The sequence below is a fragment of the Amphiprion ocellaris genome, chromosome 18 (genome assembly GCF_022539595.1).
Source record: "Amphiprion ocellaris isolate individual 3 ecotype Okinawa chromosome 18, ASM2253959v1, whole genome shotgun sequence".
Classification (NCBI taxonomy): Eukaryota; Metazoa; Chordata; class Actinopteri; family Pomacentridae; genus Amphiprion; species Amphiprion ocellaris.
The window spans coordinates 22,182,759-22,305,417 of NC_072783.1; the positions used below are offsets into that span (position 1 = coordinate 22,182,759).

The following is a 122,659-nucleotide window of genomic DNA, read 5'->3' on the forward strand; positions in this document are numbered from 1 at the left end:
AAAAATCTCTCCTACGTCCTCCTTAGCGTTTGTTAAATAGAGAGGCTATGCATTAAACCATTGCATAGCCAATAATTCATCATTCTGCACATGCGAAGATCTATGCAAACTCACACCAATGCAGAACTATAAATCCACCTTGAGTCCATAGCCGGCTTTCCACCGCAGATGCAAAGTGGTGCAAAAGTTTAAAGGAACATCTCCCTGATTGGCCCCTTTCTGCCTTCCTGTTTCCATTGCACTGTGGGATCCGACAGCTTTGACCGTGATGTGAACTCTAAGTGCACCACAACAACAACGACAAATAGCAATTACTGGAGATAAGTGGAGCAGCTAGGAATGAGAACAATGGCATGTTTGTTATGTTTTCCTACATATACGGTGGACTTTCCAGTGTAGATGGTGATGTTACAAAGGAGAAGACTCGACAGGGACAGCAAGAAAAAAGTTGGTGTTAAGTCTCTCTAGCAGTTTATTAGGGTGGCTCAGATGTACCTTGCATCGAGCAGGTTCTTATTATTGTTCAAAAACAGCCTAGAAACAATTCTACAGGGCGGTTTATGTGGTTGGAACATACATAAAGGTTCAAGGGTTCCCTAAAGTGGCCCGCACGCTCTTGCACTTGGACTGCAAAATGGCTTGATGTCCCCGCCTGATGCAAGTTGTTGCCCAGTTTATGACACCCAAACATATACTTCAAATGGATTAAGTTCACTGCTGATCTCAGTACAGGAAACCTGGAGAAACACTGAATGAGATAATAAAGATGAGTATCGGAAATTGCAGCGTTGAAACGTAAATCCCAAACACCCCCAAACTCCTGAAGCTGTAAACGTGTGACCTGCACCCTAGGGCCTGGCTGTCACCATGACATTCATCACAGTACTCAGTGCCAGCCGCTACTTCCTGTCTCTCCAGGAGAGGTGAACCTTTACTGACTGTATCGGTCCACTGGCCTGCGTTGCTCTGTCTGTCCTAAGCCAGTGTTGAGTCTCAGTCATCATGTTGCATTCAAATCTGTCACATACTTTCATTTGATTGCATCATCCAAGTGATGTCTGTTTATTTGATGTTGTAATTTAAATTGTAGCTTCTACGGATATACTGGTCAAACTTTTTTTCAATCTCTTATATTCCAGTATTCCAGAAGTACACAAGAAGTTTACATACACAGACTACACATATTAGGTAATCTGCTCTGTTGACAGCCTCAGTGTTTCCCAGCTCAGTCTGTTGTTGTGAGTCACGTATGCCATTTTGCGCCATTTTACCACAACCGTTGATGCTCGCACGTGTGCATCTCACACAACGAGGCAACTCACAGTCGCCACCAGTAAGTCAGTGTGATCGACATTGCTGCCTAATCACAGAATGTATTTGAATTGAATTGAAAGAACGTAAGAACTTCTGGAATTTGTTGATAGTCTGATCATATAATTAACCAAATTAATAGCCTTTATTACAGTGAACCACAAACTGCAGCTGGAAAATATCTTGCATTTATCACCAACAAATGAAGGCAAATTAAACGTCGTATCGCTGCTGGTTTCAACGGTGTGCATGCAGCTCCAGTTTTCTTGCGCCATCACTAAATACCTTGTGAGAAAGTTATTCTAAATGTGAGATGTGATCGCTTGCGTGAACATGTGCTTTCGGGAGTGAGCCCATGTGTGTGTGTTTTTGTGCAAACACTTCTCGTATTTCTGTCTCGTGCCTCGACTCGTGTCACAGGCAGATGCCCAAAAGAATCCAGAGTCATGTTCCTCATGTCTGCTCAATGCTGGAAATCTCGTGTGGCTTTACACTCAGGTGTTGACATCCTCTGAGGTCATGCACAAAGCCGGACAGTCCTGACCTTTTTACACCACAACAACGTGTGTGTTTTTGTGTGTATCTGCTTATGTGCCTGTGTGTGTGATAAAAAAGCTGGCATCACTTCATACGAGGACTCCTTCCCCCCTCCTCTGTACATGCTGATGAGTGGCTGGGATAGCCCCCTTCTGACTCCGGCCCTTTCATGCAGTCCTCACTTTGAAGAAACACCTGCTCCCCCTCCACCTCCACACTCTGCACGCATCCTTTCCTGTTTCGTCAGTCTCACCACACACGTACACAACTCTCTGCACTGGCTCCTGATAAGGAATATTGCTGTTAGATGACAAGTGTGACGTGATTGCACGTGCACACACACACACAAAAAAAGTTTTAATTACCGGGAGTGGAGGATGCTGGAGATACCGGGAAGAAGTGAGGATCTGAGGATGGGAGTGGAACAGCTGTTAATGTAATAGGGTCTTGACTCAGGGGAGCAGCTTTGTTTTCAACTGGTGGAAAAAGCTGAAAGAGGCTGTGTATGTCACTTTTTTCTCTCCTCAAAAATGTTGATCTGATCATTGTAACGCATTGATATTTACTCATCATTTATCACAAAATGGGTTTCTATTTAAATGTAACCACTGTAATAATTTACTTTTAAAATACAAACAAATTCTAACAGTAATGTGCTGTTTTTCCATCATATGTGGCTCCCATTCACGCCTGTCAATCATCATTAGGCAACGCAGACTAGCCCTACATGTGGTGAGACACAATGAAGCAGCTGGTCGAGTATTGTTATGGAAACCTGATACTATCAGAAGGGCTGACAGGTCTAGCACAACATTAAGGAAGGTGCTAGAAGAAGACACTGGTCCGGAGGACATAGAACTTTTGACTGCAATGCTGGATGAAGAACTTTATTCGTGTCACCATTCTGTCAGATGCTCCTGACTGACTGAGTTTGTCATTTTGACCTCATAAAATTTAATCAGATAATAATACAACATGTACACTAAGTTTGGGGTCACCCAGGCAATTTCATGTTTTCCCTGAAAACTCACACTTTTAGTCATGCAGTAACATAACTGACCAAGGGTTTTCTAATCATCAGTTAGCCTTTCAACAACATTAGCTAACACAATGATGCTACATTGTGATGATGGTTGCTGGATGTAGATATTCCATTAAAAATCAGCTTTTTCCAGCTAAAATAGTCATTTACCTCACTAACAATGTCTAGACTGTATTTCTGATTAATTTAATGTTATCTCAATTGAAAAAAAAATCCTTTTCTTTCAAAAATAAGGACATTTCTAAGTGACCCCAAACTTTTGAACAGTAGTGTAGGTATTTTAGATTACTATGCAAAGTAGTTATTAACTAAGGTTGTCAGTAAATGTAGTGGGAATCAAAAGTGACACATTTGACACCTCTGGCTTGTGGGTCAGTAGAAATATAAAGCCGCTCAAAGTAGCTTAAGGGTGAGCTAAAAGGTTAATCTACACACCGTTGGTCAAACAGTCTAACACGTTTTTTTTTTTTTTTTTTTTTTTTTGTTTTTTAGTCATATAAGTACTCTTTTCATGGCAGACGCCTTTCATCCAGTTCTGCTGCATTCTCCTGCATGATATTCACGTGATGCTCGACCATCCCGAGCCGCCGCTGGACACGCCTCGGGATGTTTGCATCCACCCGCCGCCTGACTCCGCCTCCTCCTCCCGGTATAAATGAAGAGCGGCGGCGCAGCGGAGGCAGGTGAACACCGACCGAAGGTCAGTGCGGCAGCTCGTTCTCCATCCTACCGGCTGAGACACTCGGGAGCGCAAACATGACGGCAGAGCAGCGACATGTGATCAGCGTCCGCATTATCGGAGGAGTCCACAGGGACGCACCGAAACTCAAGGTGGGGCACGAGAACTTTATTTTTCCCCCCTTTATTTATCTCCAGCATTGTGATTGTTTCACTTGCTTGTTTGAGAATAGTTCTAATTCTGACTGTTTTCTCACCCCACAGATGTTCATGGTGTCTGTGCTGTGGTCTGATGGGGCTGAAGTGATCATCTACAGGTCCTTCCAGGATTTCAAGAAATTCCATGTAAGTCAAGTTTTAAAAAAAATAATAAATAAACAGATAAGTTAAATGTCAGAACTTCTGTGTGACAATAGTTGGATGAACCTTTAACCTGTGCCTATTCAGACTAATATTGTATATCTTTGTTTTTCAAAAGGCGCAGCTGAAGAAGAGGTTCCCTCACATGAATCCTTTTAAGAAAAACGACAGGATGATCCCCAAGTTTAGAGGTGAGACTATTTTCGCTCTGTGTTCCCAATGTGCGTCAGATTAAATAAAAGCAACTGTAAAGCCCTGTTGCAAACTAGAGGAATTAAATTGTTTTTTATCTTCAGGAATACATTTTATTCTGCTGCGTATCCTCCCTAAATTCAATAATTCTACCTAAATGACTTTGATTTTGCATTGGAAACGTTGCTGAGCTGCTCTTTGAAAAGAAAATAAATGCACTCATCTTCTGTTGTGCTAATGTGTCTAAATCCTTTCTAGGAAAGGCCCGGAGGAGCAGCATGCAGCAGAAAGGCTCCAAGAAGTCTGTGAGGCGAATGAAGTTCCTGGAGAGCTACTGCGACAAGCTGATGAAGTGCGAACAGACTGTGACCCAGAGCTCAGAGGTCACCCGATTCTTCACGCCTAAAGACCACGACCTGCAGCCAGACTTCACTAAGAACAGGTGGGCTCTCAGTTCTTTTAGGAATCTAGTGAATTTGATGAGACTTCCTGGCGATGAATTAAATATCAATTTCTCTGCTTACACAGTGTCATGATCCTGAGGCCTGATGATCTGTCGGATGGCTCTGGTGGGGGAGGAGGTAGCGTCCACCAGCCAGCAGGCAACGTCACTCACCCGTTTGTCACCCAGACTTACCGCTGTGTGGCCGCTTACGAAACCAAAGACACCAAGAATCGTCCATTTAAGGTGGCCGTGGACGAGAAGCTGGACGTCCTGATCAAAGACCCTGCAGGTCAGTACTTCAGCTTTCGTTCAATATGTAAAGCACACAATTTTTTGTCCTTTGTGCTCATTTCTGTCTTTTCTTCTCCAGGTTGGTGGCTGGTGGAGAATGAGGATAAGCGCCTGGCCTGGTTTCCTGCTCCCTACCTGGAGCTACTGGAAGGAGAGGATGATGACGAGGCTGGATTTCCGCCAGGAGGTGAGATATTTACTTGTCAGTTAAACTGTAAATTGAAAAGCGGCAGTTGTAAACATATTTATGACACAGATAAGCTCCTATTAAGCATTATATGTATGCCACATTTGCACTGATAACACTGCTGTAAAGTCTAGTTGTTAGAGCAGCCGACACCCATCCACTATTTTCCACTTACTTGATCTGAAGAAGTTTTTAGCTGTAAAAAAAAGTGCTGCTTTGTTGTTAAAGCTTCTTCTCTCGGCTGTTTCCTGTAGGTGCTCTGTACTGTGCCGTGAAGAGCTACTCGACTAAGAAGGATGACGAGGTGTCTGTGTCCATCGGCACTGTGGTCGAGGTGCTGAGGAAGTCTGACAACGGCTGGTGGCTCATCAGGTATCACAATCTTGTCTGTCTACAAGAAGAGAATAACGAAATTTGAAACCTTTATCAGTGCTTCATCATCACAAAGTACCATTGTCTAGAGAGAGAGCTGAAATACAGTCTACATCTGCCTCAAATATTTCTCAGCATGTCAAATTCATGATCTCTATTCTGAGTATTTTAGCTTGCTTGCTGATTAATTATGTTCAAAAGGTTTTTAATGACTTGTTTGTCCTTCTAATGTTCCCTTTAGGGTTAATAATAAGGCAGGTTACATCCCCTCCATGTACCTGCAGCCCTACAACAACCCACGTGCAGGTATTTACAGTTTGAACAGGAAGCTGCATAGCTCCACTCTAAACCTGACAACCAGCAGGGATCCTCAGACTGCTCATCCAGCAGGCATCGGTGAAGAAGCCAGCCCACGACAGGAACCTGCAGGTCCATCCAGACCTCAACTCAGCGGCCCCAGTCTCCACAAGGCCCAGTCCCTGGATGTTCTCTCTGAGTCCTGGCAGCAGACACAAACAGGGCCGGACGCCTCGACCTCGGAGATCCGTGAACGCAGCATGAGCAACGTCAGCCTCGAGTCCAGCTTCTCTGACTTCTCAAGCCAAGGCTCATCCTCAAGTCTTAAAGATGAGAACCAGAGCGGCTCAGAGCGTCGTGCACAGCAGTCCGATGAAAGCGGCAGTTCACGCAGCAGCCCTGATGTCAGCCACAGCCCCAACACCAGCTTCAACAGCTCAATCAGGTCCGATGAGTCGGCCACTCCCAGGGTGCCGCCTCGACCCAAGACTGAGGAGATCCTGAGCCGCTGCACCACCATGACACGTAAGGCAGCCATGGCCACCAAGGCCCGGCTTCAGATCCAACCAGAGACCATCCACAGCCGCCTGTGAACCCAAAGATCCAGTGCTACATGTTACATACCCTGGACTGTTCATAATCACACTCTTTTTTTATTCATTATATGCACATATAAAATATTTAACCTCTTCAACACCACAGTCGAATGTGTTTTGTGCAGCATTGTTCATCCTTTAGAAACCTGGACAAGACAAATTTTTGTTGAATTCCATGACATTTCCATTTCATCAAATGGAACATGGCATCTTAAGTTTGAATATTTTACTCATAAGAAAAATGTAGCTTCAGTGAAGCATTAAAGGGAGCAGGTGCAAGGAAATGTATGTGACGTACAGTCATGCAGAGGTACAAAGAAATACTTTTTTTTATTAAGCTTGCCTAGGAGGAAATTGAAATAGATTGTTGGAGTTGAAGAGGTTAGAAATTTACTCTTAGCTTTATTTTATATTTCCCTGTTTCAGTTTTGGGGGCTGTTTTTAACATAGAAATCAGTGGATGTGGTAAATTCTGAACTGTCTAAAATATGATACATATTTGATTACATGATATAATATCTTTTTGTGCTTCATCATTCACTGCTGTATTTGTACTGTTTAGTATAATTTCCTAGTGTATATGTAAATACTGTCTCCAAATGCAAATGAAGTTATGACCTCCAGCAGGTTAGAATGTTGTGAAGTAGCAGCAGCAAAGAACAAGTCAGTGAACGCACTGACTGCCAACATGAAGGCCTTTTGATCGACTGCCAGAATCAGAGCACTGAAACATGACATACTCAGTAAACAAGCCCAAATAGATGACTTTATGAGTGTCCTGCCAGAACATGTTCTTTATCAGTGATAACCTCCTTTTTTGTTTGTCTTTTTGCATGGATGTTGTTCCTTTATGTACATTATACACTGCATATTAACCTGTGTGAGCTCACAGTGTAACTTTACAAGATCTTAGCGTGGCAGTGAAATCAATAAAATGCTATTTAACAAGACGTCTGTCACGGATCAGTGCTTTGTGAACAGAATGGGTGTGTGTTTGGGTGCTCGTGGGTTTTCAGGTATTTCTACATCCAGTAAGAAAGACAAACACGGAGAGAACATCACCAACATATTCCCATAAATGCTCACTTTTTGGAGGTGATCGTTTTTCTCAATCTTTATTGCTTTAAGTGACTCTGCACCGCAAATATCAAGTAAAAGCACAAGTATGAATGAGTAAAACGGCTGACAAATAACACAACCATATAAATGCAAAACACGAGGACAGGAATGCACTCTGCATATCTTTCAGTAACAGTTTCTTAGAGGGTGCGTGCATGAGACTGACACTGTCACAACCATGATATGATACCTGTCGTCATCTCATGTCAAGTAGCCTTTATAAATGACACTTAGATCATTGATAGTCCAAAATGGACAAAGATCCATTTGTTATGGCAACTTGACATGAACCAGTACAACATATCATTTTCTGTTATGACAACAAGCATTAACCATGAATGTTTGTGAGGACATTCATCCATTAGGTATGTGATTAATGTCAAGTGTCTGTCAACACCTTAGTGGATGCGTAGAGCATGAGCGTAAAAGAGAAATTTAACGCAGATCCGGATGACTTTCTTTAAAACTGTAAAATAGGACATTGGTAATAGCATCCCTGACTTTGGCATGGGAGATCTTTGGTTCAAATCCTGGTCAGAAAAAATTATAAATTGTAATGGCCTCATGGAGCATTTAGTTGGGATTTTGCATTCTCTAGCTGTTGCTCTAACCTTACCTATCAAGACTTAACCTAACCCTAAACTCTACCCAAATATTTTGGTTAAATTTGATAATTATGCCTCATATGTCATGTTTCTGACAGGTTACATTATCTGGTTGACTTTCATATACAAGTTATTCCAAACCCTGGTGCCATTATAGGCCTTATGCTAGAGCAAGTAAACAGGGAAACGTGATGTAATATGGAGCACAACCATCCAAAACCTTATAAATTAAAAGACTTCTCAGTGTGTTGATTAAACTCGTACAAATTCATCTCTGTACATGTATTTTTAGGAGAGTTTTCCATGAACATAGTCCATTTGTACCTTAAACATGGCTTAGATGTAACTTTATATAATTGGGTCAGACAATATCAATTCAGGTAATAAGTTGCTGCACCATCTTAGATTTGGTTCACTGTTGACTTAGTTACTGTTTGGGACCAAATCTAAATTCTGTGAAATATTTTCACAAATTTTAAGGAATTCCATTTTTTGGAACTAAGAATTTTAGCATTTCCCCCCTGAAGAAAGACAGTATTACCTGTTTAGACATTTTAAGGGTTTAATAATAACAGAAATATGACTCCCATAGCCATTAATTTATCTGAGGTCACAGATACAGTTGTTTACAGCACATGCACTTGATTGAATAACTTTAGCAGAGGTCATTATTTTAATTCCTGATCCTTTAAAAAAGGAGCATTCTTTCAAACCAACATAGCAAAGTGTCTGTAAGTATACATATTTATGAATGTATGCACATTTCCTACTAGAAATGCAGTCTTTGGTCAACATTTCACCAACTTTTATGGCCTCTAGCATCAGTAGAGTTTGATATTTGGCACGTATAGCAAGGCAGCATTTCAGTTTTTGTTATTTCGACATGCCAAAATGGTGATGTGAACTTATTTGCACGACCACAAAAGCTGGTGTGTACAGGGGTCTATATATTGTCTTTAAATGTGCAAAGTTACAAGTTGCTTTCATATTGACCTCATGTTGAAATTTACCAAAGTATGAGGCTTATTTATGCTTTACTGAATGTTTAGTCCCCCAGTTTGAGTGCACCAGTTTACAGCATTGTAAAAACTAATCTAGAGTACACAGTAGAAAGCCATAAACCAGTTCTGAGGAATAATAAAGAAACTGAAAATCTGACCCTGAGTGGAGAAAAGGTTGGTTTCTTAGGTTTGCTTTGTATGAAACCCTAGAAGTCTGAGTCTGCCATTTTCAGACTGTCATTGGTACACTAACGTTTCAAAGTGGAAATTCTCAGCCACAGAGGTAACTTCTTATTTTGCTCCTGATATGTCTTCCAGCACAGAAAAAACACCACACTGACTGATTAACAATGTTAAAAGAACTTGACTCTCACCAGAGGGGCCTTTAACATTTAATAGAACTAATCAAAAGCATATCCATATATCCTAGATATGACGAAATCTGTGCCGCTACACTTTATAATACTATGCTGTGTGGTACTTCAGCTATGAATATAATACATTGCAATAATACACAGGATTGGGGGATTTAATACTATCCAGGCATCCTTTAAAGGAATTATCTTGACTCTTTTCCTGAATTAGCCATAGATAGAGAAAATTCTAGTTTTACTAATACCTTTTATTTTTCTACTGAGAATCAAGTATGTACCAAAAACATATGATATAGGTATTTTACAATCATTTACTTACATAATAATAGAAACTCAGACAGTTATATCAATCAGAGCAGATTAATAAACTGACAACATTAAGCCTTGAGTTATTTGTCATGAGGTGTGAGCATTGTTAAGACAGATTTGTGTTATAAAAGCAACTTCTGTGTTTCATATCAGTCATTCAAATTCCAGAAGAACGAGAGCTTCCTGTCAAACCTGCTATCATCTGAATAACTGTCTCAGAGGAGGCTTAGACAAAGAGTCTCTATTAAAGAATAGAAAAATGACTAACTTACTTGACAATGCGATCATGAAATGTTAATGAGAGCAAATACGTGGAGAAGTACAAAAGGAAATAATTGGTGGTTACAGAGAGGAAGTGACAGATGTACAAAAACTCTGATTGCCTCATTTGGGAAGAGTGAGTTCTGCCAAGGAAACCAAACTACAAACACGAAGAGACCAAAGCTGCATTGAAAAGACAAAGGCCTAAAGGTCATTGTTGTTGCGATGACATAGTCCTCATGAGGTCATGGCTGTTTTCTTAAGGGCTGTCATCATTGTCAGTCCAGTACAGTGAATGTATACCAATCAGCCACCACATTAAAGTCAACTTGTATTCAACAGTATATTGTCAACAAGTCTTTGAAAATCCAGATATAATGCGTATGACATCAGAGATACTGACACATTCATTTAAATAAAAAGTGAACAATACAAACCACCTGTCTAATTTATAGACCCCACTTACATAAACTGTTCTGACCCTTCGGGGCATGGAGGTTGCACCTGTTGGGTGTTCTTTGGTGTCTGGATGTTAACAGTGGATCCTGTGGGTCCTTTGGGTTGTGGGGTGGTTCAGACTTGTTCCACCCTACAGATGCTTGATCAGATTGGGATTTATGAAGGTGGGTGACACATTAAGGCTGTTTTTAACACTGCTGCCTCACTGCAAGAAGGTTCTGGGTTTAAACCTGCTGATGTTCACTGCTGGTTTTCTATAAACTCCTCTGGCAACCTCAACAGTAATAACAATAACTTTATTTCTGTAGCACCTTTCAAAAACAAAACTACAAATTGAAGATAATAGAAAACAGATATTGCAAGGAAACACGGTCCAAAATGGGTAAGTTACGAATAAACTACACAATAGGAGTAAGTCAGAAGAAGGGATTTGACAGAGGACACTGAGTTTGTCTGCCCATATTCAGTGACAAGTCGAGACTTTGGAGTCATTGGTATGGCCCTGGTGAAGGATCTCAGGCAGTGCTCAGGCTCATAGGGAGCTACCAGATCACAGATACAGACAGGAGGCTGACTATTCAATGCTTTAAAAGCAAGAAGTCAAATATCCAAAGCAAATCTAAAACCTGTGGCAACCACTTAGGAGCAGCTATGATTGGTGTAATATGGTTGCTATGGAATGTGTTTAAAGTGTTGTTTCAGCATTTACTGCAGTCTTGGGATGTTTCGCACGCTGACGCCAGAACAAAGTACTTTACAATAGTCAAGTTGGAGAGAAGATGAAACTGCTGTTGACCTTTTCTAAGTCTGCAGGCAAGAGGAATGATCTGATCTTAATCAGCTGTCTCAGTTACTCCACTTTGGTTACCTGAGCATCATTGGACAACTCAGAGTAAAAAAAAACATCAAAGGAGTAGTCTGTATCTGAAAATTACTTTGTAAAGGACTCAAACTAGATTGCAGATTTGAAATCTTTTGGCAATTTATAATTGAGAAAGGGTGGATGTCATGTAAGAAACAATAATGGCACTAGGCCTTAACGGAACATACAGTTGGGTGTCATCTGAGTAGCAGTGTAAATTAATGCAAAGTCTATGTCTGATTCAGCCCAGGGTTAACATGTGCATAGTGAACAGGAGGCGACCCAAAGTAGACCCCTGTGGGACCCCTCAGAAATGAGGAGCACAAGACAAAACAAAAAACAAATATGAGCAATGACACCGGTTACACAATAAGCTCATAAACTTCAAGAAAAGGTGTGGACTGCCTGTCCCTCTCAAGTTGTAAGGTATTTCTAAATTGGCTGAAGGTGCAATGGAAACTTGTCCAGTATGTTCCCCGCCTCTTGCCATCAGCCAGCGTAGGCCGCAGTCAATAGTGACACTCTAAATGGAAAAATCAGGTATAGGTGATGGATGGAGTTCAGAGGTCAATCCATGCCTTGAGCTCTATGTAGTTTTCCTCCAGTGTCAAAGAAACATCCACATGTAGCCAGGACTCAAGGTTTTACTGCAGAACATTGCATTCCAGTGAGATAATCCATGTTACATGCTTCACCTGTCAGTGGTTTTAGTGATGTTTGCTGAATTCAAATACAACTATAATCTGTAAAATGACCAAGATGCTGATAAATAAAATCCATATATTTCTTTGAAATACTGGAGGATGATGTTAGAAGAAACCAGAAATGGGTGTCTGGATGGACTCTGTTGGTTCATCTGCTATCCTGATCTCCAAAATATGTTTCCTGTGAACATGATAAAGGCATCAATTGCATTTTTCAGTGCAACATAACTGGGAGAATAAAAATTAATGAAATGTAAACAGAACTTTTTGCAGATTGCTAAAGAAGAATCCAAACAAAATATTACTGACATTCTGGAGGGTTTTGCTTAATTACAAATGATTTTAACACCTTCCATGAATGATCTATTTGTTGAATTTTAATAAATTACAGAAAGAGAAAACCAAAACTGACATCTTCATGACTCATTGTTCTAATTATAATTGAGCAGACAAATCAGCATACTGTACATAGTGTCCAAGTTAGGATTTAATTATTTTGCACTTAAATTGATGATAATTGATGCCTCACTGAACCTGGGAAATTCCTTCAGAGTAAGGCCAGACATCACCCACTTTATCACCTCACTGCTGATTGTCTCTTGCTGCCCTGAATAACCTGCTAATGATGAACATGTTACATAACAAGTGGGGAGCACTGCATTCTCTTGTTACACTTTAATCAGTGGGCATATCAGCACATTCAGTAAATTTTTTAATTCCTCCTTGTTTTCTACTTTCACAAACCATTACTGCTGATGGCTGAGAATAGGGAGTTTTTGTTCATTCTTATTGGTAATTAACAGCTCAAGAGAACATTTTCATGATAAAGAGGCAGTTAAGCAGTTAAACTGAGATGATAATGCAGCAGCACTCTGAGGTTTGACTGTGTCACTCAGGGCATATGTATCCAATAATGCAGACATTTTTAAAGGGAGACAGAGGTAAATATGACAGAGAAATGTAGGATTTCTGAGACTTGTTCAAACCTTTTGTTCAGTTTATTGAGAAAGGCTAGACATGTGGCTTTTTGGACAGTAAAGCTTGTTCACCACTTTTGCCCAGACTGAAATATTCCAACAACTATTTGATGAACTGCAATAAAAGTTTGCAAAGGACAATGACTCTCAAAGACTTTGGTGACCTCTGACTTTTTTAGTGCCACAAAACAGGAAACTGATCCAGTGAAGTATCTTGATATAAACACAACCAATGTGCACAACATTTTGATATACTTCCCAGAAGATGCATCCTAAAGCAACCCATTCTCATTCTCAGGGCGTCAAATTTTGCCGCTTCGTCAAAGCCACTTGCAGGTGAGAAATATGCAGACGTTTTTCCAGTTTCTACCTTCAGATCCTCATTAAGGCCAATATATGGTTTCTACATTTGCAAAGAAATGCTTAAGATAAATTGTCATCTATCCAATCTGGTGGGTTTGTGTGGATCCTTCTGCGGACATCTGCATTCAACCAAAATGTTTGGCGACACAGACTGTCCAGACTGCAGGCGTGGCATCTGCTCGTGTGACATTAGAAAACAAGTAGTCTTGAATGCTTGCTATGAGAAGAGAGTGTTTGAGGAGATTCTTTATAATTCATCATTAATAGAGTGGTAATTGAAATAATTGCTGCCACACGATGGAAGTGCTTTGATTTGTTCATGCTTTCCATTGATGGAACCCAAACACATTGGAAAGTTCTAAAATCTCCAGGAATCCTGTGCTATATCTGCCCACTGTGCTAGAGCACCTCAGGAATAATCACTGACACGGTGCCAAAGCCCATCCTGTAAGCAGCTGCTATATCCGGGTAAAAGTGCAAAATCACAGCTTTTCAGAAACACCATATGAGCCCCATATGTTTTCTGTCTTCACATAAGAGGAAATACGACTGTCACAGTGACATGTACCTGCTGTAATATGAATAGAACCACATGTGCATCTGCACTGGATTGTGCACACAAAGCATGAATTGGCCCTCGGGGTGTAGGAGTGGTTGGAGGAGTAGATGAAGTGCAAGGATCAGGACTTTGACCAAAAGACAGTCTTGTGTCAGATGTTAATTTTTCTATGTTGTTCTATTTTGTGAATTTCAGATGTATGTCACTTTGGATAAAAGCATCTGCTAAATGAAATTGTAGAATTGTAGGATTGTGGCCTGATTAAGTTCGAGTGCCGAAACTACTTGTTTAAGTTCAAAAGAAAAAAAAATCAGTTTTGGTTAAAATACATGGTTTTACAACATTAAGCACATACAACAATGCAAACTTCTCATTACCCTTAAAGGAGAAACAGTCACAACACCAGCATTTGGTTACAGACTCATGGTGTGTATTTGGGACATTTACGGATTTTCATAGGTTTATTGCATCAGCTAAAAAATGCCAAGTGTTTTCAAATGTGATACCAAGAAGTTGTTGAAAAAACTTCCTTATGTGAATTTCCCCTGGCGTGGGCAACAATAAAGGATTGTCTTATCTTGTCTTATGTGAAAAATTGAAAGCGAGATTGGGGCTCTGCATTACAGTGTTGTGTAGAGATTTTACAGAGGATACTGAGCTTACCTGCATATGTTTAGTGAAAAGAGATTTTGGAGTCATTAGTGTGGCCCTGTTAAAGGATCTCATTCAGTGTTTAGCCTAACTGTGAGATAACAGATCACATGCGCAGACAGTAGTCTGACCATTCAAGGCTTTAATCCCTTAATGCTGATTGTGGCGAATTAGCATCATATCGCTTATCGACTGCAGCCGAGATAGCGTATGCATTCCCCCAATGCTGGATTGTGCATATTCAATCCATCCCTTGGAGCCTTTTGTAAGCACTGGTTTCTTGTAGGACCAGTTGGAGTGGGACCTGAATTATTATGTATCTGTTATATATCAATTTTTACGTTCTACAGACAAATTAATAACCTCCATTTATTTCAGCATCAGCTGGAAAGCAAAAACACAAATAATTACTTTTTAATACAATTGAAAATAAATTCAGGCGTCATGGGGTTAACAAAGCAATCAAATGTCAAAATCAATTCTAACGCCTGCAGTAAGCAGCAAAGGACAGCCAGAATTGTTTCTCTTGGCATGTGTTTAAAGAGTCATAGCAGCATTTACTGCAGTCTTGGGATGTTTCGCACACTGACGCCAGAATAAAGTACTTTACAATAGTCAAGTTGGAGAGAAGATGAAACTGCTGTTGACCTTTTCTAGGTCTGCAGGCAAGAGGAATGACCTGATCTTAATCAGCTGTCTCAGTTACTCCACTGAGCTCCACCTGAGCTTCATTAGACAACTCAGAGTAAAAATGACATCAAAAGAGTGACTTGTGTCTGAAAATTACTTTGTAAAGGACTCGGATTAGATTTACGATTTGAAATCTTTTGGCAATTTAGAATTTCAGAAAGGGTGGAAATTATATGGGAGACAGTAATTGTACCAGGCCTTAACGGAACATACAGTTGGGTGTCATCTGCGAAGCAGTGTAAATTAATGCAAAATTTATGTCTGATTCAGCCCGGGGCTAACATGTGCATAGTGAACAGGAGGTGACCCAAAGTAGACCCCTGTGGGACCCCTCAGAAGTGAGGAGCACAAGACAAAACAAAAAACAAATATGAGCAATGACACTGGTTACACAATAAGCTCATAAACTTCAAGAAAAGGCATGGACTGCCTGTCCCTCTCAAGTTGTAAGGTATTTCTAAATTGGCTGAAGGTGCAATGGAAACTTGTCCAGTATGTTCCCCGCCTCTTGCCATCAGCCAGTGTAGGCCGCAGTCAATAGTGACACTCTAAATGGAAAAATCAGGTATAGGTGATGGATGGAGTTCAGAGGTCAATCCATGCCTTGAGCTCTATGTAGTTTTCCTCCAGTGTCAAAGAAACATCCACATGTAGCTGGGACTCAAGGTTTTACTGCAGAACATTGCATTCCAGTGAGATAATCCATGTTACATGCTTCATCTGTCAGAGGTTTTAATGATGTTTGCTGAATTCAAATACAACTACAATCTGTAAAACGACCAAGATGCTGATGAATAAAATCCATATATTTCTTTGAAATACTGGAGGATGATGTTTAAAGAAACCAGAAATGGGTGTCTGGATGGACTCTGTTGGTTCATCTGCTATCCTGATCTCCAAAATGTTTCCTGTGAACATGATAAAGGCATCAATTGCATTTTTCAGTGCAACACAACTGGGATAACAAAAATAAGTAAAATGTAAACAGAACTTTTTGGAGACTGCAAAGGAAGAAACCAAACAAAATAATATTACTGACACTCTGGAGGGTTTTGCTTAATTACAAATTATTTAACACCTTCCATAACTGATCTATTTGTTGGATTTTGATAAATTACAGAAGTAGTAATTGAAACTGACATCTTCATGACTCATTGTCATAATTGAGCAAGAAATCAGCATACTGTACATAGTGGCCAAGATGAGGACATTGGGACTGAATTAATAATGATGATAACTGATGCCTCACTGAACCTGAGAAATTCCTTCAGAGTAACGTCAGACATCACTCACTTTATTACCTCACTGCTGATTGTCTCTTGCTGCCCTGAATAACCTGCTAATGATGAACATGTTACATAACAAGTGAGGAGCACATAAGAGGAAATCGACCATCAGAGTGACATGTACCTACTGTGACATGAATAGAACCACATGTGCATCTGCACTGGATTGTGCACACGAAACATGAATTGGTCCTCAGGTTGTAGGAGCAGTTGGAGGAGTACATGAAGTGTAAGTATCAGGACTTTCACCAAAAGACAGTCTTGTGTCAGACCATAATTTTTTTGTGTTGTTTCATTTTGTGAAGTAAGATTTGTTTTCCCTCATATGTTTCCATTTTCACTTATTTTTTGGTTAAGTTCAAGCACCAAAACTGAGAGAAAAACACCACAGTTTGGGTTAAAATACATGGTTTTACAACATTAAGCACATGACACACAGCAAAAAAGAAGCAACAGTAACAACACTGGCATTTGGCTACAAGCTCATGGTTCGCATTTGGGACATTTCCTGATTTTCATAGGTTTATTGCATCAGCTAAAAGGTGACAAGTGTGTTCAAATTAGATGCCAAGAAGCTGTTAAAAAACTCCCTGATGTGACAAGTTGAGAGTGAGATAGGGCTTCTGCACTGTGGCGTTGTGTAGAACCTGCTCACACACAAACCTTCGGACATGGTAAACATTATTGTAAGAATTCAGCTTAACTCACTGATGCAGTATTTCAAAGTTTCTGCAACCTTTACACATTTCAGAATTGTGGTATTTTCATGTAAGTTTGTAACCACAGTATTCAAATGCAGAGTTCACAAAATCCCTGGACAGAAACACAATAGCGTCAGCTGCTCGGTGAGTCACATGCAGGCCGTAAACATTCGGCTGTTTCCCAACTTTGTGCGATGATATACAATTGAGCAATGAAAACCTATGTGCAGATACTTTTGTTCTCTTGAAAGGCAGATAATGATTGATGCCTTTTTCAAACAGCAGTAGTTTGCATTTGAAAAATGATTCAGTGAGCGATTTTAGGTTGGACACTGTTCCCTGCTTTCATCAGCGATAAGCAGCAAGTACACATATCGAGTCATTTCTTTTGTGCTTATCATCTAAAGGGATGGACAAGCAAATCATATTTCTGGAACTATTGCAACAAAGATTATATCAGTTACTAGTTATGTGACTAGTTATTTTTTAGGTCTCACTTTTGCAGTGACATGATAAAATTCTATTCTTTTATTTCAATGGCACATGACCTGACATCATGTTTTCAGTGCATGCAAAAGCAACTAGGGCATTTTTCTTATCAGGGATGATTGTAACTCCTACTTTCACTTTAGTTTAGCGGTTTCAAAGGATCTATTGTATTTAATGACAAAGACAAGGAAGCCTGTGTGTTTGTGTGTGTGCGTGTGTGTCATTTACCGTTGCCAGAAACTCTAAGGAAGTACTGTGAATTTGCTCAGTAATTAGTCAGTTATGTTGGAGAAGGAGCAATAAACCCTCCATTACAAAGAAATCACACTGCACGCTTACATCACAGTAATGTGTAATCATATTTAATCTTTTAGAAAACAAGCACACTCACTATTTATGTTTGGTGATTACCTGGTATGACATTGTTCTTAAAATAATGAATTTGTTATCAAGCTGTTGGATAAACACACAAAAGGAAAAATACGTCTGATAGTGCAAAATATCCACTTCCTCATAGCACAAAATTAAACCGCAAACCAGCAAGAGCTCTGCAGAACATGCATGTGTGCGCAGATTATCTAATAAAGATATGTTTTTGTCAGGGCACCCACCTGATCTCCCTCACTCCCTCATCCTCCCCCTCTCCCTCCTTTCTGTTAAATTCCCCTGGTTGTCTCCCTTTCTGTTCTATCTGTCTCCCTCTCCCTGCTCTCCCACTGAAGCCTGGCTGAGCTGCTCTGCACAGCTGTCCCTAATCACTAATCAGTCTCATCCACAGAACTCCAGGCAGCTGTGGCACAGCACACCTGTTACTCATCTCCTCCATAAAAGCCGGTCTCACACTCCATACCCTGCCAGATAGTAAACTCTGCTCCAGCAGTCAGTTCTGTCTAGCTGCCTGCACATTTCTGCTCTAGTAGAAATACGCTCCTTCTAACTCTATTCTCTTGCCTGCTGTCCCAGCTGCCCATTTCTGCCAGTCCTGCTTTCTGAAACCAGCCTTGGGATTTCCCTGATCAGACCCTCCGGACTCTCCCCTCTCCTGCTCCTGGATCCCCAACCTGCCCCTGGATTTCCATGCCTGCTGAGCTCCCCAGCTCTTTGGAACATCCTCTCTGCTTTCCCCCCTGGAACGGGGCACTTCTGCCCGCTCTCGGCCGCCGACCAGCACCCGAGCAGAGGTCGCCTGCTGGGCCACCGGTTCCCGGTACAGTTGCCCCCCCGCCCTCCCCTTTAGTGAGTTCTCCTTAGTTTAATCCCTGGTCACTTAGTTTCCCCACTTGTTTCCTGGTTTACCCTGCTTCTCTGTTAAATAAATCACCTTTTGTTCCTGCATCAGTTCCTCGTCTGTGTGCCCTCTGCTCGGGTTTACCCGACAGTTTTATATGCTTCCTTAAAGGAATGACACTCACTTCTTAAAAGGAAAAACTTTTTGTTAACAGGAGGCTTAATAATAGCTCTAGGAATCTGACTGGCAAAACTGCAGTCTGTTGATTAAACTGTGACTGAACAAAATCTCTGGATTCTGTTGAATAAGTCTTTTCTGTTGTAGATCCGTGAACAGTCATTTAAAGGAAGCAAGGTTTCAAGTTCTCATGATTCATTCCCCTTAATGAGAAACTGTTCTGGTGATAAAATGTAGAAATTCATCTGCTGTAGCGTACTAAGGAGCAGAATATTCCAGAGCAACACACAAAGATCCAAAGCTGTAAATTTGGTAAGACCCCATTTCAGGAGACCGCTAATCAAAAATTCTCCTCCAAATGGAATATCTGCTGATGGGATGTTTACTACTAAAGGACCACTAACTGCTCTCTTGGAGACAACAGGATACCTCCTACCTCCACTAGAATCTGATGAAGGTCATAAAGTGTCAACTGTGAGGAAAACCACACCTCTGCACAATTAGCATTCTGACCTTCTGATCTCCCTAACTAACACCCAGAACTTGGTATGCAAGAATGGATTCAACAGTTTAAATCAGAACATTTAAGAAATGCAGCATCACTGGAGTGACGATCTGGACTCAGTTTCTGATACCAGGTTGATCAGGACCAGTATGGAAGAAGAACACATGGAATCTGAAGTGTTTGTGGAAGATGCACACATGATACACAAACATCCTCCTCTGTCTGTCACAGACCACAGCCATAAAAGACACACAGAGACTTTTTACTCTGCGAATATTTACTCCCTTTATCTTTTTTTCTTAGTATTAGTGACTGTATATGCTGTTATGTTTAACCATGTTATAATTTTACCTTCATGTAGCCTAAAGTCTACAATTTCTAAGTTTATTCTTATGTTTACAGATTTTATTATTATCTCAGGAACTATATGAGAAAAACATATTGTTTGGTGTCATTTTAATCATGTATTCGGTGTTATTTCAGATCTGTGATAACCATAAACATTAAACAATTGGAATTCTACATTTAAGAAATGGACTAAGAGTAAGTTATAAAGGTATTTGGCCTCTGACCTCTCCTGGACAGTGAAGCTCAACACCACCCACTGGGAGGAACACTTCCATGATTGGTTAGATGCTGATTTGCATTTGGCTCCAAAGCTTTCTGTATAGAGGGAAGTAACTGGAATGCAACTTGGTTTTTAGTTGTTTTAAGTTTAGTTTTTTTGGGTTTAGTTTTTGTTTAAGTTCGGACTTTGTTTTTGACCTTTTTGACTCTAACCTGGGCTTTTAGAAAAATCAACTTGGGCTTGTAACTGAGCTTGTAAGAATGGGGATCTCAGAAAAATGCAACTCTTAGAAGGATGCAATCGAACTTAAGAATTACTTAAGAACTACAACAGAGCAAATATTTCCTTGATAACTACCTTTGGCTCTTAGTGTTTTTACTTTGGCACACTTTTGCAATCCACACCTGCCAAGGTTCCTTCTGCGTTCCTGAACCAACTCATCCAGCAGATCATGACAACTCCACATTTCATTTCCCCACAGGGATAAATCAAGTTTCTTATCATTTTAATATAACATTATAACTTATTCTATGTCGATCATCTGATATATTGTATTTTTAAACTAAATCTACAAAGTAAGCAGTGAATAAAGTTAAAAAAAACACAATATTTGCATCTAAACTGTAGTGCAGTGAAGTATAAAGCAGCAGAAAATGGAAGTGTTCAAGTAAAGTAACTCAAAATTGAAGTACAATAGTTGAATCAATGTACTTTCCACATTTGTTTCAAAATACAAAATATTCTCCTTCATGGTAAATTTTTTCACAAATGAATTTTGTGCAAGACACTTAATTTTATCAAAATTTCACATCTAAATGAAAATATTTGACTGCACATTCCAATTATGTGCTTAGGTTTATTTGATTTGATTAGACTTTTTCCAAAGGGTGGAGATGGACTGCACTACAATCAGGAGCTTTGTCTTCATATCTGTGCATCATTTCATAGCACACCCTTCCAAACACCGGGCCAAACCAGTTGTCGAGAACATTTGTTAAAAGAAAGAAGGCGTCATTTCTGTGACTTACACAATAACTTGACTGGATCAGGTTTTCCCGTTTCCAGGAACGCACAATTTACCATAATGTGCCGTCCAGCTCAAAAAAGATCATATCATGATCTAACAAGCACACAACTGTTATTACACACTGTTACAGAATAAAGTCATATTTGATCATCAAAGTTTACAAAGGGAATGTAGAGATTAGTCATTGGTGAGGGATTCATTTTTTCTACCTGTTGAAACTGAGCAGGAGCAGCTGAAGAAAACACACACAAGGAAAGATCTTCCAAACTCCACACAGAAAGTTCAAACCCAGGATGTTTTAGCTGCTATGGATGATGGAATTGATGCTTTAGCACATGAATGACCAGATCACGGTCAACACAAACCTGCCATTGTGCAATTTGCCTTTTTAATTCATTCAGTGGTGGAAGAAGTATCCAGATCCATTATTTAAGTAAAAGCTGCATTGTAAAAATGATTTATCTGCAGCAAAGTGTAGTTAAATTTCAAGTAAAACTACAGGTTTGGTCCTTCTGACTGATAAATGATGCAATGGGATTCAAATTACTAATAGTGAAGTATTAGTGTGTCAGCAGCTGATGCTGCTGTCGCTGCTGCAGGTGAAGCTACTTTCAACTACTTTATATACAATTTTATATACAGGGGCTGCAGATAAAATGGAGGAGCTGATTAATGGAAGAGGAAAGAAGAAAAAGGTTCTCATACACAAATCTGTTTTCAGTTTTTGGACATTTTATGTTGTGAGGGAGAACACTATGAAATGAGAGCCAGACAGCATGTTGCTTCTGGGAAGATGCCAAAAAGAAAGGAAGAAAAGGAAACTATTGGTTTAATCTTTAACAATGGACTACATTTTATAAGCGCGTCATACAATCCATTGTGTAAAATCTTTATATAAAAAGTAACAAAAGCTGGAAATGTAGACAAGGAGAAAGTAGAATAATTCCCTCTGAAATGTAGTGAAGTGGAACTAAAAGGTAGCATAAAATGGAAAAACACTAGTAAAGTGCAAGTGCCTCATAACTGTACTTACTTAGAAAATGTTTCCAGTGACTTTTTTACGACTGCATGCATGCATTGTATACATACTGCAGCACAGTGGATTAAAGTTTTACATTTTAAAGTTTGTCCTAAAACAATACTGTCATATCCAGATGTAAATAAAAGAGGCTATTTGTTTCTTCTGTCTAGACTGAACACTAGCAGGTCACTGTTTCAAAGTCGAGGCTTAAATCCAAGAGCAACCTGTGATTTTGCCATCGGGGCCCATTACTTTGGAATGACCTACCTGAGGAGATAAGGCTGGCAGAAAAAGTGTATCTCTTTTTTTGTTGTTTGTTTGTTTGAAAGATTACCTGCACAGTGTGGGTCAGGAGATATCCATTTTACACTGGATTTGGGTCACTTTTGACCCACGTTGTGCATCAAAGCGTTAATAGACTCGTAGCTTTTTTATATTTTGCTCCTTTCTTTCCATTTTGCCCAGGTTTTTGCAGTATTACTTTCCATTTTGTTGTTTATATTTATTCTTTTTTCTTTACTTTTATCCCCCATATATGCATATTTTATTTCCTTTAAGGTGTTATGAGGTTTTGGTGGTTTTATTGTCGTATTTCTATTAATTGTTTTTCTTGTTCTATTAGTTTATCATTTTCAAATTCTGCGTTTTACATTTCATTGTTTTTTAAAATTTTTTTTATCATGTTTAACTTCATTCTCTGCTTTTAGCTTCTCTGCTCTTTGCTTTTCCTTTCGGTTTGGCCTGACTGGCTGTCTGTTATAGTATTGGCTTCCTGATTGTCCTCATTTTTGGTTTGTCTCTCAAAGCAATTTGTAGACTCTATATTTAAAAGGTACCATATAAATAAAATTATCATTATGATGGCTTTTCGAAGCAGTTTCATTGTAAATGGTACATGAAGTAATTTAAGCCTCTTTTTGCCTTCACTGACAGTTTTCCTTGCTGAGCTGTGACTTCTGGACATATTTGGTTCTTTAGAGGAACTTTATAACTTTAGAAACCCTACGTTAATTCATCTTTGTCAGCTTTAAATGAAATTCATTTATTTCATGATGTATTTTTCAACAGAAACAGTGATTTGTTCCCCCATCACATCACTCTGAAATTCCTTTAAGCTGTGATATTTTCTTGAGAATATAGGGACAAAGGCACAATTACAACAACAGGGGATGTTCTAAAGGTACAAACAGGAAAGTGAGTGCTGTTTTGAGATCAAAAAATGTGAATCTATGCTTTAAGGATGAGAGAAAGATGGTAAGAAAGTCATGCTGGTGGCAAGTAGAACGAATGTCGCTGCGTTTAGCGCTCAATGATGAACAAATGCTGCCCTCTATTGCCTGTCTGACGGCAGGCAATGGATTTAAATCAAATCCCAGTGAAATGACTCATGCTCTCTTCCATTCTATATATGTTTCCAAGCATTAACCAAAGGAATCCGGCCATACTGTACAACCCGCTATGCTCCGAAAGCATTCATTGAAACCAGAACATTAGCATAGAGATGTGCCTGGACCCATCGGTTTTGATGTTTCAGGCCCAGTGGTTGTGCGTCTGTTACAAAATTTGATCTGGGTTCATTTAACTGAACATTAATCTGACCTAATTTGACGGTTATTTTATTTGTAACACTCTGAGGACCTGCTGTGTTCTGCAAATGTGATCCTGTTCAGTGTTCGTCATAGTTCCTATAAATGACTTCAGAATGTGGAATATTTCCACTGTGGAATAATTGCATTCACTGCAGCCATGAATCTGCATCTCATAACAGTTGTGAACACAGACCTGGGGCCTGTCTAATGAAGCATACTGCAAATAATTCAAGTGTCCCACGGAGTGACATGTGCACCCTCCCACACACTGTCACACTCCTCTCCCATGTGATTTCATTTCATGCGTCGGGTTTTTCCTGCCATTCCGTACAGGAAGATTTTTTCACCACATCTTCTTGTTATTTTGTTGAACAATTAATATGCATCGCACCCTCTAGACTTTTCACATCATTGTTCTGTTTTTCTTTCGTCACTTTCCTTCCACGCTAGAACTAATCTTGGCCTCATTAAACATTCTCTTTCAGGAGTTTTTCGGTTTCTAGGCCAGCTCAGGCAGATGCTAAATTTATCTCTTGTCCTTTTACTTTCAGAGGTTTATGTTTGGTTACATCCTGAGGTAAAAAGAGAGGTTTTCAGTTGGACGGCAGTGCAGAGCTACAAACTGCTTTTTAGAGGACGAAACTGCATTTTTTCCCATGACTCACAGCTCACCTTATCTCTGTTGTTAGAGTAAGATGAGATTGGAGATAATTTGAAATTTGGTCAGATTAAAAATAAATACTACAGGGTCATGTTCTTCTTTTGTGCACAAACCTTTGCGTCAGGATATTTTTGCAGTAAAAGTAGGGCAGTGAGGTCTAAGCTGTCTGTGATTTCACACTGCAGTCATGTTGTTGATCGCCTTTTCTCTCATGATGTGTCTTTCAGCATATTAAAAAACATCTTATGTACATCTAAACAATTTTACTTTTTTTTTTTTTTTACTAGATGGAGTCTATGTATGAGTTTTGCCATGTGACTTAATCTATAATATCTCTCTTACATATCTCTCCCTCTGAGTTTTTTCTGTGTTCACATGTGCTTTATGTGTCTCCACTCTGTGTGTAATTATGATTTGGCAGAATCTACAGACAAATTTTTATTTTGTAACGTCCATCATCTTAATATCCAAAGTGACATTGAGTTGTAAACATCAAATCATCAGTAAATAAATATATATATATATATATAATCTCATTGGGAACATTCACATGTAAACATTTGCAAAAGGTATCACTTGTAGTTGTTTCACAGCATTTACTCTGATGATACCAAATAATTATTCTCTTTTACACGGTACAAACAAACTCCATCTGAACACCTACAGCGCTGACTTTTAGAAACTCTCAGTTCAGATGTAAACACGATGGTTGGTAAGTCTGCTTAAGACTACTACTGAAGTCTGTAGAGGCAAATTTAACTTCATGTCATCTACTCCATTGATCTTCAGCTGTGAGGCACTAGTCAGATTCTGCCCCAGAGATCTCAGGTGGGATCCTCTCTATGGACTCTGTGGAGGAGCTCTGGGACCGCTGGGACTCGGAGGCTTGAGGACTGTCCACCCCAGAGTGCATCAGGGGTAAGTAGATGTCGTCCATGTTTGGCAGTACAAACACTTTCTGGAGAGGAAAAAAGAAGGAAGCTATAAAAGACAGAATTTGCGCTGTAGGCTAGAAGGTTGATTTTTTTTTCTTTCTTTACCTGGAACTCATCCTGCAGCTTCTTTTCTATCCACTCAGTCACATGGCAGAAAGTCACCTCCCTCTCCCCCAGTTTGGGACGAACATGTAGATCCAGCTTGGGAGGGACACAGAAGCTGTACCTGCAGACATATAGAAATGATCTAATGCATCATAATGAGATTGTTTCAGGCCTAATCAGCCATATTTTCAATCTCATGGCTGTCGTGTTGCTTGAAATACTCGACTAAATTTACTGAGTGAATAAATACATTTTCTTTTGGCAGGAGATTAACTGTGAAATGTGAGTCACACCACAGAAAGTCACAAACACAACATGCTGCTGATTTGTTTCTGAGCATTGTTTGTGAAAGGAAAGTGCACTTATGTCACGAAGAATTTCCTTTAAATCTGACAGTGAAAATTTCTGTTTCAGTAATTAGCTATGGAAGCAGAAACTAAACTGATCTCCAAAAGGCATAAATGAAACATGGTTTTCAACATTTTAAGTAGGATTGAGTATCATTTTAGTTTTCTAAAATTTTAGATTGAAAAATGGACAAGTACACCATGCAAAAGTGAAGGCACCCTAAGAGATTTGAGCTATCAGGTAACCTCTACTAAGTTCTCAGACCTTAGTTAGCTTGTTATGGTTGTGATTTGTTTATAATCGTGGTTAGAAAAGGAAAGATGATGCAGATTTTAAAGCTCCTAAAACTTTTCCCGAACAATTAGAAGTGATGAGCTCCTCTGAGCAGCTGTCCAGCACTCTGAAATGAAAATGAATGATGTCCTCCAAGTAGGAGAAGTCAATACGATAGCCAATAGGTAACCAATCTATCAGTCCATCCATCATCGTCATCCTGGGGAGGTTAGTGGGGACCTACAGTCCATCCTAGCCGACACTGGAAGAGAGATGTGGTACACCTAGAACAAGTCTCATGCTCATTGTAATTTAGGTCTGCCCTTGGGTCTCCTCCCAGGCAGATGTGTTTGGAAACCCTCCAAAGGAAGCCTCCCCAGAGGCATCTGAATCAGATGTCCAAACCACCCCAACTGTGATATTTCTCATGCTTTCTCCTTTTGACATGAAGGAGCAGTGACTCTACTCCAAGCTCCTTCCGGATGTCTGAGTTTCTCACCCTATCTGTAAGGCTGAGCCCAGCCACTCTGCGAAGGAAGCTCATTTCAGCCATGTGTACCCGTGATCTCATTCTTTCAGTCACTACCCACAGCTCATGACCATAGGTGAGGGCTGGAACATAAATGGACTGGTAAATTGAGAACTTCGCCTTGCAATTCAACTCCCACATCACCACGACGGTTCAGTACAACGCCCACATTACTGCTGATGCCGCACCAATCCACCTGTCTATCTCACGCTCCGTTTTCCCATTGCTCTTGAACATGATCCCGAGATCCTTAAACTTCTTCGCTTGGGCAAGCAACTGCCCCAACCCGGAGGGAGCAATCCACCAGTTTCCAGCAGAGAACCATGGCCTCAGACCTTGAGGTGCTGATCTGCATCCTCGTCACTTCACACTCCAAGCAAACCGCTCTAGTGCGTCCTGAAGGTCTCGGTCTGATGAAGCCAACAGAATCACATCATCTGCAAAAAGCAGAGATGCGATCCTGAGGTCCCCAAACCAGACACACTACTCATTCCGGCTGTGCTTTGAGATCCTGTCTATGAAATCATCACAAGAAAATCTTTCTTGCATCCTCACTACAAAATTCAGCCACAAACGTTAGTAAAAGAACATCTAAACCAGCCTGGCGAATGTTAGAAACAAGTCCTCAAGACTGATGAACCAATTTCGCCCACCGGCAATAATGATCAAGGTGGTCTAGCTTTTAAGTTCCACAATCACTAAGGAGTTGGAAACAGGTGCACCTGGCTGTAGCAGTAGCAATGAGCAAAGGTATGCTTGGAAAACCAAGATAATGAGTAGATAGGGGATACTTTTAAACAGCAGATAGTTCTGTAGGCAAAATCTCACATTATCTGTAAAATAGCAGAAAATGAAAAGAAGATGGTTTCTATCACATGATACGATCTTTAAACACACCTGAAGTCCTCAACAGACTACCTCCAGAGGCATGAGGTGACGGATTTGCCCTCAAAGCACAACATCATCTCAAGTCTGTGGAAGGACCTCAAAAGAGCAGTGCATGCAAAAGGGGCCAAAAATCTCACATAACTAGAAGCCTGTTGCAGAATGAATCCCATAAACAGGAACCAAAACACGTAGCTGCTACAAAAGGAGCTCCTTCCTCTGTGCTAAAATGCTAGCTCACAAGCTCGTCCAAGAGGAGGAGTCACTAAGTACTATCATGTAGGGCTGCCTTGGGCCCTTTTTCTTTTTTGGTATTTTGAAAATGTAAAACAAGGAAATCAAAAAAGTAATCTTGCTTAAAATGTTTGAAAATCTTTAACTTTTTAGAAATCAGGCCATCTTTTATTCACTTATATTCACAGTAACAGGAGTTTTGATCAGTGTTTTGATCAGACTTGTTTGTGAAGAATAAATTGCTCACTCCCTTAAAATCTTTAATCTGGTTGTGGAATAAGGTAAGGGCACTGGTCGTCTCACAAAGCCCAAACACTTCATGTTCTTGATGGGTTTCTGTTTTTCTGAAGGAGTGTTGCAGTAACATGTCATCTAACTATGTACACCACGTCAGTAGGTCTGTCCGTACCATATCCTGTCTGTAGGGGGCGGTGGGATGTTGACCACCAGAGTCCCTGACAACTCTTGGACCTCCACAGTGAGCAGCAGCGGCGTGTTGGACATCTCCTCAAACTTCTTCTTAATGAACTCATTCTCTGTGGCTTTCTGGAAGTACTTGGATTTAGCGATTTTGTCCACAAATCTCAAAATCTTCCTTCCAGTCTTTCCACCCCCTGTCCTGTAAGAGAAGATTAGAGGAGAGGAGAGCTTTAGTATGATCCTACACGTGTCAGTAGATTGAGTATTCAGATGTTGAAGTCAAAATTTGAGGGGAGATGAGCAACAGCCATCTGGGGTGTGATGTCACTTTATTTCCTACTGAGCAGTCACAGGACAGAATGATAGAAGTAGCACTTCATGGTGCTGCTTACAAGTTACATTTTCTCCTTTTACTTATGTTAATTTTCTCACAAATGTGAAAGTTGATGGTAATATATGTCATCCGCAATGAAATATCAATAATGCAACCATTGTTTTTGTTTTGGCATGTAATATGATATTATACAGCATTTAGAAGGCAGGATTTGATTAAAAAAAATGTTTTGCCTGTGGCCCGATCCGAGACATTTAATACTGTGTGTCTGCTGATTCCAAGTCCCAGTCAGATGCCCTTTTCCCTCATAATACACACATCAAGTACATTCAAGTTATTAAAATCAATCCAACGTATATGTTTGACAACTAAAGTCTAAAATGCAGTGTGGAGAGGGTCGGGTGTACCGTGGCTCCACAAGCTCCAAAGACAATATTCTCTACATGTCAGAAATGTATTGTAGATCAGCTGTAGTATCTGGTTACACCACCAGGTGGAGCCTCTTACTGTTTGTTACTGTGCTGCCCCTGGGAAACGTTACCTGAGCAGTTATGTGCTTGCAAGCTGAGAGCACTGCAGAGGTTTAGCTAGCAATGGACACCATGATAGGACTTTTGTGTTGCTTAATGACCTCCAACTCAAGCTCATGTGTTAGGGACAAGCTGGGATTGACAAGAACAGTGTTCATGTATGCCTGTGAGATATATAAGAAAGCCAAGTCTGGGTTCTGAATCATGTATCCATTGACTAAAACAGCAATATCAGCACAGGATAAGTGTCTACTGTGGTAAGTTTGTGTCGTCAATCGATCAGTTATTGATTGATAATACTGGCATTATTGAAATGACTCAAAATTTGCATCCCTGACATCATGTCACAAATTGTCTTCTCCCTATATGCCACCTGTGTGACAGTGGACATAAACAAAGGATCAGGCTTAACTTGTGCTGATACCGAACAGTTAAAAAATACTTTTAGTGGCCCCAATCGTGATCTTTGAGATCAACTCGGGCCATCCTGAGCATTAAAATCACCTGTCTAATATTGTGTAGGTCCCCCTTGTGCTGCAATACAGTCTATGGAGCATAGACAGGGGACCTCTGGGGGTTTCTCATGATGTTTGACCCTGATCCTGTGGGTTGTGGAGTGGGACCTCAGTGGATTGTGCTTACAATGCATCCCACAGATGCTCAATCAGATTGAGATCGGAGAATGTGGAGGTTGGGTCAGCACCTTGGGCTCTTTGTCAGGTTACTCAATCTGCTTATGAGCAGTTTTTGCCATGTGGTGGGGCACATTGTTGTAACAAGTTGATCAACGTTAGTCACTTCACCTGTCAGTGGTATTAATGTTCTAGCAGATCACTGTACACACATAGGTAGTATTTTCTTTGTATCTAATACATAAAGTCATGTCCTCAGTATTTACCCTTCGGTTGTCTGGGTGGATCCCTTCTCTCCCACCAGACCCTGAGGCTCAGAAAGAAGCAGGTCATCCTCATCAGATGAACCAGCGCTGGAGGATTCCTCATCACTGTCCGCCAACACACTGAGGACCGGCCGGCAGCTGGGAGGATACATACAGGGAGTGAAGGATGGACAGATTAAGCATTAATAGAATCACCAACATCACTGTTTTACAGGCATTTCCATCTCTGAAACCCTAACTTAGAGTATATAATATCAATGTATGTTGTTTGCAGAGTGCTATGTAAAATATCAGGGACTTGACTTGACTTAAACCTTCATGGACTTACGGACACTTTTAGAAAAGCAAATCTTGCAATTACTGTGAGTGAAAAAGTCTCTGTGGTAAGATAAGATTTACAAATTCAACTTTTCTATCTTGGTGCTCAGCTTTAGATGTGGCACAAAGACAGCTAATGTGAAGCTTTTCCTGGACTTTAATCCCCGCCACTGTGGGTTTATGACAAGCAGGTCTACGCTAATCAATGAAATGTGAAGCGCTGTACATCAGAGACTAGAGGGATCAGAGGAGAGAGGGAGATATGTGTAGGTGTGTGTGTGTGTGAGTGTGTGTGTGTGTGTGTGCGCGCTGCTGAACGGATTAGAATGAAAATCCCATGTTGTTATATTGGACATCCATCATGCTACTTGGGCTGGAAAATATGAAATATACATAATGGATGATAAAAAATACTTTTTTTTAAAGGGCCACTAGATTTTACATCAAAAAAGGCAGCTTACTTGCTGTGAAGAGTTATCTGCCTCTAAAAACAGCTGTATAATGCCTTTCCTTGGTTTCAGAGGAAGTTTTCGAGGGTCTGAAAAAAGGAAAATCTGAAGAGTCTGTTGTATTGCATTATGGGGAATATAGCCTGCTATCTTTTTGTAGCTTGACGTGGAGGTAAAAGTGAAGTATATCAGCCTGTGTTGTGTGATTTACTTGATTTTTATTAAATCTGTCTCTTACTTTCATAAAATCCCACAGCTTCTTAATCGCCAGAGCACATCTTTAATTTCTCTGATAATCTCCTTTCCACTACTGCAAACCAGATGCCAGTTCTGGGCCAATGCTGACTCAAAGTTGGTTCAACCTGCAAACCTTTGAAGAACCAATTTGTTTTTCCATGGGCTACCATAGAGCCACATCATTACATCGCTTTTATTTTATCACTTTTCATTTTTTACGCTCCCTGTAGTCTATTCTGAACTTCTGTCAAGGACCACAGTGTAAGGAGACAGTTTTTCTCTACCACTGCTGGAAAGCCAGTGAGTTAATATTTGTTTCATTTTCCTATCTGTTTGATTAAAGAGCTCATATTATAACGTTTTGGGGTTTTCCCCTTTCCTTTGGTGTGTTCTAGCTTTTTTGTGCATATAAAAGGTTTACAACTAACAATACCCTAGGTCCATGCCAAAGGGAGTTATAGTCTCTCACAGAAAACATCTAATCTGACTGAAACACCTTGTTTAAAGTCCAGGCTTTTCTTCTGTTACTTATATATGTCACCATGTAACACATTTGCATAATACTTGCCTAGTGGCTAGTTTGGCAACAAACAAAGAATAAGCAGCAGCCTCAAAATGCACTATTACTTCCCCACTAGATCCACTTCTGCATTAGAGCTATACTTCTCCACTCTACGGTAAATAACCAACTTTGCCTCACTTTGTCGGCCTAGCTGACGAATCAGAGCAGACTGGGTTTTTCAGCAGGGGGTCCTAAAATGGACTGTTTCAGAGAGCGATTTAAAAGAGATGCTGCAGCATTGTATAGTTTGATATAAAAAATGTGTTTCTTTAACATTAAAGCATGTGAAGATATTCTAGTAGTCCTCAAAAATAAAATATTTAATATTTAATTGTGAGCAATATGGGCTCTTTAATAACTAGCTGTCAGTTATACACATTCCTGCAAACAGCAGCTGGTGTTTGGGAATTCTGCTCTATGCACCATGATTTGCAATAGTATTTACATTTGCAAGGTGTTTGTATGTTCTGGCCAAATGCACCATCTATACTTCGGCACAATGCCTGTTAGACTATGCGTCCATACTTGTTTTTCTTCCTTGTTGGAGTGAGTGGCTTTGCATTTAGCACTGACCGTGGGCTTCCCGTTTCAGTCACACAGTGCATCGTATCCTGACCGCCCTCTTTACCCAGCTTGGACAGATTGAACTTGGTCTGCAGCGTCATCTGCAGGTTACCGGTGTAGACCAGCTGCAGCTCCACCCACAGGCCTGCAGGGGGCACCACAAAGAGGTCAACGCCAGACCACCGAAATTAAGACAAAGCTCATGAACACACAGCGTAATCTGGACACACACTGCTTAGTAGGCAGATTAAACAGCTTTCACTGTGATTATCAGGCCTTGAAATTAAATTCATAATAAATTACGGCGGATTAATAATCCCCTTTTGGAGCTGGCGCATGCGGGCCGACCGGGAAGAGCTGAAAACAGGATAATTTGTTGTGTAACAGCAAAGTGGGCGGAGAATTCGAGAAAGACTAAAAATCACGAGGTTGCACACCTACACCCACTGACATGCTAAAATTCCTGTCATGGTTAGGAGCTGCCAGAATGCCTGATTTTAAAGCACACACACATACACATGCCAATCTGCCCTAAATGTTGAAGGCCATGGCGTAATGGCTGCCCTGCTCCGTGAGATTACAACAGGATAACAGCGTCTGATCTGATGCTCTGCTCTGCTCTGCTGTAATCTAATGAGCAACAGGTCATGCTCTCGCTCATCTACTGCTGCCGCCAGGCTTGCATAGTGACATATTACATATACATGATCTATGGTGTTTAATCTCCAGTCTGAACTCGCCTCTGTGGTTAACCTCTGGTCTGGAGGTAGCGGTGATCTGCGGCATCGAGCAGCCCATATCCAGCTCAGTGAGAGTCAGTTCATTCATGAAGTAAGGCAGCTGTGGAGAAAATCACACATCAAAGTTTAAAATTATACAGATGTATTCATAGCTTCTGTGACTCAGTAGCTGTCACCCAAACTGCTCTCACTCTGATTTTGCTGAGCTTCTTCTGAATCTTGTGGGAGACTGCATCAGCCCAGTGCTTCTCTCGCAGGAAATCCCAGAAGATTCGACCAATTAGAGCATTAGCCCATGCAGTTTGGCTTCTCCCAGGGTAGTCTGCTAGATCACAGGTACACTGAAAATGAAACGAGAGCGAGAAAAGTGCGGATTTAGAGCAATTTAGACTCAAAAATTGAGGAAGAAGTGCAAAATAATTCCATTAGAAGAAATGTTTTGGTCAATATTCTGTAGTTTCCAGCTCTGGAATGTTCCTACAGCTTCACTGCATTAGTTTCATTTGATTTTATCTGCAAGCATGGCTTACATTCCCTCTGATGGTGGGGCTTGCCTCGGTGCTGCTGGCTCCAGGACTGCAGAGGGGCATCGGGTCCTCTGCAGCCAGGAGACGAGCCATGTAGCTGGGGTAGTCGAACACAGAAAGGCCCCTGGTGTTGCTGGACGGAGCAGCAGAGATGGAGGCCACTGGAGGTGTAGAGGGAGCGTCTTCGTCGCTGCTGCCCACTCTGCTGGAGCCTCTGCTGCTCGGCACATGAACCTGCGTAGTAACGCTCTGTGCTGGGTCACCTGGAAGAACGCAGGAAATAATCACCTGGTTGGTTGATCTTTCACACAATTATTATCTCACACACTCTTCAAAGTTGGTTTTAGAATCTTATCTTGTGCTCAAAAACCACAGGAGTGCTTTTTTTTTTTTTTTTTTAAAGACAAAATTTAGGAAATTAGGATTTCTTTATGTCTTGCTCAGGATTATAACTGCATTCTAACATTCTATTTCATCATTATTATTCAATTGGATGGGCCGATCGGCTCAGTTTTTCAGTTAGCCAAGCTGAAGGCAGATCTCTCTTGCCAAAAGACTTTGAAAGAGTTATTCATGCCTTCATTACTTCTCAGTTACACTGTGATCATTTTTTGTGCGTGGATTTAGAGGAGTTTCTTCTTTGGGGTCTGCAGTTTCTTCTAACAGGAAAAAGAAAGTCTCATCACATAACATTGGTTCTGGCCTCCTTTGTATCCATTTCTGGACTGATTTTAACCATTCATTGTTTATTTTTAAGGTTTTATTTAGCACAACTTCTACATCAGCATACCCTGGTTAGAGCATTGAGATCGACCAAGCAGATGCTCCTAGATGTTCTGAGATCCGGGTGCAAAAATAAAGGCAACTGAGCCCCTGCAGTTGCTGCTCCTAATCTCTGGAATAGTTTACTTGTTCATGTAAAAACTCCTGAGACTCAAAGAACTTTTAAGTTGCTACTTAAGACTTAATTCTTCTGGTTGGCATTCGATTCAACACCGCTTAAACTCATCAATCAACATGTTTGTTTTCTTTTAATCCATATGGAAAGTGTAAAACTAATACACTGTATTTTTCATTTTACCTATGAGGGCCATTAGCATGCTAATGTGTATGTTAAGTTGGCTGATCAGTATTTGCATTGCCAACTGTGGGTCTAATAATGTTGTATTATGAGTTTTTTGTCAGGAAATGTTTAGTTTTTACTGAAAATAAATTGAATATAAGAAAGGCTTTTTCATGCAGGACTTGTAAATGACTATTTTTACATTGTATTGGTGCTTTTATGTAAGTAAATAATCCAGATGCTTTTTCCATTTCTGAACAAAGATGCTGTTATTGTGTAGTATCACTTAATAATAAAAACTAATTAAAGTGTAGTATAAAGTGACAGATTAGAAATTAAAAACCCTACATCGTATTATTTATGTCTTCTTCCAGCTCAACAGTTTTCTCTAAAACAAGGCTGGTGTGTCCAACTGTTTTTTTTTCCCCCTGATGCTTCATCAGGTCACCAAACCAATGAGACAGTGTGTTCCCTTGTGAGGGATTGGCTTTGCAATGCAAAGAATTGGAGCATGTAATCCATAATCCACATCCACATATATAGCATTTGTATAGAGGCCTTCTCTTCTCTAATGCATTATTAACGTACCCGATCTGGACACACATCTGTCAGGCCTCTGTCTGTCCCTCTCTTCTCTCTCTGCATCCATGGATGCAAACAGGAAATGACGAAACCACTCTTCTTTCTCTCTTCCTGTGCGGCCAAAGAGGTAAAGAATAGTGGGATGTTTGGAGGAACTTGGTTTAGGACTCGTAGGTTCACCTCCCGGCTCCTCTCCACGGCTCTCCTCTGACATTGGTCCTTCATCCTCCTGGGATTTTGCCCCTTCGGCTAGCTGGATGCAGATGGGATACTTTGGGTTCCACACCCTCTTCCGAGCCAACACAGATGGCAGGAGGAATACCTTTGGGAAACAGCAGCAGAGCTTAGCTGTGTCAAAGCAAAATGCAACTGTTAGTTCAGACAAATCATATACGAGTTAATAATTACTGCTAAAGAGTTTATTAGCATTTTTTTTCCTGCCAATTAACCTTTATTTCAAATATGTATTCTTTCCTGGGTATTGCTAGTAATTTCAGGCACCATACTAAAAAGGTCACTCTAACATCCATGCATTAATTATTCACAATATACATTCATTAATTTCACACTGAACACATTTATACTTCACGCTATTTGACTATTTATCTTTTTTTCAGCCATGCTAGAAGAGGGGCTCTGAGGATTTCACAGGCACATTCATGGCGTCCAAACACCCTAGAATCCTGATTTTGCCAATCCACTTTATTTTGCTCTAGTTCTGCTGGCATTTGTGGTTCTGTGTGAAATGCTCATCACCTTGTTCATGTACCCTCATTAGATAAATTGCAAAAAAATGGGAGATTTTCTGTTTCTTTGACTGGACAGTACAACAACAACAACAAAAACCTCAGGGCTTCAAATCCCATTGAAAGATACAAATAAAAACAGTCCCTTAATACAATTACTTATGGAGTCGTCATACTTTGCTCTTTGCAAGCTGAAAGCAGCGTGAGTTGACAAAGGCAGCCTCGTGGACTTTCTCATCGTACGTGGCCCTGCGGCTTATGTTAGAACGAGGGGAGTCCAGACGGAGACAGGAGCCCTCCAGGGTGGCAAACACAGAGTGAGTCAGAACCGGATGGCTGGTTTCTGGGTCGTAATCATGTACCTCATTCATCCAGCCCTGAAAAGTCAGAGAGCAAGTGTTAATTTAAATCGACACTAATGTTGGTGCTTTCTCAAGTGAGAAATAAACACTTCATCCGGAATTGTTCCCATCCTGAAAATCACAACCGTGTTGGTAATCAGCCTGAAAGGAGACGTGAAGAGCAAAGTTCGTTTTCATTGAACATTTCTGTCACAAAGTTGATGGCACTAAACAATCAGTTATGTGCAAATTACTGTATATGCGACAGAAACTATTGGGGAATGAAATCTTGGCATCTTAGAGTTTCCACAGGCTGCCTGCTAACGTAATGGCAACAACAAGAATCCAGGAAGACACTGATTATAAAAGAAAGCACTTTCTGAAGATAAAACCCCCTAAAATCACATATTTACATTTCTATTTGTGTATGAATTCAAATAGCAAGTAATTATGTGCTAATTGTTGATCTTTAGAAGGGCTAGCAGGTGTATTTTTACTCCACCAAGGAGTTATGTAGCAAACTCTCCTTCTCAATGCTGAATCAACTGATTGACAAAGTCTCACACGTACTGAAATTTTATTTGGACTTTCCTAACAGCAGATTTTGCCTCAGCCAACACCTCAGATATGTGCCTGCAATCAGGGACTATAATTGTTCTCATTCTGTCATCGGATCGCCTCCAGCTCTGCCTTTCATTTTTAACAGCCTTCAGACTGAAACCAAACTGCTAATGACCAAACAAGGGAATTATCCCAAAACTGACACAGAGTTTCCACCATCCTGCCTAACTCCCTGACAAATTACAGCTTATTCCTGCCTGTATTCCTCACTAATTGCCTGTGGAACTGACAGTGTCTGGGTGGATGCTGTCCTCTCCAGTTGCTCTGTGTCAAACTCAGCCAGGAGCAGAACAGTAATTACCGCTGCAGCTCCAGCAGCTTTCGTTATTAAGGTTTTAATTGCGTTCTGGGCACCTCATGTACTGTAGCTGCAGACTTCCAGAAGCTTTTATCTGTGAAGAAAACAGTCGGCTGAGCTGCTGAAGTGACCCGATGACTCGACACTAGTCTGTTGGAGCAAATTAGCCCGAGTGAGAACTAATGACAAGTGCTCTTGTTACTGAAGTTTACTGGAACAGCTTTTAAGCGTGCCCTTTAAAGTGCATTAAGAAATGAGTCACTTTCAGTGGATTTTCATGTATATTTTTATCAAAGCTGATGGGCTTTATGTTTCGTGCCACAGTCGCCACATGATCTTTACATTATATGTGTTTGTTTGTCCACCAAAGTGGGGAAAAAATATCTTATTGGGAATAATGAGCAGGAACAATTTCTTGCAAGAACTTCAGAAAACTCCAGGCTATCTTTCCAAGTCTTCTTGCTAAGCTAAACAAACAGGTAGCTCATATTTGTGAGAGAAAGGGTCTGTGAGGGTCTAATATATCATAATGGCACCTATGAATGCTCTCTCTCAGATCTTTTTTAGAGAAACCATGCTGAGAATGTGTTAGTACGAGAGTGGGGGGCTGACAACAAGGTGGCATTTTCCGCCTTATTGGCTCTTCCATTTACCTTGAGAGTGTCAGGCTCAGTGATGACACTTCCACCTGTCAGAATCCTTTCTCCCAACATTGTCTGTGCTGGTCTGTATGTAGGGGCTGAACAGTTAGACCTGGAGGTGCCCATCCTGATGAGGAACAGCCCTAGCAAGAAGCCCAATGCTAACCCCAGTGCCAGGCCGGAGAAATATGGACTGAGAGGCAGAATGAAGTAGCCATAGGACAGCACCGCCACACAGAACAAACTCATTCGTGGCAGAGGGTGAGGGGGTTGAGGAACAGAAGAGCTCCGAACCAAAGGTGCTGCTTGAGGTGACATCCTCGCCTGCCTTTGAGTGGCGATGGCTAAGACTTGCATCATGTCAGCATCTGTACATATTTCCAGGTCCTCGTCTCCGTGATGTTGTCTGTGATGATGCACAGGGCAGGGGTGGCCTTGAACTCTCCCCAGATGTCTAACAGAAGGCCACTCAAACACAGAAAAAACTTCAGCATCTGTTTTCTTAGAATTTCTCACAGGAGAGTCCGATAGTACCGTGTCTGTGCTCCCTTCCCGTCCCAAACCCCTGGAGCTGATCTGATGAGCCCCCTGAGTCTTGCACTGGTGCTTGGGGCTGCCCCCGCTTTCCTCCCTCATGATCTTACTGAACATGCTGCTGAGAGGTTCATGCACCGCCTCCGAGAGCTTCCTCTTGGTGTCCTCCAGCTCCATTTTAAAGAAGCCTCCTTTCAGACCCTCTCCACTAGGGGAAAGTGAGCTGGGGGATGGGGGAGCAGTCCGAGAGTCCCCATTACTGCGGGTTTTTGGTTGAGTCAGCTGCTTCCACAGGTGGAGGTTGAGGCGGGAGTCTGATTTGGACTGTGACACCTCTGGTTCTGAGCGGGAGATCTCTGTGGAGATTGACTTCACGAGGCTGAGGAAAGGTTTGGGTCTGAGAGTGGAACTTTCTTTCAGCTCCAGCTCTGTGGAAAGAGACTTGACAAGGCTTGCCAGGGGCCGGTGGGTGGGTGAGGAAGGGCCAGGGGAGAGGAAGCTGGGGCCCGTGGAAGAGATGTTCGCCAATGAGCCAGGAGACGAGGGGGAAAGAGGAACATGGAAGGCTTGGGACTGCTGTCCTCCATAATCCTCGACGGAGAGCTGCCTCTCCTTAGGGAGTGATATGGAGGGGTAGTCCTCATCGTGGTCGATAGAGAAGATGAGCTCACTGTCGTCTAAGCTGTCCCACTCTCCCTCTGTCCCAGTCAGCTGGATCACAATCCCTCGGGGGAGATGCCTCTTTGTCCCAGTGGAGGTGGCACCGACTGGTGAGAGGCTGTCCGGCTTCTGGAGAGGAGCACCACCACCTCTTCCTTTATCCTCGCTTCCTCTTTCCCCATTTTTTCCACACTGCCATTTCTTGACTTTACATCTCCGAGCCAAGGCACCTATGTGTCACTGTAAGAGAATAAATAAAGAACATGGTCAGCTACATTATTAAACCCTGGAGGCTGAACAAATAAAAGAGTGAGTCGTAGATAGTGAGAGGAATGGCATCTTTTCTCTGCTTGTGGCTCATTTTCACAGAAACTGCTTACTGGTGCCAACTGCGCATTAATGTGTGAATGTCATGTCGTTCCGCTCTGAAGAGTTGTGGAAATCTACAGTAATCTGAAGACTAGTGAGCCTGAATCACAGCCAAGTAAGCACCTCTCCCATAGCTGTCGCTCCACATACTGAGTGAGCTTTAGAGGCGTGCACAAATAGACGAGGAAGACTTTCTCCCCCAAATGTTGCACAAACTAGGGCAGCTCAGGCTTGGATCTAATGGGGCCAAGTGAATTTCTATAGAAAATTCAGGAACAATCTGTGCACAGTCACAAAACCAAAAAGCTCTAATTAAATCTAGTCTTTTAGTATCATATATGTGACATTTCTTTCACGTTTTCAACACTGTAACCTACAAACAAATACTTCAGTGAAAAAAGGCCTTACCACACTCACTTTCTGAAGTAGTGTTCAGTGTGTCATCTCCCACAGGAAACAAGTACAGTGTCTTCCATCCTCATCCCCTAAAGATCCGACTGTCAGCCGCAAAAATCCTGAGCCACAACTCTCCCTCTGATGTCTTCTCGAGCTGCTTAAAGAGTTACTTATGTAACCCTGAGTTGAATAGCGAGGGGAGTTCAAAGATGCTCTCTGTCATCCCCCTACACCCCCCATGTGGCTTTTGTGTGTCAGCAGCGTTGCGTGTTTCCACATTACACATAAAACAGCCACCACCTACTGACTTGTCAAAATGATACGAGCAAATCCCAACACAGAACCCACAGTTGATGTACTGTAGGCTCATTTCGTGACAGAAAAGAGCAGTTCCGCATCACTGGACACGGACTGGAAACCAGCACAAAGGCCCAGTGGCAAACCTTTTATTTGCCGTCTCTCAGGGTCAAGTTCCCCTGCTCTTTATGGGAGTTAAACCCTACCTCTGACTGGTCAGATTTACGTAAGTGTATTACAGCGCTGTGTGGCACAATTTCAACCAGTTCCACAGCAGCTGGTGGATTCTGACTAATCTGCTCTTGCCCAAAATGGACGGTGGGGAGATAAACCTAACAGACACACATGCAGCCAGGCGGCATTAGACCTTCCTCACAGCTTTTCGCAGGGTAGGATGAGGGACCACAAGCTGCAAGGTGCCAAATGCCCTCAAACACAGACTGGACAAGCTACTGTTAATGCTAACTATGCTTTGTTCAAGCTGATTGTGTAACACGAGCAGGACAGCGCTGTCTTATTGTCATGTGAGTTTGGAAACTGCTATATGTGGAGTCCAGATGTTGCTGTTTTTTTTTTCTTTTTGCACTAATCCAAATGTTCTTATATCACTGCAACCATAAGTCAGCTTTTTCTATAAAAGGGATATGAAACAAACATTTTCTGATAGTGAAAGGATCAAACCAAAGTTTAGGAACATTTTTAGTTGAATAATACAGTATTAACTATGGAGAAGTTAAGCCAAAATATGTGGGTTGTGTATCAGATAAAACAGTGATGTGCAAGCTACTTGGAAACTGTAGTGAGCCAAATTACTATACATTAACCCTGGGAGCATCAGGCCATTTTTAGGACACTTTCTCTGCCTTTACTTTAAAGCTTTTTGTTTTTTTATTTCTCATTATAAGAGCTTGCCATGCATGCTGCATCTAGTTTTTGATTTTTGAGGGGGTTGATCTGATTGAGAATTTATTGACAACGCATGTCGATATGATGGTGACCTGTCAATCACAATGTGCCCACGCCCTAAAAACATATGCTGCTTTATCATCAAATTTACTGCGAGCTGGACCATAATTAATAAAGAGAATGCCATGCTGCATTCATAAGGTCCTGAAATTAGCAAATGAGACCTCAAACCCATTAGTAAAGTGTTTTCCAAGGGAACAAATCAAGTGCAAAGTAGGATCATTTTTCCATTGACTTCTATGTGAAGATATGTATATGGTCACAAACCAAACTCATTGGTGATGGAGGAAAAGTAGTTATGTCACTAAAGTCAGAGAGGTTCATCCTCTGAGTGCCATGGATGTTTGAACAAATTTTTATGGTGACTGGTTTTATAGTTTCTGAAATAACTTTATCTGAACTAACTGGTATTTGACTAATGCAGCTTAAAGCTCAGTCTCAGTGAAGTTTCTTAGGGATGAATGAGTCATATAATCTCACTTTATTGATAGCAGTCAGTGTGCATGTGTACATTACCAATCCTTCATCTCACAGACTTCCCTTTAAAAGAATCCCTAATATGTCTGAACAAGTTGCATGATCTCGGCTGACTCCCTCGACTTTGTCAGTTGGGTTTTCAGTTTAACTGTGTTGTTAGACATATGTGACAAACCCAAAAGTGACAGAAAGCTGGTTAAAATATATGTTTTAAATAAGGACAAGCAAGGAAAGGCAATAACAGAAGGAAGGTCGGGGTGATTATTTTAAATCAATATCTGTATTGTTTTAGCACTCAAAAAAGGAGGTCCTTTATTAAAGCTCCTATTTGTGGGCAAAGCCGTCATTTCAAGTTCCCAGCAGCATGTAATACTCAACCATAAGCTCCTGTAAGACAAATACTGAAGAGCTGGTAAGACTTTCATATGGCTGCGTGTGAAAAACTAAAGGATCGTGCGACAACTGTAGCACGAGACATGCAACACATCTGCTCTGGGTGCACAGCAGAGTGTTAAATCAGTTCTTTACATTCGCCCTCAGTGATAGTTTAAACCTGACTGTGTTTCTGAGGGTGTTGGGGGTTTGTGGGTTTGTGTGCCACCCTCCGATCAGAACACCAACAGTAACAATCTCAGATTAACATTAATGCAGGGTTTAACTGCAAAATCTGACAAATCACACAGCCGGATTAGGGGCTAAACCAACATTTGGTGCAATGTGTTTCCAACCTAGCTCATCTCCTTGACCCAGAGTTGATTGTAGTTATTAGTATCCTGCAGATTCCCTTTGCTATCAGTGATCTTAGTATTCTTAGGCTTCAAGTCAAACACAGAGGCGTGACAAAGAGTGGAGGGCAGAAGGTTGTAGGAGTCCTGTGCTGCCTCCAGACTGAAGACCTTTAGGAGATTCCAGTGTGGCATGAAGACGTTCTGGAGGCTTGTGGTGACTCAAAACCACACTAAGATTGTCTACATGTACTTTGTATTTCACATTTCACCCACAACAATGAAAGCTGCTCAATCAAGACACTTTGTGAATCCTGCAAGGTAAAATATTCCCTACAGTATCTGAATTGTTGGAGCAGTTTTCCAAATGTGAAAGCCCTGATCAGCGCTGTATGGAGAAATTCTGCACATCTAATGTACATCTAAAGCTTAAATTACTTGTCATTTCATTGGTTAGTTGTTTCACCCTTTTGTGGATGAATGTTTCAAGCACACAGGTCATCATTTGCACATTCCTACTTCTCTGCTTTTCTTTACTGAGACTGTGAGATTTGGACTGTTGTTACGAAAAAACGTGCAACTTCTTACATTGGGTGAATTTTTGCTACTTTCCTGCAATTTGTAAACAAAATAACGAATCTGTTCATAATAATAATGCCACGAAGCTTTTTTTATGATAGAATCTGTGACTGATGTGAGAGAAGTCTGATGCCTGTTAATGTTAAATCCAACAGTACTGCATGCACTGCAAAAACAGCCCTACTAGAAATAAGCCAAATATTCTTAAATCTGGTCAAATTTTCTTGTTTTGAGCAAAAAAATCTGCCAATGGGGTAAGCAAAATTTACTTGGCTAGAATTCTTAAAACTAGACTATAAATCTAGTCACTTTAAGACCATATTGTGTCTTAAAACTAGAAAAAATTGTCCAAAATGTAAAAAAAATTTGCTTGTAACAAGCAAATAAACTCTATTATGTAGGATATATTTACTTAAAATAAGTGTTGTGCTGTCTTGATGAAGCTGACTTTAAGAATGTTTTACTTAACTTAAGAATTTATACCTTAATTAAGATTTTCAGTTAATAAAAAAAGCTTACAATAGGACAAATTTTCTTGAAACAGAACATTTTCATTCTTGATTGAACTGATTTTGAGAAATTATACCTCAACAATAAGAATAATAATTAGCTAAAAGTAGCTTAGTATAAGACACAATTTCTTCCAAAAGGATACGACAAACAAGCTACTTTTTCTTAAATTAAGTCACCAGAAGCATTCTTCATTTATTCATTTTTTACTAAAGCAAATCAGGACAGCTGAGTTTGACATCACTCAAGTCCAACAACTGCATAATAAATCCAACTGCCACTCTCAAGAAGTGCATTTTCCAACTACTTTAACATAGTACTATACAGTACAACGTTGTCAGTCACAAGTACTTATTCCAGATATTTTAACAGGATACAACACTGCAACTGTCAAAAAGTGTGTATTCCATTATTCTAGCAACATAACAATTATGTAACATTCTAGCTGCCAGTGTCAAAAAGGATTCCAGCACCATATGTATGTTAAAAGAAAAGACATTCCCACTGCTGGTTTGCAAAGTATCTCAGAAGAACTAATTTAAAATGACACCAACAAACATGTGGCTAACATTTGACTAACTTTTTTTGAAACACCTTCATGGCATAGAGAAGGAAAAAACAAGAAAAGACAAACTCACTCAATGAATGACTTCCACTCAGCAAGAGCTTTTTTGTAGGAGGGGGTTGAATCTCGGTCATGGATGGAATCTTGAAGAATTTCAGTTTGCAGTACAGACAGTAGTGTGGAAATACACTTTGGGTACGTGAGGTGGAGGGCATAATAATATGCCATGACATAGAGCAGTCCCTCATAAAGATCCTCCCGGTCGAACGTAGTCACTGGTGTGCTTCCCACGGCGATCATGCAGTTGTCTTCAGAGACAAGCACAAATGGACAAGACAGAGGTCGCTGGCGCAGGAAACAATCAGGGTCTTCTGAAGTCTACATGACAGAAGACAAAGAAAAAAAATTAGAAAAAGACCACAAGAAATGCACCTGACTAGAACACTGAATAATAAGATGATTATCAAAAAAAAAAAACCTAGCCACATGAATCCATCTAAGGAAAATGAATGTGAATGTCGATTGCAAATACTAAACACACCACAGCAAGCTCCAATGAAGCTACACAACACATTTGTAAAAATCACCATAACAAAACAACAATGCATACAGCAGCCTCACCGTAAGGACATGGAAAAGAGCCTCACTGCTGGCACCCAACTTCTTAGGAGGCACAGTGCTGGATGGGAAGAGCTGTGGCAGGGCTCTGAATACAGCTGTGGCATGCTCCACTGGTTTGAGAAGAGTTTTGAGTTTAGAAGAAACAAGACAAGATGTCACCATAAATAACTGCTTATTATGCAATCTCAAAAACTAAAGAGATCAAAGTACTGTGACCATACCTCCATTCAATGTGTTTGGAGGCTTCACGAGTTTTTTCATCACACCATAGAACTGCACCTTTGAGTAGAAGTTTTCCCATCTTTCCTTCATCTCAGAGATGTACCGGGAATTGGATGGTTGAATAATTCTCCGCAATTCATCCAAAACCTGAAAAATACATTAAAATACAGAACGAAAAAAGAAAAAGAAATATGAAAACCATGCCAAGATGCCCCCAAATGTATAATGGGACAGCTAAAATGTGACGACTGTTGAAACAGGGAAAGCAATAACTTACATGATCCACTTCTCTGAAACATGGGTAAGCTTCGAGAATCTTTGTTGGTCTGTCTTGTTCCTTTACAGCATCGGAGTCTATGAAGAGTCTTCTAGACTGAAACTCCAGGTCCATTAGTTGGGTCACTGCAGCTTTGTTCGGCTTCTTGGTCTTGTACAATTGTTGGAGAGTCTTGTAGTGTCTTGCCTGGGTTTTCTGGCTGCTGTAGAAGTCAGTTGAAGGAGCTGAAAGCATAAAGCAGGGGTGAAGATGTCAGAAACAAAATCATGATTTATTGCCAAGTAGGTCTTTACATATTTGCTGTGGTACATCGGTGCATAAATAATACACAGAATGTAAGCAAACAACATCAAAAACATAACAGAAAATACATATAAAAGAAAATGTGTAAAATATGACTGTAGGGAAACATTAGATTTCCAAGTTAACAGTTAGGAGGAACTTGAGAAGGACCAGATTTATTACTTTATGTGTGTAACTCGTCACAATATGGAATGGAATACAAACATCCCTTGAGAAAAAGTGATGCAGTTATGTTCATTTGGTAGTGTTTCAAAATGTTTTGTCTACCCCCAAACCCACAGATGCTTACAGGATGTATTAATGCAATACATACATGCTTCATCACTGCTACCCTGTTGTTCCACTGGGGTGCTGGCTCGAACAGGTGATAAAATAATAGTTGATCCACTGGAATCTCCATCGTAGTCAGTTGTTGCAGCATCTGCATCCCCATCCTGTCGTGGCTTCTTGGAAGGAGGGCCCTTAGCCTTTCTTGGACTTTTGACATTTGAGAGTCTCTTCATGAGCTTTTTAGCAACGTGCTCCTGTCAGGTACAGATAATGAAAAATTGATGATGATTTTTATCATCTTAAAAATATGATAAAACACCCAAGCTAACACCATGAACATAAACCAAAGTATTAGTGTGCCAATGACTACTTACCCATTCACCACACCTTCCTGTTATCATCGGGTAGTACTCCACCAATCGCTTCGCCATAGCATTCACCTCATGTTTGCTGGGGTATCTGAAGTCCTCAGTGGCTCTTGCTATTGAAATCATGTTAGTCATTGTGTTTCTGATGAGTCGGCAGAAGAGGTCCTTTGATAAAGGCTCAACGTGGTCTGTCCCCAGTCGTTTCTGCTCAAAGTAGTAGCGCCGTGCTTGTTCAAGCTCACTGTCTGTGAAGACTATATATTCTGGGTTGGATATCGTCACAAACTTCGAAGTGTTGGGCTCCTCTTGGGAGAGGTCACTGGCTCTAGTGGTTGATGGTGGTACTTTCTCAGCATGAGTCTCTTCCTAAAATACATTTACATTACACGAACAACTTTAAAGAATTTGAAGAAAACTGCATAAACCAGGAGAGAGTATGGTCCTGTGCAGTGCCAGGAAAAATGTTAAATAAGTACAAATGCTGTACATTTAATACATTATTTGTTTCAAGCCAAAGCACAAGAAGATCACATTCACTCCTCTTAGGCATCTGCTGAAATTTATTTATTTTGTTGAAATAATTACAAATTAATTACTTTTAATTGTAATAATGAAATGTTTTGTCATACTGCAATAGACAAGGAACCGACCTCTTGTTTATTTACCACAAGCCATAGAGCCCGACGCCTGAGGAAATTTTGAGGACCAGGAAACAGATCTTTGATGTCATCTCTGGAGAGTGAAGGCAGTATGTCTTCTCCAATATTTGCATCTGCAACATAGAAGTTCCAAATTATCACTAGATTAATTCAGCCAAATGTAAATAACAGGTGAGGATCTATTTTAGACTGATTTCTACATTGTGACACTTTCTGTACAACTAGCATAGAGTTCTGATATTTCACTGATTACATGCATAAATGTTGCACTCTTAAAACAGGGGAGATAGTAACTGGAGAAGATGGATGAAATGCACACGCAGCTTCATCTTCACTCCTCTATAATGGGTGTAAAACATCTCTTATCTGTTTGTTTTCTGAAACAGAGAGCTTACCTCTGACTATACTGTGCAGTCTAAACAGAGAAGAGATGTACGTTGGAATAAAACCCCAAAGTGAGAATTAAAAATAACTTCAGAAAAGGAAAATAATTCAAATTCTTACTTTGAAAACTCCATGTACTTCAAAACAATAATTCACATAATGTACCCACACATTATTGTACATCACATGATGAAAAATAGTTTTAGGTTCTTTACAGAAACTAGTTTTAACCAGTGCTTTTAAATGGTCTCATTTACTCACTTAAATGCAACTTAAAACAATGAAACAATGACAGTAGATGGAGTTAGCTTACACGGTGACCAAGCTAGACTAATATGTTTTACTCCACACTACTCCACGTTAATCATGAACTCTATGTAAAAAAGATTCACTAAAAGTGTTTAAAGATGAAACAAAGACGGTTACAATCCTGTAACCGTCCCCCACCTCCCCTCCCCCCAACTATGGCGGGCGACGAGCGGCACATGAAGGCCAATGCCATGTCTACCAAACAACTTCTATGCATTACAACGCCTCTTTTTACATCATGAAAAATAGCTAAAAGCAGTAAAAATAAATGATAGAACAACACCCTGCAACAAAATACAATATAAGTATCGAAAGTCACTATATTCGACAATCGCCCCCAACCTGCCAAGTTGGTTTAGCTACATACAAGATAGCAGAATGTAAAGACATAACGACTTACCTTTAAGTGTGGCGGTTGTAATTTCATCCAGTGTATCCATAGCTTGACTTCACTTGAATCCACAAACTGGAACTCACCAAACAATCCTGAAAACAGCAGCAGTTTGCGTTGCTTGCCCATATGCATGTTCCACTCGGCGCTCTTCTCGTTTTTTTCGGTAACGGTCTTCTCCTCCGGGCGCGCAGTACATTGGACTATACCATCTTCTCCAGAAAGGCGGGTGGGGGGGGGATGTCATCAGCCGAAAAAAATACTTTGCATTTCCCCAAGTAAATTTTAATGAGTAAGACTGTTTAATTAGATTACAGTCAATATTTATCTACGTACACATGTCATGTAGGGTATGATTATTTATCGCAGGCACACAATTATGATAAGAAGCCCGTCTTACCCCCTAATGGACTAAACCATATAATCTTGGGTTCACGGGAAAAAACGCGGTTCATCATGGGACAAAAAGCCGGGCAGCTTAGTTCAGACAAGGGTACAGAAAATGATTTGGCGCTGTGTTATTTGCTTTGTTTTTGTGGGTCTAACCCTCAAATCTTTACTGAGTCATATTAATTCTGCACATAGCCGTAGTCCAGATTTTCGTGTCATTTGCGGGATTGATGGTTGTGTCAAAGAGTATCGAGTTTACAACTCTCTTTGGTATCACATTCGAAGAAGCCACTCTGAACACCTTGACAATGGAAGCAGCAGCAGATCACGGAGCGGGAGGACACTGACATCAAAACGGTAAGGCTGTTACTGTTACTATTATTATTTTATTCATCTGTCAAATATTCTTAAAACATGTGGAAAAATATAAAATATGTATGTGAATATTACAATACTACATATGATAATATCTAAAAAACAGAGTAAATCATTTATTGCTTATTCATCCTAGCCTTGAATTGTTAGATACTTTTTCGGATTTAGTAGCAGACTAGCATGTGTCTGTATGGGATTGGATAGTAAGACAACAAATCACAAACAGCTAAGGAGGACTTTTAGCTCACGTTAGTTTAGAAATCATACGTTCAACCCCAACCAGCAGTAAAACTGTGACTTCAGTTTACATTTACTATAATTTATTTTCCCCCATGTCACACACATATTTCCTGTGAACAAAAGCCGTGCGAGCAGCTGTTTGTCCTTCTAAAAATACAATATAGAGCGTCCAGTTCGTTCATTTCCGTTCTGATGGCGGCTGCCATATTTGTTTACAAAGATGCTTCAGTGGTGCTGCCCTGTCAATCACCACATAAAGCCCGCCTCATTTCAAATAAACGACTGTCATTTGCTACTGGGCAAATACACAAAACTCAGGAAAAAAAAACAGGATCACTTAAAAGATTGTTTTTTAACTGTTTCACTCAAAATCAAATCTGACAAATGTATTTCACAATAATTAAATATCTAAATGTTGTAGACATGACTTGACTGTCTATTACAAAAACACATAATATTTATTTCTTACTTGAATCTTTACAAATCCTGTCCAAAAATATTTGAATGTTAGGTTAAAGTGATGGAATTTTGCAAATGTGGATCTTACAGGGTAAATGAACTGAAACCTGATAATATTGACATTTTTTCCTTGAAAAATGAAAATACGCAAAATACTTTACAGTTAATTTTCTTTTTCTCATCTAATCAATTATTCAATTCATCCTAATTGCAGTTCTACAAGAAGGGAGCCCCCATCAGTGGCAGACAGAAACACCAGCAACATTTGGACATGCAGGCCTGCTGATTCAGTGGTGGAAAACAGACACCAACTAACAGAGTGTACAACATTGGAGAACAGAGGCCAACCAATGACGGATGCAGCGGTGGACAACAGAGTACAGTCAGTGGAAGATGCAACGATGGAGGATAACAGAGTGCAACCCTATCCGGAATGTGACGATCCTGAACATTTTGGAACTTTTGATAGTAATGTGTCATTGTACTCCGGTTTCGACAATGGTCTCCATACATCTCCAAAGCACCCTGCACTGTCCCAGACCAATGACGATATTCTGAACATCCCGGCGGCTTGTCCAAGTGAGCTTGCAGATGGCTACCCATCTGGCCAACCTAAGGCAAGTCTACTGATAGTTTTCTTCAATGCACAATAACATGCAATTAAGTAAGTACATACCTATATTTATTTCCCCCTTTTTCCCTGAAGGATGTCCAATGCTGCAATGTTCTGACAAGACAAGCTACTGCTATTGTGCTGACTGCCAGAGAAAAACACCATCTTTCACAGGTTTGTCTTCATGCAAAATTATTATTATTATTATTATTATTATTATTATTGTTATTATTATTTTTATTAAATTTTTTTCAACAAATGGTGATAGTTATGTTTTTAATCCAAATATAGAAACATATAGGTGACAATAGTTACTTCTGTTGCATACCATGCATTGCATGCATGTGCTTTCAGTTTTACTGTCTGCTTGTGTAACTTATTCTCTTTGTCCCAGCCTGCATGGACATAAAGGCCACATGTAGCCCTCCTATCTCGTTTTTTTTTTTTTTTTTTTTTTTTTTTTAACTACACATACCCTCTGTATTTGCTTTCTTTTTCTGTTACACCACTGATATATATATCAGAGATATAATATTTTAATGGGTATTTTCTTTTCTTGCTCAACACAATCTAGATACACATTTTATAATATTTATTTCCCCATCATTCAGATTATAAGTTGAGGTTACCTGGTTGTTTATCATAGAGTTACTCATACTATCATTAATCCTTATAAAATGGGGTACCTAGTCTATTGGGGGGCACACTACAAAATATTTTTTTATCGTCAAATACTGTGATCTAATTTATTGTCATTTCTGGTTTGTTTTTCAGAGTGGTGTAAATGATGTCTTAGTGGCAATGCAGCAGTACCAAGCTCTCTTGGTGAAAAATCTGAGAAGTCAGCTGCAAACAGTCTTCCAGCAACATCAAGGAAGTGGACTTGAAAAGGAAGCTATGGAAGTATTTGACCAGATCGAGGACCCATTTGCCTCTGTTTCAACAACGTACAGGCAGGATAGTGTGATTAAGGAGAATTTCAATTTTGTTGAGTCACAGGAGATTTCTGTTGGGTATAAAGCTTGCATGGTGAAAAAAGGGAGAAAAAGACACCTTGCTACAGTGCCCAAATGTTTTCATTATATACCCCTTATCAGAAGTTTGGAACAGTTACTATCCCATCCAAAGGTTTTGGCAATGATAGATGAGCCACAGAAATACAGTGGTGCGTATTTGTATGACATCAGTGATGGCGATCTCATGAAGTCACATTCTTTATTTTCTGTTCGACCTTCTGCTTTACAGATAATCCTTTACTCTGATGAAATTGAAATTTGCAATCCACTTGGGTCTCATGCCTCCAAAAATAAGTTGCTAATGTTTTATTATACTTTGGGGAATATTAATCCTAAATATCGATCAAAACTAGCTGCCATTCGCCTACTTGCCATTGCCAAAAAGAGTGAGCTCTCTGAATGTGGTGTAGATGGAATCTTGGGAAGGTTGCATGAGGATTTAGTAATGCTATATGATGGAGTTACAATTCAAACAGGGAATGGTGAACGTGAAATATTTGGAGCATTGGTTTCAATATGTGGTGACACTTTGGCTCAGCATGAGGTTTGTGGATTTAAAGAGGGTGTTGGTTTTGCTTATAGTAAATGCCGGCAGTGTGAATGTTCATTTGAGGACATGCAAATCCATTTCGATGAGGATAACTTTGAGGGAAGGACAATAGAGAGACATGTCCGGCAGTGTAGCAACATTGAGAAGGCCAGCACAGAATATCTCAGAAACAGCTTAAAAACAACATATGGTATCAATAGAAGAAGCAAGCTGGTAGATTTCCCAGCCTTTAACTTGATCCAGCAAACACCCCAAGACATGATGCATATCATTCTTGAAGGGATTGCCCCATTAGAAATAAAATGTGTGATGAAACAGTTAATTCTTTTGGGACAACTAGACTTGGATGTCTTCAATACTGCATTAACTGGGTTTCCCTACTCTCCACTTGATATTAGAGATAAACCAAGCCCTATCGCTTACAGCACATTGGCCTCCAGTGATAATAAGTTGAAGCAGTCCTCAGGGCAAATGATTGTACTCCTAAAGATACTGCCATTTCTGATTAATACAGTCAAAGATACTGAATACTATGCAGTTATTGTTGAACTCATAGAGATTGTTCAAATATTGTTTGCTCCTATTATTGGTCTACAGACAGTTAACAAGTTGAAAATACTTATTGAACAGCACTTAAAACATGTGAAGAACATTTTTCCACATAACAACATCACACCAAAACAACATTATTTGATTCATGCTCCATCACAAATTAAACTGCTGGGACCAATGGTTCGTCACATGTGCATGAGATTTGAATCAAAACACTGCTTTTTCAAACAATGGGCTTCAAAAGTCAATTTTAAAAATGTCTGTAAGTCATTAATAAGGCATAATCAAATGTATGAATGTTGTCAGAATGTAAGTAGTTTTGACCACCCCATTTTTTCAAATGAGTGTGCATTGGGACCAACATCAGAAATAAGCAATATGTCATACTTAAAAGAAAAAGTGAAGACCTTTCTTGGAAATGATGAAATAAAACATGCAGTATCTGTTAAATGGATAATTCTAAATGGCAACAAATACATGCAGGAGAAGTCATTAATTGTGAGTGCTGTTAATTCTAATGATTTACCAGAATTTGGACTTGTGAGAAATATCTACATAATAAATTCATCACTGTATTGTTTTGAATTTCAGCAGCACGATACTATTTGTTTTGACAGAGATTTCATGGCATATAAAATAGAGATTCCAAACATGGCACAAGCAACACAACTGATATCTGCTGATAACCTTGTAGACTTCACTCCATTTTACAGTTTTTCTCACAAAGATATGACATATGTCACTACAAAATATTACCTGGGTGATGTCATTGGACTACACAAAGCCTCTCTCTCTCAACCCTATAGTGCCTAAGTGGCACATAGGGCTCATTCCACTTCTACAGATTGCCACAGTGTTACCACTCTTGGCAGTTGGTTGTTTGGCATCTTTGTCATCCTCCAGCATTCACTTCCATGGAGTTACAATCTTTGTTTTCAGACTTGCTTTTAAAAGTTCAGATTTTGGTTGTGACTTTCAGATGAGTGTAGATCAGTGTATGGTTCTGTTAATGTGAAATGTGAAGCTTGTTGTCAGTGTTGACAGTGAATAAAAACAGATGAATTCAAACTTCTTAAATTGAGAACATGTGCGATTTGTCTTACTCTTAAAATAAGAAAAACAATCTTGTTCCTCTGCTGGGATTAAATGTATACCGTTGTTGTAGCTTATTACTAGTAATTCTAGCTCAATATTAGCTGTAATATCTTATTGAGAAAAAGCTAGATATATTTTCTTAAAATTAGACTCATTTTCTAGAACAAAACTTGCTTGTCAAGATTATTTTACTTTTTAGACAAAAAATAAGAACAATTTTCCAGAAACAAGACTTTTTTACTTTCTTAAAAATCCTTTTTTGCAGTGTGTGCTGTGGATATGCACAATATGCAGCTAATAACCAGGTCAACACCTTCACTACACCCAGATTTCTGAGTCACGCATGTCAAAACAGGTGTCAGAAGAAGGCATTGCAGAAGAAGTAGAAGTTAATGGCACAGTAAAAAGGATGGAGAGTGCGCATTTGTCTGGTAAAGTGCCAGAATATTCTCCACAGACGCAAAACTGCAAATGTCTGCGGCGTTGATGATGTTTTGCAAGAAGAAACAAAACAAACACGTGCACGGGAATGGAAATAATACGTGTTTACTTACGTGAAAATGCGTAATGCGTAATTGCGTCTGGAAAGGTGAGTAAACCCGCTGGTTAGTGTTGTCTCCTGCTGGCTCGCTCTCCATTTGTGCGCGCAAAGGACCGCGAAATGAGAAGTCTCTCTCCCTCCTTCACGCTCTCTCTCTCCTCTTTCTCTCTCTCTCTCTCTCTGTCTCCCTCAGTCACACGCACACACCTCCCCTCAGCCCGACTGCCCGCATCCAGATGTGTCATGCGCTGCCGAGAATCACAGCTCACCAAAACTGAATGTGAAAAGCATGGCCGCGCTGCACGGTAATCCAGCTTAAGAGTCCTGCAGCCCCAGCAGACGCGCACACAAACTCACCCACACAAACATTCAAAGCGTGGTGTAAATGCTGTCTAATTGTAGCAAACAGAACGGCAGATGAAGGGTTTGATAGTACTGTTCTCCTGCACTAGTATAAAAGTGCCAAAATGTATCATTAAATGCAGCAGCATCCTGAGAACTATGGTGAAAGTTGTGCCAACATGTTTTCTATAGTGGCTTCACTAGTGTGTCCAGTGGCAAAGAGGTCGCGGGTGAATTTTTCTTGCGATAATGAAGTGTAAAATAGGAAGACATAAGAATGAATTACTCTGCTTTCTCCCCTCCCTCCACCTTGGCCTATATAAAACACACTGGAAGCCCTAGAAATGACAATATGAGGGACGGGGCAGAGCTGCTGCTGAGGTGAGAGGCAGCAACCCTCATCCATCACTGACTGAGGAGGAGATTCACTCATATTTTAATCATTTCTGCGTCCATTTCACTCTATCATCCCCTTTTGCTCTTAAGATTTATGTGTTCCTTGCTGTGGATATGCACAATATGCAGCTAATAACCAGGTCAACACCTTCACTACACCCAGATTTCTGAGTCACGCATGTCAAAACAGGTGTCAGAAGAAGGTGCTGCAGAAGAAGTAGAAGTTAATGGCACAGTAAAAAGGATGGAGAGTGCGCATTTGTCTGGTAAAGTGCCAGAATATTCTCCACAGACGCAAAACTGCAAATGTCTGCGGCGTTGATGATGTTTTGCAAGAAGAAACAAAACAAACACGTGCACGGGAATGGAAATAATACGTGTTTACTTACCTGAAAATGCGTAATGCGTAATTGCGTCTGGAAAGGTGAGTAAACCCGCTGGTTAGTGTTGTCTCCTGCTGGCTCGCTCTCCATTTGTGCGCACAAAGGACCGCGAAATGAGAAGTCTCTCTCTCCCTCCTTCACGCTCTCTCTCTCTTCTTTCTCTCTCTCTCTCTCTCTGTCTCTCGCAGTCACACGCACGCACACCTCCCCTCAGCCCGACTGCCCGCATCCAGATGTGTCATGCGCTGCCGAGAATCACAGCTCACCAAAACTGAATGTGAAAAGCATGGCCGCGCTGCACGGTAATCCAGCTTAAGAGTCCTGCAGCCCCAGCAGACGCGCACACAAACTCACCCACACAAACATTCAAAGCGGGGTGTAAATGCTGTCTAATTGTAGCAAACAGAACGGCAGATGAAGGGTTTGATAGTACTGTTCTCCTGCACTAGTATAAAAGTGCCAAAATGTATCATTAAATGCAGCAGCATCCTGAGAACTATGGTGAAAGTTGTGCCAACATGTTTTCTATAGTGGCTTCACTAGTGTGTCCAGTGGCAAAGAGGTCGCGGGTGAATTTTTCTTGCGATAATGAAGTGTAAAATAGGAAGACATAAGAATGAATTACTCTGCTTTCTCCCCTCCCTCCACCTTGGCCTATATAAAACACACTGGAAGCCCTAGAAATGACAATATGAGGGACGGGGCAGAGCTGCTGCTGAGGTGAGAGGCAGCAACCCTCATCCATCACTGACTGAGGAGGAGATTCACTCATATTTTAATCATTTCTGCGTCCATTTCATTCTATCATCCCCTTTTGCTCTTAAGATTTATGTGTTCCTTTGTTTTATGTTGATTGGCTTCATGCATTCTGTGCACTTTTTATATTTATTCCTCTTTTACATGACTTTTTTATGTTTGTTGTAAAGCCTGGTTTTGAAAAGTGAACACTTGGGGGATTGAGGAGAATGGTGGGACAACTGATATAACATGACCCTAAAAAGCTTGTTTGTAACTGCACTGAAGATTTTGCATGTTCATAAGGCGGCTTCATAAAATGATTACAGTATATTGAGGAGAAAGACTGAAATGTGTTGACACATTTCACATTGCTACACAAAAGAGACTTCCTTGCTACATAATAATTCTACTAATGACAATGCATTTATTAAAAGGTGAAAGGGCTTCACATGTAAGGCCCAGATTTTTTGTGCTAAACCACTACTTAAAGGCCAGGACTGTATAGTTTCTGGCTTTGAAAAGTGAAGACAATACAGAAGTGACTTAAACCTGCATTCTTTCCAATGGCCAGCAGGTGGCGACTCCACTCGTTGCAAACAGAAGTCAGATTGCATAGAAGTGAATGAGAAAACTTCCCTACTTTTCAGCTGATTTGTTACCTCAGCAAACTTTTTCTTAATGAGTCTCCTTTAATACTGCACAATGTTCATTTAGTAAATAATGCTCCCATTCATCGCATAATAGATGATAAAGCAGGAAGTGCTTTAGGGTGGAGCTACTTTGTGACTGATAGGTCACGACTTTTTGGTGTCCTCTAGTTCTCAGTCAGATCCATCTGTCTCTCGTCAAAAAAGCAAGATGGTGCCAAAATGCTAAACTTGAAGCTTCAAAATCCACAAACTAATGCTTGACATGTCAGTAGCTATGTTCATTTTTTTTACATACGGTCCAGGCTTTTCATTCTAATATCTTCATGCCACTCTAAAAAGTGTAAAGTGGGCACTTGTGCGCTATTACACAATGTCTCCTCAGAGTGAAACTTGCACGCTAGCAGAGCAGCTGCATCATGAGTGTAGGTCACCCAGGTTTCAGTCCAACACGTAATCAGAGTAGATGTGAGAGTAAAGCACCTCGACGGGCCGCTTAGACCACAGCAGGGGAGGAAGGTGAGCACAGGTGAGCTGTGAGCTAATGAGAAAACTTCCTCTCATAGCAGGAACTTTTGAAGGAGTCCGGAAACTTGTATCAGCTAAAAGAAATGAACTCAAACGTAAGGATGCCTTTAAATAGATGTTGATATCAAACATTCAGCTAACTGTAATATGGTGTATTATGGTTCTGAGGTGCTTTACTTGAGTATTTCTTTTTTCTGCTACTTTATACACTGAATTCACAGCATTTCAGTGGCAAATGATATTCACTCCACTACATCATTCTGACAGTTAGATATAGTGGTTAGTGTGCAGATTAAGATCTAACAAAACATGCACAATGGTGAGTTTAATACTGCAGCATATAATCTTACACAAGAATACAGGTGTATCAACTCATCTTTTCTAGTTTACTTAAAGTAATCATACAAGTTTTATTAATTTGTCGGTAATTTAATGTTAAGCGCTTAATTTTTGTTTTCAGGACACTTAATATTTTTGAGTTAGTTAAGTTGTTCTAGCTTAAAATGAGGAGTTGAATGAATGAATAACTGAAAGTTTTTCAGCACATTAAAATTGATTTTTGAAGAGGCAAAGCCAGCATTTTAGCAGACTTCTAGAGGATTTTTTTAATGTAACGTGAAGAAAACAGACATAATGGAAACTTCCTGTGCCGTTTATACATGTAAAATGAAGTCATAGTTGTTTCTGTATATATAAATGAAAGCACTTCTAACCATGATGACGGTCAATATCTTATTCAGTCAGTAGTTTATATCATTGTTTTTGCTTCACATGTGATCTTAGCAGTGGCTTTGGTACAAAATGACTTCAGCTGTGAACTCTCCATGTTAACTATGTTGAAATATAGAAGAAAAGTAAAAATTGTCCATGTGACTAAACAACTGAATCAGCTTGAATCTTAAATTTATTCAATGTGTATTCAGCAGTTTCACAACAAATAAAATGACCTTCAACTAATTAATCACCTTAATCCCTATTCACACAGGACTAGTATTACCTGGGGATTTCTAGTAATTAGTAATAAGTATGGAGGTTGTCTGTGGTCTTTGTCCCTTGTGAATACTTAAAATGATACCCAGTGCCCAACAAAAACAATTATATACAATGAAACTGTTAAAAAATCCCTTTTTTGAACAGTGGCAACATTGCATTGGTGCAAAAAAAAAGGAAAATGGAGAGAAATGCTATTCTCTCTTATTTTACTCACAAACTTTATAAAGTTATACAACTTTTTGATGTAGAGCCTCTTTTGATAATATTATTTTCAGAGATTCCCAAATCTCAGAGAAAGATCCACTGAACTAAAAGAAAAAAAGCATTGTTCTAGTGGTATTATGTAAAATATTTACAGTGTAATAGTACTCTTTATTACAGTTAGCAGATCTATTTTTAGGATCTATTTCTAAAATAAATAACATAATGAGCAACATAGAATATATGTAGCATTTGCAAATGTCAGTCACTCATGCTCCTAGACATACCAAACCAAAACCCAATCTATGACAGTCCATTATTTTCCTATGAATTTAACATTTTATCTGTATTGAAATATTCTTATTTCTTATTTAAGGTCATAACTGATCAGCAATCTCTGTCGCAAATTGTCTAATAAAATGATCTCTTCTGCCAACATGACAAATTACTTTAAATTAAACCTGTTATACAACTACTAATAGGAGCTACTGTTACCTGGATCTGACCTGATGGAAATACCTGCTATCTTTACACTGAAATGATACGTATTGTAAATCAAACTGTCGCCCAAAACAGGAGTCTTAATGCTTATTTGGACATAATGAACATCATTATATATAAAAGTATCAGCCAATACTAATACCATTTCTCTTCATATTCCTGTGATATAATTCCATTTTCATCATAAATCTCCACAGATCTCTCTATCTTGGCATATTACTTTAATTGCTGCTTTACATAAGAATGAGATCCAGTCTGTATTTGCCTGGACTATATTTAGAGTGCAGCTATGAAAGGTCTGCAGTTTAACATATCTCCCTGGCATATGGTATTATGATAATTACACAGCTATTACTCCAGCACACGGGTTTGTGAAATTAAATGAGTGCCGGCGGCCTGGGGAGCTTCACTGCTCCCACTAACCCAACTTGTTCTCTGTGTGTGAGTGACTGTAGGCATATGGGTGATCAGCCCCCTCAGAACACCCACCCACATACCTTGCCATCTGTTGACATATGCAGCTGTTCAAAAATAGCCTCTACCAGAAGGTTCCGTAAGCGGCCGACAGATAGGCAGAGCAGGGCTCCTGTCGTGTGCAAGTTGTTGTGTCTTTGCAATGACCACGTGTTGGCCGGAAATCTTCCAAAACCACCACACTCTACTTGACTGGAGAGTTTCCGTAGTTCTTTTTATAGCTATCCACCGGGGGATTTCTTGTTCATTCTGTTCCCTGCACCGAAGTGACTTCTCGAACTGGTGCGAGCAAAACTGCAAATGGAGCCGTTTTCCGACCAGTTCCTGGAGTTCCACCCGATCCACGGGACAAACGTTAGATTGGATTACTCAGGGACTCAGGCCACTCGGGTGGAGAGCTTTGCCAATGGAGTTTGTTTCAGCAAACAGCCCCTGAAGCCTGGAGAGATTTTTCTCATCGAGATTGAGGATAAAGAGCTGGGCTGGTGTGGCCACCTCCGGGTCGGACTGACATCCCAGGACCCTAGGAGCTTAGAGGTGGTGCCGGAATATTCTATCCCAGACTTGACAGACTTGGGGAACAGCTGGGTGTTTGCCATCACTCGCAACCATAACAAGATCATAGAGGATGCTGAGGTCTTAGAGGCCGGGGAGGAAGGACTGGATGGGGGGCAGAGGCTTGGAAGAGGAGAGGCAGAAGACGGACATCAGGAAGAAGCTGCCCCAAAGGTGAAAACAAAGACTTTCTTTACTGACACTCACTTGTACATTGACAGTGTTCGAATCCCCAGAGACAAGCTGGTCGGCCGGAGTCGACCCGGACGCTTCAGCCACATTTTGGATGACTTGTACAAGACCAACGCTCTGCCTCCCACAGCCAGACGCAGCAGGATAGGAGTTCTGTATGTGCCTAAAGGCCAAGACCTGGCTGATATGCACATTGTCATCAATGGTGAGGACATGGGAGCTTCTGCAAAGGGAATCCCCACCATCGAGCCTCTCTACGCTGTGGTGGACGTATTTGCTGCTACCAAGTGTGTCCGAATTGTCCAGGTGGAGTACGGATGTAAGTGTGACAAGGATATTTTTAATGATAGATGGGTTGTGTGATATCCTAAGCACAGACATGTTACTGTCTGAAAGAGATGCAAACCAACTGCAAGTGATGTGTCAAATAACGTCTTTATCAGTAGCATTTTGCAGGTGAAGCAGAACTAAGACATTAAAAACATCACTGTCAGTGTGTTTGTGGTTAAGTTTTATCTCTGTAACTATTTGCATGCATCTGTTGCCTCTTTTAAGTCATTTTGTGTTCCTTTGTTGTTATTTTATGTCGCTTCGTAGTCAGTTGGTGTTGTTTTGCGGTTGTTTTGCATCTCTCCATGGTTGTTTTGTGTCTCCTTGTGGTTGTTTTGCATCTCTTTGTGATTACTTTGTGTCCCCTTTGGTAATTTTGAGCCCTGTTGAAGTTGTTTTGTGCTAAAGCTTTTCTGATGTCCTCATGGCCTTATTTGGTCACTTTGTGTCTCTTTGTAGGTTGTTTTGCATCTCTTCAAGATCGCTTTGAGTCATTTTGAGTGTCTTTGTAGTCGTTTTGTGTTTCTTTGTTGTTACTAGTCATTTTGAACCCTTTGTCTTTGTAGTTGCAAATTGCTTTTCTGTTGTCCTTGTGGCCTTGTTTGGCAGCTTTGTGTCTGTACTTTTTTTCCCATATATTTGTTTTCATTTTGTGTCCCTTTGTAGTTGTTTCGTCTCTTATAGTCATTTTGTGTCTCTTTGTGATTGTGTTGCATGTCTATATGTTCACTTTGTGTCTTTTTGTGGTTGTTTTGCAGCTCTATGCAGTCACTTTGAGTCATTTTGAGTGTCTTTGTAGTTTTTTTTGTCTCTGTGGAGTAGTTTTGTGCCTTTTTGTAGGTACTTGATGACTTTTTGGAGTTGCTATGTGTCTATTTGTTGTTGTCTTTTCTCTTTGTAATTGTTTGATGTGTTTTTGTAATCATTTTGAGTCTCTTTGTGGTTGTTTTGCTTTTAATTTTATGCATTTTGTGTCTTTTTTTGGACATTTTGAGTCTCTTTAAAGTATTTTGTGTGTCTCTGTGGCCACTTTGTCACTCTGTGATTGTTTTGTGCTTCTGAGAGACTGTGTTGTGCCTCTTTGCAATAATTTGATGGAATTTCCAACAGGAAATACTAACCGCTGCTGCTCTGGCTCAGGGGCCACTCTGTCTGTTGGAACTTTACATGTTCAGTAATCCATTCATTCTTTTCATGCATCTTTTTGCTAAAAATCTCAATGATTTATTTCATTACTGCCTTTATTCTGTCAATCCACAGTTTTATTGTCTTGTCTTTTCTGTCTCTCCAGTCTCGTCCTTGCAGACATTGTGTAGAAAGACTATACAGAAGCACATCGTCCACAGGATGGCCCTGGACTGGCTGGAGCTGCCAGAGGCTCTCAAGCACTACTGCAAATATGAATAAAGGATGTAGGCCTACAGTGGAAAGAAACATCATCTCTGAATTCTCTCACAGTTTGTACCAAGGAAATATATTCATTTTTATGATGTGTTTCATTTATAAAACAAAGCAGAGTGTGTTATGCTCTTGATACCTATTAAAGCTGACATCATGTGTTTGAAATGGCAACGGCAAACGAAAATAAATTCAGTGATTGTTAGGTGATTGATTTTAATAGTACCACCCTAGTGACTCATGTCTTGTCTATGTCTGTTTCATTTAATTAGCGGATAATTAGAGTTGTAAGAACAGGCATCACATCAGATCACACCTCAGTGTCAACGCTTACATGCAGCTGCGAGAGCAATCTGCAAATCCGGTGACACTGATTGGTGTGATAGAGCTTAGACAAGCACATTAATGTTTTATGTCTGCTGAGACCCTTGAATTTGTTGAAACAATTCCTTGGTTTGGATTTTTACTCCATAGTCTCTACATGCTGTGCCATAACCATTGGACAGAATGTAATATGGGCAGGTTACTGAAATAGACTAAAGAAAACTTTCCTGATTTTCTGAGTTATTTTTACATATCTAATTTAAAAAATATTCAAAAATGAAGCTTTGCACAAAACAGATTCTTTTGAAAACAAAAATAAACTGAACTCCTCTGCACAACCGACAAGCCATGATGGATTAATTTAACACCAACAGCCACATGACTAAAATTCAGAAAGTTTTACGGTGAACTGCAGGCTGTGTTTGTAGAGAGCCAAGAGGAGACAAGTATGTAAACAAATCTGAAATGTAATAGTTAAAATCTACAGTATGCAGAACCATCATTTTTGTCCAATGTTGGTGACACCTCTGGAGATTTGGGTGTGGATTCCATTTTTGTTCCCAATTCCTGTAAAATAAAATCATGCAAGAAATGTTATTTTTTTTATTTTTAAGCATTGTAACCATGCTATACTGCATGAAGGCACTTTTGAGTGTGAGTCTCTACTTTTATCCATGGTTGTACTGTTTCCATAGAGGTGCAGGACTTTACATTACAGTGGAAAATGAGCGCAGTGAAAAATATTGTCACAGGAACAAAAAAGCCACCAACTGCTGGGGGTTTAAAAGGTTTAGAGCCTGAAGATAAACATTTTTTGTTCAAATTCACATCCTGTTATTATCAGTTGAATTGTTCTGCAAGTGTTTCCAATGCAAATGCATAACTTGACCTTTAACCTCTTGACCCTAGTTGCTTGCCTTTACAATAAAGTGCTGGCAAGAACAATTACCTTGAATTTCCATCATATTTAATCACAGTTACAACCTGCATGCAGCTGTGTGAGCATCTCCATGCCTCTTTTTTTAAAATTACTCTTGTATGACACATTTGCCTCTTCTGCAAGCAGGTTAAGCACAGATTCCTATCAGATTCCAGGCATCCCCTTCTACACAATTAAAATCTTTTCTGCCAGAATTTTATAGTGACATTCAAGCAAAAACGTCCCAATTTCATAAAACAAGTATTTCCACTCTTATTAAAAGGCTACTATAAAAAAAATCCACAAGTGTTATCATATAAAATGACTGAAGATCCGGGTAGACACAAGACACAAAATGTTTAGCTCCATTGAAATCACCTTGACAATAGAGTAGGGATCATATGGTTATTTTTTAAGTATTGCAAGCCTGTTCTTCAGGACAAAATGAGACATACTGTGGTGAGGATGTGATAAAAATAAACGAATAAATAAAACTCTGGGATGCTCCCAACAAAATCAAATTTTAAAATGGTTCATTTACAGTTAAGGGTGGGTCTAAATAAACCTAAACTTAACTGCATGTAAAACAGTTTAACTGTAGCCTGATGATAATTCAAATGTTACTGCTCTGAATCCAACACATTGTTGTCTGTGTGAATTTAACATAGTCAATCTGCTCTAACTGGGCCAGTGTGACTGACCTCAGGGGTCTTTGGTCCCTGAAAGCCTCTTCAGAGCCTCTTCTGCTGCCCAACACTGACATCTCGCGGTGGTTGGTGGTAACTGCAGGAGGCGGAGCTCCTCTTTAAATCTCCAACCAGGATCACTTCACACGATCAGGACAGAAAGCTCAGCTGTTCACCGTTTACAGAGAGATTGAGCCGGATTTGGTATTTATTTTTCCTCCAGCTCACCTGCGACCTCACCGCGATGTCTTTCTGTCAGTTTTTCGGCGGTGAGATCTACAAGGATCATTTTAAACCAGGTGAGCAGCAGGACGGAGGTGTTCAGTAAACAGTGATGTAACCTGCTGTTAGTCTGGATTAGGAGGGGATAACATTCGTGTTTTGATTTTATTCTTGTACTTTATTTATTAAAAGATTTGTTTACAGCTCATTTTTCACTATAAAATGAAGTATTTCATTAATAGTAAATAGGGACATAAATACCGTGCAGCATCATACTAAGGGTGTACAGGTGAAGGGCATGTGAAATAGGAAAATCTATGGAGATAATTACCTGATGAAGGACAGTTTACCTTTATTTTTATTCTATTTTATTTCATACAAGGGAGGCTTCCAATATCACAAGTAAACAATTACAGCAGCAAGTAATAGGGAGTAATGTTAATGATATTAATAAACAGTGGTGAAAAGTAACTAAGTACTTTTACTGGTGAGTTTTGATTACAATTTTGAGGGACTTGCATTTCCATTTTAGGCTACTTTAGACCTTCATTCCACTGCATTTCACAGGAAAATGTACTTTCTACTCCTCTATATTTGTCTGACAACTTTAGTTACTTTTAAGATTTTACACGATAAATAACATAACATTTAAAATACAAAGCTTTGTTAAAAATTTTACATATGGTGTACAACATGTTTGGCCTCTTACAAAACGCAGTGTGTCGTCCGTGGTCATATTTCAGATGTCCACGAGTTGTTACCAACTCCATCACATTTTTTATCTCACTTGATTTCATTCAGGTAAATGTGCGATTTGTCTAGTATCTCATCAAAAATGTTTAAAAAAAAAAAAAAACAGTCAGACCAGTCACTAACCTTAGCAACTTCAGTTATTTTATTTTGACAGATCAATACAATACAGTGGCCAAACATCTTCAGTGTTGCAGTGGTTGGTTATTTAAGGATTCTGTACCTGAAAGAAATTCAACTTTGCCAATACATGCATGGCATGTCTAAAAAGAAAGAGAAGTGGGAAAAAATAGACTTGACTTTGTGTTTGTTTGTTTAGTTTTTTTTTTTTTTAATCTTTGACCAGTCTAATTTTTCTCCTACACATTGCTCTATGTTATTCTGTATTAGATTATTTGAGATAAGAGTCTTTTTCAGGCTGCAAATGAACACAGTTCCAACCTTTAACTGTCCCCTGCAGGAATGTATGTGTGCTCCAAGTGTAACCATCCCCTGTTCTCCAGTCGCTCAAAGTTCGCTCACTCGTCTCCCTGGCCGGCGTTCACGGACACCATCAGAGAGGACAGCGTCACCAAGATGATGGAGACGCTCACCGCCTTTAAGGTCTGACTCACAGCTAACATATGTAGAACTACACGGACAGAAATCACTTTAAAGATCAATAGTTCTTCATGTCAGGGCTACAAAGGGAGGTTTATGTGTTCTGGTGTTGTGTGTTTATAGGTCCTGTGTGGAAAGTGTGGCAACGGACTGGGACATGAGTTTGTGAATGATGGTCCAGAGGAAGGAGTGTCACGTTTTTGAATATTCAGCCACTCGCTCAAGTTTGTCCCCAGCAAAGGTACAATAACCACATATACAAATTAGGCTCTGTGGGCTCGCTGCTGTTTCATAACAGTTTAATTTTAAAATCCCAGGCATGCAGGCCCAGAGGGTCACTTCACCCAAGTCATAAAAGCTGCCTCTCCAGAACACAATGCTCTGGTTTACTCAGGACAACCCACAGGCCTCACTGTCAACAGTTTTAATTGGTAACTGTTTGTGCTAAAAGTAGAAAATAATAAGACGTGTCCACAGCGAAGGTCTGCTGGTTTTCTCAGGGAAGTGGGGCTTTGTTTTCCAGAGAGGGATGGTGGTTTTTAGGGTGGCATGTTTTTTTCCTTTGCAACAAGCGCAAGTTAACTTCCATCCGTTTATTACACTGTGGCTACAGCAAGAAAGTGCCTATAAACTTTTGTATATGCATCTGAATAGAGTGGATTTGAAAGGTTTGTCCTGCACTGGGAGATTTGTTTAATGTTTTATTAGAAAATTAACTTTAAGAATTCAAGTCTGGGACTGCACAGTGGCTTGGTGGTTAGCACCGTTGCTTTGCAGCTAGAAGGTTCCCGGTTTGCGTCCCAGTCTGGGATTTTTCTGCATGGACTTTCCATGTCCTGCCTGTGCATGTGTGGGTTTCCTCCAGGTATTCCGGCTTCCTCCCACGGTCCCAAAACATGTTGAAGTTTATTGATAATTCTAAATTGTCCATAGGTGTGAGTGTGATTGTTTGTCTCCATTTGTAGCTCTGTGATAGACTGGTGACCTGTCCAGGGTGTCCCCTGTCTTCACTCTAAGTCAGCTGGGATAGACTCCAGCCCCCCGCGGCCCTAATGAAAATTTAGCATGTATCGATAATGGATGGGTGGAATTCGTATCTGGACTGCGACTTATAGATAAACACTGCCCCCCCCCCCCCCCCCACGCGACCCTAATGAGGATTAAGCGGTGTATAGATAATGGATGGACTATAAATAAATACACTTTTGTGTGGTGTGACTGATATTGAGTCTCTCTGTAACTGTAAATCAGCATTTTTTTTTCACGCTCATGTTTCTCCTCTATCTCTGTCTCAGGAAAGGACAAGCAGTAAAGAGCGAGTTCCGGTCTTTCCTGAAGCTGCTCAGCTACAGGTGCAGCGATCAGGTCGGGTCAGTGGGTGACGTGGACAGGAGAAAGTCCTGAGAGGGACGTCCTGTCCACTGAGGAATCTTTGACCAGCTTGAGACACACATCTCTGCAGATATTCCTTTAAGAACATCTCTGGAACGCCGAACACATGAACTCTGATGTCACTCTTTGTAAAATGTATCAGCAGATGCATGTTAATGTAGCAAGAATTTAAACAAATAAAAGGTCTTCATTATAGGCAGTCACTTGCCTCTTATTGCTGCTATTTTTTTTTAATTTCACATGATGTAACTACTTTATTATTTAGTCTGCTGTACTGAAACTGGCAGAGCGAGTAACTTTCCCAAAGGTACTGTACATGTAACCATATAATCTATGCAGCAAAGTCCAGATAGTCAGTCTGCTGCTTTGCATGTTGATTTTAAGATCATGCAATAGCAAAGAAACTCTATGAATCTTTATTTTCTTCCTGTTTGTCACATACTGTAAGCTGGTTCACGATCATTGGCTTAATTTTTCGGCACCTTTTGCTTGCTCTTATAACAAGTTTATTGTCACTTAAAGTATACTTCCATGAATTTTGTTTTACCTTCCATTGTTTGTGTTTTGATGCTTGTATTAAAACAAAAACAATAAATTATATTTGATAGATTTTTCACTTGTTTGTTATGATTTTCTGCATCTATTTTGACCTGTCTCTTTGGCTCCCTCTGTCTGTCATCTCTTTCCCTCTTGTCTCTCTCATCCCTGTCTCTTGCTTTCCCTTCTCACCTGTCTACACTCACCTGATTACTACACCTGACTCTCATTGCAGTAATCAGCTCACCTGCCCACAATATCACCTGTTCACTATTTAAACCCTGCTCATTCATTCACTCCCTGCTGGATCATCGATCCACATGCCTTCGTGGACTCTGTTTTTGCACTCTGTTTTTCCCTCCACTGGATTTCCCTCACTTGGACTCAGTTCTTCTTTCAGATTCTCACTAGCCCTGTTTTTGTCTCCAGCTAGTAGCTCCAGTCTCATCTCTGTTCACCCCAGATTTCCTGAGCCTGCTCCTCTACCCCTTCTGTTCAGTTCCCCCGTTTTGTAAGTACCCCTCCTTTGCTTAGTTTTGTTAGTTCAGTTTTGTGATCTTCCGTTTTTGTATTCATAGTGTTTGTTAGTAGTAGTTCGGTTTAGCCTTGTTTCCTCCCAGTTCAGTTCTCCATTTATGTGTTGTTTTAGTTTTCTGTTTGAATAAAGTTCTTCCCAGAATTCACCAGTCTGCCAGTCTCTCTGTGTCTGCGCCTGGGTTCTCCAGCTCCCCACATAACACATAATTGCACAAGGGTTTTCTATTCATCAATGAGCCTTTCAACACCATTAGCTAACACAATGTAGCATTAGAACACAGGAGTGATGGTTGCTGGAAATGTTCCTCTGTACTCCTATGGAGATATTCCATTAAAAATCAGCTGTTTCCAGCTAGAATAGTCATTTACCACATTAATAATGTCTAAACTGCATTTCTGCTTAATGTTATCTTCATAGAAAAAAAATGCTGCTTTTCTTTCAAAAATAAGGACATTTCTAAACATTTGAGTGGTAGTGTACATACTCTAGTATACTCCAACACAACAGCGCTGCAGTAGCATCTGTTTTGGCAAAGCTTGTGGTAATGCATTTCTTGAAGTTCACTGCTGAGTTCATAGCTAAAAGTGATGTTGTACTGGAATACATTACACTGAACAATGATTCAGTTTTTGTCCCATTTACATATATGAGGTCTACAGAATACAATGCACAACACCACCACAAACTATAGCATCAGTGCTAAAACAGAGTTGACACACCTCTGACTGTTGACAGAAAGCTTAGCATTATGGGCATGATTAAACTAGTCTAGACTTCATAGCTGAGGAGTAGTAATTGCAGTTGTATTATACTGTACATTTGCAGCTGTCTACGTGGATATTGAAAACACAATGCATTCTGTTAAAACAAACTCAACTGTAAGCTCATAGGTCGTCATTCATTCTTGAAGATGTTAACCATCTATTAGTATAATCTGCTTCTTCTTGCGTTTGTATGTGCGTTACATAAGTAGGATCAAAAACTAGAAACCTCAGAGGCTACTCGTCTAAAGAAGACACAAAGTTTCTCATATTGTCGGAGCCAATGTGAACAAGCGCTTTATGTTCAGTCATATTATAAATAAGATGCCACTCTTCTATTATTTATTGGAGAGAAATGTTGGAAAATTGTGCTTTTCTCACTATTATAATAGAAATATTTGCCAAACAACCTGCCAGTGTTTGATCTTTCATTTTTAAAGTTTACTCCAAAGCAGTTCTTAAAGATATGTGTTGAGCAGCATGTAAAATAGTAAAAACTGCCAGCAATTGCAAAAACATAATGCTGCTTACATATGAATAAATTAGTAATAATATCCCAGTATCATAATTTTTTATACTTGTAATACATAATTCTACTCAAGACATAATTTTAACATAATATAAAACTTTATTAATCCCAAATGAAAGTCTTGTGCAAGATATGACTCGAGGGAAAAAAAAGACATAGGATAAGAAATACAGTGCCTAATTAGTAGAAAAGCAATGATATATAAGTATGATACATTACTGCAATAAAACAAGTAAGCTAAAATTCGGATAGAATAGATCAGTAAAAAGTAATGAAGGCAATTTTACTGGGGTAATAAATGATAGCATGCTTAATAATGAAATATTAATGCACTTAAGGAGCATTTTCAGTGTAGGACTTGCAGTCACATCTAAACACATTCTCACTTGCACATTTCTGTGTCACACTTGTATATTCTGTTAAATTGTTTTCTATATTATATTTTCTATATTTTTCATCTTATTTTATTGTATTTTACCTCCACCTTACACCCTTCCCTAATATTCTGTGTTGTCTTATTGTTTACCCTTTTATTGAACAGCCATGCTGCTGCAACAACTGCATTGCCCTCCAGGGATTAACAAAGTCTAAATCTAAGACTGATGTTCCCAAAACTGCCCTCTAGATGGAGATACCGTCCTGCTACATCACATTCACTGGGTCTGCACAGGTGAGGGTTCTCCACTTTTGCCACTGAGGTTCAGTAAACACTACATGACACTATCTGCTCTGCTCTACTACCTGCATGTTTCAACTAATGCATGCACAGAAACTCACTTGATATGAAGACAGATTTGTAAGCTGCCTGGCATTAATTATAGAGGCTGGTTGCTTTAGTAGCTAACAGGAGCTCCGTCTCTCTCTGTGGCCCAGCTGCAGGCCATATTCTCTGGGCTCTGGGGGTTGGCAGAGACCCTGAGGTTTAGAGGAGTAGCCTGGCCGCCTGGTGAGAGACTGAGGGCTATCATTACAAAGGAAGTAAACACACACACACACACACACACACACACTCATGCACACAAAGCTAGGAAAACATGTGTGCCAGTCATCGCACTCGTCTTTTGCAAGCATGCAGAACTGCTCCAGAGTGAGTCTCTCTCCACCTTATGTTATCACGTGCATTGATTGATTCCTTTATATGCGTTGTGCCAAAACACACACAGAGAAAAACACACACTGCAGCTCCGTTTTATTGGTCTCACCACAGACAAGTTAAGTTTGAAGCGTATTTTCTTTCAAAACATCACTTCTTGTAGTGTGCAATTACGAGGGGTCATCATAACATTGGTAGATGTCGTTGAACTCTCGGCATCAACGGTTTGAATACAGTGGAGCGCCACTCCATCCAGCTTCCCCTCTGCCAAAGACATTCAAATGAATCTCAGCCTTCAGCGTAGAGCACAAGTCTGACCTTGCATTGAGGTTGTTATGGCTGAGTAAATTTCCTCTTGTGTTGTCTTGGCAGGAAAACGCTCTGCAGCTTATTCTTTCAACATAGCTTAGTTTATTTCATGGATGTTTTTACCTAAGCTGCCTTACTGTACTGCATTTTTAGCATAGGTGGTCCCGCTAGTAATCAAAGCCACAACCTTGGCAGCGGTTTCGCTCTGCCCATCATACTGTACAGCAGCTGTGGCAGATAAGCACAAAGCAAATACAGGGAGAAGAGAATGTGATCGCTACATCAGATAACTGAGGTGAAGTCTGTAATTAAAGAGAAATGCACCCTGCAGATTGTCTTGCAGTGGCATATTCCATAAGTATTTAACTTCAGGTGTCTTTCAGTTGTAATTTACCGCTTCAATGTACTCATTGCACCTCGACTTGTCATTTATATTATACTGAACTTTGCTCATGGTTCCCACAATAGTTTTCCTCGAACTCCTTCCATTTTTCTCCTGGTCTTGTTTTTCTTTCTTTTCTCTCTTTCTATCTTTGTGGACTTTTTTCTTCCGCTGCTTAAGATGGGTGTCTTTATCCTTAAATAACAAGACTATGGTTGCGGTCGAATAGTCACAAAAAATTACATCTTGTGTTGTTTTCTAAATACATTTTCTTGGCCTCAACGGAGAATGATGAGTGAAATCAAGGAAAGATGTGAAGGACAAATCGTGAGGAATTACGAAAAGACAACCGTGGTGGTAAGAAAATCTGTAATGATGACAGCAGATGCTGTGAGGGCAGTGGGTCACTTTGGCCTAGTCCCAATCTCAACCTAAGACCAAAGGCACTAAAACCTCATGAGCCTAACTGATGTCACAGCTGTAGTGTTTAAGTCTGTGAGTTCACGAGGGCTTGAAATGGTGTAAAAATGAGGACTGGCACTGTCGTGACAGCAGACGTTGCTGGGAAACAACACATTAAACAAAGTGAATATGGACTCATGTTGCATTCGCAGTTTGATTTGCTGCTCAGTTGATCACTCCTTGTTTGAGACATTACAGTGTTTCTACATTTTACCAAACGACCAAAAATCAGGAAATCCATGAACATCTGTGAATCCTATGCAGACCTTTTCAAAATACAGTAAAAAAAAACAAAACAAAAAAACAAAACACAGGCAGCAGTTGTAGATCGCATTTCTCTGAGGGTTATGGGGCTAGTGTTAGTTAGGGGATTAGGGTTGGGGAGCAGGTTCAGGTGGTTAAAGGTGCCCCTTAGTAGGTGGCACAGTCATGTAAAATGAGGGCCCCAGACATTCAATCCCACAACTGTGGTACTGAAACTGCAGATATGCATGCTACTTGAAAATGCAAACAACTCTACAAATGTCCAACAAAATAACACCACAGCTTAGCACAAATGCTGCACCATTTACAAGTAAACCTTCTAGCGGATTCCTTACTCGCATTTTCTCTGGGGGAAGGATGAACTACATTTATACATGGCGAGTTTTACTTTGAACAATCGCCAAGTCTCTCAGGAAAGTCTGCAGATGTGCAGATCCACAAATAGGGCACATGATAGTTTTGAAAATTATGCATCAGAGCACTCACACACCCATTGTTCGGACAATGAAACAGCCCTGAGCCCTCATGCACTTAGCAGGAAGGATCTCAAAGTCTGTGAATCTGTGAACATGGAGCTTAGGATTGGATCTCTGAGTGTTTCGGTGTATCAAGGAACTGTAGGACTTCAGTTTGACCTTTCATAAAGGATGGACCAGTATATCCTATCCCAAAGGAGAAAATTAAGAATGCAATAAAGCACCTGTCTTTGTGATATAGTGAATTCAAGAAGCTCTTGTCATGACTACCACTTAGTTACTTCTAGGCAATTTCACTCAGTTAGGAACCTCCAAAGCAAAAAAAAAAAAACAAACAAACAAAAAACAAAACAAAGAGACCAAAAACAAAACAAAGAGACCACAACCTCAGAGTCTCTGTTAAGTTGTGCTGTAATCAAAGCACATCCTAACATCAGCATGGGGGCATACAGTGGCAGAGCTAACATGCTGTTGTGTGTCTTGTGTCTTGTGCTTAATATTGTGTACGTTTCCAAAACAGCTTTGACCCATCAGGTTGAGGATACGGCACATCTGAGGTTGGCATGTCTTGTCGGGTACTGGGAATTGGCAGCAGATCCTATGCGTACTGTGGCTGTGAAGTGACACCACCATGGATCAGGTTCTTGAAATCGGGTTCAACACCTTGAGCTCTTTGTCATGTTTCTGGAGCTGTTCTGGAGCAGTGTAATGGGACACATTGTCCTGGTGGAAGACGCTTCTGCCATCGGAAAGGACTGTTGCAGTGAAGGGGTTTCCTTGGTCAATGACCCCTACCGATGTGTCGGTAGGGGTCACATTTCAGAGTAACACTCACATGAATGCCAGGATCCAAAGTTTCCCAGTAAAACATTTTGTTGGAATAACATGATCATTGTCATGCTCTTCACCTGATGTTTGTACTTTAATGCAGTATTTTTCCACACTATTAGGTCTCTTTTCAACCATTTATATCTAGCGTTGCTTCAGTTGATAATTTCCTGTTTTCCAGAATTCTATCATATTTGATTGCCTTTGTTCATTTTCATTTTTCATTTAATTTTCCATTCATTCCTTCTTCGCATGGCGACTCATGTCTGTATTTTAATGACTTTACATTGCGCAATCTCGGCTCAGCCAATTATCCTCAGAAAACAGAAAATGCATCATGAAGAGCTGTGCTTACATGTTTTACAAGGATTTTTTCTTTCAAGGTCGGTTTGGGTAAATGATAGCAACCTTCTCGTCAGTGCTTCACAGTGCTGCTTCCCACGAAACCCAAATTCTAAGGCGTGTTTTGACAACAACCAACTGGCATCACTCTCGACCACAAATACGTTAACTAGCCTACCATACTGGTTTGAACAGCAAAGCGGTTCATAAAATTCTTCCTCTGGGCATTTTTTGCTCCACTATGAGACAGATAAATCAGCAATAATTTATCTTCTCATCACTGTCATTGCCATCTTTATGACTCACACGCATCAGTCAAGAGACTGGGTTTCACTTTGTGTTTTTCATTATTGAATTGAGAAGAAGTGCTTTCTCAATGCAGTGCGTGACCTCAGAACATCTTTTTCACCACTGATTCAGTGAGAGAAATATCTCTGTAAAGGCACAGAATAGTTCAATTATATCTTACCTGTGAAATATTCTAAAAGGAAAAAAGCATTCAGAGGGCTCCCACATCTTCTTTAAGGTCAACTAGCTTTTCCATTTGCTGTTCGATTCAGAGACCTGTACCTTCCGTCTTCCAGCATTACAGGTGAATCATCCGCTAAATATGAACAACATAGGTAGAAATCTGTACCACAACATGACTGAAAGGGTAAATGAAACTATTGTATTTTAAGAAAGAAAATGTTTTTGTCTATCAGACGAACACTTGTCAGAAAGTTATTTTAGAGAAACTGAGCGGAAAAACCTTTGTTATATTTTCCCAAAGTGCATAATTCCCCAGAGTGTTCTGGAATAGACGACTTTTCACATTTACAGTTTGTATTTTCTCTGGGTTTTAGCTCGTGAGCTCCAGATCAGATAAGATGATTATTCAAAATTGTCCCATCAGTCATTGCTGCCCCCGATCCAAAAAGCAGGTGGATGACATCATGGTTATTAGGGCACATTAGAGCCACTTGCTTTGCCAAAATACACACAAACACTGAGACACGCATGCAAACACAGATAATAGTTTCGCTGTGGGACAGTGAAGCACTATTGTCTCGATCTAGATGAACAGTTAGATTTACCATTCAGACAGAAATGCCTCGTATGATGGGGGCAGCTGCTACACACTGACAGACTTACCAGCATCAGGGTATGTTGTGGTATTCTGCCCAACAGGAGGGCATTCCAACGGTACTTTTTCAGAAGAATCAGCCTGATTTAACTTACCTGAATGGGATGTGGGATGATGAAATGGCAACTTTGAAAGTGTCTGAGTATTTTGCTTTTTGGAAAATACACTCATGCATGTAGTGACATTTTGGTGAATACCTGTCTTCTCAGAATAGTTATACATTTCATGGAATGCCCCAGAATCAGACCTTTCAGTCAAAGGCAGGTGATACGGCCTAACATTAGCTCAACCATGAATACCATCCTTCTAGAATCGAGCTCTGAGAAAAGACAGGAAGTGCTTCAGACTTGGCTCAAAAAGTGCAAAGGACTTTACATAAAGTTAGCTTCTATGGGTGGTGCTTTGTTTGCTCTTTGTCACAAAACTGCAAGGTGAAACTTTGCCAGGAAACATAAACATGCACAATGCTTCTTGCCAGGTGAAGATGGTGAACACATTGTTTGGTTAGATGAAACCAAGAAATCTTTGCTCAGCATGTTTGGCATGAACTTTACCAGGACTACCACAGTTTTTAAAAAAATATATTTTTTGGCCTTTTCACAGCTTTATTTACATATACATATACAGTTATAGTGAGAGGAAGACAGGAGAGTGGAGAGAAGAATGGGGAATGACCTGCAGCAAAGGGCCATGAGCAGGAATCAAACCCATGACCACTGCATGGGGACTATAACCTCAGTTTATGGGTCGCCCGCTAAACCTGTTGAGCTACCCAGGCGCCCCAGGACTACTCATATGGATATGCATCGACCCACCCTCCATGACAACAGCAGTCCTTGATGCCAGCTGCCACCCTCAGCAGGACAATTCACCCCGACACACCACAAAAACTGCTCAGGAGTTGCCCAGGGAACATGACAGAGCTAAAATGTTCACCTGGGTTCCACACTCCCCAGATCCAAATCTTAATGAGCATCTATGGGATGTTCCAGGATAAACCTGGTCTATGTAGGTCCCACTCTGAAACCCGCAGAACCTACAGAATTTATTGCCACCATCCCTTTGCCACAGGACATCCTCAGAGGTCCTGTGTTCATGCCCCACTGGGTCAGAGGAGTTTTAGCAGCATAAAGGGGACCAACATAATATTAGACAGGTGGTCATAATGTTTTGCCTGATCGGTATATATCTTTATATATATATATATATATATATATATATATATATATATATATATATATATATATATATATATATATATATATATATATATATATATATATATATATATATATATATATATGGTGCCATGGAACAAAATTCTGGCTTACAAAATGACTCCCAGTCTGCAGATGCTTGGTAGAAAAGGAACGCTCCAGCAAGATAACCATCCAAAGCACACTACCAAAATCACTTAAGAGTTTCTATAGAAGAACAAAGCGAAAGCTATCACCTGGCCATTATGTTGCCTGACTTGAATCCAATCAAACAACTCTGGAGGTACTTTAAAGAGAAATGTGGAGCAACACACCTCCTCCAGTAAAGAGCAAGTAGCAATAAAAAAGTCTTTGAATAGTGGCAAAACACCCAGAAATTTCAACAATGGTATCCTCCATACTAACTTCTTTTAATATAGTCTAAACAGGTGACAGTTCATTTTACATAACAAATATCCTATACTACTGTCCAGCTTAGAAGGGACGCAATTACTGTAAGGTAATACAATTTTGAACCATGTGACATTAAAGTGATGTTGCACAGGTGCGATCTTTGTTAAATACTGTGTTTGATGATAATATTGCTGCAAAACAGGAGGTGGAAAACACCAAAGAAAGGGTGTTCACTACATACATTTAGCAATCCTGTACAGTTTCTGATGGGTGCCAAGGTACATGGATGAAAGGGTTAATCCAACACTTCATTATTATGCTTCCATAACATTAGTGAACTCACAAGGAGCAGATGTTTAAAGAAATGGACCAAATCAAAGGCACAGAGGATGAGTCATCCTTTCAATTAGTTTTGAGTGTGGGTCTAGTTTTGAGTGTGGGTCTAACTCCAAGAACACCAAATCTTACAGTTCTTGTAGTGAAGCACCGTATCTCCTTGCACTTGGCATTATCTGACTGGTAAATGCTCAACTAATCCAAACTCCATGCCTAAAGTTTTTAACCCTGGATTTTTTGAAGATATTTGAAGTGTCAAGCCAAGTCTGTGATCAACATGATGACCAGACCAGATCTCCAGGGTTATTTTCTCAGACTTTAGAAAGCTCCTACGGACCTACATGTAACATTACATCTTAAAGCTGAATAGTACCAGCAAGTCTAAAATTTGTGGTGAGTCCCTTCAGACTTGTACTGGTGGATTTATGTTAACTTTGACTTTTCACATCTAAACCACTTATGCTATGAACAATATAAAACCTCTGACAACCATTTAATAAAGTAAATTAAGGCAAAGATGCTGAAGATCGAAAACAGTCCCTACACTTGTAAGATCTCTCACCACTAGCTGTTTATTTACAGTCTTCTGGCAGTAACATAGTTTATAAAAGCGGGCCTGTGGGCAAAAGCTGTAAATTTGTCTGAAAACAATCTGAGTGAAAATGGACAAAGCGTGTTCTACGACCCATTCCTGCTGGGTAAAGATTGTGTGGTGAGAAGTTAAATCAAACTCTGGATGCAGGCAGCCCAGCAGCCAGTCAGTGGAACACGAGTCACTCAGCATCTGGGCTAAATTATGTTCCATCCTTTGGACGGGGAGCAAATCTCCACCATCCATCTCGCCGTCCTGACGTGTAGTCCCTGTCGACTGCAGTTCCCGGCTCACCAGGCCTGCTGTGTGTCCCCCGATGTCAGCGGCATCTCTCAGATCCCTGTGGACCCCACACATGTATCCTCATGCATCATGCCAGAGCACCGAGCTGCCGTTCAATAAGTCAGCAGACAGGCAGCATAGACAGCTGGGTATCGACACCTTTCAGCTCCAGATGGGATTTGAGTTAAAAATGCAACAAGGGGCTTCACTGACTTGTAGCTTTTCTTCTGGCTCACAATGACGGTGAATCTGTAAAGACTGTTAATCCATATGTTAGATGTGTGTATACATGCACTGTCCTGGTATGAGGAACATAAATGTGACACAATTCTTCACAATTTCTATTAGAGAGAAGTATATTTTGCAGAAGGACTATTCAGTCCAGACAACTAAAGCAGTGTGAATGTATCGCTGACACAAACTACTTTGTGCAAAGTGTCACTCAGTGTTGTCTAAAAGCATAATTATGCCCATTTCAAATGGCCACACTCGAAGTTGGCATGAAAACCCTGCCATCACACTGAGGGCAAGAAACCATAATCGTTCAAACGGAGATAAAGGTGCACATTTTCAGACCATCATTCTTCAAAGGCTTTCATGCTTGATGCACTTGTTTGACGTAGTTGTTTGTAGACTGAAAAAAAAGAACCTGGCTTACTCTCTCGCCTTTGCACATTTGGCCAATCATTACACATGGACATGCTTGTCAGACTGTCCATTGCAAAGAGCAGGTTTCAGGTGCTGTAAGAGAGTCCAACAAGCACTTAACCTGAAGCATGCTGACACCTCAACACCCTCAGAGTAGCTGGCTTTGTCTACTTTTTTCCACTTTACTGCCTGTTACATACAAAAAAGAATAAAAACATAAACCAAAAACACTGAACAGATAAAAAAATTCCATCAGCTTTAAAAAGCACCTCCAATGAAAATCAAGGTTTTTAATTTGCTAGTGTAATTAACATGATGGGTTTTTGTTTTTACACCTTAGAGGACACATCATGCGTGAAATAAGCAGTTGACATCATGTGTGAACATTTCTACACGGAGCTATAGTGTACTGATGACAGTCTCAGATATACATTCCCATGAAACCAATCCTGTCAACCTTCAGGATGAAATGTTCTATATCCTGATTCCTCTTCAAAACTGGTGTCCAGTTCTAATGTGTATGGCTGAGTTACTGAGTATTGCAACTTGCAATTGTGTCATTGTGTCACTTTGAGTGGTTTTACAGTATTATTTTACTATTTATTATTATTACTCCGCCAAGGAATGCGGAGGAGTTATGTGACGATCGGCGTACGTTTGTCTGTCTGTTTCTCTGTGGGCAACATTACTCAAAAACGGAAAAACAGATTTGCTTGAAATTTTCAGGGAAGGTCAGAATTGACACGAGGACCAATTGATAAGATTTTGGCAGTGATGCAGCTTGGAGTGTGGATCCACAGATTTGTTAAAGATTTCTGTATCATGGCAAGATAGCGGCACAGTGACTATAACAACAAGTGAACACTACATCAGCTGCCTGCTGATGATCACATGATTGTGATCCTACTAAAAATCCACTGTTGCGGACTTATCAGGACTTATCCATTGGAAATGATACAAGGAACAGTTGATTAAATTGTGGGGGTGTTTCCGAGTCCCATCAATTCCTGCCACCAGCTACAGATTTAGGTCATGCGATTCGGTATCCGTATATAACAAACACATGCATAACACATGCCTGTGCTCAGTGCAAGGTCATTTTGTTTGTGGGTACATCTACATTAAATGGCCACATTCTATGTTGCCGGAATTTCTGCCATAAGCTTTTTCAAGATTTCAGCCATCGGAAATGAAACAATGACTGAGCAGCCTTGGCGGAGTACTGCATACTCTGAGTGCTTTTCAGGTTAAGTACTATTTGAGCAGAATCATGGGTGAGCTGGTGTGCTCGAGTGGCAGCAAGTGGATGTAGAGAGATGCAGGAACTTCAGAGAGACTGTAAATGTTTTTGACCAGTTTTTAATATTTTCAACAATTTACTTTATTACTTTACAGATTTCCTGGTCTTTGAATTACAGATTAAGTCTTGTAAAATCACAAAATTAAGTATTAATTTAAATGGTAACCATAAAAAACAGTCCATAGTTATAAATGATGTCTACATCTTTATGGCTATATGTCTGCATGACTGGAAAATTACACAGTTTTACTGCATCTGAATCAACAAAAGTCCGCTTAGAGCTACATAGGTGAGAAACACGTTTCTTCAATAAGAATCCAGTAAGAATAAACCCATAAATAGAAATAAACCAGTAATTTAGTGGATTTACCCTTTCACAGACATACAATGGCAAACAGGAGTAGATATGAGTTGGAGCAAAGTTTACATTGAGGTGCTTCAAAGCATTTCTGCAGCAGCAGGTAGAAGCACATCCAGGTTTCAAGCTCCATCTTCCCAATAATCACCATGTGATTTGCCTCCTGAGCTGTATTTCTGCCTCAGTGTGGATTCCTCTTGACAGCGCGGCTGACTGTGTGTAAACAGCGTCTATAGTTGCTGTCTAACTGTGTTATCTTCAGCCGAAGAGCAGATAACAGAGAAACACAGCGACTGGCTTCAAAGCAGCTGAGCTCCACGAACCGCAGCGACGCACACTTCAAAACTATTTAATCAGGCCCTTTTCTCCTGCCCTCTGCTGCAGACCTGGAACTGTGATATACTCGGCTGTTTGTGTGTGTGTGTGGTGGTTGTGGTGAAGGGGGTCGTGTTTGTTTAGGCTGTGAGTCTCTTTCAGTGGGTCAGACTTGGTCTTATAATGGCAGAATTCTGTGGTGAAGCTGCTGCAGCTCTTGCAAACTTTCCCTCTTGCTTCAGTTCATTGATTCCTGCAGCTCAAATAGTCCAGTAATCAAATAAAAGTCATGATGATCGAGCTGTAACTCTGAAAAAGCTTCTGTATTCCAAACTCATATGTCCACACAAATACCATGCTGAAGACCGATACCAGCATTTGTCATTTTTATTTTGTCCCTGGGTTCTTCTAGTACATATAAGATGCAGTTTATATTTACAACCGTGTCCAGCTTCTGATAAGTCATCCTCCTCTGTGGAATTTCATAGCAGGCAGAAGAAGTGACCAGAATGATTATAGGCCACTCTTTTATTGCATGAATGACATCATGACAGTAGATCATGGAATCGTATGGTTTTGGAAATCCTCTATGCACGGCGCAGTAAATCGCACAGTAGCTGTAGCGTGCAGTCCAACATTTTCGGCTAAATGTTTGGATTTGATGCAGAGGAAAGTGGAAGGTCAGCAAAGGGATGACTGCATGCGAGAACTCACAGACGCACATAAAAGGCACTAGAGCGACCTGCAAGAAGAGTGGAGCTGCACTAATCAGCACATTTTACAGGGTGGCCTTATTACTTTGCGTTACACATGTCAGATAACCTATCAGAGAAGCTGAGTGTTTACTGCTGTGAAGTGCAGCTCAGATCATCTGATCACGTTGTTATCATTAATCACCCCTGACGTCACCTGCAGCCTAGCTTCATTCCTGTATTTAGTTCTTGGTTGTTTTATGAGCTGTTTTTGTACAGCAAGTCGTTTTCGTGCTCAGAAGTTGATGAGATCAGTATCACTCTCATAGCTGTAGATAACATGAAACTACAGACACGAGTTGGTTTGCTTGGCTTAGTTTAGCTGGAAAGTACTAACGGAGACAGTCTGGTTGGTAGTTTATATTACTCTAATGATGGTAATTAACTCATATTGTTCTCTATTACTGTTATTACAATTTGACTAGTATAAAGCAGCCAACACCGTTGGTTCAGCAGTACTTTGTTCAGAAGACAGAAAACATCCACCACAGACAGGTTATAGTACAAAAACATTGAATCAATTATTTAAAATAAATCAGGACACTCCCTAGCAGCAGCTACTAATAAACAACACCAACAGGCAGTTAACCCGCAGTCCAAACCCACATCAGCGCAAATGAATTAACTCAGATCATAAAAACCACACTAATGACATGGCGCAGCTTCAAAGGCTTGGTAACCAACTGCACAGCTACCAGGAAGGACTGCTCCAAACCGAAGGTGAGTCAGAATCATTTGTATTACTAAGGGGCATGGGTTCTCCTGTAATTAAGTTTCTAAGAAAAAGAAGAGCTACTGGAAAGGCAGACAAAGACAAAAGGTGACATAAACCTATTTCGCATGAGGTAAACCAGACTTGTCTCATCACGTTCAAAGGATAAGAAACCCTGCTGGAGCCTAGCATGGGCTGAACAACGGAGCTCTGGACAGGAGGAAGTTTATTGGACACTCGACAACAAGGTCGACTGACAACAAGGAGTGATCCCCAGTCGTTCTGCCTAAAGGAGGCCTCCAGCCTCCCCTGTTCGACTGTCTTTACTGTCGGCAACATGATTAGTTGTGATCAGGGCCTTTCTCTTCAGTGCCACAGTCCCAAGAAAAGTGATTTCTTTATTGTCTGTCTCAACCCATGTTCGTAAATGGTCCTTTAATTCCCACCTTTTTTTCGACACATTCATCTCTGCCTCCTCATATAATAAGCTACTGGTGTCAGCAGCAGACTACTTCAGTTTTAGCAGGGAAACAGCTGACCCAGTTTTGTTGGTAACAGGGCTGTCATAATATCTGAATATCCCGCTCTCTTCTGTCTTTTCTTCTGTTATTATTTTACATTGCAATAGCCTAGCATCTTGACACTGTGGTTAGCTAGCTGCAAACACTGCCTAGCAATATAACAGCCAATCACAGCAGAGCGTCCCTCCAAAATGTCCTTAATGTGGATCCAATGTGGCCATCTGAAAGCTGAAGAAGAGGGACCATCAACCAGTTTGCAAAATTGTGAAAATGGCAGCCCAACAACCTGCAACTGTTGCTGTCGGTATGGTGAAAGCTGAACCAAAAACTGTCAGTTAAAAAAGTCTACACACAGAGCTTATTTTTCAAGCAAGTGTCACTGTTCAGTTGTAGAAGTCATCAGTCAGTCTGTAAATACTGGAGACCGCAAAAAGAAAACTGAGGTGGCAGATAATCATGCTCGAATGCAGAGATCGTCATTTCTGGTAACACAACTTGCCATGTCCAATTTGAGACAGCACTAATATGTAGAAAATTACACAAATAGGTACATAGTGTGTCCAACTTACAATGTGCCTGAAGTATTTGAAAAAAGACAACCAGCAGAACTAAATCTCACAAATTGACGTATTATTATTTGCAAACTGTTCAATGCATTCAAAAAGTATAAAATACATTTGGGGTTTAACAGAATTATGGATTTTTAAATTTTTTTTATTATAATTAGGAAGAGACAGACTGTTTCCAATTGTTTAAGGTCTTTATACTAAGCTAAGCTAAGCTAACTACCTGTTCTGGTATCAGTCTTCTTTTCAAAGTTGTGATAGCAAAATGTCTAAGAACCATTCCTTTAAAAATACCTTCAAAAATTAACTTGTGATGTTAATTCCTGTCAAATCACTGATGTAGTCAGCTAAAAACCCTGCAGCTCCACTTCTGATTTTTTATGTTTAAATGTGAGGTATCTGTGCTTTCATTGGAAACTGCCTAAAAAATGTACATTGCCAAAGGACGCTGATTTCTTTCCTGTTCCTGAAACATTTTGAAGGAACTCAACTCAGACATCAATTAGGAAAATTAGGAAATTAGTAAAGAAACACTGCTATTTAAACCTCTTTATATTAGAGGATAATGTGAGGTCCTGTCCCAGAAAATTGCATTGTAAAGCTTTTAAAACTGCAGGCGTAGCTCATTTCTGACTGGCTCTTCATATGCTGAATGTAACACTTTTTAGCCACTTTCTTCTCTCAGCCTTGTAGCAACAGCAATGTCAGATGTCAAGAGATAAGCTGATTTCTCTCCGTGTTGTTTTGCCTGAACCTCAGTACTGCGTGGCACACCTGAAGGCTTATCTCCTCCTGTATTGTTACTGTGCAGGCCTGTGAACGGGCCCTACATACTGGGAGCGTGTGATTGGTCAACATGCTGTCAACGCAGCTCAACAGATCATTATGGATCCCCCCCCCCCCCCCCCCCCCCCCCCCCCCCCCCAATCCTATTACACAGAGAGTTCATTTATAATGACTGGATGAGAGTCAAAATATTTGCCTTAGTGTAAAACCAGAATGTTTCCACTAAGCAGGAACCATCTGAAGTTCATTTGTTCCCCTTCAGTTTTTCTCTCAGACCCAGAGGCTTTTTTCCTTCTCAGCTTATACAATCAGAAAAAAAAAATCAAGAAATAATCACACAAGACATAAACACAAGTAGAATGCTGATATTGCTTGTTTAAAACAACACAGGATGTATTTTTTAAATTTTATTTCAGGTAATCATGGGTGTTAAATTCCACTGCAAAGCAAGAAAATAATAAAAAAGATAAGGCAGCAGGTATCATGCCTCTCTCACCTTTCCCCTCTCTAATGACTCAGCTGTAAACTCATAAACAGTTTTTATTATCGCCTCTGATTTGCTCATGTCACACAGTGAGACAGCTGTCATGTGCAGGCATGCCTGGCACTTTACGTGCCTTCTTTGCTCCTCTATTGAAAGCATTTTTCGAGCAGCAATCTTATAGCCACACCCATGTGATAATGTAGCGTGCTGCCGTGCCCTATACTTACCCAGCTAGCCGCAGAACTCTGCCCTGCAGTTATGACTGAGAATATGGCCCTGCCACTGGCTTTCACACAACACACAGACTCCCTGAGTACAGATGCTTAGACTCTGTCATTGGCTGGTGTCTGGGCTTTGTTTGTGTGCAAAGTTTTCTTGGTGGCATCATTGGTGCTGAGCCCAAATTCCTGCAGTGTTTTCTGTGCTGAATGAGAGCGGCCGTCAATCAGAGAGTTTGTCCTGTGTTTGTCGTAGCATTTTATTCTCCTCCCTTGGAGGTTTTATTGATGGGGTAAAGGGTGCGCCCGGACCAGTTTGTTTGTCAGGTGTGTCACGACATCAAACCGCAGCAGCAGGAAGTACAGCACAAATATATGAGGACAACAGGATACAACCAGAAAACCTGTTTGACTGTAAATTTGTCTCTGTGGCCAACCATGTAACTGCAACAACAAAGTTCTAAAGTGCAGAAAACATTTATTCCACAGATTCCCGAAACGACAGTAAGACAGATTACAGTGTTCATGGTTCCCAGAGGATGAATCCTGAATGAATCATTGTTCTTTCAAGTAAAATGTCTCAAAAAGTATATTATAAATGAATCTGACCTGATTTTCAGTGCCACAAAATCTGTTATAGATATTCATTCTTGCCTCTGGATGGATTGCAATGCTTTCAGTGATCCAAATCTAAGACAATCCTCTGGCCAAAGTTTGAATACTTTGTTGTATGAATGAATCTGTGTGTTAATGCAGACGTTATAGGCCCGGTAGCATGCCTAACAGTTAGCTTAGCACAACATCCATCCTCCCATTATTTATACACTGCTTAATCCTCATTTAGAGTCATGGGTGGGCTGGAGTCTGTCTTAGCTGACTCAGGGTGAAGGTAGGGGACACTCTGGACAGATCACCAGTCTGTCACAGAACTACACACAGAGACTAACAAGCACACTCACATACACACCTACGGACAATTTAGAATTATCAGTTAACCTCAGCATGTTTTTGGACTGTGGGAGGAAGCTGGAGAACCCGGAGAAAATCCACACATGCACAGGGAGAACATGCAAACTCCATCTAGAAAGATCCCAGGCCCAGGCCAGAATAGATCTTCTAGCTGTGAGGCAAATGTGCTAACCACTGAGCCACTGTGCAATATTAATGTTTGATTTATAGATATAGGTAGCTAATGTAAGACAAATTTCCATTTGTCCTGTGTAGCTGACAGTCAAGATAACAGAAGGCTTTCCCATTCGATATTATTCAATATTGACTTGCTAGTTTAAAAATATTAGATAAGGGGAAGAACAGATAATATCTCTTTAGTGGAGCTGCCAGCAGAACAACAGAAGCTAACACAGAGGTCAAAGAACTAACACGGCATGTCAAAGTTACCCCAAAGCTCCCTAAATATGCAGTTGGACATGTATGGACAGATGTGACATCTCAGGAACTGGTTGCACCAGCTGGTCTTTATAACTTTTATAACAGACTTTACATCAGCTGTATAAATCAAACTTAGGTCCAGCTTAAACTATGCTCTGTGTCATTGTTGTTGCCTAGCAGCATGCTTTCCTAGGATATATTATAACAATCTAACCCATTTTTCTAATTTCCCATTTCTGATTAGCCACAATTATCATTGAAAAGGAAAATGCAATTTCACTGACATTGAAAAGGGAGAATTAATAGAGCAGTAGGGTCAGCACAAGAACATGCTGAACAGCAAGCAGTCCAACCTGGTAACAAACAGGAAGACTTGAAGACACATAATGAAGGGCATTAATGATTGTTCCGACTCGGGCAGCCTTAATTTAGAAAACGATGTCAGAAAAAAGTGGTAAGACCAATCAAGTAGGGTGAAGAAAGATGTTCCTGGGGGAGGAAAATACATTTCCTCCTTGAAAGCAAAGCTATACGATCATATAATTGTTTCTGGAGAAGATTCACCTGTTTTTACTGGTTTGACTGGCATGAAAGGTAGAGACATATGCCATTCATACAAACAACTAGAGCACTAATGTGACTGTGAATAGTGAATGTGTATATTGCACATAAACTTTCCATTTATTTATTCATTAATAACTTTAACCTGCTCCTGAATAGGCGTAACATTCACACCTTGTCTTAGATGGTGCAACAGGTCTAACTATTAGATCGAACACCTAATAGTGAAACATTAAGAACATCAACTTAAGACCAGTTTAGCTTAAGCTCCGTGGTGTAATTGACCCCAGAGTTTTTGAGAGAGCTCCTCAGCTGAAGTGGCTCTGATTTGGAAAAGACTAGAATCTAGAAGATGCTGTTGTGCAAGTCATGTTACTGTTACTGACTGTAATATACACATTATTTTTTTAGTCTTCCTGTTTTTCTTCACAGAAACAGTGTCTTGAGGCCAAACTGTAAAACACAACAGTAAACACTACCTGTTACATGCAGCATACTGTGAAAAAAATGTAACACTGTTAAACAAATACACTGTTGTCGTGCAAATAGTTTGAGGAATACTAGGACGCTAAGTGTTTGATTATACTGAACAGGATGTAGTACAGCCGTAGGTCACTAAAGGCCTCAGGTATGCATTTAAGGATTAAACAAAAAGTGTAAAGCCTTTTCCAAACTTTTTTTTTTTCAAAAAAAAGGCATGTAACTCATCCTTTAAGCCACGCCAGCCTTTAATGATGATGTCTGGGGGTTTGGTAACACGTTTCTGTGTGAGTGTTTGTCCCAGGCTTAGAGCGAGACACATTCCATCCAGCTGAGTTAACAGGACATTTGAAGAGGAGCTCTCCAGCAGCTTGTCGCATGTATTGTGTCTTTAGCGAATCAGACAATACTGGTACAATGCTCTGTATTCTCCTGGGGGATAATGACTACAACGCCCTTCTGGACCGCTTGAGGAGTACGGTGTATTCACGTTGACCTGAAACACTAAAGGGATTAGCTATTGTGGCAAACACAAAACAGAAAGGCTTTTAAAAGGAACACAAAGCAGGAAGTCACAGCAAATGTAAGCTGTAGGTTAAAACACATTAGAATGTGACAGGGAAACCTCCATTAACCCAAAAAAAAAAAAACAATTTAAGAATACCAAACTGTCTCTTTTATGGAAGAGTTTATTAACATTCAGCAACACATCAGCTGCTCTGTGTGAACACAGAACGATCCTGAAAGTCTTAGGAGCAGAATGAACGTCTGAAACAGATCCTGTCTTTGAAGCAGCCGCCGCCGGTCATCATAGCTGTCAGAGGTGAGCAGGAATCCAACACAGAGGATGTCACTCAGACACAGGTGTGTGTAGGTGTGTATGACAGGCAGTGTGAATACCTCACTTCAGGTATTCCCCTGTCAAGTTTCAATGAGGACAAAGATCGCATACAATGCATTGTCCTTCAGGGTTAGATACTGTACTCAGGGCTTTTCTGTGTTATCACAAACACATTTTTGCTTTTCACATGTCATTTCCTGCCAAATAGCCTTGGTGAATCCTTGCTATGACATTAACCATTTATGTGTGTGATTGTAAAGACAAATGTAAACTTAAAATGACACCCAAAAAGCCTTAAATAAGAAGATTTGACACACAAAATGTGCCTGAAGTGCTTTTTATATATGAAGTATCACACTGAAAATGGTCCAGTTCAAATGAGACAAACACGTTTCAGAGTTTGCCCGCAAAGAAAAAATGCAACCTAACTATTTGGTTGAAATTAAGCTGTGACTTTCTAACATCTATTTAACATCAAAAAACAAATCACAATTTTAGACTGTAAGTCATAAAATCTAAGACTCAGTTCCTCCATTTTCTGCAGTGAGTAGTGTCTTAGTTTTCTCATCTAATGTCCTTTTTTTGTGCAGATGATGCTGCCGCCAGGTTGCAGTGCCAGGTATGTCAAAATACAGTGCAAAAGAGGAAAGAAGTCCACAAGTGAGATGTGTCCCAGCTAGTGCAGTGACTCTGCTACATCAAATTCTGTTTGAACATGAACACCTTATATAATGTCAGTGAAAACAAATGAAGCTAAAACCAAGTAAACCACAGTAACTAACTTCTTTCTCATGTGATGACATCTAAATTTTGCCAATACAGTCACGAGTAGCGGGCCAACAATATCAAGTGAGAGCTAGCTGCTGAGTCAATCATCGCTAGGTTCAGCTCAAGCTAAAACTACATTCACTTAACATCTGTGCCTCAATTCAGTGGTTGCATCCTTCGAAGAACACAGAATGCAAACCTTCAAAAGATGTGAAGGTCGAACAGCATGTTGCTAAATGAGACAAAGGACTTGCTACTGTTGTTTTTAGCTGTTCTTGCCTTTACCATTTACACTCCTGTTGCGTAGTTACCCTGACAGCCGAAGATGACAGCTGGAATATCAGGAAGGTTTTAGTCATTTTGAGAAGTTAGAGCCGGAAATATTGGCTATATTTTTGCTTTGACAAAATTGCAATTATCATACACTGGAGGAAATGGAGAAAAGTTCCACATTCTCAAAGATCCCAGCATTACCAACACTAAATGACCTATTTGGATAGGTTGGGCCGACAGATTGGATGTTTTGTAGCCCAGAAAAAGAAGGACGCATTTCTGTGCTGCGTGTTAAAATGAAACAGCGATCGGTTGCACCACCATGATGTGTCTGATCTTTGAATGCAACTATAGAAGGATGCAGCCTCTGAATTGGGACACAGATATTGTTGAGCTGAATCTCAGGACATGGGACCTAAATACTACACTTCCCAGAATGCACTGGTAGCAGCAAGGAGGTACCTGACGGGTGCTTGACACCTGATCAGTGATCACTGATTGGGACACCTGGGAAGGACTGGGGGAAACTCAGTCTGTCAGCCAAACAATCTTCAGAAGAGAAAGACACGAGGAAAGAACCAAGAAGATCCAAGTTCACTCATGGATTCAGTCCAAAGACGCCAATGGTTGGTGAAATGTTTATTTGCTTTCTTGGTGGTTTGAAATGTTTCTTGATATGGCCAAGTTTATGTTAACTGCTCACTGTGTGATTGGTTAAAAAAGCCTCCAGCATTTACTCCATTTTTATGTCAAATGAGTTTGAATTAAGATGTTTCATTTATACGTGGACTGTAATCATAGTAAAATTATATTTTACAACAAACTTGTCAAAATGGACAAAAAAGCTTAAAAAACACATTTTGTAGATTTCCTGTCAGTCTGTAAAGATTATTCAAACGCCGGGTGCTCTTTACCAAATTACCTTCCAGACAGTCAAGCAAACAAACATGATCTACTAATGATCAGAACCAGAGTATACCTTCAAAAATCCAAATTCTTTAAACCCAGAAACTAAACCAAGAGGATCACAGCTCTCACATTAAACAACACGAAGCAAATCCACATTATTGATCACTTTGACAACAGAGTGTCACGTCCCCGATTGTTTTTCAACATCACAGCAGATCAATGTGGAGGAGCGCTCCAGCAGTACAGAAGGTAAATGATGTCTTCTCTGTTTAGAGACTTGGGGAAATTGACATCCTGCCAGGTTGGAAGAGGCCTGGGTCGATAGATATTGCCATCCCCTTCGGATTTATCATCCGTATGGACGTGCTGCCATGTAGCACCTCACTTATATTTCAGCATATAAGGTGAAGGTGCCAATATTTTGTGATTTATACTGAAGTAGATAATGTCAAAAACTATTTTAGGAAAATGGGTTTAGTATCCAGGAGCATCCATTTCAGAACTGACTGACACCAGAGACTCATATTGGGTTTGATAAACTTGTTCTTAGCTCCACTACTTGTGCCGTTCTGAGTGTTACTGGAAACTATACTTAAGAACATGTATTATGTCAAACGCTGGAGGTTGTTTTTAAATTTAAAAAGCACACATTATAAAATTATGCCCTCTAATGTTGTTTAAATAGGCCTGTAAAAATTTAGTCTGGAGCCATTTTGCTACTGTATCTGGTTTCGAGGTTTTAGAGCTGGTCTGTCCATCTGTGATGGATCTTTCCCCAAATGAGTGTTAAGCTTTACAATTGAACAGATAAATAAACTCTTCTAAGACATTTTTTTGATTTTTTTGAAACCTAAACATGATTTGACACTAGTACACAATTCAGTCTTTTAAAACATGTTTTTTTTCATAACTCCTCGCTGAACATTGATTACACATAAACCTAAATGTTAAAAAAATCTAATGCTGGACAGTTATATATTTAGGATTTACATGAATTTGCAGAAAAAGCATTTTAAGTGTTTCTGAAGGAGAACTGGAATAACACTTGCACACTCTGAGCCAATCAAAATGTAACATCACCAGGTCTTTTTCATTAGTTTTATATTGCAGGATCCTGTGCTATACAAACACAGTTCAAACCAACTGAGGTATTCTTTTGAAAGCTTTATTAATTTTCAACTTGGCAGGCCCCCTTTAATTAATGTGCAGGAAAATGAAGTTGAAACTAGTTTTTGAAAAATGCCTGCATATGCACTGCAATAACATTTAGAGTTATTCTTCTAACAAAGTTTTTTACCTTCCTCTGAAAACACAACTTCTTCACCAAGTAATGTCTGGGTTTCCAATAAGAAATATACCAGTAGAGTCTTACAGTAGTTTTGAAGAGGTTGAAAATATGCATGATGGACCACAGGTTAATACTGATGAGCCTGCTGGGTGTTACAGAGACCAAGAATAGACAAAAATGATTAAAAATAACCATCATGGGGCGCCCGTATAGCTCAACGCGTTGAGTGGGTGACCCATGTACAGAGCTGGCCCCCCGACGCAGCTGGCTCGGGTTCGATTCCCGCTCGCGGCCCTTTGCTACATGTCTTCCCCCAACTCTTCTCCCCTGTTTCCTGTCTCTCTCTCTCACTGCGCCTATCTAACAAAAGGCCAAAAAAATAAAATAAAATAAATTAAAAAAATAACCATCATTAGCGAGAAATTGCCGAATCCCAAAAAGAACAAAGAGGTTGAATGTAAGTGGAGCTGAGGCCGCCATGCAAATGCATCTGGGCCTTGGACTGTCCTGTGATGGTACCAAACAGCCACCCTCTTAATTTTGCACAACACTGAGGCTTAATGCTGTTTAAACAGGACAGTAATATAGACATTTACCATCTGTACAGTTGTCATAAATGAGGAAACTAGCTCTGGAGACCAAAACTGTTTTTGTACCAGGCCTCTAAATGTGTATCTCTGCTGTACAGTTGGGCATCTAACATGGGTGTCTATGAGGAGTGACACGCCTCTGAAGCCAGCCTCCAGGGGTGATTTGAGGAACTGCAGCTTTTGGCACTTAGTGTTGGCTTCATTTTTCCGCCCTGACCCATCTGTCACCGTTGCTTCCCCAAAACCAGTACCACAAGCTGCTACTGATGGTGGGACTGTGTGCAGGAAGCGAACCAGCTGGACAATAGTCCTGACTGACACATCCTATCCAGAATCTCCAGAACCATAATCCGTCTGTCTAAAATGAGCACATCATGTAGCAGCATTTCCTTGCAGATGCAGCAGTGAAGTCTCTCCACCTAAACTAAACACACCCGAGCGCAAGGCTTAGCTTCATGTTTAGGAAAAGTGAGCTGACGTCTTGATAATTAGCAAAGAATGCTAGCTTTCCACTACAACTGCACAGAGCACTGAAGCAGAGATGACTCTTTTGTGATGAAATATGACATACTGTAGGGAGGGGGAAAGAATTTTTAACAGAAGCGCCCAAAATTCCTACATTCTCATCTGAATTTCTGCCTTTCTGTGTCATTAAACATCTAAAAGTGTTCATTATTTTTTCAGTCTTTTCAGAGAAGTTTTAATAATATATGTGTTTAGTGAAAAACCTTTAATAGAACATATGCATCTACTATGTAGCAAAAAAGTGAAGTCATCCAATGGCGCATTACATTGGCACCAAAGTCATCCTGGAGCTAAGACAAAATCTTGTCTGTGTTCCAGCTCTCTAGCTCTGGGAGACCCCTGGGAACCAAAATCATAATTTGGACTGAAAGTGCATATTGTGGTGGGGTGGGAGGAGTCGGGGCAATAGAGCCTAGAGCCAAAAAAAAAAAATGAATAGGGAAGTAAATAAGCTGGATGACTGAACAAACTTGCAGAACCATAATACTGAAGTTTCAACAGTGCAGCCACAAACTTCCATTCATTCAATGCATATACATTACCGTTCAAAGGTTTAGGGGTCACTTAGAAATGTTTTTTTCAATGGCAACATTAAATGAATCATAAATACAGTCTAGACATCGTTGATGTAGTAAGTGACTATTCTAGCTGGAAACAGCTGATTTTTAATGGAATATCTACAGAGGAACATTTCCAGCAACCATCACTCCATAAGATAAGATAAGATAAAGTTCTTTATTTCTCCCCACTCCAGGGGAAATTTACATTGTTACAGCAGTTTTATTTACAATATATACAAGGGTGGCAAAATTTTTAACAGAAAAAATAAAAATAAAGTTTAAAAGTGCAAAGATGTGCAGTGCAAGAATGTCTGTGCAAATTTTATGGTTTGGGGTGGTAATGATATAGTCCAGTTTATGTTAACATCAGCCAGTGATGCTGATGTTGTAAAGTCTTATAGCAGATGGGATGAAGGACCTGCGATAGCGCTCTTTCTTTCTTTCTTTCTTTCTCTTACTGTATCTGGTTTCGAGGTTTTGGAGCTGGTCTGTCCGTCTGTGATGGATCTTTCCCCAAATGAGTGTTAATCTTTACAATCGAACAGATAAATAAACTCTTCTAAGACATTTTTTTTATTTTTTGAAACCTAAACATGATTTGACACTAGTACGCAATTCAGTCTTTTAAAACATGTTTTTTTTCATAACTCCTCGCTGAACATTGATTACACATAAACCTAAATGTTAAAAAAATCTAATGCTGGATAGTTATATATTTAGGATTTACATGAATTTGCAGAAAAAGCATTTTAAGTGTTTCTGAAGGAGAACTGGAATAACACTTGCACACTCTGAGCCAATCAAAATGTAACATCACCAGGTCTTTTTCATTAGTTTTATATTGCAGGATCCTGTGCGAGACAAACACAGTTCAAACCAACTGAGGTATTCTTTTGAAAGTTTTATTAATTTTCAACTTGGCAGGCCCCCTTTAATTAATGTGCAGGAAAATGAAGTTGAAACTAGTTTTTGAAAAATGCCTGCATATGCACTGCAATAACATTTAGAGTTATTCTTGTAACAGAGCTTTTTACCTTCCTCTGAAAACACAACTTCTTCACCAAGTAATGTCTGGGTTTCCAATAAGAAATATACCAGTAGAGTCTTACAGTAGTTTTGAAGAGGTTGAAAATATGCATGATGGACCACAGGTTAATACTGATGAGCCTGCTGGGTGTTATAGAGACCAAGAATAGACAAAAATGATTAAAAATAACCACCATTAGCGAGAAATTGCTGAATCCCAAAAAGAACAAAGAGGTTGAATGTAAGTGGAGCTGAGGCAGCCATGCAAATGCATCTGGGCCTTGGACTGTCCTGTGATGGTACCAAACAGCCACCCTCTTAATTATGCACAACACTGAGGCTTAATGCTGTTTAAACAGGACAGTAATATAGACATTTACCATCTGTACAGTTGTCATAAATGAGGAAACTAGCTCTGGAGACCAAAACTGTTTTTGTACCAGGCCTCTAAACATGTGTATCTCTGCTGTACAGTTGGGCATCTAACATGGGTGTCTATGAGGAGTGACACGCCTCTGAAGCCAGCCTCCAGGGGCGATTTGAGGAACTGCAGCTTTTGGCACTTAGTGTTGGCTTCATTTTTCCGCCCTGACTCATCTGTCACCGTTGCTTCCCCAAAACCAGTACCACAAGCTTCTACTGATGGTGGGACTGTGTGCAGGAAGCGAACCAGCTGGACAATAGTCCTGACTGACACATCCTATCCAGAATCTCCAGAACCATAATCCGTCTGTCTAAAATGAGCTCTCCATGTAGCAGCATTTCCTTGCAGATGCAGCAGTGAAGTCTCTCCACCTAAACTAAACACACCCGAGCGCAAGGCTTAGCTTCATGTTTAGGAAAAGTGAGCTGACGTCTTGATAATTAGCAAAGAATGCTAGCTTTCCACTACAACTGCACAGAGCACTGAAGCAGAGATTACTCTCTTGTGATGAAATATGACATACTGTAGGGAGGGGGAAAGAATTTTTAACAGAAGCGCCCAAAATTCCTACATTCTCATCTGAATTTCTGCCTTTCTGTATCATTAAACATCTAAAATTGTTCATTATTTTTTCAGTCTTTTCAGAGAAGTTTTAATAATATGTGTTTAGTGAAAAACCTTTAATAGAACATATGCATCTACTATGTAGCAAAAAAGTGAAGTCATCCAATGGCGCATTACATTGGCACCAAAGTCATCCTGGAGCTAAGACAAAATCTTGTCTGTGTTTCAGCTCTCTAGCTCTGGGAGACCCCTGGGAACCGAAATCATAATTTGGACTGAAAGTGCATATTGTGGTGGGGTGGGAGGAGTGGGGGCAATAGAGCCTAGAGCCAAAAAAAAATGAATAGGGAAGTAAATAAGCTGGATGACTGAACAAACTTGCAGAACCATAATACTGAAGTTTCAACAGTGCAGCCACAAACTTCCATTCATTCAATGCATATACACTACCTTTCAAAGGTTTTGGGGTCACTTAGAAATGTTTTTTTCAATGAAGATAATATTAAATGAATCATAAACACAGTCTAGACATCGTTGATGTAGTAAGTGACTATTCTAGCTGGAAACAGCTGATTTTTAATGGAATATCTACAGAGGAACATTTCCAGCAACCATCACTCCTGTGTTCGATTTTGTTAGCACATGAATAGAAGTGTGAGTTTTCAAGGAAAATATGAAATTGCCTGGGTGACCCTAAACTTCTGAACAGTAGTGTATGTTTTTATGGTCTGATCTTTAATGAGCACTTTCAGGTGGAAGAAGTCACACATGGCTGTTCTGGGGCTTTTTAGTGTAACATTGGACCCTTGGTGTACATACATGACTATCAACGGGGTGTAGACATTTTATCCGTCTTTGAAAATATCATCTGTGTCCCATGGGAACAAATCTGAGGGACATGTGAATCCAAAATCCTGACCTGTACGTCTTTCTAATTATAATTTTGCATTTACCTTAGTGCAAAAGAGAAGCTCAATACTGTTACAAGCTGATGGTGGTCCGGATTACTGAATGTTTCCCACAGTTTACTACGTATGTGCAGACACCACAGAAGGAGAAAAGAAATGGAGAAAGCTGATGACACCTGTCTGCCCCGGTTGCCCCCCAGTGACAAGGTTAAATGTGTGTGTCATGTAAGGCTCCATGGGGTGTGTGGTCAGACTGGCTGCTCAGACAGCAGGTGGCCACACCAAGCTGCACTGAGGCAACCTGGAGCTGCTTCCAGGAAAGGTTCCAAATATACAGCAAGTTTAATGGTGGATGTGGTGATTTAAAGGGGAAATGAAGGGAAATTACATCCTGGGTCTACAATCAAAAACTAATATCCCCTCTTCATCATTTCCCAAATGTTTTCCCCTCCTTCAGTGCATTAAATTCAATTAAACTAACTACCATATTTCTCTGAAATTGCTCTCAAAATAATCTCATATTCTCCTTCTCCGTCAGCTCGAAGAGGCTGCGCTGCGCCTGTTAATTATTTTCGCTGTTGTTCCAGTGTGGCACGAGCTGAGGATGGAGGGGGCGTGTGTTTGATAAACAGGGCGTGGATTTGGCAGCGACACGGGAAGGGGGTGTTGAGGGTTTCCTATAGAGCCGCTGTCAGGGAGCCACGGGAGCGCACAGGAGGCACGGAGCGCAGCGCAACGCAAATTTACGGCCACAGCCAGAGTGGGGGACTTCGCTCAAGTTTATTCAAGGCAAAGCTGATGACTGAGGGCAGGTAGAAGAATCCGAGGAACATGTAGAGCATTTTTACGCGCCGTGGGCAGGTTTTGCGCCACTTGCTGCTGTGGCACAAACATGCTTTTTTAAAAGTGCTCTCTGTTTGAGTAACTTTTTCAAAGACGGTAGTATGAAGTCACCTGATTTGGCATGTTTCCTGCGTTGTGTCCTCATGCTCAGGATTGCGACCCATGGGATGTAGTAAATGGACAGTTGCGTTCAACTTTGGACACCTGAAGGCGCAGTCCAAGCTGTCCGTCTTCTTTACCATGATCATTCTCTTCACCTATCTCTTCTACTGCCTCAACGGATTCTGTGACTCCCTGCCCAGGCCTGTATACGACCGGCAAAGTAATCTTGCAAACAAAGTCGTCCTGAAGGATGGACAAGAAGCGGAGCAGCTCGGCGCGTATAACGCGTCCCCGGTGTCGGTTGTACGGGAGCAACTGTCGGACTTGTCGAACAGCGAGGCTCCTTCGAACAATATTTCTATAGCTAATAATTTTGGCAGCAAAAAGTTCCCCCAGGCCATCATCATCGGGGTGAAGAAAGGTGGCACTCGGGCTCTGCTGGAGTTCCTGCGCATCCATCCGGACGTGAGAGCCGTGGGCGCAGAGCCGCACTTCTTTGACCGCTTCTACGACAAGGGACTGGAATGGTACAGGTAAAGGCAATTTAAAATATATTTTGACACAAGAGTTGACTAAGTGTACCCCAGACTGGAAAATAACTAATATAGTAACGAGCTGTAAGAGTGTAAGTCAGAGTTAGATTTCATGAAATATAGAGTTGTAGCTGCTACTTCTTACTTTCAAATTTGGAAATTAGGTGCGTAAAATGCAGCTGGACCATTTTCCTTGTGTTAATAAAGTGGATCCGTGAAAAGCAAGGAGGCATTAATTTAATATAAATTGATAAAGCATAATTCAGTAAGTATTACTGTATTAAAGTACACAAGAGAAGTGTATCCATAGGAGGGGAATACGTACACAGGAATTAAAATATTGGCCCCACTTACGTCAAGGTCCACTGCCATCTGTGTGCTCCTCTGGATTAATTTTGGGTTCTTGTAAATTTGCTCTGTCATGGAAACTTTGCACGATATTGCTTTTTATCTTCAGTAGGTAGTGCAGCTTGTCTGACCAGTCTCATTGGGTGGATTCCTGATTAGGCAGATGTTGAATAAATAGACCTTGAGCCTATTTTGTGTATCTGGAGTCTGTCTGACTGTCAAACTGCAACTTGTTTTTAGAGATATACAATAAAAAAGTGACACAGTTTGAAGATTTTGAATTAAGTAGTAGTTAAATACTTTCTTCATCTTCCTTTTTTTCCCCTCTGACTGGAGTTGCATTAGAAATAAATGCTTTCAGTGGTATATTCCTGGGTTGTTATTAGTCCACAGAAAGTCTGTTTTGTAGGTGAACATATCATCCCACTCTGTGAGATCAATCCCTCTCCTCTCCCCTCCGCTCTCTTCATTAATATCTCTCAGCGCCAATAAGAAGCTCTGCTGATAGCTTCCAATGATGGCAGCGTATTCAGTCCCCTGCCAATAAATTGCTGTTTATTGAGCTGAAACGCTGCTTCCCTAAGTGTCCATGTTGGTCCCCTGAGAGCCTTCGTCACTACCAGCCTCTGATCACACACAGGGAGGATGGGGATGTTGGAGATGATGGCGGTGCGGTTGACCCTTTGTAGTCAAGTGGCCAAGGTTGATGGAGATAACTCTTTAGGGCACAAATACACTACCGTTCAAAAGCTTGGGGTCACTTATTTTTGAAAGAAAAGCATTTTTTTCAATGAAGATAACATTAAATTAATCAGAAATACAGTCTAGACATTGTTAATGTGGTAAATGACAATTCTAGCTGGAAACGGCTGATTTTTAGTGGAATATCTCCATAGAGGTACAGAGGAACATTTCCAGTAACCATCACTCCTGTGTTCTAATGCTACATTGTGTTAGCTAATGGTGTTGAAAGGCTAACAGATGATTAGAAAACTCTTGTGCAGTTAGCATGTGAAGAAAAGTGAGTTTTCATGGAAAACATGAGATTGCCTGGGTGGCCCCAACTTTTGAAAGGTAGTGTACACTTTATGTTTTTTCACTGAAACCTGAACAAATTCAGTCATTTTTGGGATGGTAGCATGCAGAGAAAGACATTAAAAGTGACAACTGAATAAATTAATAAAACATATGTGTGTTAGTCTGAGTAAGCTTCATGTTTTGATGGATTTAACCTCCTCGTGTCTGGTGATGAGTGAAAAAGAGACAGTGTGGCAGGGACAGAAACTGTTAGAGAGGAGGGCTGCAGGGGAAATGACGGTTTGATAAAGAGATGTAGAGGAGATAGAGGAGAACACGGCGGTGTGGCAGGAAAATGTAAAGCGAGAGAAGAACATGCAGAGAGTGATCAATAGAGCTGGGTAATGATCAGTTCAGGCTCAGGTGGAACAGCAATAAGAGACAGCAGAGATCAAAGTGTGTGTGCACAAGTGTTGCTTGGTTTTGTTATTACTCAGGTTTCAGGAAGAGGAAGAGGTCGGGGTTTTCCTGCAACATACAGACTGCAGTAAAATGACTGATTCATTCAGAGCTCATTTAAATTGATGCCCTAAAACAGTTGAAGCACAGACAAGTTTTATTTAAGTAGTGTAAAGTATTTGTTTTTGGCCAGTTTTTAAAGATGGGTAATGCAAAAATCGCTAATTAATTAAAGATCAATTAGTTTTGTTAACAAAATTGCAGAAATTAGTGAAAATGCTGCTGATAGTTCCCTGGAATCCAAACTGGCATCTTTAGATTGATCATTTTATCCAACCATCGCCCCATAATCTATTAGATATTCATTTTAGTGTCAGGTATGATGAAGAAAATCAGCGTAGAATATTTTACTTTTTTTATCAACTTAGTTGCAGAATAATTTTCTTTTGATTCATTAATTGATAATTTTTTTCAGTTTCAAAAAGTGGGCCCTAGGTGTTGGAATTGGGGAAATGTGCATTAAATGATGCGAAACTTTTCATTTTGATTTAAAGATAAAAAAGACAAAAGCTTTATCTTGCGTCTTTTTTTACTTCTTTCATTTTATTTTTTTTATATATCACTGCTGTATAATTCATATCAGATGTTAACATATGACAGAGATCACAGGTGTTCAAGAGTGTAGGTGAGACTTTAAGAGAGGTTTTGCACACTTAAACAAACCATCTGCTGCTTCAGATCCATTGAAACCTTGCAGTGTCAGAGCTGACATGGAGTCAGCGGGTGAATGTTAACACCCATCCTCAGTGCCACCCTTGAAAAAGAATCTGTAAAGACTCATCATTCACAGCAGTTTTTTAAAATAATTTTTATATTGTTGTAAACTCTCTACTTTTAAACTTATATTTTGATTTTGGTGAAATGGTTCAAACTTGTGCTTTTGACGGTTGTAGAAGCAGCACCAGACTGCATTCTTTCCCTTCAGATCATCATTCCACCCTCCTTCTAACTCACGTCATGTTACCACTCAGACACTGCTGCCATATTTTCTTACATTTTGCCTTAACTCTGAGCTTCAGGCTGGACCCATGGCTCAAACTGACACGACTCAGGACCACCATGGTCCTTCACCACAGTAATGACTGCTCTAAGGGACTTTGAAGTGGAAAAGTCCTCCACCTCTAAAGAGCCATCTGTGGCGTTGCTGTGGCAGATTCTGTGTCTCTGTTTTTTTTCTGTTTGAGGATGTTACTGAGCAAGTCCTTATAAAATCGTGCGTGCGTCCATCTCAACTCCATGTCTGCTTTTTAGCGTTTTTCAAAATTATGCAGAGGACGGAGTTAGGCCCAGAGGCTTGGGTTAAATTTGGTTAAATTTCTAGTATCGGCATTGTCATATCAGGTATCTGCTGTACATACGGGTTGATAAGTTCATCTTTGCTTGTATTAGACATCAGCTGCACATGGAGACTTTACAGGGACACTTCACAGATAGAAGTTCATTGTGCTCATCACCACGACTGGGCTAAGGAATATAGAAGAATAATGTCTTTTGCTGTCCTGAAGGAGCTTTCTTGCATTAAAAAAAGGGGGGAAAATGAGGGCACGTCATCGGGGTTATCTTAGGTTGGGCTTTAGATAAAACTTAAGGCATAGAGTTTGAAAGAAAAGATCACTTATTATAATCCTGCTGAGTTGTTTTTAATGGGAAGTGTGAGATCCAACTGTAATATTAGGTGGACTGCTCTGTTAAACTGGAAAAGTGCGTGTATGTGAAGTGATATTTGGTGAGTAATTGCTCACATGTTTTGTATTATTTGCTCCAGTCTTTTGCCCTCATAGTCTATCACACATTTCTGTACAAGAAGAAATGTAAACGTCAGGATTTGCACTTAAAATCTGAATGATGACAAAGTAAAACTGAAGAGCATTAAAGGTGAGAAGACCAGTGACCTTTACATGTTCCTTTTACCACTTTCTGTTGATAGGAAACTGACCTTACCTTGTACTCTTTTATCACAGACTTGACGTAAAACACCTCTGCTTTTTTCTCTTGCTCTTCTTTTTTCTTTTGAGGTTATAATGAAATGTGTTTCTGCTCCCTCCTAATCCGCCGACAGCTCGTGTCAACACTGTGTGAATTGGACCGGTGTAATGACAGGTCAGGCATTAACATGGACAGCTCAGGGACGTACAACGAGGCTGAGACGGATTAGGCCCCCAGTTGCAGTTAAACAAGGCCCTATGAAGCATTAGTCAACACCCCCATCCTTCCACCCCCTCACTTCGTGCCATGATGAGCCTTTCAGTGCAACAGGGGAAGCTTACTGTACCCAGGGGCCGGTAGTCCTCCGGATTTCAGACAAGCAATAAGACTTTATATGAGACAGATAAATGTTCAGAGCAAATACATGTAACTTGTAGTCCAATGAGTCCCAGCCAGGGGTGTGTATACCCCAGTGGGCACTACTACAGCTCAGCTAAAAGCAATCAATAAATAGTTAAAATGGATTGCTCAAAGTTTTTTTTTTTTTTTGTTGTTGCTGTTGTTGTTTATTTATTTGCACAATTTTATAGAAAAATGTTTGCTTAAAGTTGTCAAAGTAGCAAAAAGGACACTTGTGAACATTAAAATAGATTGCGAAATACATAAAATGTTTAAATAGACAGCTAAAAAAGCATGTAGTTTGTTTACTTGCACAATATCAAATAGAAAAAGTTAACAAAATGACAAAAATAAGCTAATAAATGATTAAAATATATGGCTAACATCTGACTGTTAGCTTAAGTAGCCATGACAGATAAATGGTTGAAATAGTTTGCTAAAAGCAGCAAATAAATACTCAAAGGTAATTTACTAGTGCTTGTTTGTTATTTTGCACAACTTCAAATAGAAATCTTAGCTACAAGTTGGCTAAGTATCTGAAAGTAGGCTAGTAGATGCTAGCTAAAACAGATAAATAGTTCAAACAAACCTCCAAAAGTAATGGACAAGTGTTTTGTCTCTATTTTGCTCTATACACGTCAACATTTACTTGGCACTTTGAAAAGCTAATTAAGAAGAAAGACTAAGCTATTGCACAAAGGTAAAATGCATAGCCAACGGTTAGCTAAACTTGGCCTTATGGATAAATGGTTGAAATGGTGAAGTAGAAGTAATAGATGGATGGTTGAAACATTTTGCTAAAAGTAATAGATTAATGCGTACAATTAATTGCTAAAAATAATTATTGTTTCATTTATGTGCTCACTGTACAAAAAAAAGCAAAAGATAGCAGAAAGTTTGCTAAAATGCTTAACCGCTGAAGTGGTACAGCAATGCCAAGCTAAGTTGCAGTAAATATCTGCCATTGTTGCTGTAGATGTTTCAGAAGCATGCTAATGTGCAAGCGCAAGTTGAGCTGCAACATCATTATTTCCCAAACACTGTGGATAGGAGGACCAATCTATAAAGAAAAAGGTGATTTTGCAAAATAACCACATTAGTGTGAACAAGGCCCAAGTGGCTCAGATCAGTCCAGACACTATACCCTATGACTCTCTACAGAGTTTTCAAAGAACAGAGTAAATTTAGATGCTTTTTAAAGATGGTGCCCGATCTTTTTTGCAGTGTATGTTGTTTTTGTGCACCAGCAGCAGCCTGGAGGTGTGAAAGACAGTGGAAGTCACTCTTCTCCTCCCTGTTTCCAAAAGGAAATGTTGAGCAAAATGAAAAAAACCACAGGACTCTGCTGCTTCGTTCACTGGCACAGACCAAGACACCCATTCTTCACTGGGCTCTTCCACGCATGGTTAAAAAAAGATAGCTAAAAGTAATGGATGTACAGCTGAAATTTTTGGCAATACATGGTAAAAACTAGAAAAGGACTCAGAGAGCGCAGTACTCCGCCAAGGCTGCTCAGTTGACGTATCATTTTCGACGGATGAAATCTTTAATGAAAAGTGACCTTGCGCTGAGGACAGGCATGTGTTATGCATGTTATGTATGGATACCCAATTGCATGTAAATTACTCTTATAAAAGTCTGTTGATCAGTTCATCACTTTTGGCAAGCCTTTGTTTTGCTAGTGTTAAAATAACTGTTCCTTCCATGCTTTTTATTTTGAAGACGTATTTTTAATGTTGCGGGCTTTTATTTTGTCACCATTCCAGTGGCACAGGAACTGTTTATCTAAGAAGCAGATTCTTGACATGACGAAGGCGCTGACAGACCTACAAACGTACACCGATCGTCACATAACTCCGCCGTTCCTTGGCAGAGTAATAATTGTCTAAAAATAATGGGTGATGGGTAGAAAAGCAGAAAAGTAATAGATAAATAGTTAAAATATTTGACATCCAAGTGGTATTAGCACAAATGCAAGCCAAATCCAAGCACTGACAGCTTAATTGAAAAAAAATGTTACAGGGTAATAATGTCAACTTTTATATGTTTTATTGTATTAAACCATATGGAACTAAGCTCATCACCTCTTTTTCTTTCCTTTAATTTGTCTCTCACTCGTCATTTTACATGTAAGCTCATAATTCAGAATAATACAGGACCGAGATTTAATGTAATTATGTTAGTACTGAATGATATATCTCAAATATTGGGTTTTTCCCTATACGCTGCTCTGTAGCTTTGATGAATAATCATTAGACAGATTTTACTTATGTGTCCCTTCCTCCTCCAGGTTCCTTCCTCCTCTATACTTCCAAATATAATCTATTCTTCTATAAAATATTCATTTAGTGTAATTACACGTTAAGTACCCAGCGATTCACATATATCAAGTTGAAACAGAACCGTAGCATGTGAAGCCAACAAAATCATCTGAAACCGAGCTGGAAAGTATCACTTAAACATTTATTCTCTGACAGAGCTCTTCATTTCAAAGTGCTGTCTGCGTCTTTGAGCTCGGAGCGAGAGAGCCTTGGCCTCTGTCTTCAGCTGGTAACCAAGTAAAACACATGGACATCCTTAAAGGAAGCATTTGGCAAATTGCTTGAGAAAAAATGCTTATATGTGGAAAAGCCTTGGCTTTGCCATCCCCTGGAAACGATTGTGTGGTTTTGTGGTGGGGAATGAGGCTTTAGACAGCCATGGTGTGCGAGTGAGGGAGTGCGAGCATTGTGTGTGACATTCATTCACACACTGCCTGGGCTCTACCTGAACTCCATCCACTCTCCTTTTCTTCTCAGCATCTCTCCGCCTTTTTTTGACGCTATAAATATCCCGCAGATATAAATGTCATTTCCCCATATCGATCAGCTAAAATAGGTTCTTTCTATTGATCTCCTCCTCTCTGCCTTTATCACGCTGTTGCAGCAGAAATGAATTAACTTCTGAATATTCAATCTTGTTGACAAGAAGCTGTTACTCCCGTCCACAGCTGACATTTATACCCCACAGTGTGAGTGTTGCTGGAGTGGATTTATTGGCTTGTTCAGGTCACTCAAACTGTGTAATGTAAAGCCACTGGAAGTGTTCTCGCCTCTGTTAGAGCTTCTTTGTCTCCTTAGAGTTAGTGTTTTTTTTCTTTCACTTTCCCTATCGACTCTTTCCTTTTTCTCATCGTCTCACTGAAGAAGCACGTTGTATAATTCAGCTGGATGCGCCACCTAGATAGGAATGTCCAGGTTTTATTTCCTGTTAGATTTGTCTGCCAATCACAGGGGATTCGCTGCTTGAATTCCTCTCTGCTCACATTCTTGGAAGCTGCATGTTGCAGAGTGTTTCTCAGGCCTTCAAAGGGTTTGGAGGAAAGGGAGGCTTTCAGTGAAGAATTTGGAGGAAAATGGAAAATGTATAGATCTTGCTGGAAGAAAGAGAAGACAGAGTTCAGTGCATTGCGGGTGTCTGACACTGGATTAGTGTAAGAAGTGAACGTGACATATCTGTCAGAACCAGTCGCATAACATTTAATACTATTTACATATAAAGGGATTTTGTCAGAATTAATACAACATGTAAATTAAAACTATCATGAATAATCAAACATGACTTGATTTATTGTTGTGGAATAGATATGGATTTTCAGTCGGTGAAAAAAGAGGCCTGATACAACTCAGTCATCAGTTTTTTGACAGTTCTTCACTGGTCGACCTTTCTCCTCCCAGCAGGCCGTGTCTCATCCAGTCAGAAATAATGAAATCAGATGACTGGTGAGACATGAACAATGACAGTATCACAGGGAAAACATGAAGCTCACCACATTTCAATCACAGTTACAGAAAGAGGAAGTTTATTTTATTCACCACTGTGACTGATTTCTTATTCCACTGTGTTGGGATTTAACTCGAGACTGTCAGACTGAGACCTGAAGGCACGCTGTTACTGATCTTCAGCCACAAACTCATCGAAATCGGCCTTTCCTCTTTAAACAGAACAACTAGTGGAGATCAGGATGACTGATGAGCAGCCATGTGTAATGGATGACAGCATAATAATCCTATTTCTACATCTTCTTTCCTTCTTTTCTCCACATCATTTGCCATCTGCTTTTACTTTGTTCTTCTTCCTTTGCACTGAGATAAGTGGAAACAAGGGGGAAGTGGTTTACTCATCTGTGAAAAGAAGAGATGGAGGGGCAACTAAAAAAAAGTTGGTGACACATTTACTGTGGTCAGATGGTGTACGGTATGTGTGGTCATGGAAAGTAAGCGTGTTTTCTAAAGTATTGTGCAGTTATTCAATACACTCGATGCAAACCTCTGTGTATTGTTTTTAATGCATCATTAATATCCAAGACTAGAGCCATGGAGCTAACATTGAGGTGGGGACCAAATCTGCTGGGGGTTCAGGGCTGCACAGATGCAACTCTAAACTGTGCCTATAATAGTGTAGTAGAAGTATATCTTTTAGGTCTTTTAAAACCTTATTTTGGGGAAACGTCACCAACCCTTTAAGGCAGCTTTTGTTGGATTTGACTGGTAGGGCTTTACATTCAGTTTGCATGTGCAGTTATGGCGCTCTGCCCATTCATTTAGGTAGAGAGCGGGTCTTGTTAGCCTGTAATAGCTGCCCTGGGGCATTACCAATATGGCTGCCAAGTGGTGAGACTTTAACAGCAACAGAACTGCAGTACACCATAATACTAGAACTGATATTAATTATAATAGTAATTTGCTAAGTTTAGTTATGATTATTATTCCATTATTCCATTTGCTAATGATTCATTTGGAAGGTGGTGTGTGATTGCCTGTTATTGTTTTTACTTTTACTACGGGGTATTGGGACAATGTGTCCCCCAAAATATACAGTATCACTACAGCCCTGTGTGTATATGTGTATATATATATATATATATATATATATATATATATATATATATATATATATATATATATATATATATATATATATATATATATAAAAAATAAAACATTTGCATATTAATTACACTTTTTTCCCTTTTGACATTATGAATAAAACTTTAAAATCCACAAAACCAAGACTGCCTTCACCACCTGGTACAATACGTGTATACAGTAATCTTAAGGTAATTGCATAATATTTGCATATTAGAAATTTTAAAATTGTATGTCCTAATTTTAATAATGTAATCTTAATACAACATTTAAAAGGCAGTAAAATACTTTTGTTTTTTTTAAAAAAAAAAAAAATTAAAGCCAGATTAAATGCCCGATAAAATATTACAACTTCAACAGTTGTTTTCATTATGAAATAATCTACTGACCCCATGTTAACTGGCAAATGTTTGATCTATAAAATGTCGGAAAATTCCTCTGATGTCACATCTCACAGTAAATGTCTTCTTTCAGCTCTACATTACATCCGTGGGTTATTTTTTCAGAAGTTTTGAATCAGCGCTTGATTCTGCAGCCTTAAGCTTTTTTCCTGTGTTCGTTCATAGTCGCTGCTGTTTGGTTTTGTTGATTCAAATCCTCACCTAGTTACCGTCACTGGTGTGTGTGGAGAGGCAGGTAATTATTGACTGTTTGTGTGGTCGTGGACGTCTCACCGCTGTCCATCTCTGTGTAATGTCTGACTGCCTGGTTGGGGTGGAGGGGGGTCATGAGAACCTGCAGCCACCCTGTCAGTCCCAAAGAGAAACACACCTTTCTTTGTCTGCCCTAAAAAACCTTCCTAGAAAACTCCCATCGGTTTGGCTAAACCAACTTAGAAAAACTGGTTGATTGTTGGTGATGTGTGTGCTGGTTTGGACAGGAAATTAGGTTAATTATGCCTGAAACTCTGGCACAGAGAGCTGCAGCCGAATTTGAGTACAAGCAAACACATCAAACAAGACATGCTGATGGGCGGAAATCTGGAAACCAACACCAGCTCCGGCTTCATGTCCATCCAAACTCGACTGTGACCCGTATGTTTGATGCGTGCGTGAACGTGGCCAAGGCCTGCTGGGTCCGTGCTGAAGAGCCTGATAGATGGCACTAATAGCAGACCGCTGCATGGACTGTTTCCAGTTGTAAAAGCCGAGCCTCTGCCAGCAGCGATTTCCGTTTTTCGGCTTAAGACGCTGCTAACAATGAGCTGAGAAACCACAAGGACGGAGGCTGAAACTGCTCGGAAGTGGGTTTTCAGGATCAGGACAGTATCGAGTGTTCTTATTGGTCGGGACCTGGGGAGTTGCCAGACGAGCAAAAGTCCATATTGAGTCAATTACAGTGTTGCCGAGGTGTGTTTGTCTCACATGTGTGTAGTCATTTGGAAGAGCTGTTTAATTAGTGCAGGCTCGGCTGTGTTGTGTGGTGCCTGTACAGAGTCAGAGAGCAGGGTAAACATTACAGCTTGTACGTGCTGCCACATGTTTAATCTTTAACCAGACTGAATTGGACTGAAGGGCAGGTCAGAAAACAATAAAGAGCTCTTACAGGTATCTATTGATTTACGGTCCGTCTATCTATTATCTGTGCAAATATACTTGTAATGGATTTTAAAATCAGATCTAAAAACATACAAATAAAATAAATCTGAATAGAATAAATAAAATCAGAGTTGAATATTACTGTAAAGGTAATATTCACGTTGTTATTACTATTTATATTATAGTGTTTCCTCGCAATACAAATGATATATGAAGTTCTTTAATACATATATTTTTTTAAATATATATTTATTCTTCTTATTTATTATATTTTATCTTTTGTTTTTTAATGCACATTAATTTGATTATGTACTCTAGAGTGACAAATAATGATTTTTCATTATTATTTCCTCAATTTATCAATTGAACTGTTTGGTCCAGAAAATAGTTTCCCAAAAAAAAATGCCCCAGAACCTAAGTTCACAAATTAGAATATAAAACATCAAGACCTAAAATATTCAGTTTGATTTAATATAGGAATTTTGGAATAACAGCAAATATTCCCGTTTGACAAACTGTAAACAGTTTGCCAGTTATTTGGTTATCAAAACAGACAACTCAGTCAAATCCACTGTAATTTTTTTCATTCCATAATAAACCGTTCTATTGCTAAAACAAACTCCGACCATAGTCCACATAGACTACCAGCTTATCACACCATCTTACTACCAGCCTAATTATGTAACCATGGCGATGACATCACTGAGGTTGGGATGCACGAGGCAGGAAGTGTCCGTCTGTAATGGGCCCGTCTATCCACCACATCTGTGTGTCCGTCCCTCCCTCTGTCCTGTGTTCAGCGGATCGGATGAGGGCAGGGTGAGGCCCCTGTCTGCTCGCAGATAAAGCCACACAAGTAGGCCGCTGTGGGCCCAGCAGGAACGCAACTGCAGATTTTCCCATTCGATAAGCCAGGAGTGGTGGGAGCAATCAGTGGCAGCGACATGCACACACAGCCACCGTACTTCCACTCGCTCGCATGAACAAATACACTCATACATTCAGACACACATTAGAGGCTTTGCTTTATTTCCGTCATCTGCCATTACAGGCTGTTATGCTATCAGAAAGATAAAATCTCTACATCCTCTCTTCCTGTTCTTCATTCTCTCTTCTTTGTTCCTGACTGGTAATTTATCAGATCCTGGTCTCCTTTAATTAGTTTGCATTTTGGCGACCGTCTTTGGTGCTCAGTGCTCACAATCATTGCACTTTTAATGAAGCTGTTGTGATTGGATTGTCTTATTTTCTTGTTAACTCTCCGAGTCCCAAAACCTGCCAGTAGATTTGAAAGGCAATGTTTATGTTTTTTTAAATAAATCAAAATCACACAATTTATTTTACCCAGAAACTCCAGATTTGTGACTTTGCGATGACTAATGTGCAATTCACTGGGAAAGTTAATCAAATGTAAGCTTAAAATGATAATTTTTTAATCAAATTCACTTTATTCTTTGTGTAGCATTTAAACACTTTGCAAAAATAATCAATTTGTACCAGATTCTAAAAAAAAAAAAAAAAAAAAAAAAAAAGCTAATTTGAGAAGCCATGTTCAACCCAGATAGAACTAACAGTCACTTGACAAAAGTTCACTTGACTATTTGGCTGAACTGCAGTCAGTGTAGAGCCACCATTTTTTTTTTTAAACAGTATTGATAACACTTGTGGGAAATTCTAAAAATGTTATGCAAGTTGATCCTATGTTTCTTAAGTTTTTGTAAAATTAATAATAAAAAAGAGTTTGTGTAGCAATAGCAAACCAGCATTTTTAGTAATTTTACTTATTTGCTTCCTTGCCAGCAGTTACAGGAGTAGATTAAGCTAGCAACCAGGTAACGTAGCTAAGTTAGCCAATCGGTGAAATTTACCTACCAGGCTTTCTAATGATACTGTTTTATGGGGGGAACTGCAGAGAACAGACAACTGTCCCATTTTTACAGTTTTTATACAAGAAAAATTAGAAAAAAAATCCACTAGTTAGCTTTGGAGGTGCTCATATGCCTATTTGGTTCCTTTAAAACAAGGCAGCTGCAGCTCTCCAATATTTTCTGTCTTTATGCTAAGCTACTTGACTGACAAGCCCTGCTTCCAAAAATGTCAAGATATCGTGTGATACAAAGTATCGTATCACGCGAGCCAGCAATTCAATTTAAAAAAAACAATTTATTCCATCTGCTTTGAGTATAGTCAGTTTCAGGCTAATGGTAAATGTTCGTGGCTTTGTAGAAACTCACACCAGAACATACAGAGCTCTTCCTCTGTCATCAGAGCTGTCCTGGTTTCTCAGAGGAAACTCTGACTGACCACTCCTCACTCACGCACTCACTCGCCCATCTCAGGCCTTGAGATGTGTCTATTAGCTGGTTACGCCTCTGTTTTTCCCCTCAGTTAGACACATTCTTCAGCTCTTTCCTACCGACCTACCCCAGTGATGCAAACCTCCTCGGTAAAAATACTCATCGCCGCCCCGGTGCGTCAGCCAGACAGTAACCTTCGCCGTGTGTAATAGTCTGCCATACACATGTTGGAGCTGGATGCAGTAACATGAGCTGTGAGCGCTGTGGATTTATGTCATACAGTTATTGTGTAAGAGGCCTGTACCAACATTGAGTGTGGGGCAGAGTATTTGCAGGGCCCAGCACTGAATTCAAGCCCATTAAAAAGATCTTAAAAAGCCAATAAAAAGGTACTTAGGAAGGTCTTGAATAATTTTCTTTCATAACTTAGACAGTAATGTTTTTTAACGTGGTTTCAGGCTTTAAGACAATGTTTGAGTGGCTGCTGTTAGACCAGGAGCTCACTACTGTTAACTGCTTTAACCTGGAAGTTCATCATCTGATAACAGGAAAATATCAGTTTTAATTTGTCCCTTTTTTTTTTTTTTTTTTTTTTTTTTTTTTTTTTTTTTTTTTTGTCTGCATTTGTTCTCATTGTTTAACTCCACAAAAGGGGGGTCAACATTTTATGAGATTGATGCATATTTTAGTCTTGCAGCCAAATATTTTAATATTTAGTGCATGTGTGTGACCATCACCAGCCCTCCCTGAAAGCTAAGCAGATATTCTCTATTAGAATTCCCTATTATGAGCCAGGGAGGGCAGTGCTACACCTCAGTGATGTGTGGGGGAAACAAAGACTGGACAGGACGAACAGGACGAACAGGATGAACAGGGATAGAAAATAACAGGCGTTGCTATTGCAATTAAAGATTGTAAGGTGGTGTGTTATGCCCAACTACTAATTGCCCATCAATAAAAAAAAATAAATAAATAAATAAAAATTTGAAAAAAGAAAAGAAAACCAAACCAACACAAAAGAAAAAGAGATTCAATAATAAATGAACAAATGGTACTGAGCACCATAATTGTGGGTGTCTTGATAGTATAGAATAGAATAGAGTAGGCCAGAAAAGGATACTAGTGCGAGAGAGAATGAGTTTAGGGTAGAGACTGGAGAAATTCTCAGCACATTCTGGCGGGACCCATCAATCGCTGAAATGGGACTCGGCAGTAGCTGGCAAGACCTGATCAAACATGCAAGTGTGAAGAACCCCGAAGCCCAGAACAGCAGTCACGGCAAGGCAGGGCCAAGTCAACAGGGCATCCCTCCCCCCGGGCCGTAGGAGCCACAGGGCGGCACCCCCAGAGAGCCACCGGGGCCACCGTGAACGACGCGAACCCGGAGAACAAGAGGGAGCAGCTACTGACACCCCCTGCACGCCCAGACCGACCCAGGTGGCCCGGGGCACGAGGACCCACCCGCCACCCAAACCCTAACCCCGCCCACCCCAGTCCCCACCAAACCCCCCACCCCACCACCCGACCCGCCCAACCCCACCCCCTCTCCCTCCCCCAAGGGGGGAGGGAGAGGGGGTGGACATTAATTTGTCCCTTAATGTTTTTTACACTGATGTGGGTCTTGGTCGTGTGTAATAATAATTACATTACTAGGAATTATTGTTATATTAAACTGTGAAACAGTAGTCGTAGAAGCAGAATTCAGACACGTTGCTTATGCAAAAGTACCATTACAGCAGTATAAAAATACTCCATTTCATTGTTTTGTGTATGACTTCATTTCATTTTGAACTCTCTGAACCCCAGAAGCCACCAGTGGGTTTGAGAAGCATGTTATCTCTAAAGAAAAATACCAAAATGACTGAATTTATCAGAGTCAGAAAGTGTAAAAACAAAGACTTGTAAGATTTCCAACTTTCTGGCAGTCATTGAACTGATCACGTGATGTACTGTCCCATTGGAAAACCTCATCTAAGCTTAATATTGTCAAATTTCATCAAAGTCACTATATTCTACATGCCTCATTCTTAAAAAAAAAAAGCCAAAAACAGTCAATATAAATCAAACAGATTCAGTCAAAACTAAAAATAGTGCACTCCTCAGTACAAGTGAGCAATGACTGAGCTACAACCAACAGTTGTATGACAAAAATGTATGGACTTTTAGGCTGAACTGCAGGCTGTGTTTACACAAATAAGAGATGCAGCATGGATAGGTAAAAGTCTGTAGTATGTTGAGTTTTACAGTGTTGGTAACACTTGGAAGCACTTTGTAGGTGTTTATCCGGGTTTTCTCAATCAGTTTTTGTGAAATAGATAATCAAACAAATTCAATTTTCGTTTGTGTTTTTGAGTTTTCTCTGCCTCTAGCCATGGCTGTGCTGTATCCAAAGAGGTATGGGACTTTGTATTGCAGTGAGAAATGCATCGACAGTGAGTGAAAATGTGACAGGAGAGGAAAAAAAAGCCCAGAAACTGTTTGGGGTTTAATAGGGAGGCATCAGTGTGTCAGCATCATGTTACTGCTGTAGCTGCTACAGTTTGAACTACTTTATATGCAGTTTTATATGCAGAGACAGCAGATAAATGTGGAGGGTCGTCAAATGATTGACGGGAGAGGGGGGAAAACACTCTGACACACATCTGTTATCAGTTTTTTTGTATTTTTCGTCAAATCTTTGAATTTTAGCGAGATATTAGATCATACGAACTAAAATAAAACCATGTGAGAAGGGAAAAATCTCTGTTTGGTGGAGCTGTTAGCAACTCACAGACATCTGAAATGTGACTCCAACTACATGCTGCTTTTTAGACGACAGAAACCAAAAATGTTGGAAGCAATGTGTTGCATTTTAAAAGCTTGTTATATCGCCCACTGTGTAAAATATTCACCTTTAAAAACTACAGCTGTCAGATAAATGTAGTGGAGTGGAAAGTACAATATTTCCCTCTGAAATGTCATAGGGTGGAAGTAGAAAGTGGTGTAAAAATGGAAATACTCAAGTACAAGTATCTCAAACTTGTTCCTCAGTGCAGTACTTGAGCAAATGTTCTTTTTGACTTTTCAACACTGGGAATATTAACAAAAGTGTCACGCAAATGCCAATAATTTAATGTACCTAATAAATAGGGATGTTCTTTTTTTATGTCTTATTCTCTGACTATGCAACTGGTTTCCCTCTGATGTACAAAAGGGCTTTTAAAGTCTTAAAATTAATTTCATGAACACTGCAGAAACTCTTTAGAGGTTTGACTGTTTTCATCCCTACAACCCGTCTGTGCCAGATCTTTTTTTTTTCCTGCAGGAAAAGCTTCTGAAAATACATTTAGACTGAAAAACTCTGCAAAGAAAACCAGATACAGTTACTTATAATTAATTACTTTAGCCTTAAAATGTAATTCTGGCAGGTCGACAAAGTGAAATTTAAATAGCAGTAAAGTAGAAGAGCGTTTCTGTATTTTTTACATGGCATCGGGTCCATTTAGCAAAAGGCTAAAAATTGGCAAGAAGCACCGTCCGACTAATGTAATGGCCTGACTCCAACAGACACAGAGAGAAGCACTACTTTACCTCCCTCTTATTGAGTTGCTTACAGTCCCCTGCTGACTTCTAATCAGCCCACAGAACCTCCTCAGCCCTGTATTTGCAGACAGTAATGACAAACCTCTGCCTCCACGCAGCAGCTTTTACTGATCTTTGAACACACACAGGCAAACTGTATCTGTCTTCATACGTCTCTCTGTAGTGGTTCGAGGATGTCAGAGTGTTTTAAAATTCCTTCACACATGTCAAATACGTTCATAACATTCTCGCACTGAAGCGCACAGCCGCGGCCGAGCGGAGGCTTTGAAGTTGGAGGAGGAAGATCGGGAGTCGGCTAGAGGAGCGTAGAAAAAGGGAAGAGGTGAGGCGAGGAGAAGTGGAGGGATTGAGGAGAGAAGCAAAACACGTCCGAGAGAGAAATCTGCACATGATGACATGTTGCATTACATGATCCCTGTGATCCCCGGTGGTCTTGCCCTCTCAATCACAACCATCTGCTGCTGACCTTCAGGGTGGAAGAGTCCGTTTCCGAGCGATGCAGGCTGGTGGGGATTAAGGGGGTCCGGGGGTCTGGCCTCAGGCCCAGCAAAGCCGGTATGGATCACAGCTTTCAGAGCTCCGAACCTCGGGACCAGAGGGAAACTTCCTAAACCCAGAAACACTTCCCTCATCTCTGCCATATTCACACACACACACACACACACACACACACACACACACACACACACACCAACTAAGAGCTTCATTGCTCCCAGATGTGGATCCATCCTGTGCAGGGCATGTTCAGATGTGTGTTTATTTGTGTGCCACAGGAGAAAGCAGGGAGAGTAGGATGCACAAACAGAAATGAAAATGGTCGGTGTATTTGCTCCCCACTGGAAAAGCGATAATAGCCTCAGTGGTTAAACTAACTGCAGGTGCTCTTTTTTTTTTTGTTTTTACTTTAAAATCATGAACCGCTCCATTCAGAGAGCTGCAAACACAGACAAAGATTTTCAGGCTGCAAAACAGTGAGAGGAAAATGCCATGTGTTTGTTCGTCTTCTTTCATCTTCGCCTTTCTTTGAGTACTCCATTTGTACATTTGATGTAACCATCTCTACAATTCTTATCTACAATTTAGTATAGCAGAGCTTTCAGGAATACCTCAGAAATTTGGTTCTGTACTTTAGCAAACTTGGGAAACTGAATTTGAAAAGAAAAACTCACTTTTAGAACTTTTAAAAAACACCAACAGAGCCACAGAGGACCAGTGATGGACTGTAACTATAATTCATTTTCTCAAGTACTGCACTGAAATTCAAAGTCCTTGTACTGTATTTTACATTTTATGCAACTTTATACCTCCACTCCATTACATCTCAGAGATAAATATTTTACTTTTTACTTCACTGCATTTGACTCAAATTTAGTTTGCAAATTTTCATAAAACTTAAGTCCAATGAAAACTGTTTATCTTCCAATGTGGTGATGGTGAATGTTTGTGGTAAACTGAAGGATTAAGCATTCATGCGTTCAGAAACCTCTTCCTAAGCTAACAAGCTATTTACAGACCCCCCTCTGGTGGAAATTAAGTTTTTAACCATGTGAAGGGGTAAAAACACGAAGCTGTGGTTCAACAGTTCAAAGGCTTCACAAAAACTGTACAGACATCTCCTTGTCAAACTCTCTGCAGAAGTTAAGTGTATTTCCATGTTAAACTATGGCTTTAAAGACCCCCTTTGATGAAAAAAAATCCACCCTGTATATATGTCCATCTGAGTTGTTTTTTTTTTTTTTGATGTGCCAAAAGACAAGTTAAGTCGACACCATGGCTGAGCATTTCCACCTTGAAACTGAAGTGTACTGAAGTCAAGCTCAAAAACAAAGATTCTGACCTTTGTAGAGAAGTTTCATAGAGTTTGAACAGTCATAGATGAGCTGGTGCGCTCGAGCTGCAGGACGTGGTGAAGGGTTGAGTGGAGAGGGAGTCAAGAACCTCATAGATCAGCACATTCTAGAGGAAGCAACACTGTAGAGTTACACTGAAGCCATTTTAAGGCAGGAACGGATTATCATCATGGTACCTGATTCTAAATAAGTAACTTTGGTAGAGAGAGAGATCGGTTTTTCGGAGTTTAATTAATGACTGGAGAGAGACTTCAATAACCCTCTTGGAGTAGCTGGAATCTGCATCGTCACAGAGATTAAAATGGAGCTGTTTTTATGAACTCATGAGGTTCACTACAGTAATCTTATAAAGTATGATGCACTGCTGTAGATTAAACTACTGTATGTAAATTACATCAGCCTAAAACATCTACAGAAGTAATATGTAACACACACGTTAATACAAAGGTCGGATCAATCCAAAAGAATGACATAAACTTTAAGAATAAAAAACTGAAAATACAGTTTTTCAGTACATCACATTACTTCTAAGTGTACTTGTTTCACTTAAGTAAAGGATTTGATTCGTCTTTAAGCAAAGCAGACAGTGTCACTTCATTCAAAGCCACATGGTGAGATAGAAGTTAATGCCTCTCTGCTAAACAAGGTGACTTTCTTTTAAAAAATAATTCCTTTTTTTCTTTGGATGTAGTATTTTAGCTCATCAAAACTGATATTTTTCATTTGCACATTTAGGTGAAGCAACCAGATAAAGTTTTAAATAAGTGCAGTGTTGCTGTCTCACCTATGTGCACGTCTCTGTAGCAGAAAGTGAACTAAGTGGGTCGACAAATCCAGATTTTACCAAAACCAGAATGCAGAGTGCGGTTTGGCTTTTTTTTTTTAGCCCCATTCTGCAAATTCTCCACAGCGTTCTCATGGAAATTACATATTTCTGTAGAATAATCACCTTTTAAGTGGTAAAAACGGCAAAAGATTAAGTCAGTTTTGACCAGATATGTAGTTGACTTGTAGAGCAGGGATGGAAAATACTGTTTAAATAATGTCTGTCTGATACTTCCACGTGAAGAAAGTGTCTGCTCTTCTCTTGCTTATGAGGTCAGGAAACTCCGCTTGCTCATGTGTCCTCATCTTCACGTGATAAACGTGGCCTATGAGGCTGCAGTCCTTTAAACGGGCCCTAATAAACCTCAGCCCACCCACACAGACCACAGCTAAATGTGAGTGTGTGCTTCTGGACGCATTCGCCTGCAGAGATAAACGCACATCTGCGTGCTTTCCAAGCCAACTGCATTCCTGCTGCAGATGCTAATGGTAAAGGTGTGATGAAAATAAATGTCAGGTTTCCCTAAACTCTCTCTGACAGTGTCACACACACACTCAGAGCCCCTGTCAGACAAAAAGAACAAACACTTGAGTTTTTCTTCTTTTACGAGAGAAAGGGGCTTCTGAATTGCTTTAATGAGAGAATTTGGTGCCTTCTGGAGTGGCTGCAGTTTTTCTTCTCTCCATCTGTGCTCTTACCTCTCATTCCCTGAACTCCTATTCCTGCAAACTCTTCTGTGTTTTCTACCAGGCCGATTCTTCACCGCTGTGTGGCCTCCTCCTGGGCTTTTTTTGTTGTAGCCAGGCTGCTCGGAGATTGCAGGCTCGAGGTCCAAAATGTAAACACAGTGTCAATAGAAGACCCTCTAACCCTCGAGTGCTGCACCGTGGCTTCCATTAGCCTAACTGCGTGAAATTAAACATTCATTTAGTGCTATGGACACACTCACGAAACACCAAACACACTGGCACCTCGACTGCAGCCACAGAAAAACACTCAACAGACCTGCAGGTTTTTCCATGAAGCCACTCTGTGTGATTGGTTCAAACCGTACAGGGAGAAATCGTAAAAAGACTTCTGTGACAGCAATATTAAGGGGCCTGGGCGCATTGCAGCCAAAAATATGTTAATTAAAGGATGCAACTCTCCCTTTTTTCTCGACTGGAAATACTCTCTGGATTGCTCGTGAATGTTCTCTGCGGGGGTTTTTTGAGGATCACTCTGGGAACTGCAGGAAACTCAGGTAGACAAGGCAGGTTCAGGAGACGCAGATGCACCGACACAGCAAGAACTTCACCACAGATTACCTCACAGATCGATGACATATTTCAGTATCCGAGGGTGGAATTTCCTCTCAAAAGCAGAGCTGTTAAACTTTCCTGGGATACAAATGAAACATTCAGCTTCTTTTTCTTTTTTTTTAGGACCCATATCCATAAAAACTATATTGCCACTCACATCATGTGGTGACCAGAAATAAGCCAGTGACCCACAGGCTCAGAAGTTTGTTGGCTCCATAGCAATAGGTTATAGCTCTGAAAGCTGGTTGTAATGCATCCCAACAGAGAGAGGAGAAACAGAAACAGCAGTTTTTTGAAACTTTTCTCCCTTTGGTATTTGCTGCATTTTTTATTTATTTTTTCTCAATTCTGTTTTTGCCGCAGCCCTGTAGTATAGCTCCAAGATTTCTTATGAATACCATAAGTTGCGTATTTGGTGTTACCCTCGGAGCTCCATGCCAGGGGACATGCCGGACTCAGAGCCGAGTGTGTGTGTGTTGGATCAGAGGGAGGCAGAAATGGAGTCGGCTCCATCAGAACACACCAGAGCCCCCGTAAGCCCTTCACTTACAGACCAACCACGAAGACTCCGACCCAACCGCCATCACATGCCTGCTGAGGAGGGAAGGGGAAGCATGGAAATTAGCTGAGGGATCTTCCACAGTTGCAACACTGGCATTCTTCACCGCTGCTTAGCTTTCTAGAACCGAGCCTGTGATTCAAATCCTCTTTAAACTCAATAAAAGCAGCTTTTTTTGGTTGTTTTCATAGGAGAGAAAATTGGTTATTAGATTCCATTTTAGCATCACGGTAGCGTTTGAGTAAAGCAAACGACACGAGACCAATAGGTTTTCCTTTCCCTCCCATTTCCCGCGATTTATATACAATCTGCTCTGGCACGTTTTAACTACTCTCAGTCAAACACAGGCTTCGGTCAGGGTTTGTTGAACTTTTTGAGGTACTACTACGTCTTCTCGGTGTCTGAGTCATCTAAGTAGGGTTGAAGATCAAGAGGAGGCGGCCAGTCCAGTGTGCCGAGAATATCTCAAGCACTGATGATAGTAAGAAGCAGAGGGCCAAAAGCAATAACCAGGATTGGACCAGAACACATTGCATGCAATGTTATAAGATACGTTTGGACGGTATTTTCTGTAGGTGTCGCAAATTAGACTACAGCAGCTAAAATAGTCAGTAAATTAAAGGACTATTTAAGCCTATTACCACTTATTTTTGTAGGTTATTATTTCTATTGGCGTATGATAACCTGAGTTGGTGTCATTACTAAAAAAAAGTCATGTTTCACACATCGTTCGCTACTTTTCTCAATGAAGTCATGCATCACTTTACTTTTAATCTATCATCCTACGTGCTACATTGCTTTTGCATTGCTCCTGAACATTCCCTGAGATGCGTTGTCACATAATTGCAAGTTGATATCTTAGCAATAAGCCTTACATATCCCCACGTATCAACACAAATTCCAGTCCTAATAAGGGTCACAAAATATTTCTTTTACGCTCTTTAATCAAGTATTACCAAAGTCAGCTGCAACGTTGATGAAAACCAGCCCAATGAGCATTTCACAAAAAAATCTTGTGGTGAGAACAACACTGAGTTGCATGTCTAAAGGCTGTTTTCTACTGGAGGAACTTGCACAAAAGATTCAGGTCATGCTAACATTTTCCAAACCTTTGTACATATACTGACCACAATACTGACCACAAGAACAATCCTTCCGAATCAGAAGAAAGAAAAAATTACTGTATGGATCCGAAAACCTGACGTGCAGGTCAACAAGTGTTATATATCTCCCATTTTGATGCCCTTGTTGTCTTCTCACCATCTTCAATGCACTAGTCATCATATAGGCTAACAAACCTCGATTGCTCTGTTTCCTATACGCTCCACTATGTCCAGTAGCTGCTATTTGTCATCATTTAGGTGCACTAGCAATCGAAGCTGTCCGATCCCAAACTGCAATGGATCCTGTAAATGTATACTTTGCACCTTCTTCAAATTCCTTCAATGGAAAGTCACCTTAAGAGACTCAAGGTTTCCCTTACAGTAGACTGTACAGCCTCAAACTGTAAAGCGATCACAAGTGAAATGTGATTACAGTATTGTTTTACTTTGTAATGTGTTACCACTAACACTCATGATAACTTTGTACTCATGAACTTAGTTTCTGAGTCTGTGGCGACATTCCTACAGCAATGTCTGATGAGGCAAGAACCTGGCAGTCAGAGGGTCAGACAGGCTGCAAACAAGCCAAAAGTCTCAGATTATCTAAAATCTCCCATAAAGAGGAGGTAAAACTGCATTTTCTTCCAAATAAGTTTGACTATGTGACTATGTTTCCTACATTCCCAGATGTCATCAACAGGCTTTTGCAGGGAAAACATTTCACCACAGTAGGAAAAAGACACATGTAAATAATAAAAATTAATGACAGTTGAATTCCATTTAGCAGCTTCAGTTTCATGGGTCCTGGTGCTGTGCACGCTGACTGACTGTCACGCTGACTGACTGTCACGCTGTGACGGCTTACTGCGACACGTAAATATCACAAACCATCGTTAATGTTATTAGTAGCATCTGTTGTTTTTCTACAATGACGCATCCAAATGTCTGCTCTTGATTGAGGCCTAGTAATGAAGTGAATACACTGTTTTTAATTCAAATGATGGCCAACACTGAAAAAAACCAAGACTGTATACCAGTTGTAATAAAAATTCCTAGGAATTGCTATACTGCTGTTTTTAGCCTCTACCAAAAGAAATCCAAGAAATGGTCTTCTTCACCTCCTGCCAACTTCAGAGTTCCCTTATTGTGTTGTTGTAAAGACCCTTTCTGGAGAAAATCAAGCTTTTTACCTTGTTAATATCTATATGATATTTTCTGGATTAGCATTATGGATGAGCATTTCCAATTTAAAGCTGCAGTGTATCGATGACAATCTCAGAAACACAGATTTAGACTTCTGACGTTTCGCACTTAGCAAATCTGAGAATCAAATCTCGTCAATTTTCTGGATCATTTTTTCTTTAGAGTCTCTTTCTGGCCAATACACCAATAGTACAACTTGCCATTGTTTCGCATAGAGTGGTTTTGCTGTGTTTGAGCAGAGTCACAGGTGTGCTGGTGTGCTAGAATTGCTGTGAGTGGAGAGAGAGAGAGGTGGGGACTTAATAGATCTGCAAATTCTAGCGGGAGTAACAGTGTAGAATTACATCAAAGCCATTTAAAGAGAGGAAGGGATAATTTTCATGGGGGAAAAACATCTAAATATGTGATTTTGATGAAAAAAGATGCATTTTTATCAGTTTAATCAGTGACCAGAGAGTGACTTTCAGTGCTTTGCCAATGCCAACTTCTGCTCAAGGTAAAGTCAGCAACACTAATTCAATTTTTGTGAATATCTCCTCAGGGTCCAACCATCGTTCTGTGTGTGCTGAAAAGAAATCCTTTCCATGTACATCTGTAAACGTGTAACAAAGTGGCATGTGTCGATCCTCACAATATTCATGCTTATGTACAGGACAGAGATAAAGGGGGGAGGTGAAACTTAAACTTTGCTTTTCTGCACTTTATGTGCGTAACTGCAGTGACACTAGTGGGTTTTAAGCTCCAAACTTAATTTGTGCCTGAAAGCCTCTCCTAAAGACACAGATGGAGCTAAGTGCTACTGTTAGATACAACTTGACACTTTGTTTGCACTTGTTAAAAACAGAATATGTGACTGGTGTGGAAGATGTCTAGTTTGTAGCTTACTCTTGACAGAGGGCTGAGTAACAAAAGTAATACAAAATGTGTTTTTTTTTCTTCTGGCTGAGAATGTGAAACTGTTTTTAGTAACTTTTCAAACACAGTGGTAAAAAAGAGCTTTTTGGTACACTGAAAAGGGAAAACGAGAAAAAAAATACTGTGTAGTAGCAGCGACAGTAATCCATCCCTGCTGTACGACTGCAAATACTAGTGGTATGACAGCAATGTGGCTATTATTTCATGTCTAGCAGGACACTCTCTCAGCAGCACAGTGAGGAACAAGAGCAGCGGTTATGAGCTTGTTTAGGAGGAGGCAGCAGATGAGAGGAAATTACTTTTCTGAGGTTAATATAGTCTTGCGGTTTTCCTACAGTAGCCGTTCAGACTCTCTCCCAGTCTGCGCTGACATGGTCACTCCATCAATGCCAGCAGCTAATGTCATGTTTATCTCCCTGTAATCACAGATTTAGGCCTCTAATTACAAAGTGAAATCAAAAAGCCTTGAAGGCAAGTGAGGCATCTTCAGAAGAATGTGCTCAGAATATTAGGGGAATGTATCATTTTTTTTCTAATGTAAACTTGAGATGATGTTTGTGTAATATAATGAACATGGTGGTATTTGGTATTAACTCCTGGAATGTTTAAAGCGCAGTTTTATTCATGGTTTCTCTCTTATTATCCAGGAACCTGATGCCTCGTACTCTGGAGGGTCAGATCACCATGGAGAAGACGCCGAGTTACTTCATCACCAAAGAAGCCCCTCGCCGAGTCTTCTCCATGAGCCGCCACACCCGACTCATCGTGGTGGTACGAGACCCGGTGACCCGAGCTGTTTCTGATTACACACAGACTCTGACCAAATCTCCCGGGCTGCCCTCCTTCCAGAACCTGGCTTTCCGTAACGCCACCACGGGCGTCATCGACACGTCCTGGAGCGCCGTGCGGATCGGCATCTACGCCAAGCATCTGGAGAACTGGCTGCGCTACTTCCCGCTCTCACGTTTCCTTTTCGTCAGCGGGGAACGCCTTGTGACCGACCCGGCAGGCGAGATGGGCCGGGTCCAGGACTTTCTCGGGCTCAAACGTGTGGTCACAGATAAGCACTTCTACTTCAACCAGACCAAAGGTTTCCCCTGCCTGAAGAAGCCCGAGGGGAGCAGCCGGCCACGCTGCCTGGGGAAGTCAAAGGGCAGGCCCCATCCCCAAATCCCCTCCGAGGTCCTGCTCAGGCTCCGAGACTTCTACAGACCCTTTAATCTCAAATTCTACCAAATGACTGGCCACAACTTTGGCTGGGACTGAATGACTCTTCACCAAAGCTCTTAAAATATGTCAGTACCAGTCTTATTCAACCAAGAGCCAAACCCAGGCAGGGATATCGTGTGTTATGTTGTGTGTCACCAAAGCTTCTACTGTGCAAAACATGCCTTTTCCTCATTTCCAAAGCTATGATAACCGAATGCCAACACATGCGTCCTCCTTCCCCCGAGGTTAGCAGCAGCCACGCTAACAAAGTTTGCGAGAGCTTTGATCCCTGGAGCCACTTTAGCAGGCAATGCTAAACAAAGCTTGTGAGAGCCGGTGGTTGTGTTCATACTGCTGCACTGAGACAAGCACAAGCCAGCATGAAGCATACTGCTTATTTTGCTTAAGGCTGGAACTTCTAACTTGGCACCCCAAGAGCTGGACGTGAGCTCTCATTGCTGTTCAAAACACTTAATAGCACAACCTTCACATTGGAAATAAAACCAGAAAGACGCCAGTGCTCCAAAGAGATGAACCCAAAGCTAAAGCAAAAGGCAAACGGGTAACAAACCTTGACACATAGGAAAAGCTAAAATAAACTGAATGACAGCAGGGAAGGAAGTAAAGAGTGCTGAATTATGCACAGTGGTACAATCAAAATGAATGGTAGCAGTTGGGATTTGAGTCGATCCTTTGCAATCAGTTAAATTACATCACTTCTGGGTAAATAAAATGAAATGTTGATACAGTTTATGCAGTCGTAAGAAGTTCTGTCGTTATGCCAATGCAAGGTCCTTTTATGGATTGTCATTTATTTTTTTGAAAATAAAAGATTGGGATATCTGGTATCAATGCAAAAAGGTATCATACACAGTCCAATATGTGCTGTAAATTTGCTCTTATTTATGTCAAAGCTTGCATTTGCATTTACAGACCTGAAAAGAACATTTTACAAGCTGTAAACCTGTGATTGTTTTCTACTTCACTCTACTACACTCACCTCCACAAATGGTACTTAACATGAAACTGTTTATTTCTAAAAGGGTAATTTATAAGAGGACAAACTGTTGTTGAAATGTTTTCTCTGAGACTTTTGTATTTGAAATTCTGCTGGAAATTCTGAGTAAATCTTTTATTCTGGAACAATGTTGCGGGCTCATTTTTGCGCTGCATTTCAGAGAAGCATTCAGTTGATCGTCTTTGTGTTTGTGCCAAACAAACCGACATCAGTGCTGCCAGGAATAAAACATACATCTGCTGGACAGATGATTTTTTTTTTCCTGGAAGAGGCCGACCAGAAATGGGATGATTAGAAAAGAAAATGTAGTTAATCACTATTGTGTTGTTTCAAGGGATGATTTACTATGAAAGCTGACATTTATTTACTGAGTCTTTATTTAATCTTTACATATTCATGAAATCAAGTGTTATGATATTGAAAACAAAACACAAATAATTTTAAATGTGCTCAATCTAGGATTTTAGTAGATA

General features: G+C 40.2%; 6 protein-coding genes across 6 annotated transcripts; 4 read left to right on the forward strand and 2 right to left on the reverse strand.

Annotated features, from left to right (window-relative positions):
* The first annotated feature begins 3,561 nt into the window (after positions 1-3,561).
* Positions 3,562-7,258, forward strand: LOC111588436 (NADPH oxidase organizer 1-like). Its single transcript, XM_023298840.3, has 8 exons — positions 3,562-3,721; positions 3,833-3,913; positions 4,047-4,119; positions 4,379-4,562; positions 4,649-4,854; positions 4,936-5,043; positions 5,298-5,415; positions 5,657-7,258. The coding sequence occupies exons 1-8, from the start codon at positions 3,647-3,649 to the stop codon at positions 6,303-6,305; spliced, it is 1,494 nt and encodes a 497-aa protein (XP_023154608.1). The 5' UTR covers positions 3,562-3,646; the 3' UTR covers positions 6,306-7,258.
* Positions 7,259-24,917: 17,659 nt separating this feature from the next.
* Positions 24,918-39,102, reverse strand: tex2l (testis expressed 2, like; the record flags this gene model as incomplete). The annotated part of the gene is made up of 11 exons (XM_023298839.3): positions 24,918-25,452; positions 25,535-25,655; positions 28,213-28,422; positions 29,986-30,123; positions 32,125-32,260; positions 32,856-32,955; positions 33,047-33,196; positions 33,386-33,645; positions 35,034-35,349; positions 35,950-36,150; positions 37,687-39,102. Coding segments are annotated over 11 exons (3,207 nt in total), but the record flags the coding sequence as incomplete, so codon positions are not given.
* A 4,009-nt stretch (positions 39,103-43,111) lies between these two features.
* On the reverse strand, positions 43,112-47,706 carry LOC118471547 (uncharacterized). Its single transcript, XM_035956730.2, has 8 exons — positions 47,566-47,706; positions 46,464-46,585; positions 45,820-46,179; positions 45,489-45,699; positions 44,873-45,096; positions 44,595-44,742; positions 44,374-44,483; positions 43,112-44,130 (listed from the first exon to the last, which is right to left on the reverse strand). Exons 1-8 carry the CDS (start codon positions 47,603-47,605, stop codon positions 43,822-43,824), a joined length of 1,524 nt encoding a protein of 507 aa, XP_035812623.1. The 5' UTR covers positions 47,606-47,706; the 3' UTR covers positions 43,112-43,821.
* Positions 47,707-58,660: 10,954 nt separating this feature from the next.
* On the forward strand, positions 58,661-62,034 carry neurl2 (neuralized E3 ubiquitin protein ligase 2). Its single transcript, XM_023298842.3, has 2 exons — positions 58,661-59,656; positions 60,959-62,034. Exons 1-2 carry the CDS (start codon positions 58,891-58,893, stop codon positions 61,072-61,074), a joined length of 882 nt encoding a protein of 293 aa, XP_023154610.2. The 5' UTR covers positions 58,661-58,890; the 3' UTR covers positions 61,075-62,034.
* Positions 62,035-63,149: 1,115 nt separating this feature from the next.
* Positions 63,150-66,572, forward strand: msrb1b (methionine sulfoxide reductase B1b). The gene is made up of 4 exons (XM_035943158.2): positions 63,150-63,293; positions 64,427-64,569; positions 64,690-64,807; positions 65,862-66,572. Exons 1-4 carry the CDS (start codon positions 63,239-63,241, stop codon positions 65,876-65,878), a joined length of 333 nt encoding a protein of 110 aa, XP_035799051.1. The 5' UTR covers positions 63,150-63,238; the 3' UTR covers positions 65,879-66,572.
* A 28,302-nt stretch (positions 66,573-94,874) lies between these two features.
* si:dkey-121b10.7 (heparan sulfate glucosamine 3-O-sulfotransferase 6) lies at positions 94,875-122,314 on the forward strand. The gene is made up of 2 exons (XM_035943161.2): positions 94,875-95,669; positions 120,607-122,314. Exons 1-2 carry the CDS (start codon positions 95,197-95,199, stop codon positions 121,223-121,225), a joined length of 1,092 nt encoding a protein of 363 aa, XP_035799054.1. The 5' UTR covers positions 94,875-95,196; the 3' UTR covers positions 121,226-122,314.
* Positions 122,315-122,659: the final 345 nt, after the last annotated feature.

What these genes read in the sequence shown, in the direction of transcription:
- si:dkey-121b10.7 (XM_035943161.2), top strand. Translation starts at nt 95,197, where the DNA reads ATGGGATGTAGTAAATGGACAGTTGCGTTCAACTTTGGACACCTGAAG. An exon ending in AAGGGACTGGAATGGTACAG is followed by an intron (nt 95,670 to 120,606) that starts GTAAAGGCAATT and finishes CTTATTATCCAG; the next exon opens with GAACCTGATGCCTCGTACTC.
- LOC118471547 (XM_035956730.2), bottom strand. Translation starts at nt 47,605, where the DNA reads ATGGATACACTGGATGAAATTACAACCGCCACACTTAAAG. An exon ending in GTTTCAGAGAAGTGGATCAT is followed by an intron (nt 44,743 to 44,872) that starts GTAAGTTATTGC and finishes TGTATTTTTCAG; the next exon opens with GTTTTGGATGAATTGCGGAG. An exon ending in CTCTTTTCCATGTCCTTACG is followed by an intron (nt 44,131 to 44,373) that starts GTGAGGCTGCTG and finishes TCTGTCATGTAG; the next exon opens with ACTTCAGAAGACCCTGATTG.
- neurl2 (XM_023298842.3), top strand. Translation starts at nt 58,891, where the DNA reads ATGGAGCCGTTTTCCGACCAGTTCCTGGAGTTCCACCCGATCCACGGG. An exon ending in TGTCCAGGTGGAGTACGGAT is followed by an intron (nt 59,657 to 60,958) that starts GTAAGTGTGACA and finishes CTGTCTCTCCAG; the next exon opens with TCTCGTCCTTGCAGACATTG.
- LOC111588436 (XM_023298840.3), top strand. Translation starts at nt 3,647, where the DNA reads ATGACGGCAGAGCAGCGACATGTGATCAGCGTCCGCATTATCGGAGGA. An exon ending in AGGATTTCAAGAAATTCCAT is followed by an intron (nt 3,914 to 4,046) that starts GTAAGTCAAGTT and finishes GTTTTTCAAAAG; the next exon opens with GCGCAGCTGAAGAAGAGGTT. An exon ending in CCAGACTTCACTAAGAACAG is followed by an intron (nt 4,563 to 4,648) that starts GTGGGCTCTCAG and finishes CTGCTTACACAG; the next exon opens with TGTCATGATCCTGAGGCCTG.